This window comes from Trachypithecus francoisi, unplaced genomic scaffold (assembly GCF_009764315.1).
Source record: "Trachypithecus francoisi isolate TF-2019V2 unplaced genomic scaffold, Tfra_2.0 Lachesis_group19, whole genome shotgun sequence".
In the NCBI taxonomy this organism is placed as follows: Eukaryota; Metazoa; Chordata; class Mammalia; order Primates; family Cercopithecidae; genus Trachypithecus; species Trachypithecus francoisi.
Window position 1 is genome coordinate 44,688,398 of NW_022681464.1, and position 122,672 is coordinate 44,811,069.

The 122,672-nt window shown below is 45.8% G+C and overlaps 1 long non-coding RNA gene across 5 annotated transcripts; it reads left to right on the top strand.

The window, feature by feature from the left end:
- Nucleotides 1-36,445: 36,445 nt before the first annotated feature.
- On the top strand, nucleotides 36,446-78,506 carry LOC117064155. 5 transcript variants are annotated; one of them, XR_004429291.1, is made up of 6 exons: nucleotides 36,446-36,718; nucleotides 50,526-50,690; nucleotides 54,180-54,362; nucleotides 73,825-73,979; nucleotides 75,272-76,292; nucleotides 77,163-78,506. It is a non-coding gene; the product is annotated as an uncharacterized LOC117064155 (long non-coding RNA). The 5 variants fall into 5 exon arrangements; XR_004429289.1 differs by lacking the exon at nucleotides 77,163-78,506 and having other exon boundaries at nucleotides 75,272-77,082; XR_004429292.1 differs by lacking the exon at nucleotides 77,163-78,506 and having other exon boundaries at nucleotides 76,171-77,082.
- The last annotated feature ends 44,166 nt before the right edge of the window (nucleotides 78,507-122,672 follow it).

Below are 122,672 nucleotides of genomic sequence, written 5' to 3' on the forward strand. Positions count from 1 at the left end.
ACATCACCAAAAGGACAAAATGAAGCACCAGAAACTGACCCTAAATATATTGAGATCTATGAACTGCCTGACAAGTTAAAATTATCATCTTAAAGAAGCTCAGTGCGTTACAAGAGAATAAGACAGACAACTAAACAAAATCAGAACAGCAGTACATGAACAAAATGAGAAGTTCAACAAAGATATACAAATGATAAAGAGAACAAAACAGAAAGTCTGCAGCTGAAGAACACAATGACTAAACTGATGAATTTGATAGAGATCTTTAACAGCAGTCTCAATCAAGAAGAAGAAAGAATCAACAAGCTTGAAGACAGGTCAACAAGTTTGAAAGGCTAGGTCACTAGTCTATTCAGTCAGAGGAACAAAAAGGAGAAAAAGGAAAAAGGGTGCAGAAAGCCTAGGGGACTTGTGGGACACCATGAGGTGAACCAATATATACATTATGAGAGTCCCAGAAGGAGCAGAGAAAGAGAATGGGGAAGAAAGTGTATTTAAAGAAATGATGACAGAAAACTTCCCAAAACTAGACAAGGAAATGAACATCCAGATCCACGAAGTTCCAAAAACCCAAAATATATTAAACATAAAGAGAACTTCACTAAGACACTAAACAAATTCTCAAAAGTCACAAAGAAATAATTTGGAAAACAGCAAAAGAAAATGGACTCATCGCATACAAGGGAACTTCCATAAGTTTAAAGTGAATTTCTCAGCCGACATCTTGCAGTGCAGGACAGAGTAGAATGACATATTCAAGGCACTGAAAGAAAAAAAAATCCTGCCAATAAAGAATACTACAACCAGCAAAATTGTCCTTCTGAAATAAAGGGGAGACAAAGACTTTCCCAGACAAATAAAAGATGAAGAAGTTCATTACCACTAGACCTTCCTTACAGGAAATGCTAAAGAGAGTTCTTCAAATTGAAATGAAAGTGTATGCTAACAACATGAAAACATATGAAAGCGTAAAACTTACTGGTTAAAACTAATATGTAGTCAAATTTAGAATTCTCCAATACTGTAATGTGGTGCATAAATCACTTATAAAGCTCGTAAAAGTTAAAAGACAAAAATATCAAAAATAACTATAGCTATAATTATTAATGGATACTCAATTCCAAAGGTATAAAGTGTGAAATCGATAGCATAAATTGTTTGTGTGCGTGTGTAAGTAAAAATATAAGACTTTCTATGTGATTGTAGTTAAGTTGTTATCAGCTTAAAAAGCCTATGAAAGGCCGGGCGCGGTGGCTCAAGCCTGTAATCCCAGCACTTTGGGAGGCCGAGACGGGCGGATCACGAGGTCAGGAGATCGAGACCATCCTGGCTAACATGGTGAAACTCCATCTCTACTAAAAATACAAAAAAAAAAACTAGCCGGGCGAGGTGGCGGGCGCCTGTAGTCCCAGCTACTCGGGAGGCTGAGGCAGGAGAATGGCGTGAACCCGGGAGGCAGAGCTTGCAGTGAGCTGAGATCCGGCCACTGCACTCCAGCCTGGGCCACAGAGCGAGACTCCGTCTCAAAAAAAAAAAAATAAATAAATAAAAAATAAAAAAAATAAAAAAAGCCTATGAAAATTCTAAGATATTTTATGTAATCATCACAATAACTACAAACAAAAAAAAAGAACAAACAAAAACCCTAGTAGAGACACAAAAGATAAAAGAATCAAAGCATACCTCTACAAAAACATCAACAAATCAACATCACATTGTATCCCATCAATATGTACAATTATTCTGTGTCAAAAAATTTTAAAATGACAAAAAAAGTAAGAGAGAAAGAAACCAAGGAATTACAAAACAGTAAAAAAATTAACAAAATGGCAATAATGAGTACTTACAATCACTAATTACTTGAAATGTAAACAGATTAAAGTCTCCAATCAAAAGACAGAGTGGCTGGTCAGAGTTTTAAAAAGGATCCAAAAATATGTTGCTTACAAGAGACTCACTTTAGTTTTAAGGACACACATAGGCTGAATTGAAGACATGGAAAAAGATATCTCATGCAATTGGTAACAAAAAGAGAGCAGGAGTGGCTATATTTATATTAGATAAACTAGACTTTCAGTTAAAGTCTGTCACAAGAGGCAATGAAAGTCACTATGTAATGATAAAGGGATAAACTCATCAAGAGAATACAACTGTTGCAAAATATATATGCACCCAACTTTAGAGCACCTAAATAAAACACAAATATTGACAGAACTGAAGGGAGAAATAGATAGTAATACAATAATAGTAGGAGACTTCAAAATCCCACTTTCCACAATGAATAGATCATTCAGACAGAACATTTTCTTTTCTACTGTTTAAGGAAACAGTAGACCTGAATCACACTATCAGCCAAATGGGCCTAACAGACCCTTAGAGAACATTCCATCCAACAGCATCAGAACAAATTCTTTCCTAGTGTACACAGAACATTATCCAGGATAGATCATATGTTAGGCCACAAAAAAAGTCTTAATAAGTTTAAGAGGATTAAAGTCATATCAAGTATCTTTTCCAACCACATAGTATAAAACTAGAAATCAATAACATGAATATAGTAGTCTGTTTTCATTCCACATGGCTGGGGAGGCCTCAGAATCATGGCAGGAGGAAAAAGGCACTTCTTACATGGTGGTAGCAAGAGAAAACGAGGAAGAAGCAAAAGCGAAAACCCCTGATAAATCACATCAGATCTTCCGAGACTTATTCACTCATGAGAATAGCATGGGAAAGACCTGCCCCATGATTCAATGACCTTCCTCTGGCTCCCTCCCACAACATGTGGGAATTCTGGGAGATACAGTTCAAGTTGAGATTTGCATGGGGACACAGCCAAACCATATCAATGAATAAAACTGGAAAATTCACAAATATACAAAAATTAAACAACATGCTCATGAACAACAATGAGCCAAAGAAGAAATAAAAAAAACACTTGAGACAAATGAAAATGGAAACACAACATACCAGAACTTATATGATGAAGAAAAAGCAGTGCTAAGAGGAAAGTTGATAGTGATAAATACCTATGTTAAGAAAAAGGAAAGATCTCAAATAAACAACCTAACTTTATACCTCGAGGAACTAGAGAAAGAACAAACTAAGTCCAGAGTTAGCAGAAAGAAGGAAATGGAGATCAGAGCAGAAATAAAAGAAACACAAGCTAGAAAAAGAATACAAAGATTAATGTAACTAAAAGTTGTCTTTTTGAGACAGGGTCTTGCTTTGTTGCCCAGGCTGGAGTGCAGTAGTGCAATCTTGGCTCACTGCAGCCTCAACCTCCCAGGCTTAAGCAGTCCTCCCACTTCAGCCTCCCACTTAGCTGGAACTGCAGGCACATACCACCATGTCCATTTAATTTTTTTTTTTTTTTTTTTTTTTGTAGAGATGGAGTTTTGTCTCCCAGGCTGATCTTAAACTCCTGAGCTCAAGGGATCTGTCTGCCTCAGCACCCACAGTGCTGAGATTACAAGCATGAGCTGCGGTACCCAACCAAAACATAAAATTGACAAACCTTTAACTAGACTAAGAATAAAAGAGTAGATTCAAGTAAATAAAACCAGAAATGAGAGACATTACAACTAACACCACAGAAATACAAAGGATCATATGAGACTACTGTAAACAATTATACACAACAAACTGGATAATATAGAATAAATGAATATATTCCTAGAAATATACAACCTCCTAGGACTGGATCAAGAAGAAATAGAAAATTTAAACAGACCTATAATTAGTAAGAAGATTGAATTGGGAAGAAAAAAAATCTCCCAAGAAAGAAAAGCCCAGAGTCTGATGGCTGGACTAGTGAATTCTACCAAGACCTTAAGGGCAATTAATGCTAATCCTCAAATTCTTTCAAAAAACTGAAGAGAAGGGAACACTTCCAAAATCATTTACAAGGCCAGCATTAGACTGCTACCAAAGCCAGACAAACCCACTGCAAGGAACAAACATTACAGGCCAGTATCCCTGATGAACATAGATGCAGAAATTCTCAACAAAATACGAGCAAACTGAATTCAGCAGCACATTAGAAGGGTCATTCACCATTATTAAGTGGGATCTATGTCTGGGATGCCAAGATGATTCAACATATGCAAATCAATAACTGTGATATGCCAGTTAAAACAGTTAAGAATACAAATCATATGATCATCTCAATGGACGCAGAGAAGCATTTGTCAAAATTCAATATCCTTTTATGATAAGAGCTCTCAGCAAATTAGATATATAAAGAATGTACGTTAACATGATAAAGACAGTATGTAACAACCCTACAGCTACCTTCATAGTCAATGGTGAAAAGCTGAAATATTTTCCTCTGAGATCAGGAACAAGAGAAGCACACACACCTACTCTCACCACTTCTATTCTACAAACTGGAGGTCCTCGCCAAAGCAATTAGGCAAGAGAAAGAAACAAAAATGACCCAAATTGGAAAGGAAGAAGTTAAATCTTATCTATAGAAAATCCTAAAGACTTCACCGGAAAACTGTTAGAACCAATAAATGAATTCAGTCAAGTTGCAGGATAAAAATCAACACACAAAAATTCGTAGCATTTTTATACACTAACAATAAACTATCAGGAATAGAAACTGAGAAAACAATTTCATTTACAACACTATAAAAATATTAGGAATACATTTAACCTAAATTAGGGCCTTCTGGGGGCTGGAGGGTAATGATGCAAGAAAGAGGAAGAAGAAAGCCTGTCCCCTCTCACCCCAGTGGATTCTGAAAAGAAGAAGGGAGATGAAAGAAACTCAAGGCAGCCGGTTGATAGGGTTTTTTTTCCTGCTCCTCTTGCTCCCGAGGCAGCACTTCAAGGTGCATTGGGTTTGCATTACAAAGTTAGTGAGGTAAGGAGAGACTTTATATCACCGTGGCATGTGGCACGCTTACCCAGCACACCTCGAAGGAGACTGCAGACTCCAGGGAGGGTCCAAGATCTGACATGGCCCAAGAGCAGGAGTGCAGAGTTGGGTGAGCCGAGGCAGTTGACAAAGACTTTTTGTTTGAACTACCTTCAGTCAGGCTCCTGAACCTTCTCCTTAGCCCATACATGCACTTCATTATAAAATCCCATTTTAGCAAGAACCCTGTTAAGACAGTTTAAGAACCTTCTGTCCTTGATGTCTAATAATTCTTGATATTTGATCCAGTTTCCTATCCTCCACCATCCTCCAGGTGATGTATGATCACTCTGGCCTGTCTTCAGCGAGGACCCTGTTAGGTCAATGTAGCCAGAATCCACCTTATCCTGGATGTTTACTCTTAGTCATTTTCCACTCACTGACACCCCTGCTCCTTTGCTATACTTTCCTACTTGCTCAGGCTGCATTCAGAGTTGACCCCAATCTCTCTCCCCCACTGCAAAATCCCACAGCTGTGGTCCCTATACCTATTGTGATGGTCCTGAATAAAGTCCGCCTTACTGTGCCTTAACAAGTTATCGTTGAATAATTTTTTCTTTAATACAGTGAACTTCTTACAGACCTGGCTTGGCCTGTGGGGAGTAGAGATGAGGGATGCAGAGGGGCAGGGAGATTGACAAAGGTCTGGAATCTGCAGCAACCTTTTTATTTATTTATAGCTGGAGGTGAATGACTTGGGTTTGGACCCCAGGTGTGGGTGCTGGCAAGACTTGTCAGCAGGCTGGATGGATAAGTTCTTAGGGGTCCTGAATCCAGGAAGTGGTTGGACCAGGCATTCTTTGCAGAGTCAGTAGGATTCAGACACTGCTGCATGGGTAAGAGGACCCCTGCCAGTCTCCCCTAAAACACCTGTCTCCCCGAACCTCTCTCCCAGAGGGTAGAGGGAAGGAGAGCAGTGGAAAGGAGAGGAAATTGGCCTGAAAGACACTGGGTCACCGCAAAGGGACTGTTTATACTAGAAGAGATCAGGATAGCACTAGCTGAAGTGTGTAAGTCCACTGAGGTGGGCACTAGTGGAGAAAAGGACATTCTTTTTATCAAATGAAGAAATTATATTCCTTTTGTTGTCTAGATTGGAACCTCTCTTAAAGAGTGTATCTCTTATCCCTGTGGTCAGGGAGAACGAGATAAATGACCGGGTTCCCCAGATGACAGGTGTTGTTTTTCGAACTTCCTTGATGGTGGACAAGGTTCTTTGGCCAGCAGCTCTGGTTACCCTAAGTGCTCCTGGCCAGCCCTGAGGGACCTGGAATATCCCTGGCGGAACCTGCAGCACCTCAGTCGTCATGGTTTGCTCTGCATCTCTCCTCCTTCTGTATGTTGGCTGCCATCTCCACTCTCAGCACCCACTCTCCTGTGCTGCCCTTTCCAGATGGTGGAGGGTGCATCTTCACCACTCCGCAGATTCCTGGTTACAGCAGAGCTATATGTAGACCCACTGCAGCCTATGTCCAGAGATGGGGAGCAAGTGTCCATCCTGAGACCATCCAAGGAAGCCGCACTCAGCGCTAATATGGGGACTGAAGTTTCCTGCAATGAGCAGGCAGGCAGTTCCCAGAGAATGAGGCAGGGGTGAGCTGCACCCACTCCTGGCAGGTGCTGCCCCTTCTTCTTTCTGGGCGTGAAGAGCTTCCTGTCTCTATGGCCAGGCTCATTTTTCCTCTCTAGAATGCTCCTGAAATGCCCCTTCCTGCATAAAGTCTTTCCTAGTTTTGTTTTTGTATTTCTCTTAGGACACTTATCTGTACTGTAACTATTTTGTGCTCTATGCAATTTGCCTCAGGCATAGCAATTGTGACTGTTCATGCTTTGGAGTACACAGTGCCTTGGAGGTGTCAGGCCCGGGCTGATGTTAAATTGAGTTGTTTATAAATAAGTGACCAAGATTTTGACAAAGATTTTTTGTTCGACCAAACTGAAGTCAGGCCCCTGAACCTTCTCCTAGACCCATATGTGCACTTCCTTGTAAAATCCAGTTTTAGCAAGAGCCCTGTTAAGACAGTTTAGCAATAACCTTCTATCCTTTATATATATATAGACACACACACACACATATATGTGTGTGTATATATACACATATATACATATATATGTGTGTGTGTGTATATATATAAAATGTAATATTTTCTGGTCCGGACAATGAAGAAAAAGGATATGAAACTCTTGCCTGTGTGGTGTTCTAAGATGTATAATTACATCGGACTAATTAACTGGAATCTACAGTGCTGGGGACATTGAAACAAGGCTCAGCTACATCATATGAACAGGCCCACTAATCCAGATGAGGATGGCAGGTCTGTAGACCACCGGGGGTCTGCCATGCCACTCATTGCACAGCTTTAGCAAGCTCCACCTGCTTCCTGTGTACCAGTGTTCAGCTAGCTGGGTATATCCGGAGGATTTTTCCTTCTTCACAGCGTCAAACGGCAGGCGCCAGGCACAGACCAGAGCTGGCCAGCTCCTCCATGAGGGCTATGTGCAGATGTCGACTGTTCTTCAGGGGCTCTAGACAGCCTGTTGCCCCCAGATGCCGTGTGTGAAAACCCTTGTCTTCAAAGTGTACACAGGAAGGAGGCCGCACAAGGACACAGAGAATAGGGGCTCCACTTGTAATGTTCTCAAGGGCAGGACTGCAGCTTCTAATCGTTGAGAACCCAAATTCCTCATATTCACCATATTTTGTCCTTTAAAACTATACAAGGTAAGTATTTGCGTCCACTGAGTACACCTTGCACACTAGATACCTTAGTTACTGAGATGGCAAGGAACTTGCTCAAGACTGTACAGCTTTCGCATTCCCGTGTATACCCAATATCTAGCACAATGCGTGACACACTCTAGGAGTAATTAATTGTGCTTTGGTTTTAATTCAATGTAATTTCTTTTTAAGTTCACAGATTTTTCAACTTATTATTTTTGTGGGTCTAAGGAAACATACTCTATTCCCTTGTAGGGCAGAGGTAAATCCAGTGCTGATATTGATGTTGAAAATGGTAATTACAAGGATATTGATGACAATATTGCTCTTAACACAAAGCAAAAGACAGATTGGAGAGGATCAGTCCTCCAGGTGTCACATTTTGAGCCCTCCATTTTTGCACATGGAAACTTTTGCTGTTCCATTTCCTCACTATCTACTGAAACGATCCAAGTGAGCACTGGTTTCATATGTGGCTGGTGACACCCAGCTCCACCTGGCTGGTCATGGGCTCCACCTAACACAGAGGCCACGCACAGCCCAAAACCCTCCCTTTGCTCTCTCAGCAGTCTTTGTGCTACTCCCTGAGCTTTATTTTTAAAAGCCTCATGGGGGCAGTGAATCTACAAATATTGTGTTTCAATCTACATTGGGCTTTAGCTCAAGGTCAGAAGCTGTGCCTGAGACAGATGGCCAAGGGCTTTGCTGGCACTGCAGGGAAGTGTGTGTTAGACGCACAGAAATGGTCTTTGCAGTCGCTTATGGTAGGGGTGGAGACAAGGGCCTAAGGAGAGGGTTTTGAGATGCTCATGATTTCTTTGTCCATGAGTAAGAAATGCATTTTAATCTTTCTGCAGCCATATCCTGCCATCTGGCCTTGTGGCAAAATCAAGAGAATTGTGCCTGAAGACCAAAGGCAGAACATGGCCCTGACTCTTGTGTAACTTCCCCCAAAGTCCTCGTCAGTCAGGAGACACTATTGTGCTACCACGGGCAGCAGTGCTTGATAAACAGCAGTCCTGCATGTCCCTCTCATCTGTGTACACAAAAGAATCCATAAATTAGAATTTCATGCCTCATTTTTATTTCTTTAGTGTGAAATGCAATGCCTACTATGAAATTCCCAGGGCCAACAGATTGTGAATATTCAATAAATCACGCCACTTCTTTTGCACTGTTTTCTTGTTTTTATAGTGACACAGTTGAACTAGGTAATTGTCAAGGTCAAAATCCAACTATTTTTGAGAATCCTGAGACCCAATGAGCACAGTTCGAAGGCTGAAGATATTAACACTGGAGTAGGTGGCACACAGCCTCACATCTCCTACCCAGACAGGCAGGTGCCAAGGACATAGCAAAAGGCAGCAGTATTTGTATGTGAAATTTCTACTTAATAAAGCGCTGCCATGAGGCTACCTATGTCTGCTAAAGCTGGAAAATCCTTTTTTTGTTTTGAAGATCCTAGCTGACTGCCTCCTTCCACTGATGCTCCAGCCAGCATTGGGGCACAGTGTGATGGTCAGGGGCCAGGAGACGGCCAGCCCTTCACAGCTTTCCCTGGCATCAACCCGAGGTAACTTAGCTGATGCCCTGTGTCTCAGCTCTTCATCTGGAAATGGGTAAGGAGGATGCTGTTGGTGACATTTGTGTGTACACAGGTTGGCTGAAGGTTTGATAATGAATATCAGCCTTTGTAAGGTGCTTGCCAGTTGACAGAGAGCTTCCACCTTCATGCTGTCTTATCCACCAGGAAGACTAAATAATATTATCATTGTCGCCCTTTTACAGGTGAAGCAACTAAAGCATCAAAGAGATTAAGTTGCCTTTTGTATCAGAGCAAGTAAGTGGCAGAGACTCAAACCCAGATACTTAGATGCTAACCCGGGGCTTTCCTTTTGTATTAGAGCAAGTAAGTGGCAGACTCAAACCCAGATACTTAGATGCTAATCCGGGGCTTTCCCCTATGCCACACTGTCCCCAAGCAATTCTAGACTGAATCTGTCCATAACTTTGTTTACCATCATTCTTGACCAAGTAATTACTTGGCATGTAGACCCTCCAGCTCCTGCCTTTTATTCTGTCACTTCTACCTTATTTGCATTTCTCATTACATGATGCTTTCAGTGAAAAGGAACTTTAGCGATTACTATTTTCTCTACTTTGTTACATCTGTGCTCCCCAAGGAATGTTTAATAGATAAGCAGTTTTGGAAAAATATCAAGGAAAGTGAGCAAGGATCTATCTTGATGCCTACAATGAACAAAATTTGCTCATGCAGTTCTCATGTCCATCCTCCCATCCAACCGAAAATGTAGACAGGCATCATCCACTTATCCATCCACCCACCTATCCACCCATCCATCCACATACCCGCCCACCTATCTACCCACCTGTCCACCTACCTCATCCACCCACATATCCATCCATCCAGTCACCTAACCACCTATCTATCCATCCATCCATCCATCCATCCATGCATCCATCCACTCACCTATTCAGCCACCCATCCACCCACCTATTCAGCCACTCACTCACCTACCCATCCATCCACCCATCTGTCTATCCACCCACCCATCTATACTCCTATTCATCCACCCAACCATACTATCTACCCAACCCACCTATCAACCCACCATTCACCCATCCATCCATCCACCTACCCACCTACCCATCCACCCACTCCTTCCACCAATCTAACCATCCACCTATCCATCCATGCACCCATCTATCTACCTACATTCCCATCCACTCACCTATCTACCCATACACTCACCCACCCATTCACCCATCCATCTATCCATCCATCCATCCAATATTGACTATATACCTACTATTGACCAGGATGTCTGAAATACCTCTGGCTACGATATTGAGCAAAAACTACATGGGACCTTATCGTCAAAGAAGTAAATAGGTACAATCATGTGTGAGGTGTGTTCTAGTAGGGGAGGTGCAAGTGTAAATGGAGCATTCTGCCACTCTGGCCTTAAGCCTTTGCTTAGCTCCCATGTTCCCTCACAGGCATTCCACGAAGATGGTTGATTTATCATCAAAGGACATTATTCTTTTGGTACTTTCACAGGCTGGCTCATTCAATTTAGTTATCCATGTGTATGTCTTATTTCTTTACATATATGTATAGGTGCTTGGTTGCTTGAGCTGAAATCCCACACTCAGCTACTTGCAGATTAAAGATGCGGTGGCCTCTCTGAGCACTTATTACTTTGAGAATATCCAAGGTGCTTTTGTGTTTAGCTGAAGGGGTGATGGATTTGTTTTTGTTTTGATGGCATGGCTGGGAGGGAGGTTGAAAGAGGGTGTGGAAGGGCACAGCTTCCCCTCTGCCCTCTGGTCTGGACTGGCCTTTAAGGAGGGTGTATTTTTTTTTTTTTTTTTTTTTTTTTTTTTTTTTGAGACGGAGTCTCGCTCTGTCGCCCAGGCTGGAGTGCAGTGGCCAGATCTCAGCTCACTGCAAGCTCCGCCTCCCGGGTTTACGCCATTCTCTCGCCTCAGCCTCCCGAGTAGCTGGGACTACAGGCGCCCGCCATCTCGCCCGGCTAATTTTGTATTTTTTTAGTAGAGACGGGGTTTCACCGTGTTAGCCAGGATGGTCTCGATCTCCTGACCTCGTGATCCGCCCGTCTCGGCCTCCCAAAGTGCTGGGATTACAGGCTTGAGCCACCGCGCCCGGCCAAGGAGGGTGTATTTGGGGCCAAGAACAAGAAAGCTCTTCTATTACAGACATTACGAGACTGAGTTTTCCCCATTCTGTCAGGTTCCTATTCATCTGGCACCCTAAAGCGGCTGGCTTTGAGCACCGGAGGACAGTAATAGAAGGAGGAGACTCACATTCTCCCAGTGCACCATAAGCAAGGGCAAGGAGGGGACCCTGCCAGTCTTCAGTGTCATGGCGCCCACGTGAGGGCGTCTGAGAGGAGAGGGAGGTGGTGGGTGCAGCTGAAAGGCTGCCTGGGAGAAGGGAAGTTCCCGCGGACACGGTCAGGCATCTTCTGGGGGTGCGGCTGCTGAGGGTCCTGGGGTAGCTCGTGGAAAAGACAGGCCGGGGAGCCCCCCTCACACCCTAATGCAGAGAGGACCAGGGGCCGGGGAGCCCCCCTCACACCCCTAATGCAGAGAGGACCAGGGGCCGGGGAGCCCCCCTCACACCCTAATGCAGAGAGGGCCAGGGGCCGGGGAGCCCCCCTCACACCCCTAATGCAGAGAGGGCCGGGGCCGGGGAGCCCCCCTCACACCCTAATGCAGAGAGGGCCGGGGCCGGGGAGCCCCCCTCACACCCTAATGCAGAGAGGGCCGGGGCCGGGGAGCCCCCCTCACACCCTAATGCAGAGAGGGCCAGGGGCGGGGAGCCCCCCTCACACCCCTAATGCAGAGAGGACCAGGGGCCGGGGAGCCCCCCTCACCCCTGCAGAGAGGCCCACCCCCTCACACCCAGAGAGGGCCGGGGCCGGGGAGCCCCCCTCACACCCCTAATGCAGAGAGGACCAGGGGCGGGGAGCCCCCTCACACCTAATGCAGAGGGGCAGGGGCCGGGGACCCCCCTCACACCCCTAATGCAGAGAGGGCCGGGGACGGGGAGCCCCCCTCACACCCTAATGCAGAGGGGCCGGGGCGGGGAGCCCCCTCACACCCTAATGCAGAGAGGGCCGGGGCCGGGGAGCCCCCCACACCCCTAATGCAGAGAGACCAGGGGCCGGGGAGCCCCCTCACACCTAATGCAGAGAGGGCCAGGGGCGGGGAGCCCCCCACACCCCTAATGCAGAGGAGGGCCGGGGCCGGAGCCCCTCACCCCTAATGCAGAGAGGGCCGGGCCGGGGAGCCCCCCTCAACACCCTAATGCAGAGAGGCAGGGGCAGGGGAGCCCCCTCACACCCAATGCAGAGAGGGCAGGGGCCGGGGGAGCCCACTCACACCCCTAATGCAGAGAGGGCCGGGGCCGGGGAGCCCCCCTCACACCCTAATGCAGAGAGGCCGGGGCCAGCCCCCCTACACTAATGCAGAGAGGGCGGGGCCGGGGAGCCCCCCTCACACCCTAATGCAGAGAGGGCGGGGCCGGGGAGCCCCCCAACACCCTATGCAGAGAGGGCCGGGGCCGGGGAGCCCCCCTCACACCCCTAATGCAGAGAGGGCCGGGGCCGGGGAGCCCCCCTCACACCCTAATGCAGAGAGGGCCGGGGCCGGGGAGCCCCCCTCAACCCTAATGCAGAGAGGGCCGGGGCCGGGGAGCCCCCTCACACCCCTAATGCAGAGAGGACCAGGGGCCGGGAGCCCCCTCATGCAGAGGGGCCAGGGGCCGGGGAGCCCCCTCACACCCTAATGCAGAGAGGAACAGGGGCGGGGAGCCCCCTCACACCCCTAATGAGAGGGCCGGGGCGGGGAGCCCCCCTCACACCCTAATGCAGAGAGGGCCGGGGCCGGGGAGCCCCCCTCACACCCTAATGCAGAGAGGCCGGGGCCGGGGAGCCCCCCTCACACGGGCTGCATTTGCTGTGCTGCTTCCTCCACTGCCCAGGGCCGAGGCTCAGACTCATCTCCTCCGCGCCTTGTTTTGCAGCCCGTGCGGCTGCGGGGACATGTGGGGCTCTGAGCAGGCGCGGTGGGCGCGCTCCTCCGGTTTGTGGGAGTGCCACGAATGAACGCCTGGGCTCCAAGCTTGGCCTTGGTGACGTCTGAGCAGTGGCTTCCCACGCTACCCCGTGGAACTCTCTCCTCCTGGTGTTTGCCTGCCGCGCCCTGGGCAGGCCTCTCCTCCAGCGGAAACTCCTCTCCCTCCTGCCGCCTCAATACAGTTGACTCCTCCCGGGCCTGAGCGCCCTGCTTCAAGTCAGCTCCCCGTGGTCCTCTCCAGGGTCCGGTGCGCTCTGCGGAATGTCCAGGAAACTCTGCCTTCTTCACTTTCCACCTGTGATGGACGCTGCTTCTGCGCAGGGCTCCTCTCTCCGTCTCTCCCGTCTGCTCCCGGCCAGCGCGGGCTGTGGGGGAGAATTTTGCCTCCTGGAGTGCTTGGCACCTACTGGACCCCCAACCGAGGACAGCGGGCCGTCCTGCCAACCTCTCCTGTCGGGGACTGCTTATTACCAAGGGCCAAGGACGGCTCCTTTATGTGTCACCTCAGGGCAGCATTGAAGTCAAGATTTAACATTCTTGATGCTGCACAGGAGAAGTCACCGGGACAAACAATTTCCTTTTGAAGTTATAGTTTTGATGCCTTTCAGCGGGTTAAGCAGACACTGAGCCCACCCTGAGCTCTAACTGTAGGGCCCCCCCACCTTTTTAAAAACAAACAAACAAACAAACAAACACCTAGCATTATGGGCACATAGATCATGGCTATAAAGAGCCACAAAGGAAACCACCCCTACCAAAAAAAAACAAAAAACAAAACAAAACAACAACAACAACAAAAAAAACCGGTTCAATTATCAGCATCAAAACTGCTAAGCATTTAAAAGAGCATCTCGAGGAAGGTAATTACGGGACCAGCATCATTCTGCACCTTCTCAGTCCTTCAGCCTATAGAGCGCACTCTAGGTGATGTTTTCCTCTTGTTTATTCAGTTGATTTCCAAGAGCAGGGAGGATTTACCCCACTAATCCATGGACCATAAATCCAGCTCAGGCAGGCTGCAGCCCTGTGCCGCTCGGCTGGGTGCTCAGATGCCCAGTGGAAAACATCGCCGCGATTGGGTGAGGGCAGCACATCACCCTCACTGTTCTCATTCTGGCCGGGAGATTCCTTGGCACAACTTATCCCAAATTCCATTACAGCAACGTGATGGAAATTTCCCAGCATCCAGGATTTGTGCAGACAGTGAGCGTTTGACTCTGCATAGCAAAAATGACAAAATCTGTATAGAACTGTATGGTTAGTAAAATGCTTTCACATCCCATCCCAGGTCTTTTTGATTCTCAGAACTCTCTGTGAGGTAGCCAGGGCAACTGTCAAATGCAGTTTAATTAAAGTTCTTTGGTGGCAAGTAACAGCAACTGATTTTTGCTAACTTTAGCAAAAAAAGGAATTTATTGGGGGAGGGAGGATATAGAGGGACTCACATAGTTGAAGGAACAGCTAAAGAACCAGGCTGAGATAAAACGGCTTATGTTGTCCATCCTTGGGACCCTATGTTCATGAGTCAAGTGACCTGGGAACAAAATTCCAAGAGACCCAGCATGAGTCAGCACCTGTCCCCCATGTAGGGTGGGGTCTCTTTACTGACAGAGGCCTGCCAGGAGGATCAACAAGGGAGGGTTATTGGGGCCAGAGCTGAGGGAGTTTATTCTCAAAATGAATTTGAGATTCTCTTCTCAGGTTAAGGAGGTCGATGGGTCAAAAACGACCATGTGTATCATCACCTCCCTTTGCAGATAAGGAAATCAAGATGCCAAGAAGTTCAGTGATTTATCCAGAAAACCACAAATGTGAAGCGAAGGCTTTAATTCAAGCCATCTGACTGAAGTCCAGTGAGCCCCCAGCCTGCTTTCTGAATACACTGTGGAAACGATGCAAGATCAGCAAAGACCACTTTGAAGATACCCATCAAGCCGCCAGTGTCACATTTGCCCGTTTCTTCCCAGACGTGTCCTCAGTTCATTTTTGTTATCACCCAGTTCCAGTCCCAGTGTCCCTGTGCCCTGTCCACTCATCCACAACTCTCCCTGGCCTGGTATCTTCTGCAGACTTTGGTTTTATGGTGCAAAGAGCAGACCACCAGCAGGAGAAGGAAGTTTTGTTTGGAGTCAGGGGATCCCTTGTAAGTTACAGAAATTTACAAGGGCAAAGGCAGCCATGTGCTCAAGATTTAAACTTCCTCTAGATGCTTCTTGGCAGAAACCATTGGGACAAGTCTTCAACTTCTGAAATTATATTTTGAAGGCAGTGCCACATTTTTGCTGAGGGTGAACGGGTGGATTACTCCATGAAGGGACATTAGGAGATGCCTCTGTGAATGGATTATTCTTTCATGGGGTTACCCACACAAAAACAACACAACTCAGTGTCAGGTGCCTTTTAGGCCTCCCTTTCATTTTAAGGATCTAGAGAAGGAGGTAGCAGATGGAGATGCTGAGCCACACGCCTGCAGCCTTGTGATAAATCAGCCATGAGTCCAGAAAATCAAGTCTACTTTTCCTGATTCCAGAGGCTCTGGATGAAGTCAAAGCAATTGTGTTCCAGGTGCTTCTTGCTGTTTTCAGGATGACTGCACAGCCAGCCTTGGTGCCTCGACAGGCCTGTCTCCTTCCTGGAATGGTGAGCCATAGTAGCCATCCCAACAGGATGAGCTCTGAGAGATGAGTGTACAGAGACTCTGAGACAGGGCCCCAACATTGTGGGAAATGTGATGGCTAGAACCTGAGGACACCTGGGACTGTGATGTTTAAACTGCCAACAGCGCTTCTGTTTTTCTAGGTGGAAGTTTGGGTTATTCTTTCCAATTACTTATTTGGGGGAAAAGATTTCAAAGGGCCTTTGGTTGCATCCTGCAGACATCGGGGAGCAGCCGCAGTCCCATGGAGGTGAAGAGCCCTTTCCTTATGTTCTGTTCAGTTCCTGCCTATGGCCAAGCTAAGCCCTGTTGGATCTGGGCCAGAGTCAGGTGATGTTTACTGCCTTACACGCACTTTTGGCTCCCATGCACCTGGCTCAAGGGTCCCTGCCCCCTTGACCAGGGTGGTGATGGGGTTCATGGAGTGGTTTAATGCCCCGGCCAGCTGGCATCTCAATGTCCTGGACTCTGGAGGGAACATCCCGGGCGCCTCCTTTCTTTCTTGCCCATTGTTGGGGAGCAGACCTTGTGGGATGGGCTTTCTGGGCTCCTAGCTTGGGACTTTGGATAAAAGGCTTGGACGTCTGCTCTATGAGTGGTGAATTGTAATTCTGATTTAAATATGATCAGACATAGAGCTGTATGAAGGGAAGAAAGAAGTGCATTTATGATCCAGTTCTTAAAATAAGAAACTTGAACCTACTGGTCTGATAACATGGAATGACACAATTGCATTCTGCACATCATCATGCAAAGCTGGCTTAGATAAGGTATGTTTTCTCCCCCTTGCTGATTTTTGGAGAGGGAGAGGCCCTGGACACTGGTAGAGGCACCATTATAAAAGCACTCAGAGGCAGGTCGCAGTGTCATATGCCTGTAATCCGAGCATTTTGGGAGGCTGAGGCGAGAGGATTGCTTGAGCCCAGGAGTTTGAGGCTGCAGTGAGCTATGATTGTGCCAGTGCACTCCAGCCTGGGGGACAGAGTGAATGAGACCCTGTCTCAAGAAATTTTTTTAAAATAATAAAAGCATTCTGAAAGAGTGGTGGGTGGGTAAATCACACAATTCGTATTTCTAATTGGGACAGTCAGTAGGTGAAAGGGGCAGCTGGAAACAACCAGTTCAGGATATATCAGATGATAGCTGGACTGTCGTTGCCATGCAAGTTGAGATGCTGGAGGGCTGGGGACCCTATGGACACTCTTTGCGGTTGTATCTGGCATTCGCTTTTAAGATGATTCTTTTTCTCATCTGTTTTGTCATTCTTCCTGTTATCCACAAGTCCTCAATATATTTTTGTAGAAGTTATAACCTGACAAGAGAAAGAAATAAAGCGTATTCAATTAGGAAAAGAAGAAGTCAAATTGTCCCTGTTTGCAGGTGACATGATTGTATATTTAGAAAACCCCATCGTCTCAGCCCAAAATCTCCTTAAGCTGATAAGCAAATTCAGCAAAGTCTCAGGATACAAAATCAATGTGCAAAAATCACAAGCATTCTTATACACAAATAACAGACAAACAGAGAGCCAAATCATGAATGAACTCCCATTCACAATTGCTTCAAAGAGAATAAAATACCTAGGAATCCGACTTACAAGGAATGTGAAGGACCTCTTCAAGGAGAACTACAAACCACTGCTCAGTGAAATAAAAGAGGACACAAACAAATGGAAGAACATACCATGCTCATGGATAGGAAGAATCAATATCATGAAAATGGCCATACTGCCCAAAGTAATTTATAGATGCAATGCCATACCCATCAAGCTACCAATGACTTTCTTCACAGAATTGGAAAAAACTGCTTTAAAGTTCATATGGAGCCAAAAAAGAGCCTGCATTGCCATGACAATCCTAAGCCAAAGCACAAAGCTGGAGGCATCACGCTACCTGACTTCAATCTATACTACAAGGCTACAGTAACCAAGACAGCATGGTACTGGTACCAAATCAGAGATACAGACCAATGGAACAGAACAGAGCCCTCAGAAATAATACCACACATCTATAGCCATCTGATCTTTGACAAACCTGACAAAAACAAGAAATGGGGAAAGGATTCCCTATTTAATAAATGGTGCTGGGAAAATTGGCTAGCCATAAGTAGAAAGCTGGAACTGGGTCCTTTCCTTACTCCTTATACGAAAATTAATCCAAAATGGATTAGAGACTTAAATGTTAGACCAAAAACCATAAAAAGCCTGGAAAAAAACCTAGGTAATACCATTCAGGACATAGGCATGGGCAAGGACTTCATGTCTAAAACACCAAAAGCAATGGCAACAAAAGCCAAAATTGACAAATGGGATCTAATTAAACTAAAGAGCTTCTGCACAGCAAAAGAAACTACCATCAGAGTGAACAGGCAACCTACAGAATGGGAGAACATTTTTGCAACCTACAGAATGGGAGAACATTTTTGCAATCTACTCATCTGACAAAGGGCTAATATCCAGAACCTACAAAGAATTCAAACAAATTTACAAGAAAAAAACAACCCCATCAAAAAGTGGGCAAAGGATATGAACAGACACTTCTCGTAAGAAGACATTTATGCAGCCAACAGACACATGAAAAAATGCTCATCGTCTCTCGCCATCAGAGAAATGCAAATCAAAACCACAATGAGATACCATCTCACACCAGTTAGAATGGTGATCATTAAAAAGTCAGGAAACAACAGGTGCTGGAGAGGATGTGGAGAAATAGGAACACTTTTACACTGTTGGTGGGATTGTAAACTAGTTCAACCATTGTGGAAAACAGTGTGGCAATTCCTCAAGGATCTAGAACTAGAAATACCACTTGACCTAGCCATCCCATTATTGGGTATATACCAAAAGGATTATAAAGCATGCTGCTATAAAGACACATGCACATGTACGTTTATTGCGGCACTATTCACAATAGCAAAGACTTGGAATCAACCCAAATGTCCATCAGTGACAGACTGGATTAAGAAAATGTGGCACATATACACGATGGAATACTATGCAGCCTTTAAAAAGGATGAGTTCATGTCCTTTGTAGGGACATGGATGCAGCTGGAAACCATCATTCTCAGCAAACTTTTGCAAGAACAGAAAACCAAACACCGCATGTTCTCACTCATAGGTGGGAATTGAACAATGAGATCACTTGGACACAGGAAGGGGAACATCACACATCAGGGCCTATTGTGGGGAGAGGGGAGGGGGGAGGGATAGCATTAGGAGATATACCTAATGTAAGTGACGAGTTAATGGGTGCAACACACCAACATGGCACATGTATACATACGTAACAAACCTGCACGTTGTGCACATGTACCCTAGAACTTAAAGTATAATAATAATAAAAAAAAAGGAGTTACAGCCTGATCTTAGTGTTGGGAGATTGAGGGAGGGGCTTGTGTCCATGGTAGCAGGAAAGAATACAGGAACAGTGACAGAGCCTGGGGAAACTGCTGTGATAGCAGGCAGTGGGATGCACGTCCTCCTTGTGATGAGGCAGCCGGCCGAGGACACTAACGACAGCAGCCTGGACCCACGGACTCTGCAGATCTTCTATGGGAGTCGCAGAGCCCTTTGAAGGGAACTTGGTGAGGGATGGGGTTCCCTGCAGGTAGGTGTGGAGTGGGGGCTGGACTGTCGTTATCTGGGCATTGAGGGCCATGTGGGTAGCACAGAACCAAAGGGACAAATGGCCACTAGACTCCCCTATGACTTAGCTCTGGTGACTCTCAGACGCTGTGCCATTCTCCTTGCTTTGCCTTGTCTTCTCTGAACGTCCTGTCATTGCTCCCTGACCCTCCTCCATCTGTGTCACTCTGCAATGACAGGCCACAATGAGGACACAGAGTGAGCAGAGGGCCAGGCAGCTGTTCACCTCCCATCACACCCAGATAAAACTCCAGCTCATGTTTGCCCATCTCCTGGAAAAGTCTCTCTGTCAACAGCATTTCAGGATCTCAGATTCGGAAGACAGCAGCTTTAGTGAGGAGAGCACTGTGGCTGTGGGTGGGCATCTGTGCTTCCGCCATGTGGGACCCCTGGGCCACTGACGCTGGGGGAGGATGTGGTTAGTGGCCACACAAATGCCTAAATCCAAAGACGCTGGAAAGTGAATTAATTCACTAAAAAATAGGTTGTTTCTTTAGTGAATAAAATAACTAGATACTTCATTGAGTCATATTTTGGATGTTTATTTTTATTTATTGATGTTCCTATACCACAGGGACAGACGTGGTGGCTCACACCTGTAATTCCAGCACTTTGGGAGGCCAAGGCAGGTAGATTGCTTAAGTCCAGGAGTTCAAGACCAGTCTGGGCAACATGGTGAACCCTTGTCTCTACCAAAAATATAAAAATTAACTGGGTGTGGCAGTTTGTGCCTGTAGTTCCAGCTACTTGGGAGGATGAGGTGGGAGGATCACCTGAACCTGGGGAGGTCAAGGCTGCGTGCGGTAAGCCATGATCGTGCCACTGTATTCCAGCCTGGGTGGCAGAGCAAGACCCCGTATCAAAAAAAAAAAAAAAAAAAAAAAAAAAAAGCGAATTCACTCAAAAATAGGTCGCTTCTTCTTTAGTAAATAAAATAACTTAGAGACTTCATTAAATCATATGTTGGATCTTTATTTTTATTTATTGATGTTCTTATGCTACAAATTATTATGAGACCATTTATCAAAATCTCACAACACAAGAGGAAAAAACAGTTGGAGTTAGAGTGACCATAAAATAAGCAATAAAATAAAGGACACCGAGACCAAGAATGGGGAACTGCTTGTCTTCCGAATGGAAAAGCACCCAGACAGCAAGCCCTTGGTGGCAACGCAGTGCAGCAGGAGGGTTTGTTCTTGGCAATCTGGTGAGGCTTCCTGAACATCTCCATCAGGGATGGGGTCTCTACGTTTGCCTCCAAAAGTTTTTCAGAACTAGACAAGTCCTCCTGCCTCCATAGTGACCACCCCGAGTTGCCTCTGTTCCTCCCGCCTGGGCAGTTAAAGTCGATGTTCCCTGACTCAGTCTTTTTTCTCTCCTATTCTAAGTACTCCCAGGTTGAGCCCAGCTATGCTGGTCATGATCTGACTCTTATTTTGTCCTCTTTCCTGAGCTCTAGTCTCCAATTTCAAACTTCTTGCAGCTTGTTCCGCCTCTGGGCCCTGCAGACATCTTCTACTTATCAAATGGAACTGAATTGTGTTTCTGCATGTCTACTTTTTTATGTTGGTGAATGACATTTTCTTTCTGGAATGCCTCACGCCCTTGCTTTTCTGCCTGGGAAATCACTATTGATCTTTTAAGTCCTTCTTAAATGTCACCATCTCTCTGCTGCCCTCTGAGTCATCAGGATGAAGTAGCCACACTCTCCTCTGTTCCTGTGGCATGGGGACCCTCCTGCCATCATCGGCCCTTAGGGGCCTGCCATCATTTGTCTGTCTTCCTTTTTTGTTGAGACAGAGTCTTGCTCTGTCACCCAGGCTGGAGTGCAGTGGCCCGATCTCGGCTCATTGCAACCTCTGCCTTCCAGGTACAAGTGATTCTCCTGCCTCAGCCTTCCGAGTAGCTGGGATTACAGGTGTGCACCACCATGCCCAGATAATTTTTTAATTTTTAGTAGGGACTGGGTTTCATCATGTTGGCCAGGCTGGTCTCAAACTCCTGACCTCAGGTGATCTGCCCGCTTCGGCCTTCCAAAGTGCTGGGATTACCGTCCTGAGCCACCGTGCCTGGCCTGTCTGCCTGTCTTATTCTAGAGCAAGGGCAGGCTTGCTTTGATGGAATACACACACAGACTGGGAGCTAGCTTTGTGTTCACTAGCTTACTAGCACTCCAGACATGCTTGTGGATGAGTCCATGAGCAGTCAAAGCAAACTCTTTCCTGACTGGCAGGAAAACAGTCACGGTGAAGTACAGTGTGCCCCACCTGGGGAGGCAGAGCACAGATGGCTTCTCATCCCAATGGCAGGAGCTTCTGCAGGAAGCAGGAACAGAGCACCCCTGCAGAGGCCACTCACTGTAAGAACAGGCAGAGCAGGGTATGTTTTTTGTGTCTGACCTCAGGGAAGAACTACAGAGAATGAATGCTGTGCTCCAAAACTTGGTGTCGAAATTATTTGCCTCAACTATGATAAAAAGTTTGCCTGCAGCTGATCAGTGCCCTGCTGTCTTCACCTCTGAAACATCCCAGGAGCACTTGAAACTGGTTCTGTTCTGGGAGATTACTCAAGACAATTTCTCCCTAAGCCTGGGAAAACACGAGGGCTCAATTAAGCGAAACACTGATAGATAAGTTAAGTATGTAAAGGAAAAACTAAGAGCTTTATGTCAATGATTAAGTATTTCTGTTTCTTTAATGCTTGCCCCCATCTTATGCAAATATATTACAGTTAAAGGTTGGCTACGTAACATTGGAAGAGGATGTGGTTAATGGCAAAACAAATCCCCAAAGAAAAAAAGTTGAAAAGCTGATTCATCTTAAAAATATTTCAGATGACTTAAAATATTTAAGGTTCATTTTGGACTTTTTGACAAGTAAAGACCCAAATATGAGCAAATAAAACCATTAAGGCTCTTTCGGTATGGAATGACAAAAAGTGAAAAGGGGTAAGACCACCAGGTTGTTAAAATCATGAAAAGCTTAGATTGGGCAAAGGTTCAGTCTGGAGGCCACAATGAAGGAATATTCCCGAAGACAAGAAGGTAGTCAGTGTCAGGGCCAATAAAAAATGCTTAGATGTGTTGAGTAAAATAATGTTTTATAGAGTGCATTACTATAAATGCATATAAGAAGGCCAAATAGGGGCTTCCAAGTTATGTCTGGGTGGCATTACTGAATTTTGTGAGAAGAGACGGAATACTGTGCTGGGTGAACCATCACTTCTATAGCTTGCATGGCCTTTCTCAAGTGTGAATGCATTCACTCAAGTTCCTGCGGTGTCGCAGAAAGATGTGTATGTTTGGAGATATATTAGGAGATTGAAAAGCTCCTGACGAGTGATCATTTTTACAAGCATAGAACCTCATTTTAAATCTGAAGCGCTTTCAGCATGGATGGGTGAGAAGCATGGGACTAAGTAGGGACCTCTGTCCTAGCATTACTTTCTCTGTTGAATTCATCCTTACCAGATGCTCAGCTCTTTATTTGCACACATCTGCCTTTTAGGAAGGATCTCCAGGAATCCTGTGGGGAGAGGCTAGTGCTGGGGGAAGACAGAGGAATGCCTGGAGAGGACAGAAGTGAGGCAGGTCAAGGCAGAGGGGGTTGCAGGAAGAAGATGCAGTGTCCGGTGTGAAGGAGAGCTAGCAACAAGAGCAGAAGCCACTGCCCACTGACAGTCGCTCTGGGCCAGGCTTCCGTTCTGTGGGTAGGCTGTTTATTTCAGGGGCTGATTCTCTTTAGACTCAGTTTTTTCTCTTTCTCTCCTTCTTCTGATTGCAAGAAGTTTAATTCCATGTTCATTTCCAATTCTTGCATTCAAGCTTATAATTTATCATTAAAAAACAACGACCACAACAAATTAGGCAAGGCATATGGAAGGGACTCCAGGCAGACATTGCAGCAGGGCAGCGTAGGGCAGGGAAGGGACATCACATTTGGCGAGGCCTTCTGTGTGCCCAGCTGCATGTGGCCACCTGCCAGTGTGCATTGTGTGCAGCAAATGTGTCAAGTGCACTCCTGCATGAACCTATCAGATGCTGAAAAATCTTGTCAAGTAGAACTTTCTCTATCCCCATTCTATAGATGAATGAACACAGCTAGGAGGAGTTGAGTAACTTGTTCACGGTCACAAAACTGAGAAGGGCCGAGCTGGCCGTCACCTGTGTGTTATCTACTGCACTCAGGCTAGAAACGGCATTCTAATCAATTAGGACCTGCAGACTCATCTCAAATCTCTAATTCACAGTGAAATCCCTGGTGAAATTTAGAAGGAGATTGGACGTAGGCTCTGAAGGAACATTGGCTCAACCGCCTTCAGGAAGGTCGGTCTATGTAAGCCAGTTGAAGAATACCTTATGAACCATACACCAGTCCAACAAAGGCCGTGGTGTGATTATGATGGGATGCTGGCTCCAGCCTCAGCGGCTCAGTTTGGGCTTGGTGTTGTGGCTGGGTGTGCTCTGTGATCAGGGAAGTCTGCAGCCAAGAAATCCTCTGGGCCTTTCTAGACATCTCAGCATCCTTTTAGACAAATGGGGCACTGGCTTTGTTTTATGCTAAACATTTACTTTGATGGCTTTCACTGATAGCATAGGACTTCTCCTATTTTATCTTGGCTGTTCTAAGAATGTCTGGAATGGTCAGTAGAATTCATTTATTCAAATAATGTGTATGCGTGTCCTCTGTGTGCCAAGCACTGGGTTAGAGTCAAATGTGAGCAGTGGGTATTCCAGATCAGCACTGTCTTGTAGAACCACCTATCATGATAGAAAAGCTCTGTATCTGCACTGTCCCATACAGTAGTAACTAGCCACCTGCAGCTAGGATGACCAAGGGGCTGAACTGTAACAAACTTTAATGAATATAAATGTAAATCACCACGTGTCCAGGGGCTACCCTACTGGACAGCACAGGCCTGGATTAATCTTGGGTTGTATTTTGAAAAGTTGCAAACTCCAAAAATATTACATATACTGGAAACAAAATGTACAATTGTTACAATTTTAGTAAAATTATATATTATACACTGATATGTGGTTGTAATAAAGGTAAATAGAATTTCTATGTATTGATTTATTCAGACATTTGGGTGGTGTCTTCTATGTGACAGGCACTGTGCTAGATTCTGTGAGAATGCAAAAATGATTTGTAAGACAGTTCCTGTTTTTAAGAAGAAGCTCACAGCTTTGTAGATAAGTGACTACACTCACACATGTACACTTACACACCCACGCGTATGAATACCAGGTAACCAACTGCCTAATGCCCTTAGGTAAATATGCTTCACAACCATCAGATCACTGACAGTAGCAGTCGTCAGATCCAGAGGACACAGGTGCATTTCTTTTTAAGGACAAAAGGTTGATCTCATGGAAGTAAAAAGTAGAACAGAAGACACTAGAGGCTGGGAGGAGTAGAAGGATAGGTAAGGTAGGGAGGCATTTGTTAAAGGATATAAAATTACACCTACATGGAAGGAATAAGTTCTAGTGTCCTGTAGCACTGTAGGATGACTGTAGTTAACCATAATATATTATATTGTTTCAAATAGCTAGAAGGATACTGAATGTTCCCAAACAAAGAAATGATAAGTATTTGAGACAATGGATATGCTAATTACCCTGGCCTGAGTGCTATAGCTTCTATGTAGCCAAACATCCCTATGTACCCCATAAATAGGTACAATTATTATATGTCAAATTAAAAAATACTTAAAAAATCAAGAGGGGGATAAAAAAGAATAAGGAAACCTTTCCCAGAAGTCTCCCAGCTGACTTCCTTTCATATTTCTTTGCATTTCTACGCGTCTCCATGCCTAAACCTATCCCAGACAAGAGGAATGGAATTGTCATGACTGGCTTACGCCAGTCAGGATTTAGCTCATCTTTTATGGATGGATACCTGAACAAAAATCAGGGTTCTGTTAGCAAGGAACAGGGGCGGTGGAATGGAGTTGCAAAGGCAGTCACTGGCCCTCTGAAAATTTACCCATCCTCCAAATCAGAAGGAGCCTCTCCATTCACGGCACCCCATTCATTCCTCTATGACAGCACTCACAGAAGAGAGTGTGTTAATGTGTTTGCTCAAGGGCCTGATTTCCTGTTAAGGATTGTGTAACCACAACGCACTCTTCTCTGTTAAACTGAGAGCTCATTGATGGGGTAGGGCACATCTCATTCATCTTTGAAAACGTGGCACCCAGCGTAGTAGTTCCTGGCATATCCAGAGCTCAATAAATATTTGTTAGATTGAATATACATTTGTTCAAGAGCAACTCAATTAATATCTTCTTTCTTCATTTGTTTTTCAAAGACTACACCTGTTGGTCTGGATTGCAGCTGGAATTGGAAGGGAAATGCGTTTCCATTGAAGAAAGAAGTATAAGAGTGAGCAGGCAGGTGTCAGCAGAGCTCAAGAGAATAATGTCAACTTACAGGCAGGAGGAGGCAGATCAGCTAGGCAGATGTGCAGAAGTTAAGTGTGGTTTCATGCAGAAACTTCCAAGTGGATTCAAGAGCCAAAGACTTCAAGAAGTTGGTGTAATTGTCACTTGGAATATGTTTGTATTAATTCAGGTAGAATATATTAATAAACAATATTCTTATCAAGAATCTTCCATTTACAGCCCTTATTTTTGCCCTTTCTTTTTGCCCTTTCTTTTCTGCCTGGCTGTTTAACTCCTGGATATCTGACTTAGCTACATCCGCAGCTTCTCACTGATATGTTTACGGGGATCAGATGCCTATATTCTGATTGCTTTTCCTGTCTCTGGGAATTAGATGTAATCCATGTACACATGTGCTCTGAGTGAGATCTTAGAAAGCAATGGACCTGGGCCTCATTATCTCAGCTCTCCACAGAAAAGCATCTAACAAATTGAGATTTAATGTTACATCTTCAGCTTTGTGGAGGGAAGCTGACAAAGAAATGTGCTTTTGAAGAACAAACCTGGGTATTTTCCAAAAGCACGGTGGAACACTTTATCCACCATATGACTCAAAGTTCTTTTCACAGTAACCTGCAGGGCAGAAAAAAATGTTTGTTTCTCCAAATTAATTTTCAATTGACCTATCAATGTCAAGCATATCCCACACCTACTGCCACCGGCGACTCAGGACCGGGTTTTGTCCCAGTCGTAGCGTCTATCTGATCCTGGTGCCTGGTGGTATCCATTTATTTGCTCCTTTCAACTGATTTTGATTCTGTTTTTATGATTTAATTTTCTGTTTTATATTGTGGTTAATTTTCTGAGTTGCCTCAAATGTTTATGTTTGCATGTATGTTTTTTCCTACTTACCTATACCCATCTACCTCCCATCTACCCACCCACTTACCTACTTGTGTTCCTGGCTGTGTATATGGTGCATACTCTCTATCAGCCCAGGATTCTTTAAAGTATCTGCATTTTCTTTTCCTTTTTCTTCTTTGACCAGATCATACCTACAAATAATATGGAGGATTCAGAGATAGGAGTTCCGGAGACGTGGGTCTGATTCCAGCTTTGCCTCCTGCTAAATATCTCATCCTGGGCAAGTCACGTAGCCTCTGGGTGTTCCAGTCGGGCCACCTTTAAAATAGGAATAATTCTGTCTACTTCACTTATCTCATAGAGCCAGGTGGGGACATTCATATTTTGGCATATAATGTAATAAGGTTGTAGATAAAGTGTTTATTAGGATAACGTCTTGGCTAACAGTTTGGGCAGACCAGTTGACATCCTCAGGGTATCATTAGAAGAACCCGAAGGTCTTATCCAAGTGTGTTTCCCACCAATAATTCTCACATTTCCACCTTTAGATCTTTTGTTAAGGATCCTGTGGGAAACGTAGATAGCATAGGTTATTAACCCCATCAAGTCACATTTCTAGTTCAATCTACTTATTTCACATTTTTGTTACAACTTTTGAAGAAAATGAATTTCTTATTGAATTCATTTTAGACTGCTATTAGCTCAGATTCACTTTGTGAGTTAGAATGCCTCTTAGAAATGTAACACCCAGGGAAAAACTTCCGGGTGAGTCTTTCTTTTTTTTTTTTTTTTTTTTTGAGACGGAGTCTCGCTCTGTCGCCCAGCTGGAGTGCAGTGGCCGGATCTCAGCTCACTGCAAGCTCCGCCTCCCGGGTTCACGCCATTCTCCTGCCTCAGCCTCCCGAGTAGCTGGGACTACAGGCGCCCGCCACCACGCCCGGCTAGTTTTTGTATTTTTTTTAGTAGAGACGGGGTTTCACCGTATTAGCCAGGATGGTCTCGATCTCCTGACCTCGTGATCCGCCCGTCTCGGCCTCCCAAAGTGCTGGGATTACAGGCTTGAGCCACCGCGCCCGGCCGAGTCTTTCTTTTTGATAGTGCCGCATGAGTCCGCAGTTGGCTAAGCCCCATGAACATGGACTTCATCTTCTTTAGATGCTTTAGGACATGTGGCTATGCAGTTAGGGAGCTGAGATCGGAGGCAGGGGAGTGTAGGAAAAGTCAGTGATCGTGGAGAGTGGAGTCAGAAGACAGGGTGGGGGAAGGATGGTTCCGGAGCACTTCGTGTTCCGTCCCAGCCCGATGAGGCCCAGGAGAACTTTCTCCAGCCGAGGAGGCCCAGGTGAACTTTCTCCACGTGGGGAGGTGTCGAGAACTTGAGCTTCCAGCATAAACACAGGCTGAACCTGGCTTTGGGGAATGTGGGCCTCCAGCCCATTTACAAAATATCACCCTTTTTGTATGGCTTGGAGGAGACTCTGGAGTGACTTATGAATTCCATGGAGCCCTGATGTAGCCATTGGCAGTTCCCAAGCAGGAAGCCAGTCCCTCCATTTCTTCCCAAAATTCTCCCAACCACATCCCACCTCACCTCCTGGCTGAGACATCTTTTACTATGATCATTTTACTGGTAGGAAAAATGGGGTGCTAGAAAAGTTACCTGACTTTGCTGAAATTCACACACTAGTTAATGGCGGGGCTGGTGCTGGAGCCAATGTTGGGCCTCATAAACGCCTACGAAATGTGCTGAGACTGGCCACTCTTTTCTGCAGGCCGTCCTCAGGGTAGTTCATGTAGCTGATGACCTTGAGAAATGAGGTAATGTCTTCCCTCATCCCCAAAGAGCAGACTTTCTTACTGTTTGCTATAAAAGCAGTGGATTCCCCAAACTCAGTGTTCCTCGGCTGTGACACAAACCCCCTTCATGTGTGTATTAATTGATCTGAGCCTGTTGGGTCATTTCTGTGAACTCAAGGGCAAGTGTAACTGATGAAATATGCTTGTGTTCATCTTGCTTGCTACGTTACCAGTCCTGTATTTCAGATCCAGAAGTCTCATGTCTTCTGCCAGCATCTGTGAAACAGGTTAACACTGTCTTATAAGTTGGGTAAAATAAAATCTAAGACCTGACCCCCAGCTTCCTGAGTCCTAACTGGAGCTTTCCCACCATAGCATTCAGCGTATGTAACCCAGTCCAAGAGGAAGAAATGACGGTGGCATTGTTAGATTTGACCCAAGTTTCTTTTTTTCTTTCTTTTTTTTAATACTTTTCTGGGCCCAGGCTGCTGTTACCAGGCCTTTGGTAGATGTGGATAACAGCTAGGTGACTGGCTTGCTGGTAAGCAGAGGTCCCTGGAAACCAGCCCAGGCCAGGCCAGGGCAGGAGCAAAAAGGAAGAGCAAGAGTGGAGAGGGAAAAGGACACTTTGCAAAGACATTTTAATGCCCCGTCACCATCTTACATACCTGTCACGTCACGAAAAAAGGAATAAGGGTGGAGAAAGTGTTTTGCTAAAGGCATCTGTGGCCTAGGGACACAGATCTATGAAATGGGGTAGCATGATGAAGCAGGAGGGAAGGCTGGGCAAGTGGGGAACGGGGCAGCACCTTGTGAGAGGGGAGGGCCACTGGGAGGGCAGCAATGGGAAAGATGGTGATGTGTGGGCCAGGGTAGAAGAGGGGAACCAGGACAGGACGTCGTTGCGATCTTGCCCTCGTGATATTCAAGTTGCTTTTAACCTGCTGACTGGTTTCTTGCAAGAATCCTAAAGAAATCTTAGACAGTGAAGCGAGATCTAACCATACATGAGTGTCATAGCCTTTTCACACTGGACAACCTCCTCCCACATTCGCCCCATAGAGGGGGAGGCCCATTCCAGCCAAGACTTGTCAACCAGAAACCTGAAACCATAGCAGGTGCTTCTTAAAGTAACCTTCCCTTCATTGATGGAAGCAGATAGGCCTCTGTCATACAACTTTTAATTGCTTGTCAAATATTTGACTAAAATTGAGTAGTTTTCCTTCAGGGAAAGTTAGTACTGTTAAGTCACTAGCAAATGAGAAGTTGGTAAAAAAAAAATTGGCCAAAGCACTCTGTGTGTGTACACAGTGGCGAATGGTCAATACGTAACAATTTTCTGCACTGCTAGAGATTCTGTTTAATGTTTAATTTAAAAAATGACCACTTATATGAAGTATCTAAAGTAGTCAAATTCATAGAGACAGAAAATAGAATGATGGTTGCCAGGGGCAGTGGGGAGAGGAAGGGGTGAGCTGTTGTCTGATGGGTGTAGAGTTTCAGTTTTGTGAGATGAAAAGCTTCCAGAGACCTGTTGCATAACAACATGAATATGCTTAACACTACTGAACTGTACACCTAAAAATGGTTACGATAGTAAAATTTATGTTATGTGTATTTTAGTCACACGTAAAAAAATTTTAGAGGAATCCATGTGGAAAGTGAACATAGTATTGATTTTTATAGTTTTAACTTCCTTGAGTGATCTAAATTAACATGTTCATGCTATGGGAAAGGGCAAAAGTTAGAAAGGAAAGAATTTCCCTTTTATTGAATTTTAGTCAACTCCTTAGACAAAGAGTTGGAGATATATATGGATATATATATTTGCTCACACATGTAAATAATTTGTTTCTGTTTTTTTTTTTTTTTTTTTTTGAGACAGAGTCTCCCTCTGTTGCCCAGGCTATAGTGCAGTGGTGTGATCTCAGCTCACTGCAAACTCCACCTCCTGGGTTCAATTGATTCTCCTGCCTCAGCCTCCTGAGTGGCTGGGATTACAGATACCTGCCACCACACCTGGCTAATTTTTGCATTTTTAGTAGAGATGGGATTTCGCTATGTTGGCCAGACTGGTCTCTAACTCCTGACCTCAGGTTATCTGCCTGCCTCGGCCTCCCAAAGTGCTGAGATTATAGGCATGAGCCACTGTGTTGGGTCATGTAAAGATTTTGAATACACTTCTTCACATTTCAGTAGAGTTCTCTGCATTTTTTTTGTGCAAAAGAAAATCATTTCAATACTTGTTAACTTTGTAGCCATGGTAAAAGATCACTAGTGAAAGATACTTCTGGGTATATATCCAAAAGAATTGAAATCAGTGTCCTAAAGAGATAGTTGAACACCTGTTTTCATAGCAGAATTTTTCACAATAGGCAAAAGGTAGAAGCGATCCAAGTGTCCACTGACAGATGACTGGATCTACTCACACAATGGTGAATTACATATTCACACAATGGAATATGATTCAGTCTTAAAAAGGGGGGCATTTCTGACCCATGCTACAACATGAACGGACCTCGATGACATTATGCTAAGTGAAATAAGCTGGCTACAAAGCAAAAGACAAATGCCGTATGATTCCACCCATATGAGGTACGTAGAGCAGTCACATTCATGGAAACAGAAAGTAGAAGGGTGGTTGCCGGGGCTTCCAGGGGCTGTGGTGGCAGGTGGGAGTTCATGTTTAATGGATACTGGGTTTTTGTTTTGCAAGATGAAAAGAGTTCTGGAGGGGGATGGTGGCAATGGTTGCACAGCAGTGCGAGTGTACTTGATGCCACTACACTGCCCACTTAAAAATGGTTACATTTTTTGTCATGTGTATGTTACCACAATTAATCCAGGCTATAAAAATACTGTTAAAGAAAAGAGTGCTAGGTAAGGAAGCAACTCATCACTTTGCCATCTGGGTCATTCATTTTAGGAGCCGCGGGCCAAGCCATGAGCTGGGCTCGCAGGACTGATAAGAGCAGTCTGCATAACTCACGCTGGTGCTCCGCATCCAAAACCAACAGGGCCTAAATCTCGTTGAAACCCGTAAGTCGTGCCTCGCTCTCCCTCTCTTCTTTCTGACACAGAGGTCATCTTGTCTGGAGCTGGAAAGCAGTTGAAACACACAGGACCTGCCCCTGCCCGTCTGGTGTTCTTCCCACATTCTGCAGCATTTGCAGTTCCCTTCATGCATTTCTGTGTGCGTGAGGAAGATTTTCCAACACTATAGTTATTTCTGCCTTTCATCATTAAAGAAAGTCTTTGATTCAACCACAATCATCTCTCAATGAGGTAATTCCTGCAAATGTTTCACTTGTAAGAATTGGCAATTCCTAAGCAAGACCACTGCCATATTGATTAAAGATGTCCACTTGGTTGGCCCTTCCAGCCTCACCAGGGCAAACATAACTGGAGGCTGGCCTTCTCCCACCCCAGCAAGCCGTGTGGACAGGCGACTGTGTAATGGGAAAGCCGTGCCATGAGAATGCGTACTTCCTCCGCAACCACAGGCTCATGTATTGTTTTGTAAGCAACATTTCTGCTGAGAAAAAAGCAGTTGGGCACTTAAGACTCCTGGCAAAACCATAACGGTGGCAATCAAAACTCATATTGCAAGAAAAGCTGTGTTCTGTTCCCCTGATCAGCATTAGCCTGTAGATATTTAGTTCAATTAAATGAAGGAAATGATGAAATTAATCCACGTTAAAAAGCAATGAATAGTGGATTCATTAATCCAGAGAAGAGGTGGAAGGCTGCATCACAAAAACAAAGCTCCAAGCCAAGGCTCTCGCAGCCACACCCCTGAGGTGGCTAAAACCGCAACTTCTTTGTTAATTCTCAATGAATAATTAACCGGAGGTAGAAGTATTTTTAAGTTTTAGGAGCTCTGTCTCTGTCTCTGCATTGACTGTTGAATCGGAGGCCTCAACAGTTGGTAGTTTTGGTTCACCCCAATTTTAGACCTCTCTTCTGTTCTCACTGCTTCAAGCTCCAAGCTGGCTCAAGCCTTTTCTTCCTCCTGCTGAATCCTAGGGGGAAATTCTAGAATTATCATCATCATCCCCTTTTACAGATAAGAAAGTAGAAAGTTAAACAAGCGATTTTCTCAAAGTCACATACTGAGAAAGAGGTTGGATCCAGGAAGGTGGATTCAGTGGATTAAGTGAATTAAGTGGATGAACAGCCTGGCCCTTACCCTGTCTGTTGGATTGCCTTATGTTACTGGGGTATTTGCTCCCCGTTTCTTCCGGCTTCAGTCAACAGGGGCCCTGCTGCTGTCAGCTCCCAGCATAGGAGGCCTTCTGCTGCCCATCCTGAACTCAGAGTCCTGTGGGCACAGTGAGACCTGCCGGGCCATGAAAGGAGAGCAGAGAGCAGAGTGGCCACTGGCCTTGGAGGATCAGAGCGGTGATCTCGATGTGCTGGGATGATGTCCTGGTTAGGTTTTCTAGTCCATTCTGCCTGGAGTATGACAGAATTCCTGCTGGCAAAATCTCAGTCCTCCCCTTGGGCAGGACATTCTGCCATTCCCATGTACGGCACGGTGGGTTTCTGACACATATCTGAGGTTGTTTTAATGGGGATAAAGCTTTTTTTCCCACTGGTTGAAAATGCTGGGGAGAAGTACGTCCACCTTAATGCTAACCATGCTAAGGTGTGACCGCACCTGTGCAAGTCCTTCAGGGAATGAGAGATCGGGTCAGAAGGGAAGAGAAAACCTTGGATTTGGGTCACAGAGGGAAAAAGAAGACACGGGAGAGGGGTCAGGGTGTTACCTTGTGTCTGTTTCTCAGTTCTGGACAATCTGGGCTCAAGTACACATGGGCACAGGGACATCAGCTGGGTCATGGGATCTGGGGGAGATTACCTGCCTCAGGAAAGAGGTGAGCCTCAGGAAAGAGGTGAGACCCTGGCAACGCCTACCATAGGGTTATTATATAACAGGGCTGGGGGATGGTGTAAGTGGTTTTCCCTCAGTTGAAGTGGGAAGAGAAAAGTGACTGGGTGTGATTTTATGCCACCGATACACAGAGATGATCCGCACTCTGGGGCACTTAAAGTCATCATTTTAAGAAGTGTTGCGGGTGACGTCACAGCTAGGAATGGGTCTTGTCCTTCACAGTGAGGTGAGGACTGGCTTTAAGCTCCTCCAGTCTGCCTCACAACATGTGAAATTCTGTGTGCTTGGTGTTGGTGAAAGAAGCGGCCACTCTTGGGACAAGAACCTCCTCATCAGAAGTCCAGGTTCTGGAGCCAGCTCCCAGGTTTTCATCAGGCCCTGCCACTGGCCAGTTGGGTGGCCTCATGCAACTTACTAAATCTCTCTAAACAGGGTCAGTGACACGCATTGTGAGGCCCAGCACAAAATGAAAATGTGAGACCCCTTTCCAAATATTAGGACGAGGGCATGCAGCTGAGCGCTTGGCACTGTGTTACTGCCTAGGTTGCAGCCTGTGGAGCTAGCCCGGTCTCAATCTCAAGTGGATTGAAATTGTGTGGACCCAACACGTTATTACTAAAAAGGAGCTTAGAATGCACATTAGTGTTACTCAGAGGAGGGACACACAGGTTCAGAGAAGAGTCCTTTACTGGGGTCAGGCAACGAGGGTTTAGCCCTGCTGTCCCACGAATGTATAGGGCCTCAGGTAAGTCCCTTCAAGCCTTTAGGGTCTCTACTTATGGAAAGGACAGGAAAGGCTTCCCTACCTCCCTCAAGGGCAGAGAGAACTCACATTCTCTGATAGGACGAGCAACTCACCCCAGGACAATGGGACTCCCAGGGTCTCCCTCTGTAAGGAGCAAACCAGGATGGCTGGTCACTACATTAACTGGGCTTTTGTCAGGTGTTTTCTGGGCAACCTACGCGCCTCCTCTCGTCTCCCTTAACTTGTGCCATAGCGCTATGTGTGAGACAGATGGCATCACCCTCCGGTGACAGATGTGAAATCTGAGTTTTGACAGGCTACCTGTGGCTGGGGTTAGAATTGGGGCTGAACTGCTCTCATCTCCAATGGCTGTGCTTTCATATGCATCAGGGATCCTTAAATGTTCACATCAAAAAAATGGAGTGATCCTCAATTTGTTCACATCAAAATTAGCGGGAGAGGTTAGAATCCAGAGGTTCTGATTCAGCAGTTTGGGGAGGGGGCCCGAGAACGCGCATCTCTACAGCGTTCCCAGGTGACGCGCATGCTGTGGTACCTGGACCGCACTTTGAGAACCACTCCTCCGGGCCAGCGTTCTCCGTCTTGGAAGCACTGAGAGAGCCGCTGGAGAGCTCTGACCACCGGGACGGGGGTCCACCGCAGAGGCTCTGCTGTGATTGGTCTGGGGCATGGCCGGGGGGGTATGGTTCTGGAAGTTCTCCTCCCATCATGGAATGTCCGGGTACAGCCAGGGCTGGGGTGCCCTGCTCTGTACCTTGCTCTGTATCCAATGTGTGAAGATGAAATGAGGCAGTGGGTGTCAAACGGCTCTGCCACAAATGCAGGTGTTAGTTCTCCTGGCCAGAACGCTGCCGGCGCAGAACCCAAATCAGATAGTGGAGTGCATGCCTGGGCCCTTACAAACGATTAAGACCAAATCAAGGCCAAAGAAAATGAATAACAGATGTCTGGGCGATGCTGAGGCCTTAAAAGTGTTTTTCACGTCTGACTTTGAGAAAATATTGGCTGGGATCAGATAAGAGGCAACTCCCGGAGCCAGCGGTGCCTCGTCCTAAGGTGCCCGCTGAGCTCAAGAGGTGCGGGCTGCAGGGCCCCAAGCAGGCACAGGCGTCCTCCAGCCCTGGCTTCAGCGGCTGACTGCTTTCCTTCTACTTGGAAAATGCCTGCTCCACGTTAGCCCACTTGTGATGGTGTCGCGGAGCAGCAGCTGTGGGAAGGGGCTTCAGGAGTTCTGGTCCTGCTCAGATAGGACGCTTGGCATTTGGCGATGCGGTTGGTGGAGTTAGAAACAAAACCAAAACCCACAAACACAACAAAACACCAAAACAACAATCCATCCCCCCCACAACATCCAGTTAAACTTGAATTTCAGATATGCATGAAAAATGTTTGAGTAAGTGTGTCCTATGCAACACTCGAGATATATTAATACTTACACTAAGAAATTACTGTCCGGTCGTGGTGGCTCACGCCTGTAATCCCAGCACTTTGGGAGGCCGAGGCAGGTGGATCACCTGAGGTCACGATTTCGAGACCAGCCTGCCGAACACAGTGAAACCCCCATCTCTACTAAAAATACAAAAAATCAGCTGGGCGTGGTGGCGGGCGCCTGTAATCCCAGTTACTCAGGGGCTAAGGCAGGAGAATCGCTTGGACCCAGGAGGCGGAGGTTGCAGTGAGCTGAGATCACGCCATTGCACTCCAGCCTGGGCAACTAGAGCGAAACTCCGCTTCAAAAAAAAAAAAAAAAATTACACGTGGGTTCTCTGCATTCCAATTTTAGTGGGCATCTTGCGTGTTATCTCTACCCCTATTTGGGGAGGGCTTTATTTTCTTCAATGGCGTCCCCACATCAGGGCCTGTGTCTTGCACTCTCCCCTGAGCGGGTAGCAGGGGTGTTATCACAAGAAGGAAGGTTCTGGGGAGTTGAATCACAACATGCTCCGCCGCTAACAGAGCGGGCGCGCCAGGGACTAGGCCGCTTGGCAGGTTCGCTTTTCTTCTTTCCATTGCGCTGAACTCAAGGAGGAGAAGGGAAAGTGGGAGCTGCTGCACTTACAGCTGAGTGTGCATGGCTGGTAGGTGACAGCCTGAGGTCTGTTCGGTGACCCCGGCCCCTCAGAGGGCCCGCGGAGACTCAGAGTTAACTGCACGTACCACGGTGCCCGCCGATGGGGGTGCGGATCCACACCCCGGGGAAAGGCCCCCCCTGGGCCGCGAGGACCTCGCTGGCGGCCGCTTGGGGGCAGCAGACGCCCGCCCCGCGGGGGAGGTGGGGCCTGCAGGCCCCGGGGCCGCTCTAGGAGCCCGGCAGGCCCGAGCAGGTGGCGGCCCCGTGTTCCGGAAGCGCGGCCCCGAGCGCGGTGAGGGGCACCTGGGGACGCTCAGCGAGTGTGTGTCCTAGCCCTGAGCTCGGTGGAAGACTGCAGAGTCCTGGGCCCGCGAGGTGGGTCTCCGCTCTGTCCAGACGCGGGCGCTCTCCCAGTGGCTCTCGGGAAAAGTGCCCTCGACTTCATGCCGGGGAGAAGGGGCCGAGGCCGGGCCGCGCGTGTCCGGGGAAGCCTGAACCGCCGCCCTGGGGTGTGAAGGGTGCGGGTGGGGGTGAAGTTCTGAAGGTGAGGAGGGGCTCATGCTCCGTCAGATCTGACCGGGGTTAGGAAGGCAGAGAGGTATTTTTAAAACTCAAGAAAAAGAGAAATGAACTGCATTTCCTTGTCGTTTGGCTCCAATTCCGTGCCTGACTCTTCTGTTGTGCACAGGGTTGCTCAGCAGACACGGAGGCTGTGTTTTGTTCCAGGGGACGGAGACCAAATATTAGTTTAGCGAGGGTGAGAAACATGCTCTGAGCAACGTTCATCCCGCTGCAGTAAATCTGTGAGTGCCCGATGTGGGAAATCAGACCCGAGCCCAGCTGCCCAGGCGAGCCTCTAGGGTTTTGCCTGTTTATGGACCTGCTGATACTTGTAATGTCGGGAAGCCGGGGGAGGGCAGGGCTGGCTGGCACCCACGCAGCCTTTCTAACCTCTTGTGGAACTAGGAAAACAGTGTGAGCTTCCAGGAGTGTGTATTAGGGAGGGGACACACATGACAAAATCTGTGTGCATGCTTGTGTGTACTGTTTACATGGAGTGTGTGTGCGCACGTGCATGTGTGGGTTGGTGTGCATTTCTAGACGGCAAGAAATTCTAGTAGAACTTTTGACTTTCATACAATTCTACAGATAGTCTTTTCCATCCGTCCCCTGTAATGATGACTTCAATGGGTCAGATACTCTTGAGCCTTTCCACCAACAGTCTTTGCTCCGAATCTTCCCTCAGCTTCTCACTGCCTGCATCCTTCCTTCTGCGATTAGACTAGGATCTCAGTCTATTGCCAGAGGTCTGAGACTCTCCTCAGCCCAGCGGTTGTCAGAGAGACCATGGCGGGAGGGCATCTCAGCCTTCACTCCTTCTACTGCAGGTTTGAAACTCAGGCTGCCTTAAAGTTAAGTAAACCAAGATATCACACAGATGATAATAATAGTACGATAATAGACTCACATTTGTATGGTGAATTAGGATTTACAGTTTCCCTACATTTTTTTCCCTTTAATCCCAGAACCAGAGCAACCAGAACGTGTGTGGTCCTCACGCAGTTCCTCCATGAAGAGACTGATGGAGAATGAGGTTAGGTAGACAGCAAGAACAATTTTGGCCACCTCATTTTCTCAACTAATTTGAGATTTCTCTTCCAGACTGCTGGTGCCGAGAGATGGGTGGATCGGCAGGTGTTGTTAGCAAGGACAAAGGAAATCGTTATGTTATTGGCTTAGCTGTTATTTAAAATAAAAACATAAACATCATTAAAAATAAGCACTTTTTCCGGGAGCAGTGGCTCACGCCTGTATTCCCAGCACTTTCAGAGGCTGAGACCGAGGCAGGCAGATCACTTGACCTCAGGAGTTTGAGACCAGCCTGGCCAACATGGTGAAACCTCGTCTCTACTAAAAATACAAAAATTAGCCCGGCGTGGTGGCACATGCCTGTAGTCCCAGCTACTGGGGAGGCCGAGGCAGGAGAATTGCTTGAGCCCGGGAAGTGGAGGTTGCAGTGAGCCAAGATCACGCCACTGTACTCCAGTCTCAGGGAAAGAATGAGGCTCTGGCAAAAAAAAAACAAACAAACTGCCCTTTGGGTATGGCTGTTTTCTCTACACACATGAACTGTTTCTTTGAAAGGACAACTTCCTTTTCCTGACTGTGCATCATCTGACCAAATTCCAAGCTCCTGTAATTTAAGGAAATAATATACTTTGTGGAAAAATTCGAAAATATATATTAGCAAAGAAAGAATAAAGGCAAGCCGCGTGCAGTCCTGTTACTCTGAGATGGCCGCTGTTGCTGGCATGGTGGGCCTCATCCCAGACTTTTGTCTATGCAAGCACAAACACACATGCTCAACTCAGTTTATTTTATTTTTCCAAAACGGAAGTCATGCTGTACATAATGTTTTGTAATCAAAAATTTTTCTTTTTGATATATCATGAACATTTTGCCCATCATGAAATATCCTTTTAAATTGTATGCAATTCCACTGTAAACATGTGGGTTTATTTGACACCTTGATTGTTGGACATTTTATCTTGAATGCTTAGAATGGAAAAGAATTATCCTAGGATGGGAAGATACTCTTTTATTCTGAAGATGTTATTAACACAGATTTCTATGGGATGGCGTAATGGGCCTCTAGAGGGTGGGCCAGGGGTGGCAATAGCCCTGGGGATTCTCAGGGGAGGCTTTTTCCTCAGGAGCCCCAGGAGGCAGCTTGCTCTGTCTCCGTGGCATTTAGATCTATGGAGCATGTTCACCTCAGTGTGACCTACAAGCTTAAGGTATTAATCCATGTTCCTCCCACTCAGATTAATATCTGATGTGAAATTAGTAGGGGAAAAAAGATGTTCTCTGCGGCCACTGAGCCCTTCCCAGCAGGAGGACGCAGAAGTTGGAGGAAGAGATAATATTACATCCCGCGGGCATTAGCTGCTTGTGGTTGGGAGGCATGCCTTTGATAATCAGCATCAGTATCTCTTTCATGTCACTGAACACAAAATGAGGCTGCATCAAAGAGCCTGTTTTAGAGAAGAAATTGTTGAACAGGCTTGACTGGGTTGAACGATACCAGAGGGACAGGATCAGAGCGCAGGCCAGTCTTCCCGGCCCAGCCAGGGGCACTCACTGGCCTGACTACAGCTCCAGCAGCTCAGAGGTTGTCACAGTGCATGTGAGTGCCTCTCCACTCGACCCTTCCATGTGCCTGGCAGCAAGGGGCATGAGTCACCTGGTGGCCACGCATTTGTTACTCTGAACTTTTGAGCTGCTGTAGAACTCCAGTTACATAGCCTCCCTGATTTTTTTCCCTCCTCTCTAATACTGACTTTTTTCTTAATGCCAACCTGCTAGTAGATACTTGTTCTTCTTCTGACACATTTGGGCATCCAGCAAAAGCTTGCAAAAGAACAGCTTTTTGTTTGCTTGCCTTCAGGAATCCGGTTCAGTGAGCACTCCAGATGTGGAAGGGTTTTATAATGATTCACGGTTTTCTTTGCTGGCCTTCAGGAGAACGTGACCTGTTTAGGTTCAATTTTGTGCATGTGTGACATAGTTTTCCCTTCAGTAGTACAGACAAACCCCGATTCTAATCCCCAGTCGAACCCACTGGTCTTTTCCTGATCTTTTTGCATTGCTAGCATTATTTGGTCTTAATGGAGTTAAATTTTTTAAAAATGTTATCACTATGGAAAGTAAAGAAAACTCTTACAAAGAGTTTTGTATGAGAATGAAAACACATGATGTGTTTTAAACATTGGAATCCCAGAAGGAAGAAACAAGGTAGTGTTTTCAGTTACTTCCACTGAAGGAGTTTAAACAGGATAGATAGTCATATTTTAAAATCCTCAACCATTGTTTAGGACCAAGTCAAAAATTTTAAAATAGCTTTTGAATGGAGAAATGAAAGGCTCAAAACCACTGGGTAAAGTTGGGGGAAGATTGCCTGTTCTCCCCGGAATGCTTTTGCTGGTTTTGGTTCTCTTTGGTTAGATCTCACTGGTCTCATTCCTTCTTTCACTTTTAATTGGACCGCATCACCCAGGCAGAAAACTCGGTCCCAGAAAGGATCGGAGTGGTATGGCAAATCTGAGATCGGACGGAGGCAGGAAACCATGGTGGCCTCTTAGGATGGAATGAGCTTTAAAGATCAGTGCTGCCCATCCTGATCCAGGTACCAGGAGACGGACGGTCCCGTAGGAGTGATGTGCATTGGTAAATCCCGACGTAGACTTTTTTTTTGAGAGACAGGGACTTACTCTGTCACCCAGGGTGGAATGCAGTGGTGCGATCATAGCTCACTGCAGCCTCTACCTCCTGGGCTCAAGCGATCCTTCTACCTCAGCCTTCCAAGTAGCTGAGACCACAGGCACACACAACCACATCCAGCTAATTTCAAAATTTTTGTAGAGATGGGGTTTCACTATGTTGCCCAGGTTGGTCTTGAACTTGTGGGCTCAAGCAGTCCTCTGCCTCAGCCTCCCAAATTGCTGGCATTATAGGCATGAGCCACTGTGCCCATCGAGCCATACATTTTCTTTATTTGGATGGAAGGGCTGAACTTTTTTTGGAGGTGTGGTGTTGAAGAGTTGTTGGGGGAACAGTGTAGCCAGTACATTGTAGGGTGCTGAGGATGTTGTCTGTTGTGATCCATACCTTGCAGTCAGGAGTAACAAGTATCGAAATTGGGCCACTGTCAAAAGAGTCTATGCTTCGGTCAATATAGGGTGAACAGCCTTACTAAGTAACTAACCTAGTCAAAATTATTACAAGCAAGTTCCAAGTAAGCCAGCTCAGGCCACCTGGTGATGGGAGAACTTTGCTAACCTCTGTGAGACACACAGCCTGGGCCAGGCCACACATGGATTTGCTTTCCACAGGGCTTCCCAGCTGGCCTGGCACCTCCTCCTCACACTGAGAAAGAAGCTCAGGCTCCTCACTGGGCCCAAGCTTTTGGAGTTCAGGCCCTGCGTGGCATCCCTTGTGTCCCTGTGCTTGGTAAAAGGCATGCATGGTTTTGGGTGAATCCATGAAGTCGGGCCCCAGCAGACTCTGGCAGTGGCGTTCTCGGTTTCCTTCCATCCCTGTGTTGCTCCTTCTCAGATCCATCATCCTCCTCCCACCTAGACATCTGTCTCAAGGGACTGTCCTTGCTCACCTTCTTCTCCTATTCTCCCTCCTCCTCCTAATATTTTCTCATCTCAACCCCATGGTTTTGTCCAGTTCCTTTATGCATGCTTGGCGTCAGGTGCCTTGGGGAGCACCCACATTTTAGTTCATCTTTGTACCCAGTGGTGCTGAGCACAGCACCTGGCACACAGCGAGTGCTCAAGACACTTGTTAAATATGTAAACATATTTTGTATTTTAAACAAGTACATAAATGATGGATAAAGATGACATAAAAATCAAGTCCACCAATAACGTGAGCTTTATCTTGGCTGGTGGTTTTGCCCAAGAGCAGGGAAGATGTACCCAGGCGGAAGCTGGGAATGCCCTCTTGCCCTGGGAGATGACTGTCCATCCTGACCACATGGCATACAGCATGAGCAGACTTTGAATATGTGCACTTCTGTTATGACTGCAACTGTTTCCCTGGGAGAAGGAACGAAAGTAAGGAGGTCCCACGTAAGCCATTGATATCTGAGGCCCTGCCATCTGGCTTTTCCCTGCCGGGGCATCAGAGACAGCAAGTCTGTCAATGTACTAATCAACATGTGTCCATCAAACACACATGGCTGTGCTATGCATGGCATAGGGGAATGACGTGATCAGTAGTAAGAGGAAGAAGAAAGACTTGAAAAACCCCAAATGTGTGATATATTAGTAGAAATCCCGTGATTAAATCAAGGATCAAGTTTTTTTGTTTTTGTTTTTGTTTTTTCAAATTGGCTGTTAGGGTCCCTTAAAAGCCACATTCTCTGTCCTGGCATAGCCATCCTGGGTTGAGTTCAACAACTGTGTACTGAGCCCAGGACATCTATACATAGGATATACACACAGATCATTGCACACAGGGAACATCTAAGGCCTCTTGCTAGTGCTGGTGCTAGGGTAATGAAGATAAGACTTCTGTCCCCAGCAATCTCTCTGTCTGACTAGGGAGGGCAACATGGCAACATGTAATTTCCGAATAGCATGTGGAGTGTCCTGCTGTTTATGCTCAGGGACAGGGAGGCACAGAGGAGGCATTCTCAGTTTAGCCTAGGAGTCAGGGACGGCTCCCTGGGGAAGGTGTCTTTGGGAATTAGGATGGGGTTTCTCTGTATGAACACATCATCACTTATGTACTTTGCACCGAGTCTCTTAAAAGATGATACAAAGCAAATTTGGTAGTCTTGCCCTGGAGCTGGTTTGGCAGGTTGAAATCTGGATTAGTAAACCAAGGTTTCCCTGGATTGTCTAACTTAGTGGACACCTTGGGACAGGCTTCCTACCTCACCCTGCTGCAGTGTGCCCTCTTGAAACAAATGCCACAAGTACTTGGTGTGATTTGCTACTAGCTGGTGCCTGGGAACTCTGGGTGCCCTGTGGCACTCCTGCCTGGGACAATGTGATGGAGTCTGGCAAACGTGTGTCTCCCAGGGACTGGAAGTGGAGAGAGCCATGAGCTAATACTAGAGGGAGCTGCACTCACCTGCTGAGTGCAGAAATTGAACGTCCATTGTTTACGCAACCATAAGTGGGAGTGTAAGATTAAAAGAAGATTAAAAGAAAAAGGAAACAAGGAAAACCCAGCCAACCAGGAGAACAAAATCTTTAATCCTAAACTCCCGTGAATCAGTTTGAAACTGAACTGTATATTTTTAATTGATTGAATTGGAAAAAATAAGGGCATCAGAATGTTTTAAATTCAGCAGATTTTCATTTTGTTTGGCTTCCTGGTGATCCATAGAATGACTAATAAGATGATTAAAGAGGCCGGGTGTGGTAGCTCACACCTGCAATCCCAGCACTTTGGGAGGCCTAGATGGGCGGATCACCTGAGGTCAGGAGTTCGAGACCAGCCTGGCCAACATGGTGAAACCCCGTCTCCATTAAAATACAAAAATTGGCTGAGCCTGGTGGTGGGTGCCTATAATCCCAGCTACTAGGGAGGCTGAGACAGGAGAATCACTTGAACCTGGGAGGCGGAGGCTGCAGTGAGCTGAGATTGCATTGCTGCACTCCAGCCTGGGCAACAAAGAGCGAAACTCCGTCTCAAAAAAAAAAAAAAAAAGAAAAGAAAAGAAAAAAAGATGATTAGAGAGAAGCTGGAGCATCTCTGCACATGGCAGTGATGAGACCTCAGCTTCTTCCACTTGACTGCTGGAAAGCAGTTGTGTCATCTGCCCCCAAGTTTCTTGTGGGGCCGGTGGCTGAGGACACCTATACCCCATTAGCAGCTGTGCCTAGGCCTCCTCGGCAGCTGGAGGTTATTCTTAGCTTCTCTTTTCCACATGTTGACTCTCAACTCAGTTTCCTCAACTGCAGAATGGAGATAATGCATGGCCTGCCTCCTCCACCGTGATTTTGAGTTTACTGTATTTGTATATATCTATATTGGAGTTGAGTTAACTTTTAATGGGCTAGTTGACTTCATATTGAATTTTATAGACTTGCACTGTCCAATACAGTAGCCTCTAATCACATGTGGCTATTTAAATCTAAATTAATTTAAAATTAAATAAAATAAGAGAGTGACATCTGTGAAAATGAGGGAGTAAAGATCTCCAAAAATTCCCTCCTCCGTACAAGCCATGAGAACAGCAGCAAAAACTGTCAGAATCAACTTTTCAGAACTCTGGAAATTAACCAAAGGCTTGCAGCAACTCAAGAAGTGTTTGCTCAAGAAAAATGTCTGAATCTTCATAAAAGCAATGAGCTTTATGATGTTTTAATTTGCTCTCTTTCCATATACACCGTTACCCCCTGGTCTCCATGGTAGTCCTGAATATATGCAGCCTTCACTTACAGAAAAACCAGCAGCCATGGAGAGGGTAGAATAGGAATGGAGCTCCTTCAAAGGCCTGTTTCCAGAGAAGTGTCAGCATTTGACCTTTCTGTGGGTTCCCTGCAAGATCTCATTCTCAAGGCTGTCTTTATTTGAGTTGACTTGAAGCTTTCCAAGTGTAAACAGACTTTTCTCCAGGGCTGTTTGTCAAAAAAAAAAAAAAAGAAAAAAAAATCAGAGGCAATTATTGAACATCTCAGCGACTTGGATAACAGTTCACTGGATAACAGCTGGGGCAAATAAAAGGCTGACCCAAAAGCTTAAAAAGAAATTTGGGAAGTGAGATGTCCATACAGACTTTGAAAAGCTTCAACGTATTCCTAGGTCTCTAGAGAGCCATATTCATGCCCAGGGCTGAGCACATTCTCAGAAAAGACTTGATAAGGCCATGAGCTCTCATCTTTGACTAGTCTTGAGATTCTGCACCAGTGGGAAGTGAATGATAAGGCAGAGTTGTAAACAGCCTGGCTGAGTCACACTGAGCAAAGACTGAGAGACTTGTTAGTTCCAGGCACTTAAAGATGGCCTCTTTCTAATCATTAGCTGACCACAAAGCTAACCAAACAGAGATTTTTAGTGGCCACGACAACAAAGGACATGGAATTTACAGAGTTTAGTTCAGAAAAATCACCAGCCAACAAGCAACACATAACAGCAATGAATAACAACAGTAAAATACTCTAGGGAGTGAGGTGTAGGGGGAATCTGATTTTCAGAGTTTCCATATTATATCTGCAAGAGGACAGATCCCTGGATGCCCTTGGCCAATCCAGCTCTTCCCCACTCTTCTTGTAATTCTTGGGCAGAATGTACCAAGATACAACATCCAGAGATAAGGAGAAAATATCTGGAACAACCACAGCTGTGTCCTTATTCCTCCCAGAACAGGATGTTCTGCAGTGCTTGAGCTCAGCAAACAAAGTGACATCCAGGGTATAAAATGCAGAGCAGAGTGCTCTCAGGGTCCCTCAGCTGGGATTTCACATGGGGCAAGCACAGATGAGACTCCATCTGCTCTGGGCAGCTTTCCTGAGCCTTGGGGGACTGGTTCACCATAAATCCTAAGCTTCTGTTTATCCTCGCTGCCTATGTGTGAGTAATAAAATCTGCTTCGCCTGACTTGTGTGAATGTTCTGTTTCACCAGACTAGACTTTAAAGCCCTTGCAATATTATTTAAAATGTCTAGTTTTCAACAAAAATTATGACACATGCAAAAAACATGAAATGTAGCTTTATAGAAAGGGGACAATAGCAATTAATAGGAACTGTCTCTGAGGAAGCCCTGATGTTGGACTTAGTAGGTGAAGACTTTAAATCAATTGTTTGAAATATGCACAAAGAGCTAAAGAAAATTATACACAAAGAAATAAAGGAAACCATGAGGATCTCTCACCAAAGAGACAACGTCAACAAAGAGGTAGAAATTATAGAAAGGAAACTAATAGAAATTCTGGAGTTAAAAAGTACAACAATTTGAAATGATACATTTACCAGAAAGTTTCAAAAGAAGATTTGAGTAAACAGAAGGAATAATTAGTGAACTTAAAGATAGGTCAATGTTATTACTCAGTCTGAAGAGCAGAAAGAAAAAAGAATGAAGGAAAATGAACAGAGATTAAGACACCTTTGAACACCACCAAGTGGGACCAACATAAACACTAGCATAAACACAATACAATCCCAGAATGAAGAGAGACACGGGAAGGGCAGAAAAATGTTGGAGGAAATAATGGCACCAAACCCCAATTTGATTAAAAAACCGTTAATTTAACATCCAGGAAGCTCAATGAACTCAAAATAAGATAAACTCAGGCTGGGTGTGGTGGCTCACACCTATAATCCCAGCACTTTGGGTGGCTGAGGCAGGTGGATCCCTTGAGCTGAGGAGTTTGAGACCAACCTGGGCAACATGGTGAAACCACGTCTCTACTAAAAATACAAAAATTAGCCAGGAGTGGTGGTGTGTGCCTCTAGTTCCAGCTATTCAGGAGGCTGAGGTGGGAGGATTGCTTGAGCCCAGGAATTCTAGGCTGCAGTGAGCCATGTTTGTGCCACTTGCATTCCAGTCTGGACAACAGAGTGAGACCGTAAGACTTTGTCTCTGCACCCCCCAACCCCCGCAAAAAAGATGAAATTCCACACCTAGGCACGCTATAATAAAACTGTTGAAAGCAGTAGGAGAGAGAAGTGACTCATTGCATACAAGACATACGTAAGAAATATTTTCATCAGAACCCATGGAGGTCAGACAACAGCTGGATTACATAGTTGAAGCACCAAAAGAAAACACTGTCAACCAAGAATTCTACATCCAGCAAAACAATAAGTGAAAATTAAAGAAGTAATTAAGGCATTTCCAGATAGACAAAAACTGAGATAATTTCTTGCCAGCCAATTTGCCCTACAGAATATAATATACAGGCTGAAGTAAAAGGTCATTAGTTATTAACTTGAAGAAATCCATATTAAGAAATAAAGAGCACAGAACCGGATAAAGGTAACTACATAGGTAAATATGAAAGGAAAGTATAAATGTACATTTCTTTTGAACTCCTTTTATTCTCCTGTGTGATTTAAAAGACAACTGCATAAAACAATACAAATTGATCACATTCTGATTCTTTTTAGCCTTTATGTAGATATTGTATCATATGGGTCAATCATAGTTTTCCATGTGCCTATAGATTGCTGTTTTCTGCCTTAAATTTTCTTAAATTAACAAATTTAAAAATTGCATATATTTATTGTGCTCATGTTGTTTTGAAATATGTATATATTATGAAATGGCTAAATCAACTAATTAACATATGCATTACCTCACATACTTATTTTTGTGGTAAGAATACTTAATACCTATTCTCTTATGTTTTTTGTATTTTTATTATTACAAATAATACTGAAGTGACCATCATGTAGATGCACTGGCATACTTTTGTGAGTGTTTTGTCTGTAGGGTAAATTCCTAGCTGAGAAGTTTTGAGTCTAAGGCTATATGTATGTAGAATTTTTATAAGTTTTGCCTATTGATTTCCCAAGAGGATGCTCCATGTTACATTTCTGTTAATAATATATGAGAGTGCCTATATTTTTACCTTCACTGATACTTGGTATTATTAATATTTTAAATTTATATCAATGGACTAATAGATAATATTTCACTTACACTGCATATATTTATTTTTGAATTAGGTTGAGCATATTTTCAAACATTTTTGGCCACTTATATTTCTGTTTCTGTGAACTGTTTATTGGGCCTTTTATAAGCCTATTAATGTGCTGGTTATCTTCTTATTTAGTTGTGAGAGAAAAGCCAGATCTTGGGGGATCCTAGTTACCTTATTCAACTTGGGGGAGAATTATTGATCTCAGTTGGATTCCCTTCCTTTGTCGGTGAAATGGGAGTGGATGAGCATGCTTCATGAGGGTGTGCGGGATGCCTCGCACATCTTTGGTGCTCAGTGAGCATGAGTCTCCTTCCTTCTCCAAAGCGGCGATGGCTTCTGTTGAGCTCTGCTCCGAGTCTCTCTGCTTTCTTCTTCTGCCAGCAGCCAGGGAAAGCACTTTGCTTTTAAGGGCTCCTGCAATTAGGTCAGACCCACTGGACAATCTCCCAATCCAAAGGCCAACTGTGCTGTAGACTAGAACCTAATCATGGTGTGATATTTTGCCACAGTCAGCGAGTTCTGGGGATTAGGCACGGCATCCTGAAAAGGGGTTGTGCTTTTTAGAATCCTTCCTGTTAATACCATGGCCTTGGGACTTTTTCTTTCCTTTTTTTCAAACGCAGGCTTGGGTGGAGCCCTGCTAGATAGAGTAGGTGAAAGTGGAGCTGCTCTGGGTGGAGAGAGGAGGGAAGGCTGGGGCTTCCCTGCTGGGAGCCATCAGAATGTGATCAGTCTGTATTGTTTTATGCAGTTGTCTTTTAAATCACATAGGAGAATAAAAGGATTTCACTCAAGGCAGGACCCCAACAAATGAAATCTTCAATTTGAATGTTAGGGGTTGAAGGCATTGAAGGCTACCTCTTGGATCATGGGCTCCACTGGACAGGGTGAAGCATCAAACCATTGGCTCCTTTCTTTTTTTTTTTTTTTTTTTTTTTTGAGACGGAGTCTTGCTCTGCCACCCAGGCTGGAGTGCAGTGGCCGGATCTCAGCTCACTGCAAGCTCCGCCTCCCGGGTTTACGCCATTCTCCTGCCTCAGCCTCCTGAGTAGCTGGGACTACAGGCGCCCGCCACCTCGCCCGGCTAGGACTACAGGCGCCCGCCACCTCGCCCGGCTAGTTTTTTGTATTTTTTTAAGTAGAGACAGGGTTTCACCGTATTAGCCAGGATGGTCTCGATCTCCTGACCTCGTGATCCACCCGTCTCGGCCTCCCAAAGTGCTGGGATTACAGGCTTGAGCCACCGCGCCCGGCCTGGCTCCTTTCTTAAGCAGTTTATTTTATTTTTTGATACACATTTTAATTTAATTTTTCTAAAAAATATTTATTTGTCTCACATCTTTTTTATACAAACTTTTGCTTACCCTCTGCTTTAAAAATTTTTATTTTTATTGTTATGGATTTAGGGATACAAGTGCAGCTGTGTTAAACGGATATACTGGGCCAGGTGTGGTGGCTCATGCCTGAAATCCCAGCACTTTAGGAGGCCAAGGTGGGTGGATCTCCTGAGGTCAGGAGTTCAAGACCATCCCAGCCAACATGGTGAAACCCTGCCTCTACTAAAAATACAAAAAATTAGCCATGTGCGGTGGCAGGCACCTGTAACCCAGGTACTGGGGAGGCTGAGGCAGGAGAATCATTTGAACCTGGGAGGCTGAGGTTGCTGTGAGCCAAGATTGCGCCACTGCACTCCAGCCTGGCGACAGAGCGAGACTTTGTCTTGGGGAAAAAAAAAAAGGATATACTGTGTAGTGGTATAGTCTAGGCTTTTAGTGAACTCACCACCCACTTAGTGTTCATTGTACCCGGTAGCTAATATTTCATCCCTAACCCCTCCTTGCCCTCAAGGTCTATTACTTCTCTCTATGTCCGTGAGCACCCGTTGTTTAGCTTCCACTTACAAGTGAGAACGTGCAGTTCTTGGCTTTCTGTTTTTCTGAGCCATTTCACTTAGGATAATGTTAACAGTTCACTGGGGTAGCTCTTACTGAAATAGGGTCCTGAATGGTGCAGCCACAGGACCAATTGGTTTGGATAAAACAGGAGAGAGAAGCAGCAGATCCTGAAGTAGCTGAGGGGCTGCAGGGAAAACCCCTGCGACACCAGGGGGCCTGCCTGCCACTAAAGGGAGCCCTATGGCAAAGAGGAAAACAGAGGGCCCTGGATGTGAGGGCCAGGCCTGGCAGGACGCCGCATGGGACGCAGAGCCAGGCGGACAGGACGCGAGCAGCTTTATGCAAGGCCCCTATGTGCCGCACTTACTCTCCAGTGGGGCAGGAACCAGGCCTGGAGGCGACAGGGCCCGGAATAACAGGCGAAACACAGCCAGGAACTGAGCTTAGCTACAGCAGGCGGGGACAGACATCCTCAGGACACTACTGCCACTGCCATCCCCACGAGGTCCCTGAGGCTCAGGACTGGACACCAGAAGCGGCCTCGCAGAGGACAGGGTCTCCAGCACGCACTGGCTGGAAGCCGGGATCGCCACCCACAGCTGCGGCCTGTTGTTCCTCACATCAGCATCTTAACTTTTTTAGTTTTGCACATTTCACTTGCATGGCAGCAGAGATGAGTGGGATTCCCACCTCGGTGGGACAGGAGGCCGAGTGGAGGAGGTTCAACAAACCGGTGCTGAACCAGCCAACTTCAGCATGTGCCGTTCACACCAAAGGCGGACTTCTTCGCACTGTAATCAATTAAAAACCTGTTACTGCTGCAAGGGCAGAGCGTTTTAATTGTGATTTCCAGTAAGAGGTACGTGTAGCATCATGACCCACCCTATCACACCCCAATCCCCATGTAAATAATACTGAGCCCGACGTTTCATGGAACAATGCCTGTACAGCCGAGTACTCCAATATAGACGATTATATTTAATTTGTAAAAAGTTGATTGTAATTTCACAACCCACGAATGGGTTGCAAGTAGCAAGTTGAGAAATGCTTTTCTAGGGCTTATTTGGACTTCACATAAGGGATTCAAAGCATCAACCAGTTTCTCTCTGTATCTTCAGAATTCCGGCAGAATCAGGCCTCTGGACGCTCCAGGGATGGATCCTGGTTCCCTGGCTGTTATTACGAAGCAGCAGTTCAGATCCGTGGAACTTCTCGACTGTTCTGCCTCATGGTGACTTGATCCATCAACTGAACAGTACAGCATCTGATTACATTTTAGAGAGGTAAAAGCATTGGCTTTTCCTGTTTTCGAAGGTTTTCTTTCGGCACTCACTTGGCTTCGTGTTACCACCCCTTCCCTCTCTGGAGGAGCTGGAGAGAATGGCTGGATGGATGCATTTTGGGGAGTGGCTGAGCATGCTCAGTGAGATCCCCTCTTCTGCAGGAGCTGCATGCAGGGAGTTCTCTTCTACCCCCCAACCCCCCATCTCTCTCCCCCACTCTACCCTGCCTCCCTAGGCAGCAGTGACTGGCTGTGGGGTCCATGGGGGGCTGTCTGCTGTCCAGCTCAGCCCTCACTGCCTCTCACGCTCTTATCAGTAATGAGCTGATGTTTGGGTTCTCATCTCTCACTTCTTATTCTAATTCCCAATTTATTCATGGAGAAGAGAGAGGCTCATTTATTGGTACTCCTTCAGCAATGACACTGGTCTTAACTTATTGGCAGGGAAAATGAAGCAGGGGATCCCAGATCCCACTGTGTGTTAATGGGAACCCAAGACTAGAGGCCAGCCCCCCAGGCTTCCAGCCCCAGCACATCTCTTGAGTACTTTGCCAGTTCGAGGATGTGCCACAAATACTACTAAACAATAGCAATCTCCTTGAGGCAATCCTTGGAGACAATTGTCAGCACTTTGAGGTTGCTACCTCCACTGGGCTTGCAGCAGACACAAGTGGAAAATAGTGACAAAAACCTACTGCCCTGTCCTGGTTTACCAAAGGTCCCAGAACTACGCTAAAGCCATGAGGTGGTTACATACGGGCGGGGATCCATCTGTCCCAAGTGCTTGAAACAGCGCCTGGTAGATGACAAGCCTTCAGTAAATATTGGCAGAATCGAATGGGATCATTAGACCATTAAAATACTTGTTTTTAATCACTTCTAAGAGGGTTCTAGGATGGCTTCAGGCATTTCTTCGTATTTTCAATCCCTACATCATCCTACAATGTTTCCCCTTTTATGGATGCAAAATTGAGGATGAGGCCAGTTGACTGAGTCATGCAAGACCACACAGCTGGTAAGCTGCTGAGCTGTGATTCAGATCCCAGGATATTTGACTCCAAAACCTGAAGGCTTTTCTTTATAATGTTCTGATACCGCGGCCACAGGCATCAAGCTGGCCGTGAGAGAAATCACCATGAAGAGAGCCTAGCTCGTGGAGGTTGCCTCTCCACGCATCAAGCAAGGGTTGGGAACTTTATTGGTACAAAGCAGTAAGCCCAGTCGTGGGCATGTAGAGCTGTTCCCGTCTGTACCAATGAAGCCCAAAGCTCCCGAACATGTTCTGCATCCACACCGCCGCACCTGCCCGCAGCGCCTGTCCGCCGCGCCTTTGAGTGCCAAAAGGCACTTCGGGCATGACTTTTGTAAAAAGGAGTATTCTCCAAGTTCGAGTTGAATCGATATTTTGGAAAATACATTCTGTAGGGTTCTTCTGGGGTCATTTCGAGAAAATCTCACACACCCTTTTTTGTGGTCCCTTTTGTTTAGTAACACACGCATGCACAGACACACGCGCGCGCACACACACGATGGCAGGCTGATGTAGCAAGTGTGCCTGACGCTCTCTGTTGGGTGGTCTTGAGTGTTGATACTAGAGTTTATGCAGCAGTTGGGTAATTGTTGGAGAAATTGCCAAGGATATTTTCAAACAGAAGCCTTCCCCCACCAGCCAGTTACTGGGTCTGGTGTGAAGGATTGAAAGACAGCCCCCTCTTCTGGCTGAGATGAAGCCTGACGTTCTCCTCCTTGAGGGCTCAGAGTCCTCCAGCCCTGTCCTTGTGTTCTTAGGACAAGAACGTGAGAGGTGCTATGTAATGGTGTGGAGACTTTAGAGACACAAACTAGATGCACGTGGTCAAATTAAAGGCATGAAATTGGCTGCAGAAGCCAGCTCTATTTAAGTTCACGTAAATAACTAGTGGTTTTCAAACCTTAGGGTGTGTGAAGTCACTGCGAAGCTTGTTAAAATGGAGATTCCTGACTCCGACTCCCAGAGGGGTTCTGATGCAGTTGACCTGAGCTTCGGAAGTTTTAATTTTTTTTTTTTTTTTGAGACGGAGTCTCCCTCTGTCGCCCAGGCTGGAGTGCAGTGGCCGCATCTTAGCTCACTGCAAGCTCCGCCTCCCGGGTTCACGCCATTCTCCTGCCTCAGCCTCCCGAGTAGCTGGGACTACAGGCTCCCGCCACCTCGCCTGGCTAGTTTTTGTTTTTGTATTTTTTAGTAGAGATGGGGTTTCACCGTGTTAGCCAGGATGGTCTCGATCTCCTGACCTCGTGATCTGTCCGCCTCGGCCTCCCAAAGTGCTGGGATTACAGGCTTGAGCCACCGTGAGCCACCGCGCCCGGCCAGAAGTTTTAATTTTTAACAAGTAGCTCAGGTTCACACCAGAATTCCACCTGCCTGGCCAACTGGGCGTGTCAGAAGAGGCACAACAGGTAATACCCAGGGGTGAACTTCCCGAGCTTTGGGCTTCCTAAATCAGATACATTACAACTTGATTTTAAGGAAAAAATGGAAAAATAACTTGAAAGGACCAAGTGGAGAAATGGGTTGAAGTTATGGTTCATGAATATAATAAAGTATTATGTGGCCAATAAAAATAACACATGTACACTCATAATATGGAAACAAGGAAAACATGTTCCCATGATGATTACAGTGACATAGGCAGATTATGGGAGGGTAATAACAGAAATCACATGATGGTCCTTAATAGTATTTAATTTCATCTACTCCATTATTTTGTAAAAGTCTTCACTACAAGCTCAGTATGAAAATATTGTGTGTTTTGTGTTTTGCGTTAATACTGGGCTCTGTAATAAGTAGAAAGAGGATGTAATTCCTATCTACAAGAAGGCAATGGCTATAGGATGAGCAAAATGTCAAAAGAGAGCTAGAGGTGGTATAGAAAAATTGCAGACTTTTTGGCCAGAAGATTTGTGTTTAAGTTTCAACCTTAGCACCAAAGTGGACAACCGCTGGCAAATATCTTAACCTCTCTTAGAGCCAGTTTTCACACCTTTCAAGTGAGAATAGCGATAACTACTACCTTAGGAGTTGTGATAATGGTACATGAGGCTAATAAAAATAAAAGTACCTTATAAGCTATAAAATGCTATTAAATATAAGTGTGTTTTCTGCAAAGCAAAACAGTGAAATATCAACTTTAGAAAACATTCCCCTTTGAGGTTTTTTTCACTTATGAGATCAGAAATCCATCTTTGGCCTGATTAATAGTGAGTTCTTATAATCAAGCATCTCTGAGACTTGTATGTGTCACACAGCAGAGAGGATACGATGGCATAAGAGGGTCAGTCAAGCACCGTGCACTGTGGTCCTGGCATGCACCATCAACTGAAGCTGTGTCCACCAACAAGCCCATGCTTGTCTTTGTCTGTAGAGGGTGGTGGAAAATTCCATCGGGGATGGATGGACATAGTCACCTGGAGTGTCCATTCACTTTCATCCTCCCCAATGCCCTGTACACAGATTGTGCATCCAGCTCTGGCTGTGGACCTGTGGCATCGTGATGACCTGGGATCATCAGATAGCAGAAGGCCATTCCCTTTGGTGCCTCTCATTCCCTGTGTGCTGGCCAGCACATCATTAGGCCTGATGGAAGGCTCTGCCAGGCCCTTCCCCACCAAGGGCCTCATCAAGCTTCCTTGACAGGTGAGTGGGGTCCATTTTGCTGGAAAGACTCTGGAAGGCTGGAGAAGAGACTGAGTGCTCTCTCTCTCTCTCCTATGGGAAGGCAGTGAGCTAGTGCCCTCTTGGGAATGCGGTGGGAGAATTCACCAGACGCTTCCAGCAAAGCCAGAAAGTCCTAGTGAATTACACGATGATTTCCACAGTGTTTATCAAAGATCTTCTGCTCCAATATAAAGCTCCTAAGTATGGTATTTCATGATGTGGCTGAGATGTGGCCAAGTGTCCAAGACACATAAATATTTACTAAATAAGCAAGCAAATGCACTTGGAAATGCATTTCTGTCTCAGTATTAATGCGGTGGTCATCGGCATTGATTCTCAAAGTGAGGCCGTTTTATGGACCATTCTCAGCAGGGACTAAGAAAACATATCAATGTGCAGATCTTTTAAGATCCAGGAAGCACAGGGGGAGAGTTCATGTTTTCCAAGGGAAGGTAACATTTTTACACCCCAAGAGTCAGGAACCCCATTCAGTGCTGAGCACAGGAGAATTCAGAGGCGTTAGCTTCTATAAGACTTGGGTTCGAGTCCTAGCTTTGGCCCTCCCTGTGACTATGTGCAAAAACTCCACCTCTCTGAACTTCAATTGCTTTGTCTATAAACACTGTCCACGTCTCATGGGGTTATTGTGACGATGAGATAATATGTATAAAGCGTCTGGCCAATATCATGCACTCATTAAATATTAGTTTTCCTTTTCCTTGAATTATTGTATTTGTTTTGAGAACCTTGGGGTTCTACCAAATCTCACACTCCTTCCCCAGGACGTTCCTCTGCAGTCCTGGTGTATATATGCAGTGAAAGTGAATCCACATGTTCTTCACTTGTGTATACTAAAAACATCAAAATGTTATTCCAGAAGATTTGTTTGATGTTCAAAACACCAAAGTGGCAGCACTGAGTGGCATGCTCTGAAGATGCCTGTCTCGCTGGATTTTAAAGTGGCACCAGTCAATGCCTTTAGTATCCCTCCACTTACGCTGGTCCTAGCGATAACACGGGCTTATACAATAGCAAAGCCTGGCATATGATTGCACTTTTTGCTGTAAAATGTTTTCACAAATATTTTCCCATTTAATCATCAAAACAACTGTGTGTGTGTGTGTGTGTAGAGGTGTGTGTATGTGATCAATGCAATTGTTATCCAACCTTACAGATGGGTGTAAGTAAAATCTCAGAGGTTTCAAGCAACTTGTCTAAAGGCAAAAAGCTGATAATTGGCAATAGTGAGTTTCAGATCATATTTTCAAATGTAGAGCATCCCACAGCTAACTGGAGCCTAGAAATTAGAGGCTGTTCAACATGATTAATCTCTCCCTTTGCCTTACTTTTTCGTGGTTTCCTATGGGAATTCCCACAGAGGTTTTAGCTTTTAGGCAGATCGCGTGGATTCATTGCTCAGTGAGCAAAGTCACTGAGGGCTGGGCTCCGTGAAAATTTTGCAGGCTGAATGATTAAAAAAAAATCTGGTAAGGATCACAAAATTGAGGACCAAATGGGACCTTCAGAGGCGCTTTCATCCCTGGAGGCATTCAGGATTTCATGCCACGATTTTGATTGCAGGCCTGCTGTGTGCCGGGCTCTGTGCGGAATCATGAGAGCCAGTGTCAACCACAGTGGTTGTAGTCCTGGTTGTGAGGACTTTAGGGCCAGTCTTCCAGCCAGCCCTGTAAGTTCACAGGTGAAGCAAGAGGCCTGAAGAAGGGAAATTACTTTGCTCCAGGCCACATGGCTGGTTAGTTCGAGGCAGATTCACACTCGTCCACCCCGGCTAAGCTTCACCCCACTCCCACAGAGGCCACTCAACTTAGAAGAGAAGAGACACCCAGCACAGCGTCCTCCTCTGTGTCGCGGCGGGAAACGCACAAACGCCCGTCTCCCTGGACAGCTCTCCCAAAGCTTTGGGGTTCTCTTCTGATCGCTATGCCATGGTTCGTGGGTCCCCTTGGTGGGTACTCATGGAAGGAAAATCAGAAGTGTTTCCATAGTCCTCACCCGGTGGCTAGGTCTAGGTCCCACTTGCTCTCAGCAAGCAGCCAGTGCCACCCCTATGATCTGATGGGGGCTGAGGAAGCCCTCTCAGTGCACACTCCCTGGGCCACCTCTTCACACTTGGGAAGGTCCAGTGTGCCCTGAGCCCCATTGCTCCTGCCTCTGTGTGGGCCCACTGCCTTCCAGGGGAGGAAGGCAGCTCCAAGGAAAGTTCAGATTATTTTTGGTGGTGCCTCATGAACCCAGGAAACAGGAAAATAACCAAAAGAAAAAAAAACCCTCACAGATGGGGGATCGGTCCTAAAACATCAGGTCCTTTTCTGTCTAAATCAAGACATCTGGTCACTTTTTTCTGGCAGGACAAAGAGTCTTTTTTTCCCAAGCCAGGATTTTATGTCTTTAATCTTTTCCAGAAGAAAAGAGTTCTCATTACGTCTGTATCTTATCACATCACTGTATATCATAAAGATGCTGTTATCGCCTCTTCCTTCTGATTAACTGGCCCTGAGTGATTCTAGCTAGTGTTATTAGCTGTGCTCTAAAAACAATGACACTAGTTTCACCCAGCCATCAACAGAGGTCAGATTCATAGGCACTGTTGAGTAATCCACAAGAATCTCTGCAAGCTCTTCATAATAAACAATGACGAGAACAGTTCTTTGTCCAAACCACGGCTAAGAGAGCCTTTCTGTGCAGATATGCTTTGGCACCTGCAACTGGAGTTTAAAAGCCTCCAGCAAGCTCAATTCCAACATGTAGCCTCACTAGTTGGCTTGGTTTCCTGAGTCAAAACAACAGAAGGGACTGGAGATGTAGCACCTGGTGTCTTAAGTGGCCAAGCAGCAAACAGGTGTTATCCCTTTATAAATTAACCACCCTTTGGAAAGGAGCTTGACAGAGAAGAGAGGTTTTGTCTCCAAAATTTAAATGTGGAAATAGAGACATATGGATATTAGAATAACGTGCAAGGGGCCAGGTACAGTGGCTCATGCTTGTAATCCCAGTGCTTTGGGAGGCTGAGGTGGGAGGATTGCTTGAAGCCAGGAGTTTGAGACCAACCTGGGTAATAGCAAGACCCCCATTTCTACAAAATATAAAAAAAAAAAAAATTAACCAGGCATAGTGGTGTGCCCCTCTAGTCCCAGCTACTCAGGAGGCTGAGGTGGGAGGATTGCTTGAAGCCAGGGGTTCGAGACCAGCCTGGGTAATAGCAAGACCCCATTTCTACAAAATATAAAAATAAAAAACATTAACCAGGCATAGTGGTGTGCCCCTGTAGTCCCAGCTACTCAGGAGGCTGAGGTGGGAGGATTGCTTGAAGCCAGGGGTTCGAGACCAGCCTGGGTAATAGCAAGACCCCATTTCTACAAAATATAAACATAAAAAACATTAAGCAGGCATAATAGTGTGCCCTGTAGTCCCAGCTACTCAGGAGGCTGAGGTGGGAGCGCATGAGTCCAGGAGCTTGAGGCTTCCGTGAGCTATGAGCATATTTCTGCACTCCAGCCTGGGTGACAGGGCTAGATCCTGTCTCTAAAAAACAAAAAAGAATGGCATGCCATGATGACTATGATGTTAACGAGGTGCTGACAATGCTAGTCACTGTCATTTCACAGTAAGTGCCCTGATATGGGAAGTACAGGATGGATGCTCGGGCAGCAGAGCATAGCGTAACTGAGCCCATGGTCAGTAGTTTTCAAACGTGGCTCTCTGTTAGACTCACCTGGTCTGGCCAGCCTACCCACCCCCAGCACCCCAGGGAGTCTGATTTAATTGTTCTGGGTGAGAATGGGGCCTGGGCATTGGTACTGAAACTCTCCAGGAGACCTTCCTTTTCAGCCAGGGTGGAGAACCTCTCCCTTTGATGAAAATAACCCAATCTGGTGTGATCAAGAAGGAATGCAATAGTCAGTGACTTTTCAGCTCCTTCAAGAATAGGCAAGGTGAAAAGCGAGAAAGGTGGTGTATTAGTCAGGATTCTCTAGAGGGACAGAACTAATCGGATATATATATACACACACACACACACACACACACATATATATATATATATGGGAGTTTAGCAAGTAGTATTGACTCCCTTGGTCACAAGGTCCACAATGGGCCATCTGCAAGCTGAGGAGCAAAGAAGCCAGTCCGAGTTCCAAAACTGAACTCGGAGTCTGATGTTTGAGGTTTGAGGGGAGGAAGCATCCAGCAGGGAGAAAGATGTAGGCTGGAAGGCTAAGCCAGTCTGGCCTTGCCCATTTTTCTGCCAGCTTTATACCCTGGCTGCACAGGCAGCTGATTAGATGGTGTCCACCCATATTGCGGGTGGATCTGCCTTTTCCAGGCCACTGACTCAAACGTTAATCTCGTTTGGCATCACCCTCAAAGACACATCCAGCATCAAGACTTTGCCTCCTTCAATCCAATCAAGTTGACACTAGGTATTAACCATCACAGGTGGTCTAGGAGAAGGGAACAGGAGCAGCTGGTGTGAGGTGAGGGACAGATGCCTGCTAGGAGGAGCTGGGGCCATGGTGCAGGGCAGGAGCATTGCAGGTGAGTCAGGACAGGGTGAGGGTGGAGATGGAGGGGCAGGTAGGGGAGGGATGGTGAGGGCTTTGTAGGACAAGCTGCAGGGTCTGCATGTCCTCCTGAGAGCAAAGGGAAGCCACTTTGGTGGCATTTCACAGGGTAGATGGCATTAAATAAATAAATAAATAAATAAATGATTGTGGCTGCAATAGGGAGAATGGATTGGAGAGCGACAAGGCTGGAGGCCAGAGGCCAGGGAGGAGGCTGTGCTTTAACCCAGGTGAGAGGGGATGGTGGCCTGGGCAGAGAGAATGGCTGCAGAGAGGGATTCACATTATACTGGGATGGGGAACTGACAGCATTTCACAAGGAATTGATATGGAAGGTGAGAGGAGGAGTCAGCGTTTTCCAGGTTTTCCTGCCTTTCTCAGGAAACGCAGTGCCCCAGCGACTCCGCATTCACCGCCCCCTCGCACGCCTTGTAGCCCTCCCCTGCACTAATCTGCCACTCTGAGTCCGCCAAATCCTAGGAGCCGCAAGGCTCCCCCCGAGAAGTGACCCCCTTCCTGAAGATCGCAGCTGGCTGTGTCCTGTGTAGGTCTCCTCCAGGACTATGTGCCTTTTAATCTTCCCATTCACTCCGGGAGGGCCACAGCACACAGAGTGGTGGCAGGGCCAGGCCTCTCCCCACATCACCAGCGGTGACTCGACCTCCTTCCGAGCATCAGGATGCCCCTCCCTTCCGCGAGCCCACCCTCCCTGCCTTCCATTCATCCGGCGCCGGCTCTGGGAATTGTGGCGAAGTCATGTGTGTAAAAGCATACTCTCTAGGAGAGTACACAGAATTCACAGGCCACACTAAAGCCTTGCTTCATTTAACTGCTCCTGGGACCTCATGGCTCTGCTGACTGGGATCCTGAGCCTGAGCGCGCTGGTCCTCGTCAGGGGTGATTTCCTGCCAGGTCTGCTTGCCCTGGGATTCAAGTCCCTAAACTTCCCCGCCTGGACCGCACTGCTTAGCGCTGACACCCTGTTGTTCCTGCAGAATCGTTTTGGTTTAGGAGATGCTAAGCCAATTCTGTCTCAGTGAAAGTTTGTCAGGAGCTGAGTGATCACTGTCAAAGGTCAGTCTTGACTGGGCAGAGGTAGGTATGCGGGGAGGATGGGAAATGACACGGGAGGAAGCAGGCTCCGGGAATTAGGCCGGTCAGGGTCACACAATAATACCTTCCCTTTGCTACTTATTTATTCTATGTGCCCAAAGAAGGTTTGCAGGCACAAGCCTCAGTTCTAAGTCAAAGCATAGACGGCAGCACAGCCAGTGCAGTGAAGTCCCCATGGCTCCTCGCGGCTGCCTGGTCCCCATCCCATGGACACGCAGCCCATATATGTTGCTCCACAGAGATGAGCTAGCAGAGCTGGGGCAAAATCGCACCTGCCCCCTTGGGCCCATCAGTGTGGCAGACACCAGAAATACTGGTTTGGTATTGCACAATTTGTACAGTTCATGATGAGCAAATGGGATTTCGGGTGATCTTGACTTTCCTTTTTCTTCTTTTCTGTGTTGTTTGAATGTGTTATCTTTGTAATCATAAGAAAAACAAAGCTGTATGTTGAAGAGAAATTTGGAAGGCATTGTCTAAAGAGATGTGCAGTATAAAAGAATGGAATAATGCCTTTTGCAGCAACATGGATGGAACTGGAGGCCGTTATTCTAAGTGAAGTAACTCAGGAATGGAAAACCAAATACTACATGTTCTCACTTAGAACTGGGAGCTAAGCTATGCTAACCTAAAGACAAACAGAATGGTACAGTGGACACTAGTGACTCAGAACTGGGGAGAAGAGAGTGGGGCGAGGGCTGGAACACTACATACTGGGTACAATATCTACTACTCAGGTGATAGGTGCAGACCTCACCAGGATACAATTAATCCGTGTAACCCAAAACTATTTGTACCCCTAAAGCTACTACAAAAAGAAATGAGTGAGTTATTTTGGTGAAACTAAATACCTAGTTGGCTAAGCCTAGCAGAGAAATGCTACTGTTGAGCTTCAGAGAAGCTTGGGGGCCACCGTGGCCACGTGTGCAGCCTGGAGAACTGAGTCGGACTGAGTTTTGCTGGGAGTGACAGTAAAATGTAAGTAGAAAAAAAAATCAAGTTATTGGGGAACTTGCCCACAAGGGCCGTGGAAGGACCCCTCAGGTGAACAGAGTGAACCTTAAGATCCTGTCTCTGGGAGGCAGGTGACACCGAACGCCTTTGAGTCTGGCGTCCTTCGTCTGCTGCAGCCCAGTGTCTAGCCGTCCTGGCTCAGTGAAATGAGGCAAGTGAAAGAAAATACTCAGTAAAGCATCTGGACATCTCAGATACATGGCCCAGGCCCTTGGCCTCAAAGATTTTGAATGAATTCTGAGCCTCTTCTCTTCCACGTCATCCTGCTCTGGGACAGGCCATTGATACCTAACAGCGCCTGCTGCTCAGGGCCGTGGATGTGTTGACCTCGCCATCACGCCCCATCTGTGGCTATCAGGGAACCATCAGCATGCTGCCCCGCAGAGCCAGTCCACTGATGCACGGTGGCCATGCTTATGGCCCAATTTCTGCAATTGTTTGTTTCCTCCCCGAGGTGTGCGTCAGCAGGGCCTCAGCCTGGGCCAGCAAGCCTGGAAGGCCCTTGGCAGTGTCCTCAGTGCACACAGTCATCTTCCATCGTGAGTCTGACCCATTTCTTTTAGCCATAGATATTTACGTTGGTTCTTTTATTCTTTAGGATGATTTTTCTCTTATTTCCTGTACTGCTTAGGCTTAGATAGACCCACTCCATCAGCCCGTTCTCTGGGGCCAGAGATACCTAGGTCTCAGGAGTGACACAATTCAGGGATCCAGGTGAGATGCCTGCCGTGCCATAGTGTCACAACCAGCATCCTATGTGGAGCATTCGGAGATTATCTGAAAAGCAGAAGGATCTACATCATAGAGTTGTTGTGAGGGTAAAATGTGCTACCGTGAAGGGCCTCATGCAATGCAGGGCACGTTTCAGTTGCTTAGTACATGGTAGCCACACTGTCACACAGCACTCATTGTGGATGACAGCGTTGGTGGGCTGTGTGGGTGGAGGTCTCTGAGTTCTGGGTGGCACCTAAGCCTCACACTTCCTGCCGCCTTCTCGGGCTCGCTCAACTCTCATGGCACTTGATGAAGAGACTGCAGGATGCTCAGGCTGGCTGGTGCAGCAGGATTGGGTGTGGCTGCAACTAGGCCGCTGAGAACTCTGCACAATGCTTTGCATTTGTAAGTGGAGGGGAGGGAAAACTTTCCCTGTCGTGAGATCTAGAAGCTTATATATGCTCTTTATAGGGGGCAAGAAGGGGAAGGGAGACAACTTAGGGGAGGGTAAATGACTTTAACCCTTTGTCTGCGGCAAAGTCGGTCTGGGTGGCGTGAACTTCCAGTTTGCTCTGCTGTGCTCTGAGTTCCCTCTTGCCTGGTGGATGGGGTTCCTGGGGAGGGGTTCATGACATCTGAGTTCCTTTGGAAGATCTGTCTTTGGGTAGAAACAAGGAGCTTGGAGAAAGCCCCTTCCTGCATCTGCTATTCCCCAAGTACCCTTGGTTTGAAGAAATTTTCAAGAGTGATTTCAGTGTGCCCTCAGAGTGGTATATTTTGGGGTGGCATTTCCTAAACTCTTTTATGAACTACACTGCATACAAATAGAACGTTGGAAAAAGTCACTTCCTGTGACTGTGCACAAAGGCTTTAAGTTGAGAATTGTCTGATTAATCATCACATGTGCTGTGAGAAATGGCGTGGAACCACTTTATGGGGGAAATATGTCTTTTCAGAGCAAATATCTGAAGACGGATATATGTGAAGATTCAGGGTGATCATTCTTAGCTGTTCCCTGCCCGTCAGCCAATGTTGCTTTTATTTCCTCCTTTTACTGGAAACGGCTACTCCTCCCTTCATAGAATTTAGAAGTCCAGAGCTAGAATGGGCAAGAACATTTGTAGGGGGCAGTGAGGCCTGAGCCTGGCCTGGGATGCATTCAGGACGAGACAGCTTACAGCCTGTGACTCAGGACCTCTGCAAGGGGGAGGGAAGGAGGGTGACATGGACAGTTCTATAAGGCAGGTCTTTCTCTGAGGACTTTCCATTTCCTCTGTTCTTCCACCAAGGCTCAGTTGGGTGGTGAATTAAGTTAACTGATCATTAAGATGAAAGAAGGAGGAGGAAGTTCAGAGCAGGGCTTGTTCTCCTTCCTGGAAAATAGCCTTGAGCTGTGGTTTGAAACAAGAGATGCTCTTTAAGGATTAGTTGTATTTTCAAAAACCACATCAGATGGAAAACCGAGAGTCACAGAAACTCTGGGCTTGGCTTTGAGTTGGAAGATGTTGCAATGATCTGAACCAGCAGTGACCTCAGAGGTGGTGGCCCTGGAAAGGATTGGCTCTCACCTGAGCTTCCACCTTGAGTTAAGGACACAGCTTGGCTCCTGTCTGCGGATCAGTTAAGCATTGCAGTCATGGAGCCAAAAGCTCACAAACTGGAGTGGTTCATAGCACTGTAAGGACAGCTTACAATCCTGTCCTCAGGCAAAGGTTTCATGATGAAGACACTAGAAGCAATAGCAACAAAAGCAATCCTCACCAACACTTGATATTTTCTTTCTTTTGATAGTAGCTCTCCTAATGTGAGGTGGTGTCTCACTGTATCCTGTGCCGTTTTGATGAAGGAACAGCAGATCATGCTTCCTCTGCTGAACACCCTCTCAAGAGTAAAAGCCTCGGCCTTCCTGGTGGCCTCCCAAGCCTGAAGGATCCCTGGTGACCTCTGGCCTCATCTCTGGATGATGCCCTGTCCTTCCCCCAAGCTGTTTCCCAAGCCCACCTAGCAGCCCCGATGTCCTTCTGTATCTGCCTGATGGCTCCGCTTCACCAGGACTTCATATAAGGTCAGATCTTCAGAAAGGACTTCTCTGTTATTCCTACAAAATCAGCAGTCCCTCCTCTGTCTCTGAATCCCGCATTTGGTCTGCAGTCTTTCTTCTCTGCTGTATATGGAGCATCCAGAAATGCCACCTGGCACATAGTAGGTGCTTAGTATTTGCCAAATGAATGAAAGAAAACTATACTGAATTATAAACTAAGACTTCTGAGAGTGAGTGACATTTTTAGAAATGAACTTATAGCCAGATTCTTACCAAACTCTAATCCTATTTGTTTTCAGTGTATTCTCCTGGGTTTCCTGGTGTATAATCATATCATCTACAAATAATGACAATTTTCCTGTACTCCCCCCTTCTTTCCCGTTTTATATTTTCCAGTGTAATAAAAACAGGGGTGATAGCAACAGCTTTATCTTGCTTCTGACCTTCCACGAAGTGTCTCTGAAATTCCACCATGGATGGCAAGTTAATGTTGGCTTTAGATCTGAGGGATGAATTTTGTCGTGCTGAGGAAGTACCGCGGGCTCCTGTTTTGCTTAGGACGTTGTGGCTACAGCCAATGAAGAATGAAGGGTTAATGCTCTGTTTTGCTTAGGACGTTGTGGCTACAGCCAATGAAGAATGAAGGGTTGATGCTCTGTTTTACTTAGGACGTTGTGGCTACAGCCAATGAAGAATGAAGGGTTGATGCTCTGTTTTACTTAGGACGTTGTGGCTACAGCCAATGAAGAATGAAGGGTTGATGCTCTGTTTTACTTAGGACGTTGTGGCTACAGCCAATGGAGAATGAAGGGATAATGCTCTGTTTTACTTAGGACGTTGTGGCTACAGCCAATGGAGAATGAAGGGTTGATGCTCGTCAGCCCTCTTCAGCGCCTACTGGGTATTAAGCTTCTCTTTGGCTCCTTGGTGTGGGTATTATGTGGATGGGTTTCCTACAACTGGACCGTCCTTATGTCTTTACCTTTTAAACCCAGATGCGTCCCTGCGATGTGCAGCGAGCCCTTGTGGGCAGGGCCAGCCATGTCCCCTCGTCCCTTCATCCCCTCAGGAGGCTTGCTGGGAACCGAGGCTGGCCGCGGGGGCAAGCTTCCCGGCGAGCCACTCAGGATGGCTTATTGTTTCTGAATTAAACACACGAAGAATGAGATTCAATTAGAGGCAGCATAATGTAAACCGAGATGGATTTATATTTAGCATGGCAGAGACGTGGGAAAGAAGGAAACTTCGTCCGTTTCAGAGTTGGGAAGTCTGCTTTGAAGTGTGGGGCTGGGCTTTCTGAATGCTGTCTTCACCTCCCCCAGACGCGCCCCCAGATGTTTCCCTCGAGATACTAAACTTCTTGGGAAAGCAGCAGAGTTCAGTGGACAGCGAGCTTCTGACGCTTGCATGTAGGAGCCTCGCTGTCGCTGTTAAAGCAGCTTGCAAGGACGAGGCTACATTGTCCCCATTTCCTCATTTCCAAGTGGGTTGATAGAACCTCAAAATCCTGGTATAATGTGATTAAAGAAGAAAAGAGTAGACTTTTTTTTGTTTTGTTTTGTTTTAATGATGAAGATATCACTACATTGAATTTACTTTTCCAAGCCAAATCCTAGAGAGTGCCTTACAGGGAACAGCACCCTCTTTGTTATCATTCTGTTTGGGTGGGCTTTCGGCAGGCAAATGAGATGGGAGGAGATTTCATGGATGTTTCTTAATTGAGAAGAGTACATGAATGTGAAACCTACAATAGTAATGGCAAGGACCAGCACAGGACAAAGCCCACCGCAAACTGAGTGCCAAGTGTCATAGTCTGTAGTTTAATCCCCGCATCGAACTGTCCTCATGAGGTGGGTGTCGTCAGCCTGGTTAGGGCTGCGTGCCAGCAGCTGGGCAGGGCAGTGAGTCTTAATCAGGAACAGAAAGACAGGAGACTTGCTTCTTTCCCTTCCAGACCTGTGTCTTTGGGGTTTTCCTTAATCTCTTCTGGTTTGCTGGGGCCTTTTTGTAAGAGGACAGCCTGTTCCATGGAGATGCCATTCATTTGCTGGGAGCTGCCCTGAAGGAAGGAATCAGGAGGGAATAACTGATACAGATTTGTAGGGGTGACTTTATTTTGTAACAGGGATTTGAAGAGTTTATAGCAGGAAGAAAGCAAATGTGAGTCCAGGGCTCTTGTTGCCTGGGTAAAGAAAAATTGAGCTCGTGCTTCCAGAGTAAGAAGGAAGTGTTAAGCTGGTGACCAGCATGTCTCCTTTGGGGAACGTCTGGGAGCAGCCTGGGGGAGAGGGAGCCAGGCCTACAAAATGTCCCGAAACTGCCTCTGGGGAAGCCAAGTCTAGGGCCCACCCTACAGGAAAGAAGAAAATTTTGGATGAGCAGAAACAAAGTCTTCCTGGAATTTAAACATGGACCCTGCATTTCTCTAATCCCTTTGCCTAAAGGAGTATTTTGTTGCTTTGGAAAAGAAGCAGAAACTTGTTTAAATGTGTATTTTCTTTTAATTAATTATGTTTTTCTAAACACTAAAGCATCATGACTTTGTGCTCCCTGCTCCCCACTTCCCCTCTCTTCTCTCAGCCCTTTCCCCCTTCTCCCTGCTCCCTCCCCCTAGAAAGCGTAGACTGGGGCTGAACTAGTTCATGGAGACCAACCTTCACGCAGGGGAGTCTGTGGGACAAAGGGTCTTCTGCAATCATGGTGTTTTAGGAAGATTAGGAAAAATGAATAACTTCCTTGAAAAAATTGGTTTGGAGGATTGTTTTCTTCATTAGACCTCTGGAAAAAATTCAGTGATACTGCATGAAGGGACAAGAATTAATACAGCTCTTCCTCCCCTTTTCTTTATTTTTATATCCAGGAGTCACTGGAAAAATCAGACCTTTTCCCATATCACAGACCCAGCAGCAGTTTGGGCGTGCTCTTGCCTGTGTATAGAAAGCATGTCAAGACCGATTAAATTATCTAATTAAAATAATGACCGCAGAGAGCCTGTTTATTTTGGCCTGAGGAAGGTCAGCTCCAAGGGCCCCTTCTGTCCTGCTGAGGGTCCCTCCTCAGCCACAAGCACACACAAGACCCATGATGACCTGGCTCCTAATAACCTGCTCCCGGACACGTCAGAGTGGGACTCGTGCCACCAGTGGGGACAGGACTCACTCTTGCTGGGACAAAGGACCAATCTTTAAGACTCTCTAGACATCCATCTTTGTATCTGTATCTGTATCTGTATCAGTATCTGCACTGATACTGTACTTTGTATCAGTGTCTGTTCACCACAGCAACTTGAAGCGTGAGAAATTCTGGCAAGGGTTATTTTTCTTTCTTTTTTTTTTTTTTTTTTTGAGACGGAGTCTCGCTCTGTCACCCAGGCTGGAGTGCAGTGGCCGGATCTCAGCTCACTGCAAGCTCTGCCTCCCGGGTTCACGCCATTCTCCTGCCTCAGCCTCCCGAGTAGCTGGGACCACAGGCGCCCGCCACCTTGCCCGGCTAGATTTTTGTATTTTTTAGTAGAGACGGGGTTTCACCGTGTTAGCCAGGATGGTCTCGATCTCCTGACCTCGTGATCTGCCCGTCTCGGCCTCCCAAAGTGCTGGGATTACAGGCTTGAGCCACCGCGCCCGGCCGGGTTATTTTTCATCTATACAAACATGGACAATTGTTTGACTGAGCTGACTGTAGTCTTGGGTCCTTTTTGCATGGTGAAGATAAAACCTAAGATCCACAGGGCATGTTGACCGGTAACAAGTGAAAAAAAAAACGCTGCCAGAATATTTTTTTTGGTGTTGTTTACACAGTGCTAGGTAATTGTTTGGACTAATTTGTCATGAGATTGTTGGGCTGTCTTGACAGTGTGTAGCTCAGCCTACTGAAGGGCACATTCCCGGGACCCTGTGCCACCGTGAGGATGCAGGGTATTAATGAGGGCTCATTCCAGTCAGGCTAGATCAGGGTTCTTTGGCCTGCGGCAAGATTTGGGGGCAGAATGTAAATATGCTGCACATGATTTAATTTCAAGGAAGCCCGGGAGGAATGCACTGAGCCTGTCATCACTGCAAGCCCAGTGCAGGGGGTAAGCCCTGTGCAGGGTGTAGACATGTTGCTGTGGGCTTTAGAGACTTGCTGTTTGGTCTTGCAGTTATTGAACAAAGTGCTCCCTTTTGGGGGTGGTTGGTTCAATATCCTGTAAGTCCTTAGAATGGAGGCCACAGCCTTGGAAAGCCAGAATGTAAAGCCTCATTCTTACTTTCTCTCACGGTCCCAGGAGATGACGGCTGGATGAGCACTCTTCAGAGCGGGGCAGGGAGGCAGCGGTTTATGCAAGGGAAGGGGAAATGTTGCAGCAACAGATGAGAAATAAAAATTTCCTTCCTTCCTTCCTTCCTTCCTTCCTTCCTCCTTCCTTCCTTCCTTCCTTCCTCCTCCCTCCCTCCCTCCCTCCCTCCCTCCCTCCCTCCCTCTCTTCTTACCTCCCTCCCTCCCTCCTCCCTCCCTCCCTCCCTCCCTTCCTTCCTACCTCCCTCCCTCTCTTCTTACCTCCCTCCCTCCCTCCCACTCTCCCTTCCTTCCCTGCTTCCTGTCTTCCTCTTTCTTTTCTTCTTTCCTCTTTCCCTCATCTCTCTCCCTCTCTTTTTCCTTCCATCCTTCCTCCTACATTTAATGAGTAACTGCTATGAGCTATGAGTGTTAGATTTGTGATATTCAATAATATTAACATTGACTAATATTTTTATGAAATTCCTTAAACTTCAGCATGAGCCATCTTACTTTGGGATACAGGAAGAGAAAAGGAGAGCAAAGTGTGAGTTTCTGTAGGAAAAATTTTTACAAAATGGTATCGAGATTATTTTTCTATTCTGGGTGCTCTTCATTTCTTTGTGTAGATCTAGATTTCCACCTGGTATAATTTTCCTCTGCCTAAAGAATTTCCTTAAACACTTTTTGTCGTGCAGCTCTGCTGGAGGTGAATTCCTTCAGCTTTTATATGTCCGAAAAAGGTTTTATTTTGCCTTCATTGTTGAGAGATTTTTTTTTTCTGGGTATAGATTTCCAGGTCAAGAGTTTTTTTTTTTTTTCCTTTCAATTCTTTAAAGAATGTGAACTGTTTCTTGTTTATCCGTCCAGAAATTTTCACTGCATTTGAAAGCGTAGACTTGAATCTGTATTTGTTTTTGTTAAAGAAGAGTGGGCTGATTTCAGTGTCCATCTGTCTTTTTGCTTCCTGATGCTCCTTTGGGGTCTTTGCTGTCCTTGCACACTGAACTATACTCGTTCATTTTCTCGGCTATACGGTGCACACGTGCTTACTGTGTCTCGTTCAGCCAATCCCTTACTGTGGGAAGTTTAGACTCTTTGCCTTCTATCTTTTTGTTGTTGTAGTAACAGTGTTCTTACTGATATATCTTTATGTTGTACTGCTCTTAAAATGCTTCCTTGTTCGTGGGAGTGGACTGCATTCGTTTTTTACTATTTAAAACTTTTTTGTTTTACTTTAAGTTCTGGGATACATGTGCAGAATGTGCAGGTTTGTTACATGGGTGTAGATGTGCTACGGTGGTTTGCTGCACCTGTCAACCTGTCATCTAGGTTTTAGGCCCTGAATGCATTAAGTATTTGTCCTAATGCTCTCGCGGGGTGGGGGGCAAGGAGAGGGAGAGCATGTTTTTCCTACTCTAAAGTTTTTAGTACTCCTCCAGCATCACCCTTCCTCCTCACCTACCCCCGTCTGTCCCTCTATGATCTGCTATACGGAAACATCTAGAGGATGTTTTGTGTTGAGCGGATGAATACATGAGTGAATGAATGAATGATGGGGGTGGGGATGCCAGGCAATTCTTGCAGCAGCACTTGCTCAGTGCCCCTTCCTCGGAGTAGCAGGCAAGCCCGTGAGTTGAGCACCTTGCGGGAAAGCTGCACAGGCCTCGGCAAGGCCAGCTCCTGAAGTGTCATCTGTTGTTTTTGGGTTTACGCTTTATGTGGCTGTCTTCCAAAGCATGAAGTCATCGCAGAGCTCTGGCATCAAGGTGCGGACCCATTCTGTGAAGCCCTGGGTTGGTCTTACTGGGGTGCTTGGCACTAAGCAACGGGCAGAGGGTGGGAGCCGGGGAGGCTCACAATAGAGACAGATAAAACAGTTCAAGAGAGCCCGCCCTGTCCTGCACTGGCAGGCTCTGAAATGATAGCCTATCATTGTGCACACAAAAAGGGGAACAAAACCAACAGTGCAAATGGAAAAACTGTCCAGCGTGTCCAGAGGAGGGTCTGATATGTCAGACTTGTGTGCCAGAGAGAAGCCCTGGGGACAGACTGACCTCCAAACCGAGTTACCAGGCCTCCTACCTCAGATTCCTCTCCTGCTCAGATGCCAACTGGGGGGGTGGCAGACACCTGGGGCTGGGGGTTGCACTTCTGCACCATGGGCACTGCTCCAGAGTCTAGCACCTGTACACTAGGAAGAGGGCCACACAAGGGGCTTGGGGAGTTAACCCACATGACAGCTGGATCATTCAGCCTCAGATGGACGTAGGTGCTAGATGGGATGCCAGTGCTGTAGTTTGAATCTTTGACCCCTAAAACCTCATATTGAGATCTGATCCTTGATGTTGGACGTGGACCTGGGGGAGGTGTTTGGGTTGTGGGAATTGGACTAAGACAGCCAGGCAGTGGGAAGTTGGGAGACACCAAACTAGCCAATTGGTCTTGTCAGTTTTTATTAGAATGATTGAAATCATCTTAATGCAGCTTGCATATGTAACACACACAGACACACACACACAGGCACACACACCCACACACTCTCACCACCTTCACAGAGCAATAATCCCTGACTAAAAGTTGATGTGAGCAAATTAGCTTTCTTTTAATTTCTTAACCTCTACAACCAAGATTAAATCTCTGCTTCATTGTTCTATGCTTCTGTGCATGGAGCACCTAGGTTTTGGTTTATCTGCAGGTGCTGCAACCACACTGTTTACTTAGATGCTCAGTTGCTAAGAGAGAGGCCAAGGGGGCAAGCTGTTGGGATTCGTGATTGGGGTGAAAAGACAGGGAGAGAGAAGGAGGAGGAGGAAAAGGAAGAGAGAATGATCATGCCCCAGAGGTTTCAGACATCTGCATGTCTCAGGTTGCATTCCAAAGCCGACCTCTCCCTTGGCATAGGAAAGACTGCTTTGGATAATCTGGGGCTCTGCTGTCAGCCAAGCTGTAGCCAGATGAGCTATAACTCAGTTTACCCAGAGGTTCTTGAAAGTGACATCATGAGGGGATGGGAGTTGACCAGGTAGTATGTCAATTTATGTAAACAAAGCTGATATCCTTTGTTGAATCAAGCATTCTCCGAACTTATTTGTCTGTAAAACTTTTCTTATATTTAAAATATTTTTAAAGTAAAACATATTGACATCCCGTGGAACTCTGTCTCCAGAGCCAGGCTGCTGAGGAAAGAGTCCTGTCTCCGCAGCGGGCAGCAGGAAGTGCTTTTCGGAATGGAAGTGTCCCTGGATGTCGTTTGGAAAGCCCTGTCTTACCCAGGAGATGCTCAGGGAAGTTCACTCATTAGGCGGTGGCTCATTCTTATTCTCCATACCTCTGAGTAGTTTGTAGACATAAAGATACGGTCCCCAGTTTCAACCAAGTAGCCGCAAAGATGAGAATACGCAGTTAGACATGAACATACATACTTCATTAACATAGTCGATTTTATGGATTGCTACCAATAAAAAGTTCTGTCACATTTATTTTTAAAATTAGATTTGAAGTTAATTTCATTTTGACATGATTTGAGATAATTTTATGTAGTATCCTCTAAAAAGCTAGGATTAGAGTGGATTAAAATAAACAGAACTGGAAATACTTTATTCACTCAGTCACTCACTCAAGTTTGTCTAAATGGATGTCCAGATGATCAAAAAGACGGCATCTGCCCGTGTAGTCTAAAGTCACACAGACATTCGTATTTTCTGAGGATCAAGGATTACAAATCCATACACTGTACAAATTCCATAGAGGTTAAACCTCACCTCGTAAATAGGTGTTGACTTTTAAAACTGACAATCAGACATTCCAGCTGCATGCTGATAAAACTGTCATTCCTCCCTAGTTTTTGTTAGAATCCAGTGAGTAGTAAAACAAACAAAAAAAAGAAATAAAAATCCTGCCTTCATGAGTTACTGAGTGAGACAATCCAAGTGGGAGGTGCAGCCTCCGCAGCCCTCACCCCAGCTGGTCCACCTGCAGGATGCCTCTGCCAGGCCCAGGCTGTGTCTCCATGGGGCAAACCACTCACCTGGAGTCCCCGAGGAAGGAGGCACACAGGCGGCCTCCTTCAGAGCCTGGATGTCCTGGGAGGGACATGGCATTTCTGGGAGTGATGACCTTGTGCAGGGAGGGAAGGCCCACTGGAGGCAGCTCTGAGTGGGGAACTGCATGACCGGCAGTTAATCAAATGCTGTGGAATCAAGCAGACCCAGGAACCTCACAGCCCCTCTCTTCCTTTAAAGCTCCCTACATAACTCCTCCTGCCCACATCATGCTCACCCTGCCTAGCACAGGCCACAGAAATAGCTGTCCCCAGGCCACGGACGTGAAGCAGAGCGGGTGGAGAGAGGAGAGAACAGAAGCCAGGGGGCGTCCGCGGAGGAAATGGTGGGGAGACAGAGGAAAACCTCCCGGGTCTGCAGCGGAAGTGGCAGAGCATCAGCTTTTCTGCTGACAGTTGCAGATGCATCTCTGGACCAGGAGTGCAAAGCTCTGAGTCCTGGTCCCCACCCTGTCACCAAGCCCCACGGTGATCTCAGGCTAATCACTCCCTTCTCGGTAAAATAATGGGCCAGGGCCAGATAACCTGCAAACAGGTGCCTCCCACCCTTACCCAGTTCCCCTGGGAGGGGGCTCCTTCCCTGGGTTCCTCCAAATGTGACCTGTGCAGCAGGCCTGTGCTTATGCTCAGAGCTACACCGTCACATTGCACAGGGAAACCTCGATTCTGGGTGTCATTAGGACACGATGAAGACCCAGGCATGCCCCGAGCCCCTGGTGACTCCACTAGGCGGGCACAGGAGTGTCTCGGAGCTGTTTCCCTCCTGAGCACCAGCCCCCTTCCTGTTCCCTGCTAATCTCTACGTTCTCACTGGGCTGAGCACCTTTGTTCTTGACATGGGAATTTCCATGTGTTGAATATGCTTAAAACATCTTTTGAGAGGTTGCCTTTCTAAATATTTTGGTTCTTAACTCGAGTTTTGCTGCTTTTCAGAGGTAGTTTCCTTTTTATGTGCTTAACTCTTGCTGGGAGAGATCAGAGTAACCACCTGTGCCGGTGGAATTTCAAGTCTACCATGGAGGATAAAAGCCACAATAGTAGCTGGAAAGAAATGAGAGCGAGAAGTCCTGTCTGCACCCCCTTCCCTGCTCTGTTTTTCTACACAGAGGGCAGATGTGAAAGTGGAAACCATAATATTGCCCCACAGAATGAAAACATCTGGGGTTTGGCTCCTTTTTCCTGTCTTTAGACAACATTTATTATTATCTTGAGATTGAACACACCTATTTTTGCCAAGCAAACGGTGTTATGATGGTGAGTGAGATGGGAAGTGGGGCCACAGAGCCCTTACCGGCTTTCTCCCTTCCTGAGCTTCTCTGAACTGACGGGCCCGTGGTGCGGCTTCAGCCAGCGAGGGCTTCATTCCTTCCTCTGTCAGCCTTGCGAGTCTTGGACGTGCTTTTCTCACTGAGTTGTCGGCGTTTTCTCACTGTGCACTGTGCACAGTGCTGGGCACAGAGTGTCTTCCTACCATTCTTGCTGGGGTCCTCTGCCATTTGTGGAAGCTGCCTCTACACCTCACATGGTCTTCTCACAGGGCAGCCTGTGCCACCCTCCTAACTGTGTCCTGTGATGGCGTGCAGGACTGCAAGGTCACTTTGCAGAGCCTCTGTTTCCTCATTTATAAAATGTGAATCATATCTGTCTTCTCTTTCTCCTGAGGGGGAGGTGAAGGTCAAGTGCAGAGCCCTCCTGGCACATCCAGTGCTCTCTCTGTCATGGAGAGGGCTGAGGAGGGACAATGGTGCTTCCAGGAAAGCAGGCTGAGGCCCGCTGGACTCCAGGCAGCTCTCTGCTCTCCTTGCCTTTTGCCTCAGGTAAAAAAAAAAATAAGTGCAATGGCTCAGAACACAGTCACCCTCCTCGTTCCCCCTTGGCTAGGATGGAAGGCATTGCTAACAGGGGACAGTGGTACTGGAGAGGCCTTGCAGTGTCCCATTTGCAGAAGCCACTGGGATGGTGATTTCTGCAGAGTGGGAGGGGTGAGGGGCATGGGTAGGCCTTGCTTCCTGCGAGATTCGATTCGATCTGATCCGCCTAGCCTGCCAGCTCTCTGCCTCTCACAGCGAGCCTCTGGAGATTGGGAAGGGGGTTTCCTCACCTGCCAGTGCTCCTGTACTCCAACTCTGCAGACCCCACTCCAGCCTCACGCCTTGCACCACACACATCAAAGCAGCATCTCTCAGGCCAAACCCTTCCACATTTCTGCTGTACTCCTGGATGTGGCTAACCCCGCATGGCCTCCTATATTGAGTCATGGATACTGGAGATGGGAAGGGCTTTAAATGCCAGTTGGTCAAGGCTCATTTCACATATGAGGGAAATGAGATCCAGAGAAGCTGAACAGTTTACCTGAGGTCACACAATGTGCAGTGTAGAACTGGATGAGAACCCCGTTCTTCAGCTCTCAGCCAGCGTCCTCGTGCTGTGTGAAGTGATGGGTGTATTGGCCATAGCTCGGGATGTGCTACACCTGATGCATGTGCTTTTCCTTTTATAAACTGTGTTCTGTAAGCATTGCTGTGGGAGGCAGGGTGGAGAGATGGGAGAGGGCGGTGCTCAGAGGTTCTGAGTTCTAGTCCTGCTGGCACCAACTGGCTGTGATCCTGGGCAAGACCCGCTGCCTCTTTGAGGCCTGTTTTTCTTGTTTTAAAGTAAAAAGTTTGGACTGCAAGGCCTCTTTCAGTTTTAAAAGTCGGAATCAAATCCCAGAACTTTGGGAGGCCGAGGCGGGTGGATTGTTTGAGGTCAGGAGTTTGAGACTAGCCTGGACAAGATGGTGAAACCCCGTCTCTATTAAAAATACAAAAAAATTAGCTGGGCATAGTGGTGTGCACTTGTAGTTCCAGCTACTTGGGAGGCTGAGGCAGGAGAATTGCTTGAACCCAAGAGGTGGAGGTTGCAGTGAGTCAAGATGACGCACTGCACTCCAGCCTGAGAGTCAGCCTGAAGACAGAGCAAGACTCGGTCTTAAAAAAAATGTCTGAATCGGCCACTAAATGATGGACCCACATTGAAAGAAAGCCTGCTATTTGAAGATGCTTGCTAGTGAATGCCGGGTCTTTTTGAAAAGCGAACACTCCATCAGTTGTTGTTGGGATCATTTCAGATTTTTGCATGTCAGTCGGTCTGGAGAGGAGCTGATGCTCTGAAGGTGCTGCCTGGCTCTGAACTATGGAAGCCAAGAGCTCTGGTGGGGTAGGAACTGAGGATCCACTACATTTGCCCCAAGAAGAACATCCTTGCCGGCCTCGCCGAGGGAGCCTGGCACGTGTCATGCTTGACAATTGTTTTCATGAGACTCCCCTGCTTTGACGGCCACAGGGCACGGGGCCCTGAATGCATGATAACAACAACTGCAGGTCCCCTGACCCTTGTTTGCAGAGGTGGGTCATCTCTAGTACCCACCTCCATCCACCTGAGAAGCAAGGCTGGCCACTTTGCCACCAGCCCCAGCCCTGCCCTGGAGGGATCTGCAGTGTAAATGGACCGTGTGAATGCTGGGATCTGCAGTGTAAACGGACCGTGTGAATGCTGATGGTTGCGAAGGCCCAAATGTGGTCAATTCAGTTATTCATACCAGGCAAGGAAGCTGCCTTATGAATAATTCAAAGTTGTTGCAAATCCACAGACCTTTTTCACATTGCCTGCTTGCAGTAGGCTCTCCATAAATGTTTACTGAATAACTGAATAAATTAACATATGAATGAATATTTTGCAAGAAGCTTTTGGTATTTACTTTTGCACATCCGTCTGTTGATGTTCTGAGGATCAGCAGACGTCCTCACAAAAGGGCTCAGGCATACTCCCAAAACAGGCCTGGAGCATCCAGAAAAGCCAGGTGGGCCATGGTTCTCCCTTGCTCTGCAAGAGTGGCGGGGAATAGGAAAAAAATGTCCCCGTGGCTGATACAGCCTCTAGCTGGAAGCTGTGAGATTCCTGACACAGGCCGTGCCTGATTTGTGTGGCTTAACACTTTCATTCTGCTTTTATAACCCTCTCCTCTAGCTTTGGTTAAAGCTACCATGTGGGCAGCAGAATGGTCCCCCAAAGATGTTCAGTCCCTCACCCCTGGAAACTGTGACTGTGTTCCGTCGCATGGGAAGAGGACTTTACAGATGTGATGAAAGGTATGGACCTTACAATAGAGAGATTATCTTGAATTATCTGGGCAGGCCCAGCTAAATCACATGTGCCCTCAAAAGCAAAGAACTCTCTTCACTGGAGTCTGAGAGGTGGGGCTGAAGGAGAGGTGGGAGGGATGGAAAGGTGAGAAGGCTCCATGGGCTGTTGGGGGCTTGCAGAGGGAGGGGCACTGAGTCCAGGAATGCAGGTGGCCCCAAGGAGCTGAAAAGGCCTGGAACCAGTGGAGAAATTGGGACGTACACCCTGTAGCTATAAGGATGTGAATTCTCCCAGCAACATAAATGAACTTGGAAGTGGAATCCTTCCTGGAGCCTCCAGAAAGGGACACAGCCCTGCCAACACCTTGATTTTGACCTTGTGGGACCCTAAGCAAACAGCCGACTGAGCCACCCTGTGGCTGGACTTCTGACCCACGGAAACTGTGACCAATATACGCGCGATGTTTTAATTGACCAGCTTTCACAGCAGCATGCTAACACGGTGACCAAATGTCACTGTGGCTTTGGACACGCGGCTTTAGCTCTTGGGATGCTGTTTCTTCCCCCGAGTTTGAAGGGTTGGGTCACCCCATCTCTGACACCTCTCCCAGCTCTCAGGTTCTAGGATTTGCTATCAATGATACCAACAGTTTTTGGAGTCAGGCTTGGGAGTCAACCAGGCTGGGTTCAGGTTACCGCTTCACAGCTTGAAGCTGTGCTGCTTTTTTCTGTGTTTTTTGTTCCTAATCTGTACACAGGGATAATAACACTGCCTTGTAAGGTTTTAACGATTAAATGGGATCATGCATGAAAAAAACTTGGCTCATAGTGTGTACTTGATAAATACCACTTCCTTTCTCTACCTCATTTTTATAGTCCTGCCATTGCAAGCTGGGTTGCCCCCCACAAAACTCAAGGAGGCATCTCAGCGAGTTTCAAGATTTCCATCCTCCTATAGCTGGGACTTTGGGCGAAAGCTCTAGGAACAAGGACATGACTCAGAACTGGCTATGGTTACAAAGAAGCTGAGAAGTGCACAGAACTCTAAGAAGCAGGCACATTTGGGATTTGCTATCAATCTCAAACCCCAGCAGCCCAGCCTGGGGTCCCTGTCAGGTTTCTCACTAGTGGGGAAGACCTCAGGTCCAGGCGACTGTTATCTGGGAGCAGGAGCTGGTTCTTTCCTTTTGGACTCCTAGGTGTTAGGCTGGCTCAGTTCTGCAGCTTCTGGACATCAAGCAGGAGGTGGGTGTCACTTACTCTGACATGTGATGTAGCTCTAGACTTTTCCAGGCTTTCTGGTGTGTTTATTTAATGGGATTTGCCATCTGGAGTTCAGAAAGCTGACTGATCCAAAGAGAGGGATTTTGCAGTGGGCTCTTCAGTTTTCCGAAGCTCAAGTTTAGCTTCTTTCATCGTTCTTTGCGACGGCCCCTGCTCTGGTGTAAATGACATGTTAGGTCACTTATTTCTTTAAGGATGACAGGTGCCTGACCACAGGTGTGGATAACACCTGAAGTCCCCGCAGGCCCATTGCCACTGCTCTCAGCCTTCTGCTGGACTCACAAACTTTATGGTGTTGCCAACGGGCATTTCTCCCCTTGGCTCCTCTTAGAAGCAGCTAGGACCTTCATCAGGAGCCCAGCTAATAAAGAAACCACATTATTTCCTCATGCTCTGGGATAGCTCTGACTCATGATCAAGAAACCGCACTGTACTGTCTTTGGAAATGGTAGCAGAAAAAACTTTATTTAAATGTAAGTTAGGGAAATATCCAGTCCTATTTTAGTAAAGTCCTGACCTCTAAAATGGCAGGTATATATACATTAGGATAATCTGGGTGAAATTTTAGCTTGGAAAATCTGAGCAACTTTTCCATAATTGTGTCAGTTCCTTTTTCACTGGGCCCACAGGGATTTAAACACAAGAACAATCTCAGAGGACATCTGAGTTGAGATAAAACACGGGGTTAGCAGGTACTTTGGCCGACTCAGAGCCTAGGTTCAAATTCTGGCTCTGCACCTTACTAGCTATATGACATTTGGCAAGTTACTTTACCTTTCTGGGACTCAGTTTCCTTATCTGCAAGGGTAGCTATGAAGTTTAAAGGAATTTAAATAGGAAAATATATAAAGCATTCAGAACTTCGCTTGGTACCAGGCAAGTGCATGGTATTAGGTTGGTGCAAAAGTAATCAGGTTTTGCCATCACTTTCAATGCGTGGTGGCTCACACCCAGCACTCTGGGAGGCCGAGGTGGGTGGATCTCTTGAGGTCAGGAGTCCGAGACCAGCCTGATCAACATGGTGAAATCCCATCTCTACTAAAAAAAAATACAAAGATTAGCCAGGTGTCGTGGGTGCCTGTAATCCCAGCTACTTGGGAGGCTGAGGCCGGAGAATCGTTTGAACCCAGGAGGCAGAGGTTGCAGTGAGCCGAGATCGCACCACTGCACTCCAGGCTGGGTGACACAGTGAGACTCTCTCTCAAAAAAAAAGAAAAAAAAAAAAAAAAGAGAATGAACCAATCTGATCCTATGAAGCAGTGAGCCTTGGATCAATCTTTTCACCTGGGGTCCTCCTTGGGTAACTGGCCCTACGACCCAGCTCCTCCTCCAGCACCTCTTCTCTTGCAGAATCTTTGGGAACTGGCTGGCAGTGGAATTCTCCAAGTCAGGTGAAGTCACTGTCTCTCATGTACCAAAATTGCTATTCCAGATGGACAAACTGTTTTTTCTAACATATTTCTAGGACTCAGCTTAAAAAAAAATTATGTCAATAGCTTTATTGGCTCCAGATCAGCAAAAGAAAAAAGGGGGCAGAAAGCTCTGCCTTTCAACAGAGCAATCAAAAATGCTGAACCTGTCCCTCCCCCAAAAACTTATTTATGGCTTTCCTTTCAGAATTCTTTCCTTTTGGTGGTTAGACATGCACAGAGTCTTTGAAGTGGGTTAGACATGTTTTCTGCATGTGTGAGCAGCTGTTTCCCTGCAGGGTTGGTTTGGAAGCAGGCTTTCCTTATGATTTCTAGTCATCCACCAGAAGGTCTGTCATGGGTTTTTGCACAGGACTTGGTCATGGTGGACAAATAAGAGGATTGTAGAGGTGATTCCTCACCCCTACTGTGAAGCGATGGTCTTCAAATGCTCCTCTCAGGCGACACCCTTCGAGGTGCTGGAATCCCTCCCCAGGGGTGTGACTCCCCCCTTCCTCCTGTGCTCCCGCGTTGCTCCTGTGTCAGAAGCTGCGTCATATCAGCTATGCACATGATAAATCGAAAGCGAAGCTGCAGTGCAAACATCACTGGGGTGGCTTTCCTGTCACTCCCAGGACCCCAGCGCCAGCATCCAAGCCCTCCTCAGAGCTTACACTCTGACTGGGTGATGTGTCCGTCTAGTCGTGACTGCACAGTGATCTCTCCAGTCTCTACTTTTCTTCTAAAAGCAAAGCCTACCCTTCCACGGCTACATGTTGATTAAATGAGGCAACACATAAAGTAAGGATAGGCAATGCACGGAAAGCACTCAGAACTTTCTTGTTATCACCGTCATGATCACATGCTGGTCTAAGCAGGGCTTTCAGACAGATAAAGGCCCCAAAGGCTGCATCAGTCATTAACCCGTATTTCAATCTCTGTCTCACTCTCCTGTCTTAGAAAAAAATAAACCTCCTGTGATTCGGGGTCCCCTGTGGCTACCTTATTATCTCTTTCGTTACAAAGTCAATATCCAGGAGATTTACATCATTGACATTTTCTCCACTTCCCCTCAACCTGTAACCCCCCCCACTGTCAGGCTGTGCCCCCATCAGCGCTCTAGACCCTGGCATCCCGCCATGGTCAAGCCCAGAGGCCTCATTTGAGGCTGTGGAACTGCCCTGTTCAGCAGCGTGTCCAGCTGTGCAGAGGGCTACAGAACACTACAAATGTAGGAATTTGTACATTTGTACAACGAACAGAATTTTTAATTATTTTACACTTAAAAACAGATACTTTATTCAGTTATTGAAAAACTTTTAAGTACAATTGGAACCACTTGCATCTGTGGTTGTAGTTTTTCAACTGTAAATTGTATAAACTCTAAATACAGATCAAGCATTTCTGATGAAAATTCGGTGTCTGAATTGAGATGTGCTATCAGTGTAAAATGTGATACCGGGTTTCCAAGATTTGGTTCCAAAAAAAGAATGTAAAATATCTTGATCTTTAAGATCTTTATTACATTTTGAAATCACAGCATTTTGGCTATATTGGGTTGAACAAAATATATTATTAAAATGGATTTCATGTTTTGGTTTTCTTTTTAGGGTGGCCACTAGAACACTGGCGACTTGCATTTTATTTCTATCGTTCTGTGCTGCAGTGGGCATTTGCTCCCTGAAATTATCTGGCTTCTGAGCTCCCGGCTCTCCTGCCGCCTCTCCCACCCCAGGCCTTTCTGTTTGCCCCGTCGATTGGTGGCCTCACAGCTGCTCCTCAGGGTTGTGCTTCCAAGAGTCCTGTCCTAGCAGTTTTTCTCTGTCACGTGGTACATCTTGCTGTGGGACTGCCCCATTGCTTTTTGCTTGTGCACCAACTTCTAACATTTGCTGAGCCTTTCTGCAGACAATTGCAGCACAATCTCCTCTGACACCAAACTCAACATGCTCCAGGTCACTCTATCCGCTTCCTGCAGAATCCTCATCCTCTTTCTGGTTGCTGTCCCTCTGAACTGCGTCCAAATCATTCCTGCTAGAAACTGGGGGCAGCCTAGAGTCCTCCCTCACTCTCATGCCCAACCATCTCAACAGATACGGATCCCACAGCTTATCTCCAGTAAACACAATTCAATCAGCACCCCTCTGGTCTGCACCAGGCATGAGCCATGTCCCCATGACCCCTCGTCCTCATGGCCTCCTGTCCCCATGACCTCCTTTCCTATGACCTACTGTCCCCATGGCCCCTGGTCACCACAGCCTCCTGTGCCTGATGTCCCTGTCCCCATGGCCTCCTTTCCCCATGACTTCCTGTCCCTGTGGCCCCTGGTCGCTATGGCCTCCTATCCCCATGGCCCCTGGTCACCATGGTGTCCTGTCCCCATGACTTCCCTGTCAACAAAGACCCCCTGTTCCCATGGCCTTTTGTTTCTATGGCCTCCCTGTTCCCTAATCCCCTGTCCCCACCCTCTCTCCTTGTCAGCTAGTCTCTGGGTCTAGCCAGAGGAAGGTTTGTAACCTGACAGACTCACCTGCTTAATTCTCTTCAGTGGTGTGGATTTATTAGGAAGATTGCTAAATGCCTCTTGATATGTTAGGAATCCTGCTTGAAATCTGAAGAGGGAGACACTAGGGCAGAGAAGCATAAGGTACAGTCCTCATTTTCATCCTGTTCCTCAGGACGGTACAAAGGCCCTTTGTCCACTTCTCCATCTCCCATTCCCTTTCAGTCTGCTTCAAGCTCCTTCTGTGCCAACAGGTGTCCCTGGCCCTCAGCGGCTCCATGCTGTGACCCAGCCTCCCATCCTGCCCACTGGTCACCTCCACCTCACTCCTCCCTGGCATCTATACAGATCCTCCACCCATGTAGGAGGGCACCCTCTCTCTTCTGTGCCCCTCTGAACCACGTGGCATCTCTGTCACATTACCTTCTAACTGACTGTCCCTGGGTCTTATCAGCCTGGCCTCAAACCACATCACATTAAGATTAATGTTCAAATCATGGCCAGAAATGCAGGATCTCAACTGGGGCTCAGCTGCCCGGGCATCCCTATTAGCTCTCTGAGAGGTTGGCCCAGAGCCGGGGCTCAAGTCCGTGTTCCTCTCCCCGGACCCCTGAGATGCCTCACCCTGGTCTCTGCCAGGAGGAGTGTGGCCTAGGAGTGTTGGGGGCATTAAGGGGTACGTTGTTTGCAGAGAATTGAAAAAACAATGATTAAAAACTAAAACCACCTCGAGGTTCATCTGCTTTCTAGTATCACCCTCCTCTGGCAATTCTAAACAATGGCAGAGAGAGAGCACTGCTCCCCACCCCCAGGGTGGCCTCTCCCTCTGCAGCCCCTGTGCCACTCAAAGCATTTGTCCTGGCCACTTATCCCACCATCTTACCATAATTGCTGGTCTACTTCTCTACAGCAACTACTAAACCATATTATTTTAAGGGTAGAAGCTAGATTTTATATTTATTTTCTCAGGACTTAGCATAATCTACAATAAAGAATGTATTAAAAAACTTATTGAATGAATAAATTAATAGATTTTCTCAATTTATCAGAATATCAAAAGCAGGAAATCCTTTGTCAACTAAATGAGTGGTAAGAAGACAGTAGGAATTTATTTAAAATAATCTTGCAGTATTCTAAGGTTACTAGAGTGCCAGCCAATGTTTTACACTTTTGTTTTGTGGTACAGGAAAGGGATTCTTGTATGCAGCATGTGAATTTGAAGTCCGTCAGGATTCTGATCAACAGCAAGAACTTTAATGAATGCATTCATTACTATTTCTTACTTAGCCTGTACTAGGGCTTGGGCTATAGAGTAAAGCGGGAAAATGGACCTATATATTTTACTGAGATTTCAGCATTGACAGTAGAATTGTTCTGGTGAATACTGAACTTATAAGAAGGTCCAACTAAGCAGATGTGGAATTTTGCAGGCATTTCCCAGGATAAAGTGACATATTCCTCTCCCTCCTGGTGAGGCTTCAGCTCCATTAATCATGACCACTTGGACACTTCAATGAACTCATGGAAACAGTCACTGCCATACTCTGAGGAGGTCTATTGATTTCTAGGTGCCTTTGCAATTCATGACAGAGATCAGAAAGTTTTCAGCCATCTGCACAGATTCTATTCATCCCTCTGTGTGTGTGTGTCACATGTGTGCACAGAAGAAAGGCTTGCCAAGTTTATCAACCGGAGTCTTTAAAGATCACGTGAAAGTCTTGTTTTCTTTTTAAGGAGACGCCTCTGGTGTCTGATGCCTTTGATCTGGGCAAGAGACAGCCTTGCCTTTGTGTACAGTGGAGGTGAGTGACCATCCAAATTACACAGATGAACTCACTGAAATTGTGGAGGGTGTAGTAGTTACTTTGGTTTAATGATTTACAGCCATGCTTTTGAATATTAAAAGGTCATTTGCTTTGAAAGTCTGTCTGCAGTTTCCTAGATCAGTGGCAAAGTATGAATCTCAGTTTGTCAATATTACAAGTGTGTTTTGGGGCAAGATTTTTTCACTGGGCAAGAAATAAGGGTTATTTTAGTCATGTACACATATCTCTAAGAACATTCATAAAAGCTGGTGTGAAATAGGATGTGTAGAAAACGTTAAAGAAGTCTTTTTGAAATAGGCTTTAACGTGCAGACTTGGACCTTAACCCAACCTGGTGTCCATCTTTCTTCCGTGGAGTTCTTCCTTCCAGGCTGAAGCTGTGATGTGAGCTGCAGGCGGCCTGAGCAAGGGCCCACAGTCAGAGGGCGGGCCCTCCCCATGGCGGACGGGGCGAATCCTTCCACAGTCAGCACAGCCTAGCCACAGCGGCACTTTGGAGATAGGCGTCCCTAGGTGATTTCATCATTGTGCAAACGTCACAGGGTGCACTCACACAAACCTAGCGGGTGGAGCCTACCACACACCGAGGCTGTGTGGTGTGGCCCATTGCTCCTATGCTGCAAACCTGTGCAGCATGAGACGGTACTAAGTACTGCAGGCCACTGTAATACAGTGTTTATGCGTCTACACATATCTAAACATAGAAAAGGTACCACAAAAATATGATATAAAAGATAAAAAATGGCAGTGAGTGGTGAGTGAATGTGAAGACCTAGGACATGATGTACATCAGGGGTCTCCAAGCCCAGGGTCAAGGACCGGTACCAGTCCGTGGTCTGTTAGGAACCGGGCTGCACCACAGGAGGTGAGCGGCGAGGGGGCATCAGTAATGCCTGAGCCCCACCTCCGGTCGGATCAGCTGCAGCATTAGGTTCTCATAGGAGCACAAACCCCGTTGTGAACTGTGCATGCGAGGGATCCAGGCTGTGAGCTCCTTATGAGAATCTAATGCCTGATGATTTGAGGTGGCACAGTTTCATCCTGAAATCATCCCTGCGCTGGTCTGTGGAAAAGTGATCTTCCACGAAACCAGTCCCTGGTGCCAAAAATGTTGGAGACCGACCGCTGATGTACGTGACTGTAGACTTTATAAACACTGTGCACTTGGCCTACACTAAATTTATTTTAAAAACTTTTTCTTCATTAGTAAATTAACCTTAGCTTACCAAACTTTTTTACTTTGTCAACTTTAAATTTTTTAACTTTTTGACTCGTAATAATACTCAGCTTAAAACACAAACACATTGTACAGCTGTACAAAAATATTTATATTCTTAGTCTATAAGCTCTTTTCTATTTTTCCTTTTTTTTTTTTTTTTTTTGCTTTTTAAAGTTTTTTGTTAAAAACAAAAACACAAACCACACATTAGCCTAGGCTGCACAGGGGCAGGATCATCAATATCAGTGTCTCCCCCTCCACGTCCTGTCCCACCGGAAGGTCTTCAGTGGCAATAACACGCAGGGAGCTGCCGTCTTCTAGGATAACAATGTCTTCTGGATACTCCTTGAAGAACCTGCCTGAGGCTACCTTACAGCTACCTTTTTTTCTTCTTTTTTTTTGTGGTAAGTAGGAGTACACTCTAAAATAACAATAAAAAGCATGGTAAATACGTAAACTAGTAACATAGCCATTTATTATCATAATGAAGTATAATGTACTTTACATAATTGTATGTGCTAGACTTTTATAGGGCTGGCAGTGCAGTAGGTTGGTGAGCAATGGGCCATGACATCAGGACAGTGATGATGTCACCAGGCAAAAGGAATTTTCCAGCTCCATTATGATCTTATGGCACCACCATCATCTGTGCAGTCCCATTGGCTGAAATGTCTTTATGCAGCACGTGGCTGTATGTATGTGTGTGTGTGTGTACAGGGTGGGGGTCATGTAGCTAACCTTTCATCTGAGGTCTGGATTCACATAAGCAGCCTAAGGTGGTGGCCAGGCTGGTGAGTCCTGGTGCTAGTCGGGTTCCAAAGGTACTATGGTTGAAGTCTCCGTGGGGTTTTGCTAAACTGGGTCAACTTAGCTAAGCTGGGAGGATCTTTGCCAGGTCAGCGTTCAGCACAGGAGAAATCTGAGGGCCTTGGAAGGGGTGAGTCAGGAGCGGGTCTGAGCAGGGCAGGTGCTGCTGCCACTCAAGTCCCAGGTGACCCGCCTCAGGCCGCAGCAGCTCCACCTTCCCGAAGGTCCTCCATCAACTTCAGCGAAGGCTGCAGGTTGCCCGCATCACAGGCTGATGAGAGGCAGTGAGAGACGCTTGGCGATGTGGTTTGGATGTTCAGCCCCTCTAAATCTCATGTTGAGATGTACTCCCCGCCCGCCCCCTCACCCGTGTTGGAGGTGGGGCCTGGTGGGAGGTGTTCGGGTCTTGGGGGCGGATCCCTTGTGGCTTGGTGCTGTCCTCACCACAGTGAGTGAGTTCTCTCAGAGATCTGGTTGTAAAAGTATGTGGTACCTCTCACCACTTTCCCTCTCTTGCTCTTGCTCTCGCCATGTGACATGCCTGCTCCCCCTTCACCTTCTGCCATGAGTCAAAGCTGCCAGCGGCCTCCTTAGAAGCCGAGTAGATGCTGGTGCCATGCTTGGCAGAACTGCAGAACTGTGAGCTGATTAAACCTCTTTTCTTTATAAAATACCCAGTCTGGGATATTTCCTTACTGCAGTGCAAGAACTGCCTAACATGCATGCCTTCTTACGCTGTTGGTCTCCCTACTTCATGTTCATCACGCTTTCCTGAGGGCTGGCCTTGCTGAATCCCACCAAGCACCAGGTTGGAGGTACCAGACCCACACAGATACCTCATTCCACTCCCATGAGGGAGGAAGAGCCATTCTCTGCAGTAGATCCACACTCTACACCACTTGAAGTGGTTCTGCAGCCCGGAGCGAGCCCTGGCTGAAACACATTTCAGCTGTTTTTGAGAAACAGGATGGTCTACTCTCCTCTCTTCTAGGGACGGGGCACAGGAGGGCATGCTGTGGCACAGGAGGCCAGAGGGCAGGTTCTGCAATGCTGGGACATAAGATGCAGCTGTGGTGGTCTTTGAACTGTGCATGCAGTAACAGGAAAACTGTGGGCACAGGTCTCCTTTGCAAAATTTTAGAAATAGGCAGACTCTGCTTTTCCTCTAAGAGTCACATTGCTGTAAGGCAGAGGAATAAAACCACTTCTTGGCAGCTCCTGATGGGACACAGCCATGGCCATGGAGCAAGGTGATGAACGAGGCAGAAGAGCCCAGCTGAAGCCCTAGCGCCATCCACCTACCACTGCAAGCACGTTGACCTTTGACAGCTGGCTTTATCTCTACTGCACAGTGAAGGATCATATTACAGAAATAGCAATGCCTATGCCACTTGGCTGTTGGGATGATGAAACAACATGATTTTTGTTTAAGTGCCATGTAATCCACACAGTGTTACATGTTATTTTTATTCATGTCTCTATTAAAACAGTTAAGCTTTGGATTTGCACTTATCTGTTTCCAAGAACATTGTAGAGGGAGAGAAATCCGTGAGTTGAAAATCAAACCACTCTCAAAACAGTTCAAGAAAGCAACCACTTTGTCTTCTACTATATGGTGGTGGTGTATGCATGCTTCTGTCCCCTTCCCAGCCAGGCCATGCCTGGATGAAACGGCAGCAACAGGAACCTGCAGAAATCTGCAGGCAGGGATGCCGTAAAATAGATCCGTGTGTCCGCAGCGGAGAGCTTCCCCACTTCAGAGTCAAAGAAACTACTTTCTCCCAACCCAGTGCCATGGGAGGAAGAATGAGATTTGTTATTTTTAAATCTTTTGGAAGATTCAACTGGAATCCTGCATGGGAATTTCTACTAGGATATGTTTCTTGAAGACTTGTTCTCTTTGCATTACCGTTTCAAAACAGAATAGTTCATAAACATTGACTGTGCAGCACTGAACCCTTCTCATTTTAGAGATGTCCTGGGAAAAGTTTGACATTTAACAGGGAGGGCTGTGATTTGAAGTCTTTAGATCAGCACCCCAGAGCATGGAATTTTTTTGGTGACTGTATTTTCCGACAGGTCTAGTAAAAATTATTCTTATTCTTAAATGTCCTCTGTCTGTGGTGGGAGCCTTGTCTTTGAGAGTAGGCACAGTGATGTCTAGCTGTCACCACAGTCACAGTTTCATCCAGCCATGGCCTGGCTGGGAAGGGGACAGAAGCATGAATGCACCACCACCACATAGTAGAAGATGAACTGGTTGCTTTCTTGAGCTGTTTTGAGAATGATTTGATTTTCAACTCACTGATGAGCTAGTTTGCAAAATGCTGAGAACAGGGGGGAAGGACAGAAGGCAGAGAGAGCACAGGCTAGGGCGATGGCTCCAAAGGCTCTGGGAGAGTGGGATTGTTACTGCAACAACAGGGGTTTGGTCTAGGTCCTGTTGCTTGCCACACGGAAAGCCAATCACTGAGACAAGTATTGCCAGGGAAGGCAGCTTTATTCAGATGGTACAGCCAAGGAAATGGGAGATCAGTCTCAAATCCATCTCCTAAACTGACTAAACTTAAGGGTTTACATAGCAGGGAAGAAATGTAACTACATGTGGGAAAACAGGAACCAGGAAAGGGTAAGGAAGAGGAGTTAGCCAACAGGCAGTAGGTGGTGGGTTAGGCAATCATGTTGGGTGAGGGGTGTGGTTTCTCATTGTCCTGATGCTGTGATCTGGAAAGTTTCAGTTCCTTGATACTATCTGTGAGACCTGATGGTTGCTTTCCTGAGAAAGGAACTCAGATAAGACAAATGTAACTTTCTTGTTTTAAAACTAGGAGGGCCAATTTCTATGCTTATTCAAAAGACACCATAAACATCAGTTCTATGGGACAACTGGGCTGGTTTCAGGATTAGGAGACAGGGTCCTGTGGGTGCTCCCTGGAGGAGTGAGGTCATCGGGTGAGGGAGGCTGCTGGCGCAGACCTATGCTGTGTGTATGCTCCAGCACCCACCCTCTCAGGACACCCTGAGCCCAGGCGTGGCTACAGCTGCTCCTCCCAACGGGACCCTCTCCTAACTCTGGCTGGGGGTCAGGCAGGTGGACTGATACCCTCAAGATGGGACATGGCTTCAGAGGAAGCACATTTTCCCTTTCAGTTCAGAGCTACCCAAATGGAGAGTTCTTCGGGGATGTCACATTCCTGGTAAACTCTGAGGCAGGACTCTGAAGACCCCCATATTTTGCTTATTATCCTCAGTGTAGCTGAACCCTGATTGGTTGATACAACTGAGCCCTGATTGGTTGATACAGCTGAGCCCTGATTGGCTAAGGCTGCTGAGCTTTTGGCCAATGATTGGTTGGTTCAGGTGAGCTCTGGTGTCCCAAAGTTGAACAGAGGTGTTGGTTTTGGGGACCTTCAGAGTATGTGTGTGACCCCTCATCAGTAAATAGCTGCATGGCTCTATTTTATATTTAGGCCCAGGCAGCCACTTTGGATCCGTCTTCAAGGACTGGCTCTTTCAGGTTCATATTTGTTAGCACCATTTTAAAAATTGTAAGGGGTCAACCCATGGCAGCCACTAACCTTTTTACTGCATCCAGATTTGCCTTTTTCAAAATGTCATATCATTGGAATCCTATAGTATGTAACCTTTTCAGATTGACTTATTTCACTTACCAATATGCATTTAAGTTTCCTCCACATCTTTTCATGGCTTGATAGGGCATTTCTTTTTAGTGCTGAATAATATTCCATTGTCTGGCTGTACACAGTTTATTTATCCATTCACCTACGAAGGACATCTTGTTTGCTTCCAAGTTATGGCAATAATGAATAAAGCTGCTCTAAACATCTGTGCACAAGTGTCTGTGTGAACGTTTGTTTTCAACTGTTTGGGGTAAATACCAAGGAGCACATTGCTGGATCGTATGGTAAGACCATTTAGTTTCATAAGAAAGCACCCAGCTGTCTTCCCAAGTGGCTATACTCTTTTGCATTCCCACCAGCAGTGGAAGAGAGTTCGTGTTGCTCCACATCCTTGTCAGCATTTGGTGATGTCGTGTTCTAGACGTTGACCATTTTAATAGGTGTGTAGTGGGATCTCACTGCTGTGTTAATTTGCATTTCCTGATGATATGTGATGTGGAGGATATGCTTATTTGCCATCTGTATCTCTTCTTTCATGAGATGTCTCTTCTTGAATGTTTTTAACTCGAAAAAAAATTAGTATACCATGAAATTATTTTCTTTTTCTCCAAAACAAAAAATGACCAAAGTAAAAAAACAAAAACAAAAACACAAGCAGACCAAAACATGACACTCCTTTAACCCAGCAAATTATACTCACTCCTAAATACAAAACAGAATATCTGGGAAGGGCCGGGTAGGAGAGGTACCTGGGGGTCTGCGAAGATTGCTTCCCCGCTTTCCTGTGAACCTAAAGCTCTCCCAGAGCCAACAGGGAATGAGGAGAGGAGGAAGAAAGTTCTGCTTCTGCCTTTTTCCATGGGAGCTGGACGAAGTCCTGCCCAGGGCCCCTTCATCTAAGTATGCTTCTTAAAGGAGAATTTGGTTCTAGGACTAGTGGCCACTTAGGGACAGGTTGATAAGGCACAGGAATAGAGTGGTCAGATATGGATTATCTCAGAGTCATTGAGGACTTACTATGTGCTCAGCATGTTGGTAAATGCTTCTCATTTTATCTCATTGGATTCTCACTGCAACCCCACGTAGTAGACACCGTTATTTCTCTCTCTCTTGCCATGTGGGCTGGTCCCTGTTGAATTTAGATGGAGCTGAGCCTGGTATTTGGCCTCGCCTACACTCTCCTGGTCTAGGTCACTCAGACTTGGACAATAGAGCGAACAGGTTCTTGTTTCAAAGGCAAGACTTTAAGACTACCCAAGGCTTGTGGCTCTGAAAGAATATAAAGTGAAACGACAATCCCATGCAAGGCAGGCAGCTACTACACGGCTGAAGACATTGCCAGGTTGTATGTGTAGTGGAACCCTTGAGAAAATCCCACCACCATCCTCACATTTGATCATTGAGTCGTATTTGCAGAGACGGTAACTCACTTTGAAGTGGTTTTGCCATCAGGTTCCTGGGCGGATAAAATATCAGAAGATGAGTCAGCATTCTTCCTCTCCTCTAGTGGAAACAGAAACAGCGAACTCTTAAATCTCTGTTTATTCCTTCTTTCCCAGGTTGGGGGAGAAGGTGGGAGCTTCCTTTAGTCTCACTGTGTGATGTGATCTGCTGTGACATCTGGCAGTGCCTGCAGTAAAAGAAACAGCTGGGAATGGTCATGTCCCGTTTTCTGGATGATATAACGCAGGCTAGAAGTCTATGTCCGTCAACTATCAATCACCGCCTCTGAGACACTGCACGTGCAATGAATTAGCTAGGCCAAGAAGTCTCCAAAGGCCTGGATTCGGAAACCAAACTCCCCTTGATTACGTGGGCCATATTCCTGGTGGCTGGACTTCATTAACCTCAGCTGTGTTCAGCTATGGAGGCCTCTGATCGAGTCAAGATATTTTGCTGCCTAGTTGATGCTGATTGGATTCAGGGTTTTTATTACTTTACAAAGGCAATGCTTATCCCTGTGGGTGATAAGAAACCAACAAGGCCCAAACTGCCAGCATTGGTTTCCCCTGCCTCTAAACCAGCGTGCTCTATTTGGGTGTTTATTTCGGGACCTTGGACTGCAGATGGGATTGTAAGTGCTCCCTGCTCAGGGAACTTACCCTCAGAGGGAGAATGTGGGCCTGCATAAACCCCAGGAGATCCATTGAGGAGACACCTAAAGCGAGTTCAGTGATGGGGTGAGAGCGTGATGCTGTGATGCTCATTGTGAGATGGTGGGACAGGGCCCCGGGCAAGTGAGAAGAAGGCCAGTTGAAGGCCTCGCTTTCCGCTGCTCTCCTTCCTGCTTTTCAGCAGCCTCTTCTCGGCTTGCCTGGGGCTCTCTTTTCTTCTGCTTTTTCTGCTCTGCTCTTTCTCTAATTTTCCTGGCCCGTGATTTCCGTGTGCCCTTTTCTTCTTCTCCAGGCAGAACGTGTGCTGTGCCACCCTCTGGGAGGCACAGGACCTGTGTGATGTCAGCTGCCCTCTTCCTGCCTGTGGGCAAGTCCTTCAGCAGCCGGAGAGGGCCTGTCACTTCTTTGTAACTCATGATCAAACAGGTTCTGTGAGGATTAGGGAGGCACCCAGCTTTGTGTTACAATTACTAATCCTTTGTTTTCGTAACATTGGGAGAATTTTTTTGTTTGTTTGTCTAGATGGTTGATTCTAAATAGCTGCAGAGCTCGTGGCAGTGAGGTTAAGTGTCACTCATGGCTCATTGGTGCCCTGTGTGTCTGCAGCTGTCAGTCACTGCTGTATGAAGAGCTGGGGTCCTGCAGTGCTCAGCTGTCCTCAGCTCTGCCACTGTGGTGATGACCTGGTGAGATTTGGAAATTACCGATGGCTGGTCCCACCCCCAAGGTTTGATTTAATTGATTTGGATGGTGGCCTGGGCATCCAGATTTTAGAAATCCTTCCTGGTGCTTCTTATGCAGCGATGAAGGAAGCCAGTGCTCAGACTCTATGAAATCAGCGAAGGCTGGAGGCCAGGAAGAGCCAGGGGCCTGAGGCGGCAGCACGAGTTCACATTCCCTTCAGCTGCACTGTTCTCTCAGATGGTCTCACAGACTCTTGCTTCCCAGGAGACGGAAATCTTCCTCTTCCGCCCTCATTTATTCACTCAGCAAACGTAGGTAGGGCCCTTAATAAGCATCAGGCATTAGGGAGACCCCCGGAGGGGACACGGGCTGCTTTCACAAGACTGACAGGGCGGCATGGGAATGCAGCTCTGTGAACAGGCGATTCCAGCACCTGCCGTGCGTCTCAATAGAGACCAGGGATCCCTGCAGGGCAAGGAAGCGCTCACTCCGCATACGTACGTTAGGGGCAGGGTATCGAATGCTTTTGAGAGTTATGATCCTTATTTAGTGGTGAAGAGAGATGAGGGGTTTGGACCAAGTTGTGTGCTCTTGGTTACCAAGGTCGAACAGCAACAAGGTGTTTGTTCACCCGAGCTCCAGCCTCACATGGGTTTGAACATGCTTCTCCGTCACAGCTAAGGCGGTGTCCTACCATTTGCATTCGGAGAGGTAAGAGACTACCTAGAGAATGAAAGCGTTTCCAGTTGCTGTCCCCATGGACCTGACCCTTGGTACCCACGAGTGTGCTGTGGGCGTGGCTACTGAACGTGACCGGCAGTGTCAGGATCACTTGGGAGCTTTTGAAAATGTAAATTCTGAGGCCCTCACCTGAGACTTACTAAATGGGAATCTCTGGGGGTGGGCGTGGGATTCTGTATCTGATGAACTCTTGAGGTGATTCTCATGCCTGTGGATGTTTGAGAAGCCCCACTGGAGGTCCCTGGCTCAGTTCCTGATGGGTGGATGCAGGAGATTACACTGTTATTCCCAATTTTCCACCCACTTGAAATTCATACCCTTTGCCATGTGACTCTGTAGTTCCTCCCACCAGAATAGAAGTATCTGCCCCTTTCCCGATGATGTTGGGCTGACAGGTGGACTGTGGGAGGAGGGGATAGTGTCCTGCTGATGTTAAGCCTAGACCTTAGGAGACATTGCATGTCTCTCCTTGCCCCTCTAGGAGCTTCCAACTTCTGCATGGAAAAAAAATGCTGCAGGGAACTGCTGTCTCTTTACCCTGTGCCCCAGAATGAACACCTGTGGAGCAGAGCCTCCCAGCTGACCTGCAGACCTATAGCCCAGAGCAGAACTGCCCTCGCGGACCTGCAGATCTTTAGGCATGAGAATAAATGCATAGTACTGTTTGCCACTGGCATGGCTTATCACGCAGCAATAGCTGATGGACCCAGTTTTAGGGACAGGGACAGGTTTTGTAGGCCTAGACAGACAAGAGCAGTACCCAGGGCTAAGACTATTGGCATCAGGAAGTCAGGCCAGCAGCCTAGGTTCCAGGGTCAGAGACTCTGTGGTGTGGCCCTTTACCTTGGCCTCCTGAGTCCTCAGCAGCTGGTCCTAAGCTCTATGCCTGATTCTCTTGGTCTTACCTGTTCACATCCCTCGGAGAATTTGATTAACGATGCCGTAGATCACAGAAGCCACGTTATCCCTCACTTGAATTATTGCAAGCACCAAATAAGAACAATGACTACTAGGTGAACTGATAGCTTAATGGTTTGAGGAAGTAAACAAGTTGGCCACAATAACCCTACCAGCTTCTACCTGGTGGAAGCCTTTACCGGTGGAGCCAGAAAAACGCCTGGCACTAAGGTGCTTCTCTGAGGACAGGGCTTGGTCAGGCAGTGGCTGCCGCTGCCTTTGGAATGCTCCTCCCTCTGTGCTTTCGGGACTGGCTTGTTGAAGCAGTCAGGATAGGGTAGGCTCTGCTGCCGTAAAAAACTGTGACGTCTCAGTGATTACCAGAAACAAGTTTAGTCCTTGCTCATACCACAATCCAAGGTGAGTCAGGTATTTCTCTTAGTGGCTCTTCTCCAGCGATGATTCAGAGACCCACGATGCTTCCGGCTTCCACTCTGCCATCTGCGCGTTCTCTAATCTCAGCTGCACGGATGCGAGTGTGGGGAGCATGCCCCTGGCTGTACTGCCCTGGCCAGGGATGGCATCACTTCTGCAGAGTGTGCGGGAAGAGGACTCAGGCATAGGGTCCACAACCAGCGTTAGGGTGGCAGAGAAAGGTGTTTTCCTGTGTTTCTGAGAAGAGGAAGCGGTGTGGGGAACAGAACGTTGCTTCTGTTATTCCTGTGTTTAAGGTAACATCATATCTCTTCTATGGGTTCACTAGATGTTTATTTCATTGTTCAGCTCTTAGAGGGCAGCATTATTTCCAATAAGGTAAGTAATAACCAGGAACGGACTCCAGAGATGAATAAAAACTGGGCTTGATGAAGGAGTAAGGAGTGGAACCTGACAGTTCCTTGCAATGACAAACCCTAGTGGGGAGGACATTGAGGGAGAAGTATTTGTGGATAGGCACGGATTTGTATGCAAATCTTGAGATTATTTTTGCTAAATATATTAGAATGTTGAGTTAAATATCAGGAAAGAGGCCCAGTATGGCTCATCTTTGTTAGCAGTTTGCATTGCCTTGTGAGTCTCTTCATCTTGGCATTTCAGATGTTGAGGGAGACTTAGAGATTATTAAATCGAAATCATTTCATGCTAAATGCAGGGGACTGAGGTACAGTGCAGTGGAATACAGCGAGCCTGCACAGCAGGGTGCCAGGTCGCCTGACCACCAGTCCAGTGCCCTCTTCACCATCTGCTGGTGCAAGGAGGGTTCCTGGCAATCGTGTCCCAGGGCACTGGTGAGCCTGGGGGCTTGTGCTTTCTTCTGATTCTGAGTCATTGGATGGAAGCAAACCTAGGAGAAGTGGGTGGTGTGTTTGATGCCTCCTCACGGCTCCCCCACAGCTGCCACGTTAGAAAACCCTTCTGAGCCTGCCGTGTGGCCCTGGCGGAAGCAACATAAAAGCTTCCAATAACAGCCTTGGGGAAAAGCACTCTGCCAAGGTTTGTTTGTGTCCTTTTCGGGGCATTTGATGAGCTTCCTTTGCTTTACATATAGTTTTCCAGGAAGAGGCAGATGTGCTTCTCACCACAGAGCTATTAATACCCCAAGCCAAGCACTTAACGGAAAACATCAACCAAGGGTTTAGCCATGTAGCTGGGCGGGGGCTGGAGGAGATAGAAGGAGGGAGCGAGCAAGAGCAGGTGCGGGGGTTCATTTCAGTGAAGGAAAATATAATAGGAGAGGAATCCAGGGCTGCTCTGTTGTGTTTCTAAAGTTCACACCAATTGAATTTTCTGTGGCCCACCCGCTGATATTAACATAGATTTCTTGTATTAGCTAATCATTAGGAAGTGTGTTGGTGATAATTAGCAGCAATTTGCCAATCGCTGGGAGTCCGCTGGCCCTAGCTCCCTGCTGCTAATTCGGCAGAGTGGCCTTCGGCTCTTAGCAGACCTTTACAGCAAGGTGCTCTTTTAGGAAGACAGTTGGGGACAGTTCCACAGTGGAAGATCTCTGGTTCCGTGAGCGTCCGAGGTTGAAGTAAATGTAGGCTTCTTTCATTTGGAAAGCTTAATTAAAAAGTGAAAACTGTCCTTTCTTCCACAACTGGAAACTTTAACATGAGAAAGAAAAGGGCTTCTTTCTTCTTCCTCCTTCTTCTTCTTTCTTCTCCTTCTTTTAAAAATAATAAGGAAAACGACCACTGTTTCAGGTTTTGGAAGCTAGTCTTTGGTTTTATACTAAATGAAACCTGTTAACCCAGCAGATGAGTTTATTTTAAATGAAATCTGTTAAACCCACATAGTAGACACGTCGCCTATTTTTGCATGTGTTTGGGTTTTAAGTCCATGAAGCTGGGCAAGGGGGTGATGTGTGAACCCTGGGAGAGGCCGGGAATTCAGCCACTGGGGAATGCTGTACCACAGGAAGCTTAGATACACGTGTGTGTGCTGTGAGCTGGAGCCAGTAAGGGCTCAGAGTTGGGGAGTGGGGACCGCAAAGAATGCAGATGGGGCCTGGCCCACCCTCCAGGGTACATCCACATTTCTGAGAAACGCTGTACCAGGGGAACATTAAGAGTGAGGGAACTGTGTTTTCAGAGGTTGCTTCAGACGTTGGGTATGTGGGGAGGTGAAGCAACAAAGACTGAGGGATGTCAGCCAGTCAAAAAGTGTAGTCACCTCTCAGAAAAACACTCCCTGCAGTATTTTAGAGACAATGTAGAATAGATGCCCCAAGTAAAGATAATCCCAGAGGGGAGTATATCCAGGCTGAGCAATGCCATGTAGAGCAGGGGTCCCCACTCCCAGGGCCATGAACTGGTAGAGTCCATGGCCTGTTAGGAACCAAGCCTCACAGCAGGAGGTGAGCAGCAGGAGAGCAAGCAAAGCTTCATCTGCATTTGTAACTGCTCCCCTCCACCCCTCGAATTACTGCCTGAGCTCTGCCTCCTGTCAGATCAGTGGCAGCATCGGATTCTCATAGAAGCGCGAACCCTATGGTGAACTGCGAATGAAAGGGATCTAGGTTGTGTACTTTTTTTTTGAGACAGAGTCTTGCTCTGTTGCCCAGGCTGGAGTGTAGTGGCACAGTCTTGGCTCACTGCAACCTCCGCCTCCTGTGTTCAAGTGATTTTCCTGCCTCAGCCTCCCGAGTAGTGGGGACTACAGGCACCCGCCACCACACTCAGCTATTTTTTTATTATTGTTTTTAGTGAAGAGAGGGTTTCACTATGTTGGCGAGGCTGGTTTCGAACTCCTGACCTCAAGTGATCCACCTGCCTTGGCCTCCCAAAGTGTTAGGATTACAGGAATGAACCACCGTGCCCAGCCCAGTTGCACACTTCTTATGAGAATCTAATGCCTGATGAACTGTCACTGTCTCCCATCACTGCAGATGGGACCATCTAGCTGCAGAAAAACAAGCTCAGGGCTCCCACTGGTTCTACATGGTGGTGAGTTCTATAATTATTTCATTATCTATTTCAATGTAATAATAATAGAAATAAAGTGCACAGTAAATGTAGTGTGCTTGAATCATCCTGAAACCATCCCCCCTCACTCCCTGGTCCGTGGAAAAATTGTCTTCCATGAAATCAGACAATCCCTTGTGCCAAAATGTTGGGGACCACTGGCTTATGGGACCTAAGTCTGACTATGTGAATGCAATGTCCTGTGTTTCTTTAGAAGTAAATTTTTATTTATTTTTGTTGAAAAATAAAGATTATATCTATTTATCGTGTATGACATTTTAACATATGCATACGTTGTGGGATGACTAAGTTGAGCTAATTAACATGTGCATTACCTCACATCATCTTCTTTTTTGTGGTGAGAAAACTTAAAATCTACTCTTAGGAATTTTTAAGAATACAATACCAAGTTATTAACTGTAGCCACCATGTTATACGACAGATCTCTTCAACTCATTCCTCCTGTCTAACTGAAATTTTGTTTCATTTCGCCAACATCTCCCTCTCTTACTTCCCACTCAATGTCCTGTGTTTTTTTTAAGGCAAGAAGTTTGGGTAGTGACTGTATATTCTGCAAAATCCCTGTGGACTAGACAGGTGAAGGCCAATGCTGATTGGGAGGCTGAGATTAGGAGGGCAGAGATCTCAGTTCCCGTTGGATCCAGGCTGGGTGGAAAGTATCAGATGTCAGGCAGATCACTGGTTTACAGCCAACGAAATTACCTGGGGAGCTTTAGAAAGTACTGATGCTTGGATTCCATTCCAGCAAAACTAAATCAGAATCCCAGCAGGTGAGAGGGGGGCCCAAACATCACGGGTCTTAAGAGAGCTCCCCACTAAGGCTTGAGAAATACCCTTGGAGGGCTCAGGAGGATGGATAGTGTCTCCCCCTGCCCCAAATTCATGTTCCCCCAGAACCTGAGGATGTGGCCCTATTTAGAAGGGTCCATGAAGATGTGATGAAAGACAGGTTCATACTGGAGCAGAGTGAGCCCCAAGTCCGGTGACTGATGTCCTTCTAAGAAGAACGGAGGGCACAGAGGTGCATGGAGAAGTCCGAGTGAGGGTGGAGGGCGAGGGCGTGGGAGGTACGGGGGCCACAAGCCACGGGACAGCTGAGGCCACCACAGGCTGAAGAGGCGAGGAGGGATCTCTCTCCAGCCTTCAGCAGGAACAGGGCCCTGCAGACACCTTGATTTCAACTTCCAGCCTCCAGAACTGTAAGAGACATCATTTCTGTGGTTTCAAGCCAGCCTGTTGTGGCATTTATTACAGCAGCCCTGGGAAACTCAAATGAGGAGTTTCCAATCCCTGACTATGGCCTTTCCCGAAGGGGCAAACAGATTTGTATCCAAAGACCCTCATCAAGGACCCCCATTCTCACAGGAGGGGAGCAGAGTTCAGGCAACAGAGCTGAGATTCCCCCAGGGAGGGGCACTGCAGGGGTGGTGAGGCTGCATAGGTGCCTAATGAAAGATGTCCTAGTGGGAAGTGGAGACTTAGGGTCCAGCGGTGTGAGGAGTGTGACTACTGTCGACCTCTCAGAGTAGACACAGGCAGGGGCGTAACTACTCACATACAGTGAGGCTGGCCCTGCAGAGTATGGCTCTGCACTGCATAACAGCATTTCAGTCAGTGATGGACTGAGTATACGACAGTGGTCCCATAAGATTATAAAGGAGCTGAAAACCTTCTATCACCTGGTGATGTAGCTGTCATGAAGAAAAAAATTTTAAAAATAAATGTAGTGTAACCTAAGTATCCAGTGTTTCTAAAGTCTATAGTAGCGTACAGTGATGTCCTAGCTTTCCCATTCACTCACCATTCACTCGCTGACTCACCCAGAGCCAGCCCTGTAAACTCCGTTCTTGGTAAGTTCCCTATACAGGTGTATTATATTTTGTCTTTTATATATTTTTATTGTATCTTTGCTATATTTAGATCTGTTTAGACACACAAATACTCATGATTGTGTTATAATTGTCTGTGGTATTCAAGACAGTAACACACTGTCCAGATTTGTAGTCTAGGAGCAATGCCACACATAGCTTAGGGTGTCGCAGGCTGTACCATCTAGATTTGTGTAAGCGTACTCTGTTTGCACAATGATGAAATCACCTAAGATGCATTTGTCAGAATGTGTCCCTGTTGTTAAGCAATGCATGACTGTATATACTGTAAATTTCCCTCTTAACTTTCTCCAAAGGTATGTGGCAGTTATTTGTCAGGTGACTGTGCACTGAGGAAAGGGGAAATGATGAGACTTTGAGGGTTTATTGGACTCAAAAGGCTACTATGATACGTTAGCCAGAGTAGGAAATTGTTGGGGTCTGGAGTCATGGAGTTGTGACTCAGGTCTGTTTCATCTTGTGCCAAGTGTGTCTCTGAACCCATCCTATGCTTACATCCCTGGTTTTGGAATATGTAACTGGAACAGACATTAACAACTGTCAGACTCCCCTCATTGTTTCCCTGACCTGTGGAATGACCCAAGGGCTACTATAATGGGAAGGACCAAGTGGAAGATTCTAGAGCTGCCTCTGCCTCTCCAAATAGTAATCCAAAGGCATTATACCCTTCCTGGAAGGACTGCAGAGATTAGTGCCACTCTTAAGAACTTGAAAGTCAGCATTAGAGAATCCTACCATATTTCCATTTACCTTGTCTATTTGGCCTGGGCAGAAGACAGATGGATTTTTAGGAACAAACGTGGATTACTGTAAACTTAATCTGGTGGTGAATCCAATTGCAGTTGCTATTCTAGATGTGTATTCTTTAAACATCATGTCCATCTGATTTGCTGCTCTCAAGCTCGCAGATCTTTACCTGTTGGTAAAATCACCAGAAGCAGTTTGTCTTCAGTTGGCAGGGCTAGCAATACACCTTCACTGAACTAACTCAGGGTTATAGCAACTCTTTGGTCCTCTGTCATAATCTAATTCACAGGGCTCTTGACTGCCTCTGCATTCCATGGGACATCGTGCTGGTCCACTCCATTGAAGGTCATTGATGATATCATGCTGATTGGACCTGGTGAGCAGGAAGTGAGTTGAGGGGCAACTGACCTAGACACCTTGAAAAGATGTATTTGTAACAGCGGGAAGAAATAAGTCCCACAAAAATTCAGGGGCCTTCCACCTCAGTGAAAAGGTTAGGGGTCTCATGCTCCAAGGGATTTAAAAAATCCCTTACAAGGTGAGAGGTGAGTTTCTGCCTCTAGAATCTTCTCTAGAAAGAAATGCAAAATCTACTGGGCCTTTTTTGGATCTTAAAGGCAGCATATACCTCATTTGGTCATGTCGCTCTGAACCATTTGTTGAAGCACCCAGAAAGGCTGCCAGTTTTGAGTGGGTCTCATAACAAAAGAAGGCTCCGCAAGAGACCTCTCTGCAAGTTGCTCTGCCACTTTGGCCATGTGACACAGCAGATTCGATGACACTTGATGTGTCCCTGACAGGATGCTATACTGTGACATTGGCAGGGCCCTATCAATGAATCGTAGAGCAAGTCTTTAGGAGGAACACAGCTGTACCATTCTCTGCAAATAACTATTTTTCTTTTGATAAATAGCTTCTGACTTGTTACAGGGCCATAGAAAAGACTGAACACTTGACCATAGGCCACCTCGTGATCCAAACTGTGCAGCAAGAATCAGGTGTTTTCTGACCAACCAAGCTGTAAAGTCAGGTGTACACAGCAGCACTGCATCCTCAGGGGGAGGTAATATATTCGGTGTTGGCCTTGAGCAGATCTTGAAAGCACGTGTAAGTTACCCAAGCAAGTGGCTCAGAGTTTCCCACGCCCTAGTTCCGCTCAGTTGCCTTCTCTCTCTCAACTTCCACTATGGCTCATTAGAAATTCCCTATGGCCAGTTGACTGGGAAGGAAGAACTTCAGTCTCAGTTTTCATGATTTTACATGGTATGGCCACCCAAAGATAGATAAAGCAACACTGAGACTTTGCATCCTATTTCGGGGAGAGACTTAGTGTGTCTTTAGTTGTGTGAGAGATAGTTGCGCCATGTTAGGTAAAAACATAATTTTATGATCGTATTTATTTGGAAATGAAAAATGGTTAAAAGAGGTATATATGGATGGTTTTGCACTGTGTCCACTTGGTCAAGCTGGAACTATGGTTCCCAGTAACCTTGCATAAGTCTGAGTTAGACTTGGCCAAAGGAGAAAGTTGCATGGCCTTGGAGAGGTAGAAGGTGAGCAGCAGGCATCAACCCATGAAGGTGAGATGAGATGTGATGAGAGACAGATGCAGACACTGGTAGTGGCCAGGTTGTTCTTTCTGTTCCTCATGGACAGATGGTCATATAGTTGCTGGTGGGGTCACCTTGTCGTTGCCCTGCCTGACTCTGTGCCCAGTTCATCTTCCTGGCGGTTGGCCCACCTGGCCTCCCATGGTCTCCTCCTTGCTCTGTTTTTTGCTGACCCCCTTGGTGAATGGATATCCCTGGATTCCTAGAAGCTCTGGCAAGTCTGACTCATGCACCACAGGTCATCAGAAAGTCCAATTAGTGACTCCCTCTTTTGAGCCCTTAATTCCCTAGCTTCCTCACAATTGTATACATGTTTATTCGTATTATAAATAGGAATTGTTGGTACCCTAAGCCTTGGAGGGAAGGAAAAGCTCACCAAATCTCTGAAGAAAGGACAGCAAATCTGGGCCATTCTACTGGGATACGGCAGGAACGAGGTGACTGACTTTTCACCTTTCCCACCTCTGCCACCTGGCAGGTGTATGTCAGGGGAAGCCTCGACTGTGAGGTTGCAGCCTCAGTGATCGAAACCTTCAATGTTCACTGTTAGGAGACAGGCAAATCATGAACCCAACTAGATCCACCAGGGAGCACAAGCCCTACAGCACACCTGTCTTGGTCTTCTAAGTTTGAGGAGAGTTACATAATAACTTCAGTAATAAAATCTTGTAGGGTGGAGAGAGGAAGCTTCCAGAACATGTTAGTGGGCTGATAGTTAAGGTATAAGCCCATCTCAAGCAGCCTATATTAACCAAAACTTTAGCAATAAGCTGCTGACATGTGAGTCAAGGAGCCTCAGGGAAAACTGTTGAAACGTGTCTGGTGTCTGTAAATGCCATGAGATAACCATTTTTATGTTTTACCCCCTAAATGTATGTTCGTGGAGCTGAGAGGATAGTAAAAGCAGACTTATAAGATGAACTTAGAGATATTTCTTGTCTGGACTATAAACCAAAACCCAAAAACCCATGATCTTGTGGGGTTCACCAACGGTTTCTAGAAGGTCTTAGTTCCAGAGATCCTTAAACATGGAACTTTTAGAAAATTGGTAATCATCATTAAATTTGGCTTTGTAGGGCAAGGGGACTTTTTAACATTTAAATCCTAGAGAGCTTAGTTATTAAGAACTTAGTTACTAAACAGAGCAGGGTGCTTTTAGGATACTGATGAAATCCAGACATTTATGTTCAAATGTGGTTGTTCCTAAGAGAGCCACTATTCTACAGATTGATTGATTGATTGACAGGGTCTTGTTCTGCTGCCCAGGCTGGAGTGCAGTGGCGTGATCATGGCTCACTGCAGCCTCAACCTCCTAGGCTCAAGTGATCCTCGCACCTCAGCCTCTGAGTAGCTGGGATTATAGGTGCATGGCACCATGCCTGACTAATTAATTATTATTATTTTTTGAGACAGGGTCTCCCTATGCTGCCTAGGTTGGTCTTGAACGCCTACTCTCAAGATACCCTCCTGCCTCTGCTTCCTAAAGTGTTGGGATTACAGGTGTAAGCCACCACATCTGGCCTACTCCCTTTAGATCAAAGTTGCCTTGTCTGCAAAACAAATCGGTTGGGCTAGGTCAGAGGACAGACTGATCTCCCAATTCAGCTCTCATCAACTGGAGGTTTAGAGGACTCAGGCAACCAGCACCGAGAATGGAGGTCACCTTGGCCAGTCAGGAGCTTGTAAGTTAGTGAGAACCAACTCTTTATATGGGGATTTTCAATGTTCAGACTTACCGCTTACTACTCTGTGACTGAGCTTCAATTTCCTCAATGATAAAACGGAAATACTGTGGCACCTACATGACATGGTGTTTGTAGGGGCTAACTCAGATGTCCATCAAATTCTTAAAACCAGGTCTGGCACATGGCAGGAATTCAGCAAAAGTTAACCATGAGAGTGAGCACTCCGGAGCCCTCCCTCTGCTTCCTGAATGCCTCTTTGTGCTCTGATGCCAGCACCAACTGGGTATGTTCGAGAAATTCTTGAATTCGAAAAGTAGAGATTTTAGTTCTGTAGGTCCAGTTTGGGAACAAGGATCTGTATTTCTAGGAAGCTCCTCAGATAATAATGATGTGGAGTCTTGTTTCGAAATCCTTGCACTAGGAACCACACAGGTATACACCCATTTGCACATTCACGCAAACAATCTCACATACATCTACTTAGCGAAGCTGTTAAAATAGAGTTCACTTTGAAGAAGATATTCGTTAGTTTTACAATGAAATGAGTTTAGGTATTTATTACATCCCTGCCTCTTCTAAAGGATTTCATGTGGCAGAGAATGCTGTATGCCAGCAGTGCCCAAACTTTTTGGCACCAGAGACCAGTTTTGTGGAAGGCAATTTTTCCATGGGCCGGGGGCAGGTGAAGATGGTTTCAGGATGAAACCATTCCACCTCAGATGATCAGGCATTAGATAGATTCTCATAAGGACTGTGAAACCTAGAACCCTCTCACGCGCAGTTCACAATAGGGTGTGGGCTCCTGTAAGAATCTAATGCTGTGGCTCTTATGACAGGAGGTGGAGCTCAGGCGGTAATGCTCTCTCACCTGCCCCTCACCTCCTGCAGTGTGGCCTGGTGCCGGTCTGCAGCCTGGGGATTGGGGACCCCTGCTTTACGCCACATTGATTAAGCCTCAGTCAGAGGTTCTTCATCTGCCTTTCAAAGATACTCCAGACAAGACTCACTTGGAGGAATGCAGTGGATATGTCTGGCATCTGGACATTCCTTCCATGCCATGGAACACATCTGGTTTTTTGAGATAAGCAGAACATTTCCTGTCCAGTTTCCCTCCAGGTGTTTGAGGATGTGAAGATGCAGCCCAAGGAGTGAGCAATCTATCCAGCTTCAATGACCAGTTAAAATCCAGTCCTCAGCAGGGTCCTCACTAGACTCATTATGTTCACCATCTGTATGTGCCTAGGTCTTTTCACACAGACACTCTGCACAACAGTCCTTCGGTTACGTAGAGCTTTCATCAAATACATAGACAGCAGACTTTTTCATTCCCTCCACTTTGCACATGCATGCCTTGGAGGCCTAGCACAAAGTGAGGGATTTGTGCATATTTGCAAATGGACATCTTGGAGCAGACAGATGGGTGGATGGTTATCTGGCTTCTGCAGAATCCAAATTAAGCTAATACCATTCAAATTCCTTCCCAGCCTATGTTGTGCTTTCTCAAGGATGCTGAAATTGAATTCAAAAGCCAAGAACATATGCTGGCAAGGCTCAAAGAGCGACTGCCGATTGCAAACACATGGCTGAGCAATGCATAAGGTGCTACGGGTTGGCATTTGGTGGTGTTGATTAAGTGGGATAGTCACAAGAACTATCATTCAAATCCATGGCCCTTGCACACAGCAGGCATTAAAAACTTTTGTTTTTTTAACAAAGCACTAAGCAAAATACAAAACAGAAAAATACTGATGCAAATGCTTTATGGTTCTGAAGATGGAAACTAAATTTTGGATTTGATTTTTATAGATGTGGATGGAAAACAGCACATGAAACAAGAGGCTCTGCCGTTAGGATTTCTTGCAGCCTTGAGTGCGATTTGTGAAGCAAGGAAGATGAAGGTTCATGGCCATAAAGAATTCAGTGTAGAGGTATCTTCAGGTCACAAAGCAGAGCAGATTTCTTGTGTGTGTGCAGGAGGCATGTCTGCTCCATCATTCACGGATGCCTGTGAGTACCAGGCCAGGGCCAAATCAAACGCTTGCACTCAGAAAACTGCCACTAGGCTTAGAAAGGATAAAGAAAGGGAGGTGGTCACAGAGAGCCTATAAGCCTCCTCTAAAATTCCAGGTTGGAAACACTTTGTTATTGGCAAGTGTCCAGGTTCCTCAGCTTTGCCAAGAGACTCTTTGAAGGCAGGACTAGTCTTAGCCGCATGAGTTAGGATCGTGTGGGTGACATTTTAACAAAGAAGGTGGTCCTGCCGCATGCAGGAAATGAAAATGTGCTGTGCAGAAATCCCTGAAAAGGCTGCTGGCCACCGGGCAATCCCATTGTTCTGCAGTTTTTCATTTTGGCGTTTGCTGTTAAAATAACACTGGCAGTAAGAGGCAGTATGGCTCTGCAGAGGGCCCTGGCACAGCTCTCAGGGCTGCGTCCTTGGCCTTACTGCGGTTTCCCCCGTGGGACTTCGGGGATTCATCCCCCGGGTCTCCATTTTTCCGCCTCTGCTTTGGCAGGTTCCCTTTACAAGAGAAATTGTTTGCAGAGCTCCCATCTCTCCCCTCTCCCTTCATTCCTTCTGTAACCATTATTCCTGCTGAATAAATGGATTTGCGTATATTCATTGACAGTTTCCCAAACCCCTTCGAAATGCAATGATAGGCGGCTGGGAGCACGTTTCGAGGAGCGGTGGATGGACCATGCTGCATATGTAGATTGTGACACAAACCACCACACGTGGGTAGGTTTCCCCTGCTTCCGCCTTCCATTGTGTGGCTTTTTCTGGGGTGCAGGCCGGCTGGAGCTTGAGGGTCGGAACATTCTGAATTCAGAAATAAATAAAGTAAATCCCATCAAAAGAAATCAATGGTGCTGCTACCACATCCTGAGTGCTGGGCTCAGTGACCACTTTCTGAAGCAGTGTCTGCCGAGTGCGCCCTCATGCCAGAAGATGGTCCCAGACAGCAAAGCTTCGGGCTGTGCCTGGAGTCACTTCCCGGAGAACCTCTGTGTCCACAGGTGGGCTCAAGACCAGGGAGTCCCACAGCAAAGACTACAGCTTGATGCCACTTCACCAAGAGTTTCCCAAACTTATCTGTTGTCCCCAAATACTCACTTTTTGGAACTTGTATATATGAAGAACATCTTTGGGAACCTCATGACTGATGGGAAGGTGCCCACCGCCCGTTGGCAGCTCACGCTGAGCAGGTTCAGGGAGAAACGTGTGTGGAGGTAGGACTGGGGGCATTCTCAGGGGTCTTTCAATTCTGGGTAGATCCCCCTTGCAGTGTTTCTCAGCCATTTCTTCATGATCACCTCCCTAAGAAGAAAGATAAAATGAAATTTAAATTCTCCGTAATGAGAGAAATGAAATACAGAGAAACATAATTTTGTTGAATAACATCACGCTTTAGAGAGCCACAAACGATTATAACATCCAAATTGTTTTCTCCCTCAAGAATCAATTTTTGCTACCCTTGAAGGCAACATTGCCTCCCTGCCCCCCATGGAGAGTCCATGGTTTCGGGGTCCATGTCAGCTTTCAAATAACTTTGCCTGGTTTAGAGGGGATAGGACTGGCCTTCAGGAGAAGCCACTTTCTTCTGCTCTGATGGATCTGGGACTGGGTGTTGGGTGTGGGGTGTCAGAGGGTGGAGGAGGCAAGGATTTGGCTCTACTGTTCCAGATTCCAGGGAAGTTAGGAGTGGGTTTCCCAGATTCAGATAAAGGGAAACAGATACAAGGACTGTTAATGTATGGAGGTGATAATGGGTCAGGTTTTAAGAGCAAGAGTCCAAATCTGGCTGGACACAGTGGCTCACGCCTGTAATCCTAGTGCTTTGGGAGGCTGAGGCAGGTGGATCGATCACTTGAGCTCAGGAGATCAAGACCTGCCTGGGCAACATGGCAAGACCCCCTCTCTACAAAAAAATTAAAAAATAAAAAATTGTCCAGGTGTGGTGATGTGTGTCTGTGGTCACAGCTGCTCAGGAAGCTGAGGTGGGAGGATTGCTTGAGCCCAGGAGGTTGAGGCTGCAGTGAGCCATGATCACGCTACTGTACTCTAGCCTGGGCAACAGGGCAAGATTCCTTCTCAAAATAAATAAATAAATAAATAAAAGTTCAAAGATCTTAGCTCTGCCAGTTGTTGGCTGAATAACCAGATAACCTTAGACAAGTTACTTAACTTCCTTGAGCTTCTCTTTCTCAATCTGTAAGTTGGGGATCATATGAGCTCACTGGATTTTTGTGAGTAATTTCTCTTCATGACATGAGAAGTGCTTAGCACAGTGCCTGAGGCCTAATTAACTTTCATTTGAATACCCATTTATTCTTTTAAAAATAATAACATCAATTATTAATCTGATGCCTAATTTCAGGAAAGTCAGGTGGTAATCTGCCAATTCTTTTTTTTTTTTTTTTGAGGGGAATGTAAGTCCAGCAGGATTTCACTTTCATTCATTCTTTCAGTGACTGCTCTGTCCTTCATGAAGAGTGTACAACTGTCATTTGGCAATTGCTGAGGCGTGTAAGTCTTTTTTTTTTCTTTATTGTCCTTTAAGTTCTAGGGTACATATGCACAACATGCAGGTTTGTTACATATGTATATATGTGCCATGTTGGTGTGCTGTACCCATTAACTCTTCATTTATGTTAGGTATATCTCCTAGTGTTATCCCTCCCCCTCTCCCCACCCCACAACCGGCCCCGGTGTGTGATGTTCCCCTTCCTGTGTAGGTGTCCAAGTGTTCTCATTGTTTAATTCCCACCTATGAGTGAGAACATGTGGTGTTTGGTTTTCTGTCCTTGCAATAGTTTGCTGAGAATGATGGTTTCCAGCTGCATTCATGTCCCTACAAAGGACACAAACTCATCCTTTTTTATGGCTGCATAGTATTCCATGGTGTATATGTGCCACATTTTCTTAATCCAGTCTGTCACTGATGGACATTTGGGTTGGTTCCAAGTCTTTGCTATTGTGAATAGTGCTGCAATAAACATACGTGTGCATGTGTCTTTATAGCAGCATGATTTGTAATCCTTTGGGTATATACCCAGTAATGGGATGGCTGGGTCAAATGGTATTTCTAGTTCTAGATCCTTGAGGAATTGCCATATTGTTTTCCACAATGGTTGAACAAATTTACAGTCTCACCAACAGTGTAAAAGTGTTCCTTTTTCTCCACATCCTCTCCAGCACCTGTTGTTTCATGACTTTTTAATGATTGCCATTCTAACTGGTGTGAGATGATATCTCATTGTGGTGTTGATTTGCATTTCTCTGATGGCGAGTGATGATGAGCATTTTTTCATGTGTCTGTTGGCTGGATAAATGTCTTCTTTTGAGAAGTGTCTGTTCATATCCTTTGCCCACTTTTTGATGGGGTTGTTTGTTTTTTTCTTGTAAATTTGTTTCAGTTCTTTGTGGATTCTGGATATTAGCCCTTTGTCAGATGAGTAGATTGCAAAAATGTTCTCCCATTCTGTAGGTTGCCTGTTCACTCTGATGGTAGTTTCTTTTGCTGTGCAGAAGCTCTTTAGTTTAATTAGATCCCATGTGTCAATTTTGGTTTTTGTTGTCATTGCTTTTGGTGGTTTAGACATGAGGTCCTTGCCCGTGCCTATGTCCTGAATGATATTGCCTAGGTTTTCTTCTAAGGTTTTTGTGATTTTAGGTCTAACATTTAAGTCTTTAATCCATCTTGAATTAATTTTTGTATAAGGTGTAAGGAAGGGATCCAGTTTCAGCTTTCTACATATGGTTAGCCAGTTTTCCCAGCATCATTTATTAAATAGGGAATTCTTTCCCAATTTCTTGTTTTTGTCATGTTTGTCAAAGATCAGGTGGTTGTAGATGTGTGGTATTATTTCTGAGCCCTGTGTTCTGTTCCATTGGTCTATATCTCTGTTTTGGCATCAGTACCATGCTGTTTTGGTTACTGTAGCCTTGTAGAATAGTTTGAAGTCACATAGCATGATGCCTCCAGCTTTGGTCTTTTGGCTTAGGATTGACTTGGCAATGCGGGCTCTTTTTTGGTTCCACATGAACTTTAAAGTACTTTTTTCCAATTCTGTGAAGAAAGTCATTTGTAGTTTGATGGGGATGGCATTGAATCTATAAATTACCTTGGGCAGTATGGCCATTTTCATGATATTGATTCTTCCTATCCGTGAGCACGGAATGTTCTCCCATTTGTTTGTGTCTTTTTTATTTCATTGAGCAGTGGTTTGTAATTCTCCCTGAAGAGGTCCTTTACATCCCTTGTAAGTTGGATTTCTAGGTATTTTACTCTCTTTGAAGCAATTGTGAATGGGAGTTCACTCATGATTTGGCTCTCTGTTTGTCTGTTATTGGTGTATAAGAATGCTTGTGATCTGCACATTGATTTTGTATCCTGAGACTCTGGTGAAGTTGTTATCAGCTTAAGGAGATTTTGGGCTGAGGCGATGGGGTTTTCTAAATATACAATCATGTCATCTGCAAACAGGGACAATTTAACTTCCTCTTTTCCTAATTGAATACTTTTATTTCTTTCTCCTGCCTGATTGCCCTGGCCAGAACTTCCAACACTATGTTGAATAGGAGTAGTGAGAGAGGGCATCCCTGTCTTGTGCCAGTTTTCAAAGGGAATGCTTCCAGTTTTTGCCCATTCAGTATGATATTGGCTGTGGGTTTGTCATAAATAGCTCTTATTATTTGGAGATATGTTCCATCAATACCTAATTTATTGAGAGTTTTTATCATGAACGGCTGTTGAATTTTGTCAAAGGTCTTTTCTGCATCTATTGAGATAATCATGTGGTTTTTGTCTTTGGTTCTGTTTATATGCTTGATTACGTTTATTGATTTGTATATGTTGAACCAGCCTTACATCTCAGGGATGAAGCCCACTTGATCATGGTGGATAAGCTTTTTGATGTGCTGCTGGATTCGATTTGCCAGTATTTTATTGAGAATTTTTGTATTGATGTTCATCAGGGATATTGGTCTAAAATTCCCTTTTTTTCATTGTGTCTCTGCCATCTGCCAATACTTCTTAAGTAACACTTTTATATTTTGTCTTGGGAGGAGTAGTGGTATCCATTTGTCCTTTAAGAAATGATGAATGGTAGGATTTCTTGGCTCTTGTAGTTGGTAACCAGGAGAGCCAAATTTGGGTTAGCATTTTTCAGCAGCCTTCAAATTAGGTCACTTTGTTAGCCATGGACTTATTTTGAATCTTGGCTCTATTGTTTAAAAGCTATGTGAGCTAGTGCAAGTTACTAAACATCATTGTGCCTCAGCGTCCTCTTCAGTAAAATGGGGACAGTCTTGCAGCATTGTGAGTCAACAAGGTAATGCATGTAAATTACTTAATGATTTAGTTTTTGTTCGTGCTACAGTGGACATTGTTGGTTGCCTCCTGAGCCTCAGTGCCCCCCACCCTTCCTCTTCCTAACAGAACTTGTTTTGTTCAGGCATTGACCCTACGCAAGACAATCCAATTGCCTTTCAGGGTGCTGGCTTCATTTCTAACTTTAGTTCAAGCCAAACAGCACGTGGCGCTCCCCTGGGTGACCTGAGTTGGTTTGTGCACAGGGAAGTGTGTCATCTCCTACTAGATGTGAGCAAGAACACATGAGGCCCCAAGTGCCACAGGCAGCCACAGGGCCTCCTGCTGAGGATGCAGCCAGTAGACGAGTGGAGCACAGAGATAGGAAAGCTGGCATTTCTTTTTCTTCTTTTTTTGGGATTTAACTTTATGAATCAATCATTTATTTTATTTCATTTATTTAATTTTTAAAAAGTTTTTTTTGAGACAGAGTCTCACTCTGTCACCCAGGTTGAGTGCAGTGGTGCAATCTTGGCTCACTGCAACCTCTAGCTCCTGGGTTCAAGCAATTCGCCTGCCTCAGTCTCCCAAGTAGCTGGGATGACAGGCGCACACCACTACCCCCAGCTGATTTTTGTATTTTTAGTAGAGACAGGGTTTCACCGCGTTGGCCAGGCTGATCTCGAACTCCTGGCCTCAAGTGATCCACCTGCCTTGGCCTCCTAAAGTGCTGGGATTACAGGCATGAGCCACAGCGCCTGGCTGAATCAATCACTTATTGATCAATATTCCTGATCAAAACAAAGAGCTAATTAGTATTTTTTAAATTTATTTAAAAATTTTTTTTTCAACTTTTATTTTAGATTCAGGGGTACATGTGTAGATTTGTTATATGGGTATATTTTGTGATGCTGAGGTTTGGGGTATGATTTGGGGTATGATTACCCAGATACTGAGAACAGTACTCAATAGTTAGTTTTTCAACCCTTCCCCAACTCCCACCCTCTCACCTCTAATAGTCCCCAGAGTCTGTTGTTGCTATCTTTTTGTTCATGAGTAACCATTGTTTAACTCCCACTTATGTGAGAACATGTGGTATATGGTTTTCTGTGTTAATTCACTTAAGATTATGGCCTCCAGCTGCATCCATGTTGCTGCAAAGGACATGACTTTATTCTTTTTGTGGCTGCGTAGTATTCCATGGTGTATATGTGCTGCTTTTTCTTTATCCAGTCCACTGTTGATGGGCACCTAGGTTGGTTCCATGTCTTTGCTATTGTGACTGGTGCAGTGATGAACATATGAGTGCATGTGTCTTTTTGGTAGAACAATTTGTTTTCTTTTGGGTATATCCCTAGTAATGGGATTGATGGGTTTGATGGTGATTCTGTTTTAAAGTTCTCTGGGAAATCTCCAAACTGCTTTTCACAGTGTCTTAACTAATTTACACTCCTACCAACAGTGTATAAGCTCTACCTATTCTCCTCAGTCTCATCAGTGTCTGTCACTTTTTGTCTTTTTGATAATAGCCATTCTGACTGGTGTGAGATGGTATCTCATTGTGGTTTTGATTTGCATTTCTCTGGTGATTAGTGATGTGGAACACTTGTGTGTCTTCTTTTGAGAAGTGTCTGTTCATGTCTTTTGCCCATTTTTTAACGGAATTATTTGTTGTTTCTTTTTCTCTTTCTTTTTGTTTGTTGATTTGTTTAAGCTCCTTATAGATTCTGGATATTAGACCTTTGTTGGATGCATAGTTTGTGAATATTTTATCCCACTCTGTAGGTTGTCTATTTACTCTGTTGATAGTTCCTTCTGCTATGCAGAAGATGTTTAGTTTAATCAGGTCCCACATGTCAACTGTTGTCTCTGTTGCAATTGCTTTTGAGGACTTAGTTATAAGCCCAAAGTCCATAATGGTGTTTTTAAGGTTTTTTTTTTTTTTCTAGAATTCTTATAGTTTGAGGTCTTATGTCTTTAATCCATCTGAAGTTAATTTTTGTATATGGTGAAAGTTAGGGTTACAGTTTTGTTCTTCTGCAGGTGACTAGTCAGTTATCCAAGCATTATTGATGACATAGGGAGTTCTTTCCCTATTGCTTATTTTTAACCTTTAGTCAAAGATCAGATGGCTGTAGGTGCATGGTTTTATTTCTGGGTTCTCTATTCTGTTCCATTGACCTATGTGTCTATAATACGGGTTAGCTCTGTGTCCCCAGTCAGATCTCATGTTGAATTGTAATCCCCCAGTGTTGGGGGTGGGGCCTGGTGGGAGATGATTGGTTTGTGGGGGTGGTTTCTAACGGGTTAAAACTGTCCCCCTAGTGCTGTCTCGTGATAGATTTCTCATGAGATCTGACAGTTTAAAAGTGCATGTCACTTTCTCCTTTGTTCTCTGTCTCTCCTGTCACCATGTGAATATGTGCTTGCTTCCCCTTTGCCTTCTGCCCTGATTGTAAGTTTCCCAGGCCTCCCCAGCCATGCCTCCTCTACAGCCTCTGTAACTGTGAGTCAATTAAACCTCTTTTCTTTATAAACTACCCAGTATTAGGTAGTTTTTTATACCAATGTGGGAACAGACTAATACAGTGTCTTTTTGTACCGGTGCCATGCTGTTTTGGTTACTGTAGCCTTATAGTACAGCCTGAAGTCAGGTAATGTGACATTTCCAGCTTTTTTTCTTTTTGCTCAGGATTGCTCAGGCTATTTGGGCTAATTTTTGGTTTCATATTAATTTTAGAATAGTTTTTCTAGTTCTGTGAAAAATGACATCGGTAGTTTGGTAGGAATAGTGCTGAATCTATACATTGATTTGGGCAGTATGGCCATTTTAATGATACTGAGTCTTCTGATCCATGAGCATGAAATGTTTTTTCATTTGTTTGTGTCATCTGTTATTTCTTTTAGCAGTTTTATAGTTCTCCTTGAAGAGATTTTTCACCTCCTTGGTTAGATGCATTCCTAGGTATATTATTATTTTTTGTGGCTATTGTAAATGGGATTGTGTTATTAATTTGGCTCTCAGTTAGAACATTATTGATGTGTAGAAATACTGCTGAGTTTTGTACATTTATTTTGTATCCTGAAACTTTACTGAAGTTATTTATCAGTTCCAGGAGTCTTTTGGTGGAGTCTTCAGGGTTTTCTAAGTATAGAATCATATCATCCATGAAAGAAGAGGACTTGACTTCTTCTTTTCCTATTTAAATGCCTTTTATTTCTTTCTCTTGCTTGATTGCTCTAGCTAGCACTTCTAGTACTATGTTGAATAGGAGTGGTGAGAGTGGGCATCCTTGTCTTTTCTAGTTCTCAAGGGGATGGTTCAAGTTTTTGCCCATTCAGTATAATGTTGTCTGTGGGTTTGTCAGAGATGACCCATTATTTTGAAGTATGTTCCTTTGATGGCAGGTTTCTTGAGGATTTTTATCACGAAGGGATGTTGGATTTTATCAAAAGCTATTTTTGCATCTATTGAGAAGATCATATGGTTTTTAATTCTGTTTATTGACTTCAAAAATGATTTATTTAATTACATTTATTGATTTGTATATGTTGAAACAATCTTGAATCTCTAGAATAAAGACTATTTTATTATGGGGAATTAACTTTTTGATCTGCTGTTGGATTCAGTTTGCTAGTATTTTGTTGAGGATCTTGCATTTGTTGTGTTCATTAGGATACTGGCCTGTAGTTTTCTGGTTTTTTTTTTTTTTTTTGCCAGGTTTTGGTATCAAGGTGATACTGGCTTCACAGAATGAGTTAGAGAGGAGTCCCTTCTCCTCAATTTTTAAGAACAGTTTTAGTAGAATTGGTACCAGTTCTTCTTTGTACATCTGATAGAATTTGGCCATGAAGCCATCTGGTCCAGGGCTTTTATTGTTAATAGCTTTTTAATTAGTGCTTTATTTTCGGAACTCAATATTGGTCTGTTTAGTGTTTCAATTTCTTCCTGATTCAATCTTGCAAGTTCTGTGTTTCCAGGAATTTATCCATTTCTTCTAGATTTTTTAGTTTATGTGCATAGAGGTGTTCATGGCAGTCTCTGGGGATCTTTTGTATTTCTGTGGGATTAGTGAAAACTTGCATTTCTGATGGCACTGCTGAGCCACTGACCAACCAGACCTGAAGTGTTCCTTCCTCTTGGCTTCTGGTTATGTGTCAGAATAAGAAATAAAATCTTTCTCTATTGTGTAAGGCAGTTTGAGTGCACATTAAAAGTATCTCAACTAATACGTCTATTTTTCCAGAATCATTGCAACTTTGGGTTTTATTTTATCCATCCCTTCCTCTGTTCATTTATTCAACTTTTTTCTTTGCTGAGCCCCTATGTGAAAAGCACTATACCACATACTGTGGAAATAGAAATGAATCAAATTCTCTGCCCATATGCTTAAGAAACAGAAATCTATTTTGGAAAAAAGAAAGTCCAAAAAATGGTTTGAAGATAAATGCATGGCTCAGATGACAAGGCAATAGGTGATGAGATGTGCATCTTCCTGTGGGCAGGGAGGTCAGGGATGAGACCACAGACTATGAGTGAGGGGGGCCCATGTGGGACACGTCCCTGGGGCACAACCATGTGGCGAGTACTGGGGGCCATGAGTGACCAGTTTGGTTGGAGAATTCTCATAAGAAAGACAAGGGCGGAGTCTAGAGAATCTTGAATGCCAATTCAAAGATTTTGAAATAAAAAAAAATAGTGGAATAGAAGATTCACTGAGTAGTTTTTAGCCATAGTGTGATGGGATGAAACGGTATATTAGGAAAAGTAAATTGATGAAATTGTGGACTGAGGCACTGGCTTGGATTTTCTATCTTGTGCTCCCGCACCCCTTTTGAAATGATGATGACACATGGAGCACACAGATTCTGCTGCTTCTGTCTGCTCTAACTCTCGTGTTTCCAGTCATGCTCTCCCATGATATTAGTAAGAGCCTCTCTTTGCACTAAAGCAGGCTCTAAGGACGTGAGGGTTTGCATCTTGTGATGTAGGAGATTTCTTTGCATTTTACATGATATTTCTCGACCTCAAGTGTGTGAAGTTGAGCTCATCATACTTCTCAGCTCATGGTGACTCAGGGTTGAGACGGAATTCTGAGTTTAATATCCTATTGTAAGCCAGCCCATGATGCAGATGGCTGATCTGTTTATCATCATTGTCTCCTGTTATTATCCATATTCTTTTTTTTTTTTTGGAGACTGAGTCTCGCACTGTTGCCCAGGCTGGAGTGCAGTGGTGCGATCTCGGTTCACCGCAAGCTCCGCCTCCCAGGTTCATGCCATTTTCCTGCCTCAGCCTCCCGAGTAGCTGGGACTACAGGCGCCCACCATCACGCCCGGTTAATTTTTTGTATTTTTAGTAGAACGGGGTTTCATCGTGTTAGCCAGGATGGTCTCGATCTCCTGACCACATGATCCGCGCGCCTCGGCCTCCCAAAGTGCTGGGATTACATGTGTGAGTCACCGTGCCCTGCCTATCCATATTCTTAAACATTGAAGATAGTCCAATAGTATTTAGACCATTGGTTCTGCCTTTAGCTAGAGGAGAAAAAGAAACTTCCACTCAAGTCAGAACAAGTTCTGCTCTTCCAGATCATCAAATTCTGAAAGGCCGAGTCTCTTATCACCTTCTAGTGTATTTAGTGATCCGATTTATTGCATTCATTATAAGTGTGGACAACTCTATAGTTATATCATTAGTGCTCATTCAATCTAAAATAACTCAAGACCATTCTGCAACAAATTAGCAATGATAAATATGGCCTTCTACCAATCTTAATAGAGACAGTCCTATATTCAACAGTAGTAGGTAGTTGCAATAGTTCCTTCCCAAGCGTTTACTTATTTTCTCATTCAGTTATTAAGTAAACATTTGAGTGTCCACCATGTGTTGTGTCTGTTACCAAATGTGGAGATGACTCCCAATCCACTTCATTATTTCCCTTTCACTGTTCAAACGTGGATGTGTTGTCCACTGCTCCCCGAGATGGGTCTAAGACCTCTTGGTCCTCCCAATTGTCAGATTTAATAGAATCCTTCACTGGTACCGTGACTTGGGGGTGCTGGTTACTGTTGATCACCCTCTCCTTGAAGTGCTTCCCTTGACTATTATGAGATTTTGCTGGTTCTTCTAAGTCTCTGATGACTTATCTCTTAAATGTTGGAATTCTTCAGAAGTCTGATCTTGGTCTTCTTTTCTTCTAAAGCCTTGTTCACCGCCAGATAGTCTCACCCTAAATGCTGGTGCCTCTGACATCTTTCTCACTAGCCTGACCTTTCTCTGGAGATTGGACCACTGTGCCCATCCTCTCCCTGGGGCCACCTCTCAGTCTCTATCCTAAAATAAAGTCATCATCTTTCCTTACCAGTCCTCTTCCCATATTTTCTGTCTTGGCTAATTGTGATTGTCAACAAAGTCAGTGGACCCATTGTGGGGTTGGTCCATGAGATAGATGCTGCAGAAAATGTTTCCATCTTCCTTTCCACATCGTCACTTGTGTCTGTATTGATTGTGAGGTGGATAAGAGCGGTGTTAAAATGAAACACTAATGGTTGGTCTTTTCTAATATACTAGAATAACTTTTCCTGAAAAAATGTAAGTCCTTCAGCTCTTGAGGGAAAGAGAGAGAAGTGGAGTTAAGACCACTTTGTTGGCAGGCCATGGGAGTATTCTACATCTTTGAATGACTTCTGGCCTGGGTGTCCAGGTAGAGGAGAGTTTTGGAACCAGTTACTTTTTGGCCTATACCTGGGGGTTTGTCAGTCTTGGATTAAATGTAGTCAGAAGATAGAGGTGGTGGAGTGTCAGGAGAGATCCTGCCCCCATGGTCTCATCTCTGGGTCCCTCAAGGCAACCTTTCCACATGGCTTCAGGCCGTGCAGAGCTGCACAAGGTGGGCTCTGCCTTTGCACAAACTCCTGTCTCTGCTGGAAGTACTCATTCATTCATCTTTTTTTTTTCTTTTTTTTTTTTTTGAGACAAGGTCTTACTCTGTCACCCAGGCGGGAGTGCAGTGGTGCAATCGCGGCTCACTGCAGCCTCGAACTCCTGGATTCAAGCAATCCTCCCACTGCAGCCTCCCAAGAAGCTGGGACTGCAGGCGCGTGACACTGTATCTGGCTAGTTTTTGCATTTATTTTTTGTAGACACAAGGTTGCACAAAATGTTGCCCAGATTGGCCTCGAATTCCTGGGCTCAAGCTATCCTACCAGCCTCCTAAAGTGCTGGGATCGTAGGTGTGAGCCACCATGCCCAGCTTCGTTCATCAAACATAAAGAAAAGGAATGACCCAGGAATGCCACCCCTAGACTGAGACCCCAGAGACCTGAAATCAGGGACTTGAACACCAATGTTCATCACTAGTCACAACAGCCAAAAGAGGGGAGCAACCCAAGTGTGTCCATGAACACACAAGCGGAAAAACACAATGTGGTGTGTGTGCATACAATGGAACGCGACTCAGCCGCACAAAGGAATGAAAATAGGAAACATGCTACAGCATGGATGAACCTTGAAGACATTATGCTAGGTAAAATAAGCCAGACACAAAAGGATAAGTATTGTGTAATTTCACTTATATAGAATACCTGGAATAGTCAAATTCATGGAGTCAGAAAGTAGATGAGAGGTTGTCAGGTGCCTGGGGTGGAGAGAGAGGAGTAGGGAGTTATTGCTAAATGGCTACAGAGATTCTGTTTGGGGTGGTGAAAGGTTTTGGAAGCAGACAGTAGTGATGGTTGCACAACCTTGTGAATGTAATTAATGCAGCTGAATTGTACATTTAGACACGATTAAAATGGCAAAATTTAAGTTACATATAGTTCACCGAAATAAAAAAGTATAAATGGAGGGATAACATTTACCGTGACGGATCTTAGTATACTTTTAGACCTATGTGCATGGAGTTTCTGGGCCAGGAACCATGCTTGATTTAACTGTGTGTCCTTGAAGTTCTGCACATTGGAAAGACAAACAAGGAGGGTTTTGGAGCTGGTCTTGCACAGCCAAGCGATGAGAAGCATTGACTTCTTATCCTGTAAGAGAGAACTTTCATTTTTAGTATGCTAAAATTCAGCTGCAGAGGTGGTCAGGCCCATTTTTGCTGTAAGTATCTGGCATTTTGTGACGTTCTGGGGTAGAAGGAGCAGAGAGGGCTGAAAACTGGGTACAGTGTTTTCTGGAGACAAGACTTGAACTCACCTGGAGGCTGGCATGGTTTGTTAAGGGCACACATGGAGCTGGACTTGGGAAGGTGAGCTCAGGTCTTGCTGGAGAGGACTGGGTTCTCAGCTCAGCGCTGCCAAGTAGAGAGGCAGGACCTGTCCTGGAGACAGTAGCTGAATTGAGCCTATGCACCCAGAAAACCTGACTTTCTCTTTCCCCTGCAGCTGAACTATTCCTGGACAGGTTGCAGGAGGCACATGTGACCTGCAGAGGCACCAGCCTCGTGGCTTCAGCACTAGGCAGGCGCTGCCCATCAGGGGTTGTAATTATGTTGATCAGAACTGTCTTGTCCCTGGGGGAAGGATGGCTCTTCTTTTTCTTCTTCATTTTTCCTTAAAAGAAATAAAAGACGAAAACAAAAAGGACTCCTCTTCATTTCCTTCAACATACTATGGCATCTTCAGAACTGGGGACTTGAAACCTAAAGCTGATCCTAATTTCTGATGGATAGAATGTGCATTTGGGATTCTTTTCCACATCAAATTAAATCTGTCTTGGACTGATTTCCTGGAAGTGTTTTTCATTAGTATAATAGTCCTCAGCTGAGAGATCACAGGATCAGATGCTACAGAAGGGGAAACGCAAACTGGGGATCATCAAGTCCATCCTCCAGGGAGACAGAGACACTCAGTGGCTGCTTTTGGGGGAACTTTGCTAATGAAAAATTGTTTCTTCTCTGGGCATATTCCCAGGGCAGGGGCATGGGGTCTGGTTAACCACCTACTTTAGTGGTTAAAATCTTCATTCTTTTGTTTATTGAAACTATAAGCAAGAAAGAAATTGGGTTCAACCAACCAGCCGATCAACCATCCAATCAATGAAGTTTGTCATGCGCCCACCAGTTGCTAATCCTTCAGTGGTGCCCGGAATATCATGATTAATCAACGAAGTCTTCAGAGAGCAAAGTTCCCGGGAGGAGCGTCCAGGCACTGAGACAGAGCTCCGTCAGTATTTAATGACTCTCTTCCTGGTCTCAAATGTGTCCTTCTGTGTAATGCATATGTCCACCCTGTGTCTCTCCTACAGAGGGTTCTGGAATGATGGAGGAAATCCTTCTGAAACTCTTTTCTCCCTCACTTCTCTGATATATGACTTGTTTACTGCAGGCTGTTAACAGCCTTGAGAGTGTCTTTAATCCTCAGCCAGGGTCTTTAAATATAATACATCAATAACAGGTAATTATTCACTTTGAACTCTTTGCTCCTTTCCCCTATACCCTGCGGGGCGAGACTTGGAACTTTTAAGCACAGTAACAGATTCTTCCTATCAAAGTGTCAAAACTCATAAGGCCCATGTCAAGGAATTCATTTGCTTACTTTAATCTGCCTCCCCTCCTCCCTCCTTCCCCTTCGCTCACCGCAGGCTTTGTGGATTACTGTACGGAGGGCTAGTTTTCATCCTTGTGTGTTTTCTTTAAGCCAGCACCACCTTGGACCCTGAAGGATTCGCCCCCACACACGCAACCCTGTGGCCCTGAAGAGTTGCATGCAGTTGAGTTTGTTGCTCCTGACCTGTCACGTTATTCCTGTTTTGAACGTGTGCAGGAACATCCTGTCAAATTCAAAACTTCCTTTTGCCCCAAACCAATCTTTGATCTGGGAGGCCTGGACACAGCTGGCTCAGAGCAGCTCGTGTTGTGTGTGCTGATGCCTGCCCTGGGAGCCCTGTCCCAAGCGTCTTGGAGCAACAGGGGTGTGTTTGTCCTGTTGGCTGGGGTGGTGATGGATGGCCCAGGCTGCCACTGGTCCAGCCCTGTTCAGAAGACAGCACTGTCTCCAGGGAGCTCTCCCGAAGTCCTTGGGCACTGTCTGTGGATGTGGATTTATCTCTTCATAGGAAGCCACTTGCAATTCTTCCACATGTTTCTCTTCCCAACACGTTGGAAGAGCCAAATGATTGCTCTAACTTTATTGCTAAATTGTTGCATAAAGTGGTACAAGTCTGGTTTCCTGTTCATATGAAATCTTTATTGCCTGCCCAAGGCTCCCTTGTATGTGTGAAGGGGTTTTCAGGACACTCGCTGAAGAGGTGCATGATACAAACGCTGTTCACTCAGAAAGAGAAGGTTTGGCTGTGCGGAACAGCGGGTCAAAGAGTACTGTCTGTATTTCCTACCTCGGGCTCTACTGAGGCGATGAAATCAATGGTGAACCAGGAACTCATTCTAGATTGAAGGAGTTTGCCAGGTTTGACTGAAGGGAAACATTACAAGTGTTGCCTGACATTGAAAAAGTGACCCACATTTCCATAGCCAAATAATCAAAATGGATCATTTGGTTCTGTGATGTTCCTCAGGTAATTTTCTTAATTGCTAATGATATAAATTAACTTTGAACATGGAAGCAATAAGATCTTATAGGATGTTCTGGAGTCTCGCTAGGGAATAGTGACTAATGAAGTTGAAACTTTTGCTCTTAAATTTAATTCCATCCTTGACCTCGCCAGTGACCTTTGGCCTATTGTCTCCCCTTCTGATATATTTCCCCACGGTTATGATGGTTATACAACATCAAAGAGGCCTTCACATGTCATCAAGAACTTATGTGATGAGCAATGTGTTTATATTGAAGGGCACTGAAGAATTCAGACACTGTCTGCACAGGATGTCAACATATCCTTTATTTTAATCGATGTGTTAAAAAATCAGTATTTGGATAGCATGAAGGTCAATGAACTAGTGGGATGACTGTATTTTTCTTTTATCCAACAGTTGTTGTGGCCACATAAGATGGTGTCTAAATGCTCTACGTACATAATTAATAATGGTATGAAAAGCAAGGGTACCACGGAGCGCTAACCTTCATGGAGGGTTTGTTTGCCCATGAATGCAGCTCAGCAGGGAGGGTGCACTGAGCCCTGTGAAGAGAGAAGTCAGGTTTAAAGCTCCCTCTGTTTTGGAACCTCGGGCATGCAGAGGAGCATCTGGTAGAGAAGACATCCAGAGTTCCTGTTCCTCTGCTTTGTGATTCTTTCTCTCATTTCTATTGCTGATTACAGGTTAGGCTTCCGCAGACTGCTCTGGCCAGCCAGGGGCTGGAAGATGGGGAGGGCCAGGAGGAGTAGTGGATCATGTAAATTACAGGCCCAGGGGTATTGGGATATTTCTTTCCTTTGGTTAACCTTCTGCAACTTTGTTAGCAGCTTAGGGAACTGTAGGATGCTTGTCATCACCACACTGGCTTCCCACAACTGGCAACCTTTCTAGCTGAGGAACTGTCAGAAACGTGGAATTCACCAGCATGAATTCCTAAAGCAGTATGAATGGTAGCTGTAAATATTGATTGATTGTTAGTTTACAGTATCAAAATGAGTTATTTGTCACATGCTTCAACAACCCCACCATGGTGCCTTGCATCAAACAGATAGTTTATGTTTTTAATCATCAGAACTAATCTGTTAATATAAACAGAAGACAGCAGATTTTTTCAATAAAAATAGAATAAAAGGGATAACTGATTGTTTTAGAAATAACGGTTTTAATGAATCTAACTAGAAATAAGTAGGTACACATATTTAAAAAAGAACTGACATAGTTTACATACATTAGGAAGGGTCGTATAATAGTACACACAAAAAAGCAGAAAGAGCTGGTGCCAGCTCCGTACATACAAAGGAACCTAAGCAAATTATAGACAACCCCTCAAATTATGAACATGGGGTTATTAACACTCTACACATTTCTAGAACTTAGATCATGAGATCAATGTTCTGGGTGGGTCAGAATTGTATTCAACTTTTGGTGCCTCAATTTTAGGGGGAGCACCAAGAAAAGACAAGATGATGAGTGGTCTTAAAACTATCTCAAATAAGGAATAGCCAACGGATTTTATCTGGAGAAGACTGGGGGAATATGAGATGTTGGCCTTCAAAGAGTTAAAATACTCTTGCAGAAGAGGGAGTAGATTGCTTTTCTGGGAGAATGGCTAACATTTCAGGAGAGGGAAATTCCTTTCAATGTAAGAAATACCTATCTCAGACTACAGCTTTCCAACTTTGGAGTGGAAGTTGCTGTTAGGTAGTGAGCTCCTGTGCACTGGACACTTTATGAATGTAGGGGTGCTGGAGAAGAATTATTCACATATTGAAAGGGAGTTCAAATAAAATTTTATGAAAACCCCTTTCTTTGAAGCCATGTGTGGGCTGGGGGTGCCCAGACCTTCCCTTCTACCTTCTACCTTTTGCTAGAAGATTCCCAGCAAACCTATTCCTCTTGTTCATAGTATTATCATGAAGATTAGAAGAGTGTTAAAGACTAAATTTTAGAAGACCGTAAAATTATGACTCTCACACAATCATAAAATGAACATGT